The sequence below is a fragment of the Trachurus trachurus genome (assembly GCF_905171665.1).
Source record: "Trachurus trachurus genome assembly, chromosome: 5".
In the NCBI taxonomy this organism is placed as follows: domain Eukaryota; kingdom Metazoa; phylum Chordata; class Actinopteri; order Carangiformes; family Carangidae; genus Trachurus; species Trachurus trachurus.
This window is the reverse complement of record NC_139896.1, coordinates 33948008-34092186: the sequence shown is the minus strand read 5'-3', so window position 1 is coordinate 34092186 and position 144179 is coordinate 33948008. Positions and strand designations below refer to the sequence as shown.

Sequence of the window (144179 nt, the reverse complement as noted above, 5' to 3'; positions counted from 1 at the left end):
AGGCCTTTCTGGTCCACAGAGGAGTTTTTGACAATTTGAAGAAGTAATATTCAGCTTTTCATTGTTCAATTTTGTATTTAGTTATGAAATATGATTATTTCCCAACAGGATCAACAAAAATACCAAAAGAATGTGGTTCAGGTTAGGTTTTAGTTACTGTAACCAATACTACGTCACAAAACAACACCTTTCATAATTAGAGCACGGGGAGAGTGTCTGTAATTCAGATGTGAAATTTCACCGATATTTTAAAGTTTTATTTATGCTTGTAGTGTACGGACTCAACAGAAATTGTTAAATGTAAGCCAATTTACTTGCCCAACCACGATCAGAATGAATTCTCCTGCACTGACCGCTGCATCTTACTCATAAAATGTCTCCTGTCAAAGCATGATGATGAATGGGTTTGTCATACCCTTTTTCTAATTAGATGTTTTCTTTGAGATGAGGTACCTCCATGGGTTGTAACATATTTTTAACCCAACAAGGCCGCCAAATTAAAAACAACAAAACATGTTCTTTGGTTTTTTTCCCCCCCCATGCCCTCTATTATAACCAAAACAGCCACATTCTAATCTGATGACCATATTGACAGGATATCATCTATCAATGCCTTACAGAATTTTAAAAAAAATCCTTGTTGAAATTAGCATTAGTTTCTGTTTTTTTCAACCACAACAAGTGCTACGGATAGGGAAGGTTCTTTATCGTAGTTACAGCTGAGGTTAGTCACGATTAAAAGAAACCAACTTGGATTCATAAAAAGAACAGACATTTCCTCCAGTTATAGCCGAATCATCTTGTGCTCTTCACGTGAACATAAAGAGACAAACAGGTGACTAATTCAAGTAAAACCTTGAAAAAAGAAAGAAAGACAGGGTGACAATGTCCCCGTGAGGACCACTGAATGCTTCAATTAGTATGAAAATAATGTGAGTCATATGCTATGGCCTTTACAGTCACCAGATTTCTCCCCTGTTAAGCACCAATAGGAGATTTAGCATCATTATGTACTGCAGCAGCTGAAGGGGACCTGTTGAATCAATGCTGAGGTGCAGTGAGTTTGGTGAGCCATGGTGGCCTACCCTCTCACGAAGACACTGTGTTGGTTTTCTGCCCAGAATGCTAGTTTCTAATGTTGCTACTTTTGCTTATACCACTGCTGACAGTAGCAGTCAATCTAATAGTTTATTCTCTCCAAGTCATAACCATTGAACTGTACATATCCACCTCTTGCCTAAACACAGTAATAACTATGCTTGGGTTTTAGATACAACTTTCACAATGATACTCAGTATATGATTAGACAGTCAAATTGAACTGAAATTGTGTGATATTGGACATGGAAATATAATTGTCCAGCAATTGATAATCAATCACCAATAATTATTATCGGATCATTTCCATTTTTCTCCTCAAACAAGAATCCATCAGTGGCTTAGCAAATTGCATTTCCTATAATCTCTCTGATTATACATAATAAAAGCTCTTTGTGTTTGTCTTAAGATAAATTATTGTAGCGGTGAAGCTGAGTTTGGTCATCACCAGCTGAATGAGACACGAGGTGACTCTGAGCTTCCATATGCAAATATTATTGTATTCATGTCCTATACTGCTGTGTTAATGCATTAAACTATCAGACACCTGTGTACATTGCAGCAAGACACTCTCCTCCACTCCCACGCAAAAACACACACACACACACACACACACACACACACACACACACACACACACACACACACACACACACACACACACACACACACACACACACAGCAGCAGCCCCCTAACACACACACACACACACACAATTTACCAGACCTGCACAGTAGCAGAGGGCTGATCACCATTGTCAAAGAACTGCAGACTAAACACTTTGTCACTTGGACAGTTTGTGCAGCTCTGTTGGGCATTATGGATAGTGTTCATACTGCACTCTGCCTGTACTTGTCATAAACTCATCCCATTCTGAAAGAAGTAAAATACTACACTTGCTAAGTAAGAGCACATGCGCATTTTGACAACAGGTACATGAGGCCTGTTTTCATACATGCAGAAAAAGGCTGCATTAAAGGGATAGTTCACCCAAAATTGAAATTTCACTCATCTACTCACCCTCATGTGGACTAAGGGCTGGGAGAAGTTTCAGAGTCCTCCGTGGCTTCTCTGAGTTACAGGGGGTCTCGGCGTAGCAGTGCATGTCCATATGACGGTTGCAAATGGATACCAACTGTCTTCGTAACAAAAAGACACACCAAAAAACATCCAAATACCTCCATGCTGCTCGTATGTAATGTCCGTCTTGTATTGAAGCCCAGAAATGCGAAATTGTCCCGAAAAAAATGTAATAAGTCTATATGTCAAGCTTGTTTGTAGCGGAAGCTTCTCGAAGCTTCTTTTCCCGGTTCGTCAAATTTGGACGAACTGGGAAGAGGACAGACCCTGGTTCGTCCAAATTTGACGAACCGGGAAGAGGAGCTTCGAGAAGCTTCCGCTACAAACAAGCTTGAAAAATAGACTGAGACGGACATTACATACGAGCAGCATGGAGGTATTTGGATGTTTTTTGGTGTGTCTTTTTGTTATGAAGACAGTTGGTATCCATTTGCAACCGTTTTATGGACATGCACTACTACGCCGAGACCCCCTGTAACTCAGAGAAGCCACGGAGGACTCTGAAACTTCTCCCAGCCCTTAGTCCACATGAGGGTGAGTAGATGAGTGAAATTTCAATTTTTGGTGAACTATCCCTTTAATAACCACCGTATGTGATAATTTGCTCTTATTCTACTCACACAGAGACAACAGTGACATAAGGATGTATTTATGCTGTTTACATGCGTGTCCGATTAAATTTAAAATGACCTTGCCCTGTACAAAGCAACTGCGGCAAAGATTAATGTTACCCACTGAAAAACATACAGAGTCCCAGGATGGATGACTTGAGTCCTATCAATCACTCTTGAAAGCTGCGTGAAGGAGGAAGAGGTGTGAGATTGGCAGACAGTTAACCATGAAATTCACTTTTACTGACATTTAGAGGGTTGCAATTTTCCAGTGGGACTGAGTTGAATCCTTTACACTCACACGTCACATACAGTATGTATGAGTGAGAGGGCACGGCGAGATTTTTCTCTCTTGTAATCCCACTTTGTGGAGAATTAACCAAATCTGACTTCCACTTTGATTGCATAGTATAACAGCACTGGCTTGCTCACAAAAAAATGTTGTTTCATATTAGCACTTAATAAGTGTAAGGCTTTGTGAAGTAAAAAAAAAAAAAAAAGAGAGAAGAATGCAATTTCTGCAAAAAGTACATTACACCTCTGTGTGATTTCACTTGTCAAACAGGAACATACTGTACTACTTAAACTACTAATGAGTAAAAATGTCTCATTGGCTCATGGCCAAGTCTAAGGCAGAAGAAACACACTACACAGTGGTGATAACAAGCCTGACAAAAGTCCATATCAGTGCTATTTTTTCTTTTATTCCAATTAGTGTCCAAATACGATATGTTTCCTACTGCATGTTAATGACTTGTGACAACCACTGCCTGAATCTCTACGCCTCTCTCCTCTGCCAAGAGGTTGGGCCATTTGCTGGTGTAGTATATGGATATGTTCAGTAAATTATATGGATTTTCGCAGATGTTGACTGCGAGGGCTCCAGGGATCCTGGTTCATCAGCCTGGCCAGCGGTCAGAGAGGGGAGAGAATCAGGTCAGTGGCGGCCTCTAAGTAAACAGGAAATGTATCAGACAGGGAGAATGAACACAAACTACCATGATATAGTCTATGAGCGGAGTTCATGCAGTCGGTTATGGAGTTGGAGAGAGACAGAGAAATGAAGAGAGAGAGAGAGAGAGAGAGGGGGAGAGAGATAATGGCAATGGTACTGCTCTTTTACCCAATTCTGGATTCCCTGCAGCATGAATTAACATTTTATATTCAGAGCAGAATGTGAGTCGCTCTGGCTCTGCTGAGGGCTCAGTGAACTCTCATAAACTTGGCAAGCTCTGTAGGCTTCTACACTGGCATTTATAATTAGCCATCCACATCCACATACAGCCTGTGGGACACTGACAATATTATTATGTTTTATCAAGACAATAGAATCTATCACTTTTATTGCTTGCTGAACATAGTGTAAGTTTTTTTTCCATATGAAAATATGGCTGTGATGTAGGTACGTGGATATGAAAGGGGAATGTCAATCAGAAACGGTGCAGCAGTCTCTTTTCTTTCAAATGGCACAACGGAGTTTTCATAAATCTTTTTCAGGCTTCACAGCTCCATCAAAATTAAAATAAACTTCCTCTATACTTACTCCAACTCATTAATGGGTCAGACAGCATATCAAACTATATCACCTGAAATTACAGAGCAAGGAGTGACTATTTTTATGGAATTGATTATGCTCACGGTTGGTTTGACAATTTCTTTTCAATATCATGTGGTATATGGATTAAACCTGGCATTTCCAAATGCAAATGTGTCTGTAAAAACTATTGCCTCTCAGTGTTACTCATGTTATTCCTTGCATGTGGTAGGAATTGAGTTTTATACAAAATGTGCTTTTCATACCTTTCTTCTGTAGGTAGCCTCATTACTGCAGTACTGTGTTACCATGCCCGCAGCGTAATATCTTCTGACAGAGTTAATTGATACATTTTGTTGATCGTAGCATGCATGCGTGTGTGTGTGTGTGTGCATGTGCATATACAGAGCACACTAACATGAAAGAATGCATGCCCGTCCTCTGTTTGTTGAAGTTCCTAAGGTCAACTTTGGAGTGGCTTTGTTCTGCGAGGGAGAGGGGCACAGAGGCGATGAAGGGGTGTTCACCCTGACAGCGTCTTTGCAGCGAAGTACTTAATGACGCGCTCAATATCGCAAACAATGTCGTTGGGAACAAACAAGTCCTGCCTCCTCCATCACTGATGGGAAAGATAATTGTCGCCCAATTTGCATAAGAAATGTTGTCGAACCGATTGGGGTCTTGAGCAAATAAGCATGTACGTAATACCACTGATGCGTAATTAAAGGTGAAGAGTTACTGATAATTAACCAATGACCTTCATAAATGTCAATCAAAATGTTATCTTCCGATCAGAGGGCAAAGGGAACGTATGGGGAGAAGAGGAGGGAAGCAGCCGACTACACCATCCCTGCACTTCCTCACTATGTTTCACACTATTACCATATTTAAATGATTCATGTGATTCATTACTGAGTAAGTAAATATATCAGAGTCTCATTAAGGTCCAGTGACTTCCAATAACGAACAACAGATTCATAACGAGCTGCAAGAGTAAACTTTGGAATGTGTATTTTTGTGTCACAACAAAGTAATGTGACTGCATTACATTATTGCCCCATTAGATCTGGGCTTTGAGGGAAAACATAGGTATGATAAAAATTACCAGTAAAAAAGAGAAAACGACCCCCCCACCAACGCACAGGTTTGAACACTGTTCAATTTCATGAACTCACCTTAATTGATTCAGGGCTGCCTCCCCCCGGCTGGCGTCAATCCATCACCACTACGGCCCATGTGGAATGTAATACAGCCACCCGTTAGGCAGGCTGCATACCTGCTTCTGTTTGCTCTCCTCTGCCCCCCCACACCCCCCTCCATGTCAGTCCCTGTTTGAAAGACAGATTATATTGGCCTCCTCTCAACACACAGAACCCACACCCCTCAGCCGTATCATAACAAGCTGTAAATGAACTCAAATGTTGCCATCAACTGAAGAGCAAATGGGCAGAACATGTTCACCCCCCCTCCTCCTCCCCCCAAGCATAACCAAGTTGTTGGATTTACTGTTTTAATAAAACTACAATAATTCTTCCTGCTCTATATCCAGCCACATATTTATGATGCTATGAATTATTCCACCAAACATTGTGCCACTGAGGCCAGAGTTATGAGCCCATCATCTTGCATCACCACAGATGTATCAGTAGTATGAAAGATGACCACACCAGAGACCGCTGTACGGCTCTGCCACTTGGATGAACTGTCAGAGGTTCACACGAGCAGGAAGCTCTCTTTGCATATTGCTGTACATACTCAGACATCAGTCACTGCTGATACATCCCCCTCCTCAGCCTCCCAGAGACAGCAACAGGTCCTTGATCACAATACATGCCTAGAGCAGGTGTTTTCTCCTTCTTGTCTGACCCCTTAAAACAAATCAAGTCCAATAGAACCGCATTGTTTCTGGTGAAGTCACTGTCAAAATTCTAGACATTAGCAGTTCAAAGAGAAATATATTCTTTTGTAGAGGAATTTCAAAGGACTATTTCTATTTCAATGAAGTCCTAGGAGCCAGGAGCTCTCCATAGATCCTCTCTGTCAGTGTTTTACATTATATCTCATGGCAAAAGCTGCCCTGGTGCCTCATGGAAACTGCTTAACTAATAAGTGTGTTTTCCTTCAGGAAATTAGCTATTGTAGCCTTGTAGCCTAAAGGGTATTGCCAATAATGTATAGAAGAAAGATCTTTTAATAAACAACCCCTTAGAGCCAGCCCAAGACGTTTTAGAGCCCTAAGCAGAATTTCATCTTCCCTCACCCTCCTCAACAGAATTGTTTTCATGCAGTCAAATTGAGAAATATCTTTCCTCTTTTGCAGCAGATCCATGTATGACGGCCTTCCTGACAGTGCCTGCGTGTTCTTCATGTTTCTTGTTGTGCTGCCACTGAGAATGCTTTTTCAAAACTAGAAGCTGAAGGTACCGTGGGTTGAAGGTGGAGGAAAAAATATAAATCATGTAATAACTTAAAGCAGAAGTAAGTGGTCCGGTCGTTTTCGCTAATGCTGCGTTCCAGGCAGGCTTTTGAAATCGTAAATTACAGCTTCAAGTCACAACTTACGACTTTGTAGCGTTTCAGGCAACCCACTCGTGTTTTTCCGACCTGTTTTACCGGTGAAAGTCACTATAACGGCCACTCGTAACTTCCGACCGGTGAACTCGTACCAGATCGAACTGGTACGACTTCACGGTCGGAAAAATACGAGTTTCCTTGAACGCACCATAACAGTCCTCGTCCCTACGTCGCCACATTCACGGCGTTCCTTGGCTGCACACACAGCCCTGCATGCCGTTCTCTCTCCTCATTGGATAAAAACTGTAGGATACGATAAATGTTTTCTCTTCGGCTCAGAGCAGAGCAGAGTGACTGACAGACCCGTGTTTCAGTCCAAACACTCTATGTAAGTGATTGCTGTCGGAAGATATAACTATTTAAGACTTATATTAACACAAATTTATAAAACGGAAAGGTGAAATCCGGCGATCTGATTGGCTGTTAACCGTGGTATATTGAGCATATACCACGGCTACTATTCTAAAACCTTATCACAGCGCAGGCTATCACTCCGCGTCAGGCACGTATGACTGGTATGAATGGAAGTTGTTGTCATGTTTCCATGACAACGGACTGTTGCCGTCCGTAGCAAAAGACAGCTGATGTTTTTACGATGTTAAAAAACGGACTAAAGTAGTTGAATTCACATGTTTAAGGTTGACTTTCACCTCCGGGGAGGGTTAACAATGGTAGAGGGGACTGAGCAGTGACTTTCACCTGAAAAAAAGCGGAGGAAAAGACGAGCTGCAGAGCTAATTGGAGCTAACGTCTGGAGAGGTGGGACTATTTTTTCCACAGTGAGGCTATTTTATTGGATAATATGTATTTCTGGTTGAATAAAACTACATGAAATTGATTGCGTATCCCTCTTTTATATTGCCTTTATTCGTAACCGTTTTATAAAAGCAATATATCACTCCAGTCCGTGGTATATGCTCATTATACCACTCCAAGGGGGTTGTCGTCCCTCCGCTTCGCGTCGGGCCGAACAACGCCCCTTAGCCGTGGTATAATGAGCATATACCACGGCCTGTCGTGATATATTGCTTAAATATCACTTACTTCTGCTTTAAGATTGTATTTTTCAAAATTTCCATCACCTTTTCTGCTCCATGTGCATGAAATAGAAGGGATGGAAACCCTTTCTTTCCCTCTGCTTTGTGTTTCTTGCTGTCAGTAAGAGTAGTCATAGAAATACCAGTATGAAATAATATTATTGCCTTTTTTACCTACCATACTGCATGTACCAACTCTACCAAGCACTGTGATTGCGCCTAGTATTGTCACTTGATCTGTCGACTGGAAAATTTGCCTAATCTTGGCAGTGAGTAACATAGCGACTGCTGGAGTGCTTTTATTGGGCAATTTGTTCAGGTAGCACTCAATGCTCATCTCATGACAGCCTTTGGACACTGTGCCTGAAGGATGTTTCTTTAATTAGACTACACTCCTGGATTTTCAAATCCACACTTTTTGGTTGCTGAACATTTGTGCGCTGCATTTGTGATTCAACCGAGAGTCAAGCTGGAGGAATTATGAGGATTAACTGCAGCTCGTTTTGTCTTTGCTAGTGTACGCTGTCTGTATCTCTGTGCTGGAAGCGCTTCTACTATACTGTGCTTTATGAATAAAGTTTATTATCATAAACCATCGTTGGTGAAGCTTTTGAAGAGAGAAATTCTGCTTCTTCTAAGCCATGAATGTAATTTCCTGAATGTAATCAAGTGGAATGCGGAGATGACACGCCATATAAAGTGTACATGACATACTGAATCTCCCCATAAGCTGTTTGACATACAGATGATCTGTAGCTACATGACCAACCGAATGACCAGGCAGATAAAAGATCACTGCTCATGCTGAACCATTTCAGCCTCCTCTTTCCTAGCTGTGGCATTTCTTCAAGCTTTTGCTCCTAATTCACTCCATCATAATGCTAGACATGTCAATCAGAGCTCTGAGACAGAACACTCATCTCCCAAGGAGATTATATGTCATCAGAGTGTGGAGGAACTTGCAAATCCCCCTTTCCTTTCACTGCTCCTGTTAAGGGCTCGAGGAGTAGCCTATCTCCTCCTCGGTGATTAAAGTGGGAGATTGAGTGTATTTGCGCAGCACACAGAGAGGCTCATTACAATGCACTAGCATGTTGTTGGAAATAGCCCTGGCTAGGAGCAGTAATCCAGAATGTGCTTAATGAGGGGCCACCCAGCCTCTTCATGGGCCCAAGGAGTCAGTCAGACCTGGAGGGGAGAAGGAGGAGGAGGAGAGGGAGAGAAAGAAACAGCTTTCCCCACCAACATATCAATCTTCACAAGTGATTGAAAAATTATAATAATAGAGCTCACTGCTGATATTTCGCCCTCTCTGTCCTGCGCTGCCGTTGCTTTAATGAGATTCATGTCAGATGGCTGTTCAAGAGAGAAAATGAGAAAGTATAGAGAGTGTTACAGGAGTCTGTCAGTATCTTAGAAACAAAGGCGATGGAGGAGAGGGTTTGATGAGATGTTATGTCGATTAAAGCTAGGGCTTTGACATCGAACTTCGTTTTTCAAATAGAATTCGAATATTAAAAAAAAAGATATTCGAACGAATATGGGGCAGCGCTAAATATTTGAACCTGTAATAAGCATTATTTTTGGTAAATGTGTTTGCCTGAAAATGTAGTTTTTTTTTTTAAATCCTAGAGGAAACACTGTACACACTGGAAAATTTAAGGAGTAATGTGTGGCGCTTCTTTTGATACCAACATAGGTCTTACCGGAGGCATTTAACACTAGAACCGCCAACATTCTAATCCCCCTTAAAACGCCACAGCGGTCACCCAGACCGTCACGTGTAATTACATTGTTTCCAGTTGCAAACCGTTCTGTAAGTGGAAAAAATAAAATTTAATTTTTAGCAGTGTTAGTCCTTCTTCGTATTATGTTGTGTTGGGGTCTTGATTGGATGTGGTTGGGGGGTTAGACTGAGTGATGTTACAGCACCGCTTGTTGCACCTACAGCACACACTTCTGCCTACAGCTGAAAGTGACGCATCTGGACACGTGTGCTGCTCTCATGTCAAGAGTCGATGTCGCTGTTCACTGGATTTTTATTTTTTCTAGGTCAGTTTGTTATCAACTCCAGTGTTTTACAGTTGTTCTACCTGGATATTACATAGTTTAGGCTCCACGCCCACAGAAACCCGTTATTACCGGACTGGACAGCAGCCGAGATAATTAGGCTATTATTACGTTATAATTCAATAATCATTATGAACGAGAGTGAGTGCTATATATATGGCACTTTATATCTAACACAGACTAATCATGATCTAGTCTGTCCTGAGCCCACAAAATAAAGTTTGTGAAGTGTCTGTGTAACAGAGCTCCGCGCACCTCCGTTACATCTGCACGGCCACGGAGCACACGTGTGCAGCTGACAGCTGACAGATGCAACTTACAATTTCCTCATCACTACCTGAGCCACCAACCGATCCCCCCTCCCTCACGTCCCGATGAGTCTCCTGGACATATCCTGTATTCTCTGATTTTCCTTTTTCTTTTCTAACCGGCCTGTTTCAGTTATTGCCCGTATAGCTTCACCCGGCGTTGTTCGTGCTCTCTCTCTCTCTCTCTCTCAGAAACCATTAAACACATATTTTTAGGAAAAGTCACGGACTGGAAGACCTGTAGGTTTAATGTAAACAAACCTAATTTACATAAGAAAAACACAAACGGTCTGTGAGACCGTCTTGGCGGTTCTAGTGTTAATGATCAAAATATTATCAATAAATATTAGAATATATTCAAATATAATATTAATAAACAAACAAGGTTTGAATATGATTTTTTGGGCAAATGTCAAAGCCCTAATTAAAAGGTACCATCCCGGGCGGCTCATTTTTTGCAAAAGTTTGGCAAAATTATAAAAATCTGAGTATATCTGGTAAATATTAGATAGTAATCGATGACATAAGTGATTTGACATATCAATGATGAAATGACCGGAAAAAGGTGGCTTGCACCCTCCAGGTCGGGGGAGAGTTCCTGTCTCAAGTGGAGGAGTTTAAGTATCTCGGGGTCTTGTTCACGAGTGAGGGGAGAACGGAGCGCGAGATCGACAGGCGGATCGGTGCGGCGGCCGCAGTAATGCGGTCATTGTATCGGTCCGTCGTGGTGAAGAAGGAGCTGAGCCGAAAGGCAAAGCTCTCAATTTACCGGTCGATCTACGTTCCCACCCTCACCTATGGTCATGAACTCTGGGTCATGACCGAAAGAACGGGATCCCAGATACAAGCGGCCGAAATGAGTTTCCTCCGCAGGGTGGCGGGGCGCTCCCTTAGAGATAGGGTGAGGAGCTCTGTCACCCGGGAGGAGCTTGGAGTAGAGCCGCTGCTCCTCCACATCGAGAGGAGCCAGCTGAGGTGGCTCGGGCACCTGTATCGGATGCCCCCTGGACGCCTCCCTCGTGAGGTGTTCCGGGCATGCCCCACCGGGAGGAGGCCCCGAGGAAAACCCAGGACACGCTGGAGTGACTACGTCACTCAGCTGGCCTGGGAACGCCTTGGGGTCCCCCCGGAAGAGCTGGAGGAAGTGTCCGGGGAGAGGGAAGTCTGGGGATCCCTGCTCCGACTGCTGCCCCCGCGACCCGACTCCGGATAAGCGGATGAAAATGGATGGATGGATGGAATGATGAAATTTGGTCATCTGTGTAAGGAGCAGGGGCCAATATTTGTCCTACCAATCAAATTAGTCTCAGTGAACTTTGGTTGGACGGCCTGTCTGTCAGTCAAACTGCCAAATCATGCAGCGTCATCTTGAGGACCTACTGGGGACCGAGGCACAGCTACGATCATAGACTGTATTGGCTACGATGGAGGATGTCTCAGTGCGTTCACACCGGGCGCGAGTAAAATATTCGCCTCGCTCTACTTGCTGGAGTTTGCCCGCTGGAATATTTGTTTTTACTCGCGGCATTCACGCGAATATTTCGCTTGAGTTCAATATTTTGAACTTGCGTCAAATTTGCGTCTTTACATTGACTTTGTATGTAATCTTATCACATGAAAAATTCGCCTCGTGCCCGGTGTGAGCACACTATCAGTCTTTATTTCAGACAACATAAGAACAGACTAACTCTACATTATCCCGCTTATTACTCGGCTTATGAGTGGAATAATTCATTTCAGATGTAATGTTGACACGACTTTTAGCGATTTATAAATTGCATAATTTAGCCAATCTCCAAGTCTGGTCACTTCGCCGCTGTTTTGCTCACCATTTACAATGTCATTTATCTAACATTCACAATTAGTCCCAAGCTGTTTAATGATGGTAAAAATAAAACATAAGGTAAATATCCTGCATAGTTCTTCTGTTCTGAGCTACTCCAATCAGAGCGGCGTCCCTAGCAACAGTCTGTTTAATGGTTTTGGTGATTCCTGATTGGACGGAGGGAGTGGGTGCCTATCAGCTGTGCAATTTGAAAAAAAAAATGGTTAGTCCAGTCGCCTGGGATGGTAACTTAAGGCAACTATTGTAGGGAGCATTGGAATCTTTCCATCTGTGTCACGCAATACAGATATGGAATCTTATTTATCTGTGCGTATGAGACACACTACACATTTAAGTACTTTTATCTTTAAAATACACTTTTCTTTCAAAAGAAAAAGAGTCACTTTTCTTTGCCACTGTGCAATACACTGCATCACAAAGGAGTATGAGTGCACTACCACAACCCAAATCCCATCAATCGATCAAAGCAGTGTCAGTAAAAGTAATGCAAAGGCTCCAAACAAATAACAGAGTGCAAGGATAAGAGCAAAAGAAAGTCACAAACCTAATGGGAGAAAAGTGGCCATTATGAAGGAGCTTTGTACAAGAACAGCCTGTTTTTATTCACCTTGAGACAGGAAGTGTCTCACTAAAACTTCTGCCTTCAAATTGTGCTTTGACCTGATGACTTCTACTCCTGTGATTACTGTCAAAGTTTCATTTTTGTTCACTTTCGCCATTACTGCTGCCACCTCCATATTCAGCAGAGGCTAAGTTTATTTTGATAGGACTGGCCTGGTCCATTAGACATTTGCCCACAATACTCAACATGCCACAAATCATTCTTTTAATTATTAATAAGCCAATTTCAAGTAAATGGGGACTTGAGGCATGCACACAAGATTGCAGAGGGACACTCTCTTACACAATAATTCATTTAATGCAATTATTCATGCTGGAGTCTCAAATAAGTAGTGGCAACCTTATAGTTTAATTTTGCTTGAAATATTGGAAAGAGTAGAAAGATAATGGACCGTGCATGTGCATTCATTAAGGTCTAAAAATCCTTGGTGGTGAGGATCAACACAGTCTCACCCCTTTGCGTCAAACGGTTGACGCTTGGTCAAGGCCCCTTACGTCAATATACTGACGTGGAGGGGGTACCCTCGAGGTCGTTTCTCGACGAATAGGGCCACTCATAGACTTGAATGCAAATCCCTCATCCTCGGATTTTGACGCAGGGGGGCGGGACCGTTTCTCCCTCGACGTTGCTCCAGAACGCAAAGGGCCACTCATAGACTTGAATGCGAATCCCTCATCCTCGGATTTTGACGAAGGGGGGCGGGACCGTTCGCGTTGTTTCCAGACACTCAAGGTACCCCTCAGCGTGGGACCTGAACGCACAGGGATTTCAATTGATTTTAATTCAATCCCCTCCGCGGCGATATGTGACGCTCAGAGCAAGTGCTCCAGCCATCCATTCACTCCTATTCCGATCCGGCCGCGGTGCTGAAAGACGCCGTGAGCTCCCCTCCCATTGGATAACTGATCCTCGTACCATTTGCAGCTGAATTCGTATATTTATACAGCAATTTGGCCGCAAAAATAACATTTCAACATATTTTTATGACATTTCTAACGAGAAATGTGTGTTTTACTTTCAAAATCTATGTTGAACGAATTCAAATTATATTTTGTTTGGCAAATTGAATCTGTTAAAATGTGTACAATATGTTCATTCAGCTTTCTGGCCATAAAAACAACATTTCGGGATATATCTGGCATTGTTTGAGGAAATTTCTAGCGAGAAATGTATGTTTTACTCTCTAAATATATGTTGAATGAAAGCAGATTGTGTTTTATTTGTCCTGTAACGATATCACAGCTTGTGCTTGTGACTGTCGAGCCGCTTTGGGCGTCATGTTGCCATAACAACGGCCCGCAGACCTATTTCTCCAGCCGACAGGCGGACATGCAGCTTCCGCGTTGTTGCCGAGGATGTGACGTCATTGCAACGGCGCCACCGGTCGCGACCATAGCCTGCGACACTGCCATCTACGGCGTCTGGACGGAACTACAACACCTTAACAGTGTGGAAATTAAGCCATGTTGATTTAATTCAACAACATGTGAATAAACAGTGAGGAATCAGAACAGTTAGACAGCTCTTTTTCAACAAAGTCCAAATAATTCAAGTAACTCAAGTCATATAGGCCTTTTTTTTTTTTAATTCCAGAAAACAACATTTCTCCCCCCTTCTCCCTCCTCCCGCCCAGGAACCTTAGTTTATAATATAGTGTAGAATGAACCCGTCCACTGTAGTAATGTTTATGCACAACTGCACCACTTTAGCCAGCTCCTTTATTTCTGGTTTTACATTGGACAAACTGATTAAGGCTCCATTTTCAGGAGACACAGCTATTCTTTAATAACTTCCACATTCGTTGGGTTACGTTCAGAGGTTTATCAGGGCAGGGCCTAGGGTCATCCAGTGTTAGCAATTACAGACCCATCTGACCTTCACAGGGGTCACAGGTCAACTTTTCATGTGAAATTTGACGATTTTTGCTATCAATTCAGGCATAAAACACCAATCCTTTGAGCCGAGAAGCTGAAATGTTAGCTTCTAGTCCAGACCTTTGAGCAGATTGAGCGTGCCAAATATCAGGGCTGTGTTCCACTCAGAAGTGTCCAAAATGGCCAAAAAGCAGTGTTCATTTCTAATCCTTCATTGTGTACAAGACTAAATTCAACAGATATTCTTTAATAACTTCCACATGCTTTGAGCTGGAAGCCTGAAAGTTTCGGGGTTTTATCAGGGGCCTAGGGCCATTCATCATCTGCAATTTCAGACCAATCCCACATTCAGAAGGGGTCAAAGGTCAAGGTTTAATGTGAAATTTGACGATTTTTGCTATTATTTCAGGCATTACTTTGAGCTGGGAAGCTGAAATCTTTAGATTCTAGTCCAGACCTTGGAGCAGATTGATGGTGCCAAATATCAGAGCTGTGCTCCACTCAGAAGTGTCCAAAATGGCCATGGTAAGTGTCAAAGGTCGCAGGGGTCAAACATCAAAGTGAGTCCTAACAAAACACACACACTTTAAGTAATCATCATGAAATTTAGATGAGTTGTATATCAGAGAGTCCTCTATCAAAATATTGCGTTCCCGCTGCGCTGGGGGGCCCCTGGAGGCCCCTGGGGGGCCACTTGGCTTTCCCATGCTCCCATAGAGTTGGGTGTCGGGGTGATGAATAAAGGGCCTCACAATGAGTCCACAAGCCAAGTTTCAAGTGATTCGGTTGGTTTCTATGGAAACAGCGGCCTCCTGGAGACAGAGGAATGCGGCTGTTTGAAGCCCCGCCTCTCGAAAAGTAATGGCTCAATCAGGACCGAACGCACATCAACGCGTTCGTCTTGGGCCCCCGGAACCACTGATATCAAATTCAGAACTGTACGACTTTTAGAAATATATTTCATCCATTTCAGCTTTTCAGATTCAGAGCCTCTCAGACTTAATGCCTGAGAGACCTTCTGAATCAGAAAAGCTGAAATGGATGAAATATATTTCTAAAAGTCGTACAGTTCTGAATTTGATATCAGTGGTTCCGGGGGCCCAAGACGAACGCGTTGATGTGCGTTCGGTCCTGATTGAGCCATTACTTTTCGAGAGGCGGGGCTTCAAACAGCCGCATTCCTCTGTCTCCAGGAGGCCGCTGTTTCCATAGAAACCAACCGAATCACTTGAAACTTGGCTTGTGGACTCATTGTGAGGCCCTTTATTCATCACCCCGACACCCAACTCTATGGGAGCATGGGAAAGCCAAGTGGCCCCCAGGGGCCTCCAGGGGCCCCCAGCGCAGCGGGAACGCAATATTTTGATAGAGGACTCTCTGATATACAACTCATCTAAATTTCATGATGATTACTTAAAGTGTGTGTGTTTTGTTAGGACTCACTTTGATGTTTGACCCCTGCGACCTTTGACACTTACCATGGCCATTTTGGACACTTCTGAGTGGAGCACAGCTCTGATATTTGGCACCATCAATCTGCTCCAAGGTCTGGACTAGAATCTAAAGATTTCAGCTTCCCAGCTCAAAGTAATGCCTGAAATAATAGCAAAAATCGTCAAATTTCACATTAAACCTTGACCTTTGACCCCTTCTGAATGTGGGATTGGTCTGAAATTGCAGATGATGAATGGCCCTAGGCCCCTGATAAAACCCCGAAACTTTCAGGCTTCCAGCTCAAAGCATGTGGAAGTTATTAAAGAATATCTGTTGAATTTAGTCTTGTACACAATGAAGGATTAGAAATGAACACTGCTTTTTGGCCATTTTGGACACTTCTGAGTGGAACACAGCCCTGATATTTGGCACGCTCAATCTGCTCAAAGGTCTGGACTAGAAGCTAACATTTCAGCTTCTCGGCTCAAAGGATTGGTGTTTTATGCCTGAATTGATAGCAAAAATCGTCAAATTTCACATGAAAAGTTGACCTGTGACCCCTGTGAAGGTCAGATGGGTCTGTAATTGCTAACACTGGATGACCCTAGGCCCTGCCCTGATAAACCTCTGAACGTAACCCAACGAATGTGGAAGTTATTAAAGAATAGCTGTGTCTCCTGAAAATGGAGCCTTAATCAGTTTGTCCAATGTAAAACCAGAAATAAAGGAGCTGGCTAAAGTGGTGCAGTTGTGCATAAACATTACTACAGTGGACGGGTTCATTCTACACTATATTATAAACTAAGGTTCCTGGGCGGGAGGAGGGAGAAGGGGGGAGAAATGTTGTTTTCTGGAATTAAAAAAAAAAAGGCCTATATGACTTGAGTTACTTGAATTATTTGGACTTTGTTGAAAAAGAGCTGTCTAACTGTTCTGATTCCTCACTGTTTATTCACATGTTGTTGAATTAAATCAACATGGCTTAATTTCCACACTGTTAAGGTGTTGTAGTTCCGTCCAGACGCCGTAGATGGCAGTGTCGCAGGCTATGGTCGCGACCGGTGGCGCCGTTGCAATGACGTCACATCCTCGGCAACAACGCGGAAGCTGCATGTCCGCCTGTCGGCTGGAGAAATAGGTCTGCGGGCCGTTGTTATGGCAACATGACGCCCAAAGCGGCTCGACAGTCACAAGCACAAGCTGTGATATCGTTACAGGACAAATAAAACACAATCTGCTTTCATTCAACATATATTTAGAGAGTAAAACATACATTTCTCGCTAGAAATTTCCTCAAACAATGCCAGATATATCCCGAAATGTTGTTTTTATGGCCAGAAAGCTGAATGAACATATTGTACACATTTTAACAGATTCAATTTGCCAAACAAAATATAATTTGAATTCGTTCAACATAGATTTTGAAAGTAAAACACACATTTCTCGTTAGAAATGTCATAAAAATATGTTGAAATGTTATTTTTGCGGCCAAATTGCTGTATAAATATACGAATTCAGCTGCAAATGGTACGAGGATCAGTTATCCAATGGGAGGGGAGCTCACGGCGTCTTTCAGCACCGCGGCCGGATCGGAATAGGAGTGAATGGATGGCTGGAGCACTTGCTCTGAGCGTCACATATCGCCGCGGAGGGGATTGAATTAAAATCAATTGAAATCCCTGTGCGTTCAGGTCCCACGCTGAGGGGTACCTTGAGTGTCTGGAAACAACGCGAACGGTCCCGCCCCCCTTCGTCAAAATCCGAGGATGAGGGATTCGCATTCAAGTCTATGAGTGGCCCTTTGCGTTCTGGAGCAACGTCGAGGGAGAAACGGTCCCGCCCCCCTGCGTCAAAATCCGAGGATGAGGGATTTGCATTCAAGTCTATGAGTGGCCCTATTCGTCGAGAAACGACCTCGAGGGTACCCCCTCCACGTCAGTATATTGACGTAAGGGGCCTTGACCAAGCGTCAACCGTTTGACGCAAAGGGGTGAGACTGTGTTGTGAGGATAAATTATTGATTGCTGATTACTAGTTTACTGCGACCTGTACCCTAATTAATTGTAGGAATGAAACCCAGTATTTTTTATGTATTCAGTTGAGTTTAAATCCAGTTAACTTTTTGTTTATTGTAGATTATAATTACAAAGAGTCGCTTTTATGCAACATTAATCGTCATTAATTAAATATTTGCAGCTGAATATTTGTGTCTCATTTGTTTGTAAAGAAATAAAAACAAATATGAAAAGATACTGTTTTCAGTAATGGATAAGTAGAATAACTCTGTCAGAAAACAAAATAGATCTAATTTGAAGAGATTCCACGTACAAGTAAGTCCCCAGCTTCCGATGTTATATATGAAACTGTCCTCGGAACAATAGCTTGATACATAATTGAGAGAAAATTAGTTTTTCTCATCCTTGTTTTCTCGATACACCTCCCCACAGGAGGCCCTGCAACATATCTCTCAATCCCCTCTTTTTTTTAGGGGTCTTTTCAATTAATTTACTTAATATACTTTTCATCCCTTGGCTTCTATCTAGTCAAAAGAACTGCCTCCTTGTTGCCGGGAGACCAGCTGCATTATCACAGTCATTCATCCTTGCTGCACTCTCTTGGGTCATATGTGCCTGGAGTAGGCTACTGTGCACATGGCTTGTTATGTAGTGACATACAAGCTTGTCCTTTTCAAGCCCCATATTAACCAAACAATTACTCAAAACAAAGTGTTGAAAACTAAAACTGGAAAAACTGTTTGCATTTCAGTTCTGAAAACACAGAGTGGTGATGAATGTGTTGCACGTCATTATGATATTCATTTTGAGACAATAGCAGTCTGTAAGCACCATTAATTTACAACAAAACCAACAACAAGGAATGTGGCAGCATTTGCTGGCCCCCACTCTACATTATACAGGGCTGCATCCCCCCCGCGGCATAATACAGTACATACACACAACATACTGCTTTGTGTGCCTCCTGTTCTCCCTGCCCCTCTCAAAGCTCTCAAATGTTCTTGCCGTGGCAGATGGTGTAATAAGCAAAAGGCCTTTGAGAAAAATCACCTCCAACATGTGTATTCTCCCCTATTAAACAAGGGGGGAAACTATCACAGCTGGAGCCAGACCCGGGAGGAAGTGACAGTAAGGCCTGAAAGTTGAATCTCCACATGTGCACACATCATTCATCTCACACCTACGTAGATGGATGCATGCTTTTGCATTTGTGACTTGTGCTTTCAGGGACAGTGATTGCGCAGTGTGGAGGGAGCTCTGCAAGCTACAGACAATAATTCATTATCCAACATGTACAAATATACATATGGGGCAGATGTGCATCTTTATGCCGGGGAATAAATGCGCTGCATGCACTCTGAGCGCAGCGCATTTATGCCGCGGCTGCCTCGGAGGAGAAAACTTTTTTTTCTTTTTTTTAAATCATTAGCGGTGCTTATTTATTAGTCCACACCAGAGTCCTGCACGGGTCCTATTTTGGAAACCCGCGCCCGCCCCACCCGTAGGTTTTTAAGCCCGTGTCCTGACCCGTCACCCGTGATTATTTCTGACTTCAACCCGGATCCGACCCGCCCGTCAATATTAAGACCCGCTGCCCGTGAGATCGCCGTCATCACTGGCGATAACGGGGGTATCCGTAGCCTACTCTTTAGATAAAAGAAAAAGCAGGACACTTCAGCCTTTATATTGATCCCATCGGTGTGTTTGTAGCTTACCCAGAAGCCGAGCAGTCAAAGCTGTGAGCGGTCACACGAGCGGCCAAAGATTGTTTATTTACATCAAGATGCTGCTCTGTTGTTGCCGTGTGTGATACAAAATGATTTGCTACGCTGGTTCGTACAGCTGCGTGTGAGTTTTTCTCTGTAGGCCTACACACATTCACCCGCGTACCCACCCGCGTTCATTTGAGTTCCGCCCGTGCCAGACCCGTGAATTTTCACAAGACAGCTTATCCACCCGTTGAACACCGTTTTTGCGGGGTACCCGTCGGATACCCGCTGGGATCCGACCCGATGCAGGACTCTGGTCCACACTACATTTTGGTGCCTTCGGTCCTCTCTGCCTCGCATCGTTTCAGGAAATAACTGGGAAGGTTTCAGAATGTTTATAAACTGAAAGCATATTTTCTAACAGACTTGATGACACCTGTCGTCTCCCTCCCGGCAGTTTACGCCGAGGGAACCACCACAGATTATTGTAAAAGGTTTGAAAGTCCGAGGCTCGATCCTTGTACACAGCAGAAAATCACGTTGCTTGATCCGAAACTGTTTAACACTACAAAAAGCCGAACCATGGCATGATAATGTAGTTTGATCCGACACTAGACTGCGCTCTAACGTGCCGTTTTTTAAAACCTAGGTGAACCGGAAAATAAATTTATAACCGGATAGCAGATTGCCTACTCGGGTACTCGGGTAACCATGCACATCCCTAACAAATATGGGAATAAAAAACAACAAAACAATACATATTGTGTAAACCCTGTTTCTAATGCTTCCTTTGGCTGTTGTGTTAGTAGCAGAGGCTGAGTGGAGCTCACGCTCATCGCTCACCAACAATCAGCCATGTGTGCGTTTGGCACATCCACAGTGCAGTGATGTTTCAGATTCTGAGAGACACTCATCAGGCTTGCACACATGGTGTAATTATGCCACTGTGAATGTGTGAGATGCTGTTCCTCATCTCATGCCAGCAGCTATGAGAGGCATGGAGGGGCCTTAAGCCACATGTCTCTCAGGAGGCATGGCTTTATTTTCTTTGACACTCCTTGGCATAATGCATGATTTTGGTACTCTATTTACATTAATTTTGAGGCTACAAAATGAATTAGTGGTAATTTGACAGAATTGATTGTGAATAGCACAATAGGATCTGAAAGAATGGTTCTGTATTTCTCAATCTCTTCAAATGTCATGAGTTACTTTGTTAAAAACCATAATTTGTGTCAAAGTAATTGAGATGAGCTGTATATTCTTCTCCGTCTCCACACTGTGTTACGTGCTGTACATTACCAGCACCATCAATCAATGGTAATTTTCACATTTACAGCAAAATTATCCAATCAAACCACTGAATAGTGGTGCGTGGATGTATCCATGGTTTCTTTAAAAAAAAAGGATCAATCAGTAGCATCCTACAGCAGTTCATGCTTTATTATACTTCACTGATGACTGTGGGAAGCGGCACAATGTGAAATCTTGTTTTGTTGACATTGTAAAAATTGGAAGCCTCGAATACTTGTTGACACATACGGTAAATTTCTAAAAAAAAAAAAATGCTGTAACATAACATCGCATCAACCAGAAACTTCATCTCTTATGACCCCTTTGGAGACCCATTTCACAGCATAACAGAGTGCTTTTCAAAAATTGACTGAAATTAGCTCTGCGCCACAGAACCATAAAAACACAGAGCAGGGGGGGTGGGGGGGGGGGGGGCATGAAGTGGATGGTGGCTGGATGCCAGGTGAAGCTCTCCAGAGAGGACCATGGGTACGATGGCAGAGAGATTCAGCCAAAGAGCTTTGTTGTGATAAATCAGATTCACAACCCTATTTTTACTCATCTATAAATCTCATTGGGGGGGAAAAAAAAAGAAAAGCATAGGAGCAAGGGAGGCATGAAGGCTTCGCGTAAGCAGGAAATGAGCAAGTTACTTCCCTGTGCTGCGTTGGTTGAACATGCTCTAATGACTATTATTTATTTCTGCTGTCGCCCTGGTCCTAGATTCTCATCTGCAGGAGATCTGTCTACCAAAATGAGAAGCTCATTAGGACAGAGAGAGAGAGAAAGAAAAACAGAGAAGGGGAAAGGGGGGGAATAAGAGATGTGAGGCAATTACCATGCTTTGTTAATTGCACTTATTTGCACTTATCGGAATTACAGGCTGCCGTGAATACAAATACAAAAATGGTGATTCTGAATGCTTGAGGTACATTTCTCGGCCTCTGTTATGGTAAAAGATGAATTTGGCAGTATTTCATGAAACAGTGGTTGGAGTGTAATTACTCAAAGGATTTAATCTTGGCCATACCTTGGATGTCACACTGCAATGAATTCCTGCTCTGCAGCAGATGATCCATCAGCACACCATAAAGAAATCCATTTACATTATAAAGCAACAGCTTCTCTTTCAGTTTATGAGAACAGTAGTAAACTTGTGATGTATTGTCAGTGTGTAAGTGGTCAGTCATCTATAGAGGCCATAATTATAAGTAATATTTACAAGGCTCAGAGTGTTTTAGACTGAAAATCAAATGCCACAGACTTGATATCACACAAACAGAGGCATGGTTAACTGTGGCCATGCATCTCTCCAGCAAGACATATGTGCATCCCCACACTAGACATGGACTAATAGGGGCATTTTAAATTAATGAAATGATGTGGAGGATACTTGCTAATGAACCACGCAGTTTATGGTAATGATTGGTACTTGTCCATAATTAAACTAACCCCTCTGCTTTGACAAGCATATTATTGATTGCCTGTGCTAAGAGGTCCACTCCGAGTCAGGGTTCATTATTTCAGTTTTATTCATTTTCTTTGCAACCATACTTTTTTCCCTCTTTGGACATAGAGAAGACTAATGATCTGTTTATCTGTTTTATCAGTACAGTGGGAGAATGATCTCACTCACACTTGCAGCTAGCTTTAATAAAAATTAATGATGTACAAACACTTCTAATTAATTGTGTGGCATATCTACTTTCCTGCACTACCAGCTTAGTCAGCAAAGGGCAAAGACTGTATGCTGGCTGTGTGTATAAAGAAAACGCCTTGTTGAATTTATACAAGATTTACCGTAAGGGTAAACTGCAGGGGCATGAGTGCTTTTGATCCCACAGAGGATTTTTTATTTTACAGAGAAAATGTGTCTTAGAAAAACTATATACAAATTTAAATCTGTTATGATTCTTACCTAATGAGAAGAATTCCCACAGTGTCCATAAAATCAACATGCATTAGATTGCAAATTTTGTTTGTGAGTTGTATCCCAATGAACCAAATATTATTGTTTGAAAAAAAATATATTTGAATATTAAAATCAAATAATTGTTTTTAAACAGTGGTGGTGTGTTACTGGGTGTCATATGACCTCCCAGAGGCCCTTTTACCTCTTTTTTTTTTTTTTTTTTTTTTTTTACAAATACCCAACAATGGTGTGCACACAGTCCATGCGGCCAATCATTCAGAAAAAAAAAGCAAAATACACAAATAGTTCTGGTGAAGCTTCAAGAATCAACTTCTCTTCAGTGTCTAAATCAATGATACAAAGCCAAGGATGAATTTGTATCGGAAAGCTGCAATCACTGGGAATAGAGCCATGTCTGGACTGTGATACTAAATGTATTAAAGTGAGTGAAAGATTGACAACAGCCTCACAGTGACGGGAGAAGCCACAGGACACCAGTCACTGAACTGAATATCATTATGCAGGATGGCACCAGCATCCAAGATTTCAACATTGAAAAAAAGTTTCAACTTTGTGCAAATGTTCTCTTTCATTTCAACAGCAACTGAGACGGAAACAGGCAGAGTTATTTTCTTCTTCATTTCACAGAAGAAACAAGCTCTAAAGCTATGGCTCAACATTTCTTGGTTTATTGGCTGGGTGAAGAAATTTACATTAAATATAAGCCAACAACCAGTAGCACGTTAGCTTAGCATAAAGACTGGAAGTAGGTAACTAAGGTTTTGTCCATTCATATCAATTAGGGTTGTAAAGGGGTGGAAAATTTTCAGTAAATTTCTGGTAAATTTCCAGAAACTTTCCATGGGAAGTTAAATTGGGGAATTTTGGAAATATTCCGAACTGGAAACTTTCCATGGGAATTATGGGAATATATGGGAATAATGGGAATTTATGGGAATTAACTGAAAATTGGGGGTAATTTAAACAAACTGTATCATATCTAGGGTTGCAAAGGGGCAGACGTTTTCCAGAAACTTTCCATGGGAAGTTAAGCTGGGGAATTTTGGAAATATTCCGAATTGGAAACTTTCCATGGGAATTATGGGAATAATGGGAATTTATGGGAATTAACTGGAAATTGGGGGTAATTTAAACAAACTGTATCATATCTAAACATAAAACATCCATGCAAAATAATAAAATAAAAAAACATGACATTTCAACAGATTTATTTGTGAGTAGAACTTTATCAAGTTTTAATTCTTGTATGAACAATCAATTATTTTACTTCCCATTAATTCCCATGCAAAGTTTCCAACTTTGAAAATTCCCAGAATTTTGCAACCCTAATATCAATCAACCTGATCTACTAAACATGTCATAACCTGTGTGATCTGATACAATACCTGGAGTTTAAGCACAATTGGAGCACAATTTGCCCCTTCTTGGCTGGTACCTGTTGCCAAGCAACTGCCAGCAGAGACTCCAGAGAGTTACTGCTCATGACCAACAAATAGTCCAGCAGATAAACTCACGTACTACGGTGAACTCGGATCGCTACGGAAATACAGCACTCAAGAGTGGCACAATAATGACAAAGTAAGGAGGGAAAAAAGTTGAAGCATTGCAGAGTAGACTACACAGCCGGTGTTAAACAGCAGAAATAACCTACCGCTGTTCAATCTGCATTTGTAAAAGTGAGGCGCATTACAACTCACATGGTGATTCTTTGTTGAGACATTCTCCAGACAGCAGGCAGACCTTGATGCATGCAGAGACCTCCCTTAACAGCTGAAGGTAAAATTCTGCCAAACTATTTCTTTGTTCTTTACCCTCCAGATATAATGAACGGTTATTAAGCCGTGTCTCTTAGACCCCTCGATCCCACTGGCCAAAGCTCAAGTGCTGAGTGCCGCGAACTCTGCGGGACCTATCACCACAGCACGGTCTGCGCCAGCGAGACAGCCAAGCATCATCCTGTTTGAGGAGGGCTGTGGGGGAAACACCACCACGGTTCAGACAGCCAAAATCCGACTGGGCATTTACCCCTTTCACTGAAGTACTATTTTCATGGTGCTGCCAGTACTCTGTCATCTCTGTGCACAAGACAGTGATACGGATGGCAAGCAGCTTCTCTCAGGGCTCTTCAGGCACTTGCAGGCCCGAGTATTGAGAGCAGGATGCTGTCCTGGTAAAGAGCTGAGTTTGACAAAGCAAAAAAGGTTTGCAAGTGGCAACATGTGCTTGCCAATCAATGTGGCTGGAGGCCATAGGTGTCATATTATGAAAAAAATAGCCCACAACAGGTTGTTTCAAATAAACCACTTCTGCAAACAGTCAGCAGCAGGTGCCCATGCAGGTGACAGTCCCACCAACTTTAAAGCACTGCACAGGAACACAGACACTTCGCAGCGGTTTGGTCAGACTACTGATCAACTTTAATTAAAAATCTGATGACCTGACATTTATTAATCAAGTGAATAATCTTATCTGCACTTCATTATCTGTGAGAGCAGCTATCATTCAATAAGACTCAAATGGAGTTCATAAATTTAAGGACCAAGCAACATCACAGCAGCTGCAGGTTTAAACATGCACATGAGAAGCCTGTCTAACCTATATGTAGACTTGTAGTTCTCGAGACCTGACTTTTTTGTGGTCTTGGTCTTGTCACGGCCTCGACAGTCTTTGGTCTCGGTCTTGTCTCGGTCTCGGGTCTCTCGGTCTCGGAATGGCAGAGCGGTCTCAAAGTGATTTAATATCCAGGCAGACACGCTGTTTTTTTTAATCATTATTTATACGCCGACTTCAAGTGCTATCAATCACATGCATTTTGTGACACAGATGCGTTAGCGCTCGCCATGTGATCACAACAAACTCCTCCAACCTCTCCAGCCCGGGAGCAGACTGCAGCAGCCGACCGCGGCTTATGCTCCGTACACCGGACATGAACGGACCCAACGGCCGTGAATGGACAGCCAGAAGTGACTAGTGACTTTTTTCTGGTGTTGTTACAAACGTTTCTGTTTTGGAGACTCAGACGTGAAAGCACGTATCACTGCTGTCTTCAACGAGCAGCGGGTGCTGCCCTGAGCCCCCCGCCCCTGCCAAAGCACTCAGCGGTGGTCAGTCTCACAGTCCCCGCTACAGTCAGAGACCCGACATATAAAATAAAAGTAGTATAAATCCTCAAAAGTGCTGGCACTGGCTGTACACTAAGGGAAAAAAACTCTGGCAGTGAATGAGTTAAGCATTAGGCCTATGCCATTTCAGTTATGCTGATATTAGTGTAATTTGGCTACTGGGAAATAATGCCATTGCAAGTTGATAATTGTGTATCTTTAATATGATGTCACGTTTAATCTACAAATTAAGTGCAATTTAAATCAGTAACATATTTCCCATTCATTAGACTTGTTTGAGGTGCAGGGTGTTGGAGGCTTGTTATTTTGTTAGATGACTTTGGGACTAGTTAATAGTCATGGCAGTCCTTAACAGCACTCAAGAGTCAATCCTCTAGTAATAATATAATAGTGTAGAAATAGTGGTCATGCAATTGCCACACATATTTGATCTCAGCCAACTGATGAAAACATTTATAGTGAGTTCACACACAAGACATTCACTGTCTCTGTATTGTTGTGCCTGTAGTTGAAGTAATACAATCTCATATTTATACTAAGCAGCTGAACCCATGGTGGTAATGTTCTACAATTCAAGCAAAATAGCAAAATATGGTGTGACTAGTTTCTTTTTTTTTTTGTGCTGAAGTAGTCTTGGTCTTGGTCTTGGTCTTCTCTTGGTCTTGATACTCTCTGGTCTTGGTATTGGTCTCGGTTTTGGCAGTCTTGACTACAAGTCTAGTAGAACGGTCCTGATTTCTTAATCAATCAACCCTAAATGTCTAGCTACATGTTGACTATCTTGGGTCGCTCTAGAAAACCCAGTGTGAAAATACTATGAGGCCACTATATGACAGTCAATTCATTTTTTAAATGTGCTATTGACACGTTGTGTCATTCTGTTATAGCATACTATAATAAGGTATGTACCTGTGTGTGTGATAGGCTATAGCCTACACCCCGCCTTTCCGACAATAGACTTCCATTCATCGTAATAGCGGGGTTTTCTATTTTTTCTAAAGACCCCTCTACTCCGAAAAGGCTATTGGGGGAAACCCCCAGTGCGCAGTGCGCATTGATCCTTTTTGGGGTCAAACGAGTGCATAATTAATTGCAAAACAAGCAAATATTTCATAGGCTATTAATGACATATAACGTTCATTATGCTTCTAGCCAGTCTAGCCTCTCTACCTGGTCTTTTTACTAAACTTAACCAACTCCTTTCTTCATTGCCTAAACCCAACCAAAGCATCTCCCTCAGTCAGCTGTCAGCACGAGCGGCGGCTGCAGCAGCCTCGCGCCCCTGTGAGCTCAAACCGGGTTCAGCCGCGCCGAGCGGCGCAGGGCGGGAGAAAAAAAGTGTATAAATATTACTGTGTGGAGATCTCTAACAACGGAGTCCGGGAGGAAACAAGTGGGACAGATCTGCCCAGTCTCTGAGCAGGGCACATTTCACAGACAAGCCACAAAGCAGAATGTAAACAACGTCACGGGGTTCAGCACCTTGGACAGCTGTGTGTGTGTGTGTGTGGGGGGGGGGGGGGGGTTCGAAGTGGGGGTATTTCGGAACGGGGGTGTCGGAATGGAGAGCTGTCCCCGGATTTGGACATACACTATCAGTGACACAGATTCTCATCGTTCTCTTATATTTGTTCCACAGTTGAACTGACATCTTAATTCTCACTCAAACCACCTTGATAATAAAAGCACAGTAAGGCAGTAGCCTAAACCAAATTTATACAATTAAAATAAAAAGATGCAAAATGTGTGCTCCTTTGATATTCATACGGTAACAAACACACACAACCACAAAAACAGCGCTCTACCTTTTTTTTCTTCAGCGGTGTGGTCCAACAGGGAAGGTGACAACCTCATGGGCCTTGGTCCAAGAGCAGAAGCAGAACTTGAGCATCCTTCTCCAGCAGCGTAGCCATAGAAACTCTGATCATCCTCCGGTAGCTCAGACCTGTCTGGACCTGTTGTCTCGTGTCTCCAGGTCGCACACGGTCCAGTCGAAGCCGCGGGTCTAGCTGAGCTGGCTTGCATCAGCCCACAGCTGGTTCCTGCTGCTATCGGTAACAACGCAGCAAACTTCGCTTACAATTCATCTGTTTCTCACAACAGCGTGTCCTCCTGTTGTAGATTATCTATCCCACAATATAAGAAACACATAAAATAGAACTTTTCTCCACAACTTCTGAATCCCACCGGGCCCCAGGCTTTTCCTCTTCCTGTTTGTCCCTCTCGCGCTCCCTGCGTGTCCACGCACGTGATCCAATTTACAAAACACATGGTAGGCTACCGGGATTTCCACCGGGACCGTCAGCGCCGCGGTCGTCACCGGAGCTAAACGCTGCGTTGCTGCCACACTAACCAACAGCCTATATTTCCACCGGGCGCGCCGCGGCTCTCTGCACAGCAGTGCTATCAGTCTGTAGCAGCTCCATTTCTGACGCAGCAGTTGCTAAATCGCGGCTAGAGTGCACTCTAATCGCGTCAAGCTCAACAGAGCAGAGCGCACCAGACAGGAAGTTCGACACAGTTACAAAGTAAAACACTTCCGCCCCCTTTCAAAATAAAACCCAATACAGAGTTCAAACTTCAGTTCAAAAAACACACAATTATTTATGACATTGCATTACCTTTTTTAATGACAATGGCAGAAAGGACTGAAAATGATAAAAATGTGATTTTAAATTAAAGCAGAAGTAAGCGATCCGGTCATTTTGGCTAACTTCCTGTCAGCTGATGGAGTTAGCAGTCCCCGCCCTCGTCATGGATCTATTGGTCCTCGTCCCTACGTCACCACATTCACGCGCATCCCTTGGCTGCACACACAGAGAGGACCGCCCCTTTATGCCGTTCTCTCTCCTCATTGGATAAAGGTTGTAGGATAGGGGAGAGCAGGGTCGAAAGTAACGGAGGACGAAAGTAACAGAGCGATTTTCTCCGAGCCCATACAAGTCTGACATGTCTAACTTGGTCAGTATGTATATCATGCAGGACCTAACAGAACTGCAAAAAATCTTAAGAATATGTCTCACTTTGACCGAGTTACACTCAAGAACCTGTTTTCAGTGACGAAAAGTAAATTTGTTTGAGCGGTAACTTTTTGGGTTGATCAGCTGTGTTTACCATTTCAGGTGTTATAATTATGATGGTTAGACACATTAATTAGTCCTCTAACACATCCTAAAGTTTGACTTGTCAGAGTTTTTCAGTATAGAAGCAGCTCAGGTTTGAGTGTCGGGAGTCGCTGGAGGGACGAAAGTAACAAGCCGTTACTTTCGTCCCTCTACACATTAACAATGAGCAATTATGTGCAAAAAAAAAAAAAAAAGCAATCGGTCACCATGCTATGGGAGGGATTAAAACACACAACGTAAACAATGTGACTGTATATAAGTGGAGAAGTGCAGGAGGAGGGCATGACCAGTGGATCATGGTGGTCCAGTCATAGTGGACCAGGACAACAGGCTGTCAGCAGGAGGGCGGCAGAGATCTGTTCTGGCCGAGTCCCAAGGTGTAGTGTAGTAAAAAAAAAAAAAAGTAATAAATTTTATTTAACACCAATTCACACTGTAATTTAGAGAAAATAGCAGGAATTTAGAGAAAATCAGCATGCTACTTAGCGATCTACAAACGTTAAAAAAAATCCAAATGAGCGTCATTGATCGTTCGTTCTAAAAATTAAATTTAATATATTTTTAAATAAGATAAAGGTCACAATATGTTTGTAATCACATATTAGCAAGAGCATTGTCAGACATTTTAAATAAAAACAAGAAAAATAAGAACAAGTCCAGTTTATATTGTCGTGTTACTTTTGACCCACCCCCCTGTTACTTTCGTCCCTGCCATGAGGGACGAAAGTAACAAAGCGCAGCTTCTCTTCAAAGTCAAATTACACTGACGTTGTTTCACAAAAAAATGTCTCTTTCTGTAATACTATCTTTGTAAATGACATTTATTTGAAAAATGTTACTTTCGACCCTGCTCTCCCCAAGGAAAGTTTTCTCCTCGGCTTACAGCAGAGCAGAGTGACTGACAGACCCGTGTTTCAGACCAAACACTCTTATGTAAGTGATTGCCATCGGAAGATATAAGACTTAGGCTATATTAAAGCAGAAGTAAGCGATCCGGTCGTTTTGGCTAATGCTGCGTTTGAGGCAGGCTTTTGAAACCATAAATTACAGCTTCAAGTCACATCTTACGACTTTGTAGCGTTCCAGGCAACCCACTCGTGTTTTTCCGACCTGTTTTACCTGTGAAAGTCACTATAACGGCCACTCGTAACTTCCGACCCGTGAACTCGTACCAGATCGAACTGGTACAACTTCACAGGTCGGAAAAACACGAGTTACGGGCTGCCTTGAACGCACCATAACATCTTGTCAGCCGATGGAGTTAGCAGCCCCCGCCCTCGTCATGGATCTATTGGTCCTCGTCCCTACGTCACCACATTCACGCGCATCCCTTGGCTGCACACACAGCCCTTCATGCCGTTCTCTCTCCTCATTGGATAAAACTTGTAGGATACGAGAAAAGTTTTCTTCTCGGCTCAGAGCAGAGCAGAGTGTCCAAACACTCTATGTATTAAAGTCCCACTCCCGCGACCCTTTTTGGTCATTTTAAAACCAGCTCATTAGCAATGCACATTAGCAATGCACCTCTGGAGGGTGGGCGGAGACTGTGCTGCTCTGCACCCGCCCAGCCACCTCCTCGCACCCCACCCCCCGCTCGCTGACAGCTGCACATTGTACAATTACAGATTCAGCCCGTTTAGCGTAAAACTCCACACTGGGATTCAATCCCAGACTGGAACATAGTCCTTGCTCACGGTGCAAGCTGCTCTACCAGGTGAGCTACCTGTTATACCTTGACAGCTACACTGAGCTGTTAAGGCTTTCACCTCTGAGCCAGATGCAGCGCGGGGCGGGAGCTTGTAGCACTAGTGCCCTCCCCTGGAGCTGTGACACGTCAGCTCCAGTCTCCCTGAAACTGCCAGTTTGCGTCTGCCATTGGTTCACAGCAATTTGAAGGCAGAAAAACTCAGAAATGCAATTTTGCGGGGCGTCGCGTGGCGTAGTGGTTAGAGCGGGCGCCCCATGTATAGAGGCACAGTCCTCGCTGCAGTCGGCCCTGGTTCGAGTCCCGCGTCGGGCGCCATTTGCTGCATGTCATTCCCCCTCTCTCTGCCTCCCCGTTTCCTGTCTGTCTCAACTGTACTATCTATAAAGGCATAAATGCCCAAAAAATATACTTTAAAAAAAAAAAAAAAAAAAAATGCAATTTTGCACTTCCTTTTCTGCTGATATGTGCTCTAACATGAGAAAAATGCCACAGGAACATGTGAAAAGCACGAAAAACACGATTTTCATGGGAGTGGGTCTTTAAGACTTATATTAACACAAAAATATTGCTTACTTCTGCTTTAACACAAAAATGCTGCTTACTTCTGCTTTAACTTTACAGAAACTACCTTTAATATGTTCAGGATTATTACGTGATCTCCTGATCTCACGTGAATACGGCTGGCTCGCAAGGCAGCGCTGGCTGCCGTTGATGCTGGGCAGAGGACGAAGGAAATCCGGGGTTACTAATAGCGCTTTTGTACCAGGTACTATTTCTAGTACCTCTTCGGCCCTGGTTCCAAGCGAGCCGAAGCAATACTAAAACGTGACGTCAGCCGACTGCCTTCCACCGATTGGGCAGAGCGTCGTCACTGGAAGAGTGCGAGCGCTACGTCCGACATAAGAATCAAACCCGGAAATTTCAAAAACAGAGCGGCAACAGTGACCACTGATCTGTACTGAGACTGTTGTTATTCCTTCACCGAGTTAAATGGTGCTGTGTGGAAAACCACACTGTGGTCCGTAATCGAGGTGCAGACGAGTGAGTTTGGAGCTGATGAGATGATCGAAAAAAGAGAGAGAGACGGACAACGGCCCTGCGATCGCCCCCACGACAACCCCGCCCCCAGGAACTAGAGAACTCAGCTGTAGTGGAAACGCACCTCTACCGAGCCGTGTGACTGTGTAGTGGAAAAGCGCCATAACCTTACTCACCTCTTTAAAGAGATAGTTCACCCAAAATTCAAATTTCACTCATTATTATCTACTCACCCTCATGTCGACTAAGGGCTGGGAGAAGTTTCAGAGTCCTCCGTGGCTTCTCTGAGTTACAGCGGGGCTCCGTGCAGCATTGCATGTCCATATGACGGTTGCGAACGGAGGTCACTTTTCTTCGTCCAAAAAGACACACCAAATAACATCCAAATACCTCCACACAGCAAAATTGTGCGAGATTTGGACGGACCAGGAAGAGGAGCTTCTGCGACAAACAAGCTTGAAATATAGACTTATTTAGTTTTTTTCGGAACAATTTCTCATGTTGGGGCTTCAATACAAGAGGGACATTACAGACGAGCACTATGGTATTTGGATGTTTTTTGGTGTGTCTTTTTGGACGAAGAAAAGTGAGGCCCATTCGCTACCGTCATATGGACATGCAGTGATGTGCCGAGCCCCGCTGTAACTCAGAGAAGGCACGGAGGACTCTGAAACTTCTCCCAGCCCTTAGTCCACATGAGGGTGAGTAGATAATGAGTGAAATTTGAATTTTGGGTGAACTATCCCTTTAAGATATCACTCCATGAAATTGGCAAGAAATAGGCTACAATTAAATTAAACATATAAGAATTTGGAATAAACTTATCTGTGAACTATGTGACATTTAACCATGCTCTTTTAACGAACCCTATTTAATTATTTATTCATTACAGACAAGTATTTATATTCATGTGTTTTACTGGCTACACATGTCCCAGGCATTTCTCCATTCATTAATCTTTACATGTAAATGTAAATGTGAATTGCAACCATCATTTCCCCCTCACTACACACAGTTCATGCCAGAATCTCATGTTGACAGGGTTAATGAAATGGCTTATAAGTATGTGGAGTGTATTATGCATGTTAATAGTGTTCCATTAAGAACACATTGCTCTTGTGAAGACTGTAATTGTAGCAGCAGTGAGCAGCCCCAAGCAGATGTCTCCACCAAAGTTGAAAGGGAAATTGCACCCTTGGGTCCACCTGTTGGCCATCCACAGCCAGCTGTATGAGGGAAAGTAGGCTGTTGAAAGTGTCCTCGTTTTCACCAGAGTCTGCGTCGTTTTGTTGACATCAGCATCGTGTTGAGGTGGCGTGCAGATGTTCTCAAGGAGGACTGCTTCTGTACTATAATGATCATCATCATTCTTCACCGCGCCATCCTGAGTGAGCAACTTAGCTGAGCCATTTTTCATGATAAATGCAGTTTATGAAAACATTAGTTGTTGAGAAACAGAAAATGACGGATGTTTATCACTACCTGTTAATAAACTGAATCAAATCAAATCAATCTTTATTTATAAGCACTTTTCATACAAGTGAGCAGCATAAAGTGCTTTACATGGTTTGTCTGGGATGGCATTCAATATATTGCATAAGACTAAGAATGGCATTAAAACATTGATAGAAAAACTAAGAGTGACATTAACACTTAAATACACTAAAACATCAGTAGTCTAATAAATATTAGTTGTGCCCTCTGAAGGGGCCTGGTTAAAGTTACAGTATGTTGGACATTATTATTATTATTCACTTCTTCAAGTTATAAAATATGCATGAGCTTAGTCTGCTAGAATTATTTAACTATAATTGTCTAAACTGACAATTTGTTAAAGACATCCACATCTTACATCTTTTTTCAACTATGTATTTAGAGGGATTTTAATGATGGCACGTCTGGATCTTAAGTTATCGTAGAAAATAAAAAAGGAAAAATGTTGTACAGCTCATCTCTCAGCTGTTGGAGACTTCCTGTCCTATATCACCTGACTGCTTAATACCAGTTTAGATCACCTGCTCTGTTTGTTATGATACCTATTGTTTTGATTGAAAGACCCATAGTGTCGGAAGTTACATTACATACTGAGAAAGAGACACACAGAGCTGCAGCACTACACTGCTTTGGATGATGTAATGCTAGCAGACATACCATACTCAATATGTCCACATTTGATAGGTGATGGGGCACCACACTACGTCGAGGAGGGACTTGGAATACAATATCATCAATCAATAAATTGATACTATGATATTTTCTGTGGTTGACAAACACATTCATGGAACTAGAATTGATTGCATTGATTTAAATGGCACTGACATTTCCATCAACAGTACCAACTACACTGATGATTCAGAAAATCCAATCACAACAACTTTGTTCTCAAGCTGATGACCGTGTGATGGAAACACAATAAATAGCCCAGCGGACTGAAGATTCTCATTTATAATTCTGTAGAGAGCAAAAAGTCCCAAGGTCAGCGTAGCACAACCATAATTCATGTTCAGGTAACAAATAAATAAATACAATTTGAATCCACATTTGAGACATTTAGTCACATAATAAATCTATATAATATTTAAATTATTAAATGCCACACACACTTAGTTTCTGGTAATAACAAGGTACATATTTTAATCATCCTGATCTGGTTTTAATTTACCATATAAGTCTATAGGCCAGTGTGTCTATTCTTGCAGATGCTGATAATATTTATTGCCTTAATAGATACCAAGTAAAAATGTAATACTGTAATTATCTAGGTAATACTGCAATATCATCATCATCTTTAGCACCGTCACATTATACATTTGGAATCAGTTTGAAGTTAGATTTTTGTCCAGCTATGTGCATGAAAACATATGTTACTATTGTCTCACTGTTTTCTGCATCTTCATTGCAGTCTGCAGCTGGCCTTGCAGCTTGATCAGGCCATATATATATATAGTAAGTCAAACAAGGTCAAAATAGCAGCAAAAACAAGATTTGAAGTACACATCTGATCCAGAGCCCCCTCTAACAGGAGGCACAACATTTTTTTTCTTTTTCTTTTCCTTTTTTTTTTGGAAAAATGACTTAAAAGCCTTGAGCAGAAAAGCTTGTCAAGTGAAAGCCAAGAAATAGGAGTTGGCAGTGTTTGTTCTTGGCTGAAACTGAGGCCACAAATACCATAAACACATTTCATGTACAATATGTCCTGGCGACAAACCACTTGATATTTTACAGGTCAAATAGCATTTTAATCGGCATAAAGGTGACTCTGGGGGGAAAAAAAGAGCAGATAATAGGAGTCGCCGCAGACAATCCAGGTTCATCTGTTACAATTGCCCCTACACATACATTTGTGAATCTCATTCTGGCAGCATTACAACATTGCTGCTTTGTGCGGTGTTGTGTTTGATGAAGATGCCTTAGATGCAGACAAATGAATGTCAAATGTCAGATATAGTGCGCACCTATACCCTGTTTATTTTATTAATCTATGCACAAAAAATACAAATCCTCCCACATCAGTGCAGATGACGTTGGGCCTATTTGATGTATCTGCAATGACGTCCTCATTATTTTTCATACAAAAGAGAGAATAGATCAAAAAGTTGAGAAGAGAGGAGGAGGGAGGGTCGTAGGGACACATGTATGAGACAGAGTAATAACCTTGCCAATGGCATTCATTGTCTCTATCAGTGCATGTTTGTGTGTTTATATGTGTGTGTGTGTTGGGCCAAGTACTTAGTGTGCGTGGGCAGGGACTGGCCACAGCTGAGACAGCTTGTGTACACCCCAGCGTCTTCCTGGCCCCATGCAGACACACTTAACACACACACACGTATACTTGAGCATGCACACACAAACACATTAAAGCATGTACATTTTCATCGAACGGCTCCGTGTGGAGAGGAGCTGCAACCCCTCTCACCATGGGGTCTGTCCTGTTGCCTTAACATCACTTAGCAAACTGCTTGATTGTGAACTCTTTGGTAATAGTAATTAAATTTGTCAAGGGTGTGGGAGGAAAAAGAGCAGCAATTTAGAGGAAAACATGCCAGACTGTGTGAGCTTGTGTGTTCTGCATTAAATGAACATCAAAGTAAATTCACTAAATAAAATAAAAAAATCTTTTCAGAAAATCCTCAGTGTGAAATTGGGAAAACAAACTTCAAAAAAAAATGGGGGGAGGGGAGAGAAAAGAAAAGAAAAAGAAATCATATTTAAAATAAAAATTCACCTTTGATCATTGTGCTGCTGTGTAAATGTTTCTTGTCACGCTGCAGCAGCTCGCACGCCAGATACACGGCAACATTGAAAATGTAAGATAATAATTTTATTACTTCCACATCACAATCCCATAGACTTGAAGTAAATAGACCCCACTATATTGCTGTAAATATTACATGAGCCAGGTCATTGAGAAAGTAATTGGCTTTTAGAGTTGGCTGATACTGCTCCACTGTCTCCGCTGAGATTTATAATGTTGACTTACTGTACAAGACAGAGAGGGTAATCACTGAGACAGTTTATCCTAAAGCTCCATCTGTCTCTCACCCTCCGACATTGGGCAAGGAGTGCAATTGTTTTAGGGCAAAACAGGTGTCAACCTAAATCAGCTCGGAATGCTTCATGGATAAAAAGGCCGAGCGGGGAAGGGGGGAAAAATGGAAGGTTTAATCTACTGAAATTAGATCCAGCGAGAATCTAGTGCTTCATTCTGAATGCATTTTGTTGTATTTCCTTTTCATCTTTTTCTAATTCATCTTCCTCTCTCGCCAAGTCTCTCTCACTTGCTCTCTCCAGGTTTTAGCTGAAATTAAATTGATTTGCATAATGAAAGGAGATCAAATTTACTGTACAGAAGTAAAAAAGAAATAAAAAGGACTGTCCTCTGAGGGTGGATGGGGTATGAGCCACAAGAGGAAGGGAGAGGTGAAAGAAAGAAACAATAAAATGCAATTATACAGCTTCAATAAACCCATAATTCTAGCACATACAAAAATACCCAGATAGGCGGTTCACATTATTTCATTCGACAAAGCTATAAAGGCTCATTCAAAGTCGCAGCGAGCCTTACAACGCCGCAAATTGTCTAATCGCTGGTGCTAAAAAAAAAAAAAAAGGGAAATTACAATGTTTCCAACCCCGGTGACAGCCTCAACTTTCTAGGTGTTATTACTAATTACATTTCTATTGTCATGGAAATGTTCGGCAACCTTCAAACAAAAGAATATCGTCTAATTATTCTGGTATTTGTTATATCTCTGTTCTGGGGACCATCAGAGATGTGGGATTGTTTTTCATTCCGATACATCCGAGCCTCAGATCTCCCAAATGTTGACATAAATGACAGATGAGCCAAAAGGGACATGAATGAATATCCATAAACTCAGTCAAGGTAGTCCAATTAGTTCTGCGGTAAATTATGTTTTCAGAATTTCAGAACGCAACTCTTAATTGAGTTTTTTTCCCCCTTTGTCTCTTTATAGCACAAGTCAAATCAGTTGTGTTTTGATGAGCTTTGTTAATGATTCATACTCAACATAAACATATTAGGATCCCATTTTGTTTCCACATAGTGTGAGAAATCGACTTCAACGGAACTCAGTGAGAAACAACATGAAAGCATCTCAGAGGATTGATATGGAGACCTGCTGCAGCTCCACACCATTAGGGCCTCTCCCCTCTCCACTGCCATGCACTAGTAATGTATGAATTCTTTGTGTTTGCTTTCTTTCCGCATAGCTGAAATAATCCTTGCAGCATAGCAGGCCCTGTAAAGCAGCAATGTAATGAATTTGTCTAGAGACAGTGTGACAGCAAATAAAAATACACAAGAATCACAGTTTGTTTGTTGTTTGTGTTGTGTTTTTGAAAGCCTAACAAACAAAACATTCTTATTTAATTCAGGTCGCATTTGAAAAAGAGATTCTACTGTATCTCAGTAAGCTTTATCTGGTTGAATAAAGGTTTGGTAATTGGTGGTCTCATTTTTCTCCTGAACTCAACCAACCTCCATTTCACTCACATTCACAATGAGAGAGTTCTAAGTCTATCGGGTATTACTGTGGCCACAAAACAGAATGCATGGCATCTTTACACATTGTTCTGAGTAAATGTGTTGCTTTTTACATGTGCAAGCAATCAGTAACAAAAAACACATTCGAGAGAGAAAGAGAGAGAGAGGGAGGGAGGGACAGGTGTGTTGGAGTCAGATCAGAACCTCAGCAGCTGCAACCAGCTCGGCTCTGCTGCATCCGCTCTGCCATGATGGTAAACTCTGCAGCTGCTGAGTGAATACACCTCAAATTTCAAATTTGTCACCAGTTCTCCTCGTCAGTCTTTTCTTGTTTGGGCATTTCCACAGAACTCGTCCTGTCCCTCTGTCTTCTTTACACTGTCCACCCCCCCTGCTTTCTGCAGCCCACTCACCATCCTCCCTGTAGCTTCCAATAAACATCTTTTACCATACTTCTGTGTTGTGTAGCCCCTTACAACACCATCTATAAAACCAACACTGATGGTGTTTGTTCATATTTTCTGAGTCGCCTGGGCCTGTACTCCACTGTATGTTTGTGGGATTCATGTAAGCAGCTCGACTCCCAAAAAAAAAATAAAAAGAGTGTAGCCAGGGCACCAACACTTTCAATATAGACCAACATATATAACTTGTAACAGCCAGTAGCAACACAGCTATCTTAGCTGCATATCTTTGAGCTGTGTGAACTGTCTGACACTGAGAAAAACACAAAAACCCTCGACAGAAAAACTCCAGCTGCAGCAGTGAGCACTGAGCTCCTGCACTAGCCCTTTGGTATATTACTATTTATTTTCATTAGACATGATCGCTTCCTTTTCTAATTAAAGGCCATGTCCATTGTTCAGCCACTGGAATGAGTACACCTAGATTAGGTTGTCTCTTATTAATGCAGGCACATGTGATTTCTAATCAACGAGCGAGGCTATGGCAGACTGAGCCTCTCAGGTCTATTGTTGAAGTAGCCCCTTTAGAGAATCTAGCCCTTTTCGTAGAGGTGACCTTATAACGTCTCCTGCTCATGAATAGCAATGGATCGTAACAGCACTGATGACATTTATATTTACAAAGTCATGGCACATTTTTGTCAACACACTGCTGATTCAAGCAAGACACAGAAGCGTTGTGACATACCCTGTACGTCAGTTTTCCTTTATCTTTGCAACATCTGTTGTGCCAAATGCCATTTTATGGTCAATTTTACCGCGAGTGCGAAGACAAAATCGCTGGCGAGCATATTGAACTGGCAGTAGAAGTCTGTTTATCGCCGTGCAGTTACCATTCACTGGAGGATAACTTGAGCCGTTATCGTACACTGAATGCCAAGTGATTGGTCAATTTTGTGTGGTGGCTCACGCCCGTAGTGCACTGTAAATGTTTGAATAGTCAATCAAGAGGGAAAGACAGCGTGAGAACCCATCTAGTATTCACACACAAAAATAAATCAGACCCCAGAAGTAGAGCCCCCTACCAAAAAAAAACAAAAAACATGATTTACAGAGTGATGGCACAAAAAAGCACAGACATCAAAGACAACATTTGAGAGAAAACAGCAGCACAGCTCTATTTTTTTGCCCTTGACAAGTTTGGTACTTTGTCAACCCTGAGCTGAATTACGATCTCTATTTAGAGGACGATTGATCCAACTGGGACAAGAAATTGTGGAGGATAATGGAGGAACACCTCTGCATGCAGTGATATACTGTATGCTCTGCGTCTTCCTACTATTACATAGAGGCTAATACTCTGACTCTGAGGTGTCTGTCGATCTCCCTGTGGGAAAAATAGGCTCATGCTTGAAACACCTCCCAGTAGAGACATCACTGCCTGGACAGCCATTAATTCATCAATAAATCTTAAATGAATATCACTAATGAAGTGTTGCATGTCCGGTAAAGACAACATTTGACAGTTAGCAATTGATCTCTGCACTAAGTCTTAGTGGCTTAGCCTGAGAGAGATTCTGGTTAAATGGTTGGATTAAATAATATTAATATGCCAGATCAGACCCCGCTGTATGGGGCTTGAAGGGCAAAACAAAGGTGCAGTAGCCTTCTGTTGAGGGGCACATACTGTATGACATCAAACATGATTGTCTTCATGCTTTTGAATGTGGTATTTCATGTCATTTAATGTTTTTAAAGGCTGACGACTCAAGGGAGGGAGCGTCTGCTGAGTGACAAGAGATTCTCAAAATAGTAAAAAACAAAACAAAAAAAAAACATGTATGGTATATGACGGTTGTCAGCTCAGGTTGACTGATGTTTAAGGGAGGGAGGCATCATCTAACAGCTTCAGTGAAGCCTTGGAGGATGCAAGGTCACAGAAAAAGGGTCTCAAGAGCATCCATAAACAGAGATGAGAGTGGATCAAGCCACCTCTCAACCATAAACTTGGTAGTTAGACTGTTGGCTGTTTTTTAGTCTCACAAAGCAAAACTGTTTTGCTGATTTGTCAAAAATAAGAAGCAGTACTGATTTATTTCTCACTGACCAAGGCATCAATTTGAAATTCTATCCTGAATCAATGATTGTTATCACAGCATGGGATCCACTCAAGCAGATAGTACATGATTAGATAAAAATTACATTTGAATCATTTGTAACAAACACATTGTGTTTTTTAAAATTTGCTTTGCTTTTTTGCCAATAATAACAAAAAAAAGAGTTATGCAGCTCAAACTACATCTGCTACAAAACAAGCTATTCCTGCAGATTAATGAGCTTTGTTCATTAGTTCCCATTAATACTAATTATATAAAATAGCGCATACTGTATGCCAGTAATTGTGATGTATGGTAAAAGGAGAGTAGTGTAATAATGCTTGTTGAGATGTGCAGGGAAAATCGTGTGTGAGCAACACTCTTGATTTTCTGCCTCATTTTTTTTTTTTTGCAATAAATAAAATAAAATCACAAACTTTGTGTCCCTAGATGCAACTAAAGCTGTGAAATAATCCACTTCACAGCACCCACACAAGGCTGTATGTCCAGGGACCACACAGACCTAATGTTCTGCACATTGTGTAGTGAGGCCTCAGTGAGATGTCCTTCTTTATTTAAAGTGACAGAGATGCTGCAGAGGCAGACTCAAAAGCAGTAACACAGAGACAGCGTCAAATCAATTGTCTGCTACGCTGTCAATGTGCGATGAGTTATACAGAAGCACGGCTGACCGCTGGAGCAGGTGTCTACACTTTGAATCGACTGCTACAGCTAAACAAAGAAACAAACACAGGGTCAGAGGAGCTCCCTCAGCCCACAAATGGAGGCCTTAATGAAGGATACAGCAGCTTTAAATACCCACTGGTTCAAACCACTACGGACAAAAGTCAAACAAAACAAACAGCCTCAGTGGTCGACTGCATTTACTATAAGTTTTCACTGATGTTTTAGCTGTACACGACTACAGTTAGTGACACAGTCACACAAGAAATTATAAGAAAAAAAATGTTAAAAAGAAATATTCATCCCTGCCACAAATCCCACATGGTAAAATCCAAATTGACAACACCTGGTGAAGCACAGGGCTAATTTAAGCACCTGTTAAAATAGTCTAGGCAGAGTGGAGGCATTTTGTGAATATTTATAATATACAACATTTCTAGGAGTATTAAGGGGTGCTGAATCCAAATCTGCTGTATATGAAGCTCAAAAATGCCCCAAAATGCCTCAAAATGTGAGAAATCCAACATGGCCACCACCGCCAGACTGAAATCTATTCATGTTTTTACCTTGTTTAGTCAAAAAGATACACTGAAAAATTTCAGTGTATCTTTTTGACTGAAAAATTTCAGTGTATCTTTTTGACTAAACAAGGTAAAAATATTAATTAAATGTGCTTTAGGTTTTCCTACATGAGCAATCCGATGGCATATTCAGATTTGAGATGTGAAGAAACTGCTTAGATATTGCAAAAATAGTTGTTTAGTGAATAACTATTCAGCTATTATTTTTATTATTAATAATATATTTTTTATTATCAGGCTTCTTTTACTTGGTATTTTGTTTTGAGGTCAAATGTGCTGTAATGGAACCCTGGTCATCCAATATTTTGTTTCTGCTAGAGACTTTGCATCAGCATTTTTAAATAGTGATCCCAATAGGCTACCCTAGACAACTTGTTATATCCTGCCTCACCTGACTGTTTCATCTCCTCCTTCCATTCTACCTGTATTTTAATTCTCGACCCTGTAGCTCCTGTAAAGATCAAGTCATCAAAGTTCAAGGCTGATCCGTGGTTGAATGATTACACCCGTGCTCTCAAGTAAGATTGTAGACTGGCTGAATGGAAATGGAAGAAGCACTTAGTTTTGCTGTGTATCTGGAGGGACAAGCTAGTTAGTTATTAAAGAGCTATGAGAGACGCAAAATCACTCATCTGTCCAGACTCATACAAGTAGAATCATCCAAGGGTATTATTCAGTACTATAAACTCTGTTATTAATCCTTCCACTAGTTACCCTACAGATGCTTTGGCAACATGTGAAGAGTTTTTAAAATGATTTGTTGACAAAATTGTTTCTACGGGAAATAATTATAGCTAACGCCGACTTTCAAACTGCAGATAATGGGCTGAGCTCTGCCTCTGCACACCCGACCACTGTTTGACCCTGTTTCTCTCCCCCTCCTCTCTGAGGTCGTGCAAAAGCTGAAAGCGACCAACTGTCCCTCAGACATTGTCCCCGCTAAGGTGCTAAAAGAGGTTTTTCATTCTGTAGGACCTTCCCTCTTTGCTTTTGTCAACATCTGCCTTTGCTCTGGTAAGAAACCTCACCTGGATCCTTCAGTTTTATCTAATTTTAGGCCTGTCTTAGAGAAAGTTGTTTTTATTCAGTTACAATCTTTTCTTGAAACCAATGCCATCTTTGAAAAATTCCAATCTGGTTTTAGATCCCGCCATAGTACTGAATCAGCTAAAAATCCATAACGATATTCTCCTTTCAGCTGACAATAAAAATCCCATGATACTAGTCCTCCGACCTAGACCTTACAGCAGCATTTGATACAGTTGATCATTCCATTCTCATCTCCTGTCTGTCCAACCACATGGGCATTCAGGGTCCAGTGCTGAAATGGTTCTCCTCATACCTCAGAAACAGGTCTTTCTCTGTTATGATCAGGGACCTCTCATCTTCCCACGCCCCCCTCTCATGTGGGGTCCCACAGGGTTCCATTCTAGTCCCTATTCTCTTTACCCTCTATCTACTGCCTCTTGGAAAGATCATCTCCGCACATAATCTACACTTTCATTGTTATGCTGATGACATTCAGATTTACCTCCCAATTATCCCCAATGTTCCAACTGCACTAAACTCCGTCTCTAAGTGCTTAGAGGACATAGACCGCCTTTCATTTCCATGTTGCTAACTTCCTTCAGCTCCCTAAACATCAACCAATGACAGATAAATTCCATATATACTGACATTACTCCATCACTTCATGTTGTACTATGGTTTTCTTCTGCATCAGTACAGCTACTGCACAGTGAGGGAGATTTTCACAGTGGCATGAAGATCAGTTCGACTGGACCTGGAGGGAAATTACAAAATCCTTACCTGATTCCTCTGCAGTGTTTTCTAATCCATTACATAACACAGGCCTGGTGTAGACGTCTGGTTTCTTGGGCACACTTGTGCGTCACACTTGCATGTAATCACTGCCTTGGAAAAAAAAAAAAAAGCCACACCTTATCAGTGTGTGAAAGAGCCATAGTTCAGCTTTGAAGACGTTAGAAGGGAAATAACACTCCATCACAGCTACCTCAGTGAACACAGGTTAACAGTTACACAAGTCCAGCACAAACACAGACATGGAGTTCTCTTGTGCCGTCGGTGCTTCGTCCCAGACCTGCAGAAAATAGCTGTGTCTCTTTGACTTGCCGCATGCAACTTATTTCACCAGGTTACATACACACACATTGGTTACTCTGCCCCTTTGCCATTTTTTTGAGAACTCCTGGGCTGAAAGAGACTGGATAGTGCAGTTGTCTGTGTGGGGGTTGTACAGTAGCAGCCAGCAGATGAAACTTGCATAGGCTGTTGCTTTCAAGTGTATTTGCAACTCACGGCAATATCAAAAAGTAATGCATGTTGGGCTTTTTTTTTTTTTCAAGCCATTTGATCCTTGTTTAGCCTCTTTGCTTTGATTTTTTTTTACACCGTAAATCAGAGGTATCCTCTATGTCACCACCTTTCAAAAACTAAAATCATCTCTCTATCTTGAAGTTTTAAGGATCACTTCTAAAACCTGGTGAGGTCTGCCCCCGAGCTATGCTGCACACATTTTGTCCTTCTGTGAGCCACTTCACTGACTGTGATCCTCCAGCAGGGCCCTTCCAGCTGAACCATCATTCAGAATTAAAGGAAGGGGTAACTGGTTTTTTACCATCAGGGCCTCTGTGATTTGGAACAACCTGCCTGAGGAGATCAGGCGGTAACAGAATCAATATAATCTTAACATCTTAAACCTTATCTTTGTAGATGTGTTTGTATTTGACGACAGCAGAGACAGCATCAAATAAAAGCACATCTAGTTCCTGTTTTCCACCGGTGCCTCTCTGTGCTGAATGCACGATATTCTCGATCCTGTGTAGGTTCGCTCCCACAGTCTAAAGCCTTGCAGGTTGGTGTAACAAAATGGATGTGTTGTTGTTTGATGCCTCTGCACCTTCTCTCCATCGTAATCTCATCCTACTTTGTTTTTCTGTTTTCTTTTTAACCTTACAAAGCTGTTTTAATTTGAATCTCAAGCACCTTATGTCCCGAGTTTTGAAAGTACTAAACAAATAACTGTTGCTATTGTTTTAGATTTCATTTTGCATGAAATAAATTAAATAATCCTCTCAGGCCCAAGTAATACACTGTCACAAAAACAGCAACAAAAGAAGTCTTTGTCGCTGTCATTATCCGAGCTTTGACTACCTGAGTGCAGTTTTTGTAAAGAGTCAATGAGCATCTAACCATAATAGTCATCTCGCTTTATTAATTCAGCTTCTTAGAGTGCTGCATTTGTATTTGTTGTGGTGAAGCTTCCTTTTGCAGCATGTTTTAGCTTAATGGATTGGTTGCTACCCAGGTGAAAGTTTTTGTTTTGCCAGCGTCGGAAAACTAAATAACTGAATGCTATTCAGCTATTAGGCTATATATGATTGATATTTTCTGCAGTGCAAATTCATATTTTTCCCCCAATGTTTAATCAATTGTCATTACCCAGCCCCGTTCTGAGAGAAGAGGATATTTAATGTGCACACAGCTATCCCCCCAGAGAACTGTCAATCACAAAACGTCTATCTGCGTAACTAACGACGGGCCTGGTGTTGCCTGGTGGAGTTGTGGGGGTTGGCAGAGCTGAAATGTTCTGATTGACTTCAACACATTTATACGTTTACATGTGCAGGCCATCACTATGCATTGACATTTTCTCTGACAATGATGGAAGATGAATGAAAGGCTTGTTTCCGCGGAGAACAGGACTAAAAAAAGGAGCTTTCTTTCTCTTGAACCTCGTCTTTCACGGTGTTAGTCACACGACCTGTAGCCATGCCGGTCACATTGGCTTGTACACTGTAGTTTCTTACACACACACACGTTCACCCATCCCCGTACGACTGTGACCGTGGAGCTCCACGGTGACCTACATTTGTGTACATCCATCCAGACTGTGACATTTGCTTGTCAGTTAGCAAATGCTGTTAGGCTAAAGGCTATGATTAATAATGGATGGACAAATCACTCCTTGGCAAAGTTACAAATGCAAATAGACACACTGCTGCAGTATAGCTCAATACAGTAGAACAGGGTATGCTGCATACTGATAAAGGCACTGATGTAAAATGGGATTCAAATTGTGAAATCAATTTAAGCTTCAACTTTAACTTAGCTTAATTAGTCATTACTACACTTTTCCAGACTATTCATTCATACCCCCTGGGAATTACACTTTTAAGATGGTCATTCATTTAGTTAATGGCAATAAGTATAAGCCTGAAATGCTGCAACTGCAACATCACAGAGTCCAGCTGTGCTGCTAATTGTAGCAACACTTCCACGCTTGTTTAGACCCCCCCCTCACCCCCCAAAAAACAACAACAAAAAAAAAAACAGTGTGACAGCTGCAACACTTTCTTTCTTTTTTTTCTTTTTTAAGTTTCTGCTGTTTGAGCCCCGTGAAAGAAGAACAAAAGTCTGGAGGAAAGTTCCTTTTTTGTTTAGCGGCGATGGATAATGTATGCTAATAACAGTTCAATGTCAGCTCTCAGCAAGCAATCAGTAGATACAGCAGACCGATGAGTGACAGGAACAAAAAAAAACAAAAAGCAGCTGACATTTTCTTTGAAACGTGGTTATAAAAGCAATCGAATATGAATCTCAGCCACTGTCTGACTGGCCATTTTAGCAGCAGATCATGAAAGATGAAAGCAGCTTCGTATGCCTCAGCATCCTCTGGTGACTAGGACAATTACTGTAGTTTGGCAGAAAGCAGCCGGGAGGGAGCCATGCTGAGAGGGGGGAGCCTTTGTTTGGCTCTGGCCTGTCATATGGTCTGTTTGTTTCCATCTAGGGCTATTCTCTGAATCCAGCCCCGGTGTAAACACAAACCAGCTCCACCGTTATTCATAATTCAGGAGACATCTTCAGCAAACAAGTGGCAAACAATAATTAGCAACACAGATGCTCTATTTACTTTATCTTTGTGATCTCGTTTTCCTGAGTACTTCACTGAGGGAAGCAGTTTATTGCAAACAGTGAGATGTAGGTTTTTACCAAAAAAATTAAATATTTATTTGTTTTTAATTGTTTTTTTTATATTTTCCATACATTTGCAAGTTAAGGTCAACATTGAATAGGTTGTGGATAACAGGTGGATCTGACCAGTCCATTCATCATGTGTCACCTTTTTTAAACCTCTCCCCCTTAATTACGGTCCCATTGTCACGAGTGCACCCCAAACCCCCACACCCGCCCCCCCGCCCACACCCCCCTAAAAGGAAACGGCAAAAATATCAAAAGCAAAAAATCAAAAACATCTCAGGATATAAAATGAATTGAACATATTGTACACACACACACACACAAATCTGGAATGAAGATTGACCCCCCCCCCCCTAACCCCTCTTCATGTGGGACAAAGTTGGCCACCAGCCAATTTCCATAAAACAGTCATTTTGTTTAGTCTTAAATCACTGTTGCGGTTTGTGCCTTATTGCCTTACAATTGGCTGTGGAGAGGAAAGGAAAAGAAATTGTTAACACACAATTGTCCTCGGCTTGTGACCTCTGAATCCCCCCAGTCCACCCCCCCACCCTCTTTTTTTTCATATATATATAAATCACTAAAATACAGCAAAAGTATGTCGGTCTCTGCTGAGAGAGAACTGGCAGCTCCTCTGCACACGTCTCTCTCTCCATCTGTTCCCTCTTTATGTTTACCTTTTGCCCTTTTTTTTAATCTGTCTTTAAGTTGGTTATTTTACAAAAGTGGTCATAGAAAATAAATACAAATATTTTCCAGGGATGTATTTTCTTTTTTTTCCTGACCCAGATGTCACCTCTGCACCATGCAGCAGTGTGTAGAGTCCTCTGCCCCCCCTGCAGTCCTTTCTTTCTGCCGTGGTGTCTTTAATTCATTTCAAGTCAAGTCCTCAAGTCCTCCTCTCCTCTCCTGTTCAATTGTTGCACTTACCATGATCAAAATGTGGTAAATAAATAAATAAATACATAAAAACAAATAAATATACATACATAAATATTTCCTCCTTAAATAAATACATGTTTGTCAGGCAGTTTACCTTGGCATGGTGATGTACTGTAATCTGGATTCTCTGAACTCTGAAAACAATTTCGTAGCTTCAAATAAGGATTCTCATTAATGGTGCTGGGGAAAAATAAAAGTCCTCCCCTTCACATGTCCCTAAATGGCAATTTAGACTTTTCCTTTCTCTTTCTCATGTCATTGCCAGAGCAATCATGTTGATGTCTGAAAACCGATCAAAAAAAAAGAGTTCAAACTTTGACACTGGTAACTTTCTTTCAAAGGGATAAAGAGGCAGTGCTCTGTTTTAAGGAGTACACAGTGCTGGCTCTGATGATCTCAGTGGAGTGCCAGAGGGTGAGAAGAGGAGGCAGAGAGGGAGGAGAAAGAAGAGGAGAGTTTGAATGTCTCTCTGCAGAGGAAGAGGCTGTGCTAGGACCCTTCCTCCTCAGGGTTTCCCGGAGCGTAGTAGCCCGCCAGTTGCCTGAACCGTGGTCCCCAGTCGCTGAGGTAGGAGAAATCCTGCTCCGAGGTGGTGGACAGCGTGTGGATGGAGCTGAGCGAGAGCGCCGGAGAGCTGGTGCCCTCGAAGGCGTACGTCTGGAAGGAGTCGTACGGCGGCACCGAGAGGTCGGCGTCGGCCTGCTCCACCTTCTTTCGGATGTAGCCTTTGAACAGGGAGAAGTCCGCCGCCGCCGCAGCCGCCGACGCCGCCGCAGCTCCCTCCGTGGTGCTGCCCCCCCCTCGGTTCGCCTGTATCCACTGCGGCAGCGAGCGAATGTCCGGGCCAGAGTCACAGCTCTTGGCCTCTGGGAAGTCATAGAGATTCCTCAGGGCGCTCATGTCGTACGCTTGAGTGTCCTGCTCCCCTCCGCCCTCGTCGTTGTACTTGATGACGTTGTCCCTCATGTCCTCCTCGTCCTCTGCCATCCTCTGGCCTTTCCTGTGGCGTTTGAGGGTCAGTATCAACAGGACGAGGACTGATGGAAAACAGAACAAGAGAGAAAGACAGAGATTGCAGAACAACATTAATATCATGTACAATTAATGATTTTTTTTTAGAAAGAAAACAAGCTATTCTCAGGTGTCAGGACATGTTGCACCTTCATGTTTTTGCACAAAACAACTTAAAAGTTTAGTATGAATTTGTCAGATCAACCTGAACAGTCGGATGAGATAAAAGCTGGGGGAGAGACAGGTTCCTATTTAAGGGATTTTATAAACTGTCATTATAGCAAGTGTTTTGAAATCTGCGGCTTTAACTCTCTTGCTGCACAGCAGACAAGGATTAAAAGTTGGCAGGCTGAGTTTAAAGCGCTTCCCTGCAAAAAATGGTGCTTCTCTTCATCTTGCTAAGAATAATGACATAACCAAAACCAGATTTAGGTCATTCAGCACTAGCAACTATACTATAAAAAGTCATTGGACAAGATGTATCTACTGTATGGAGCTGCACATCAGACATGCACTGTACACAATGTATTTGCAAGCACTTTCCATTGGAAAGTTTCTAACTACTCCCAGTGTAACTTTGATTTCACCTCTTAAGGCGAAGGCACAGCAGGGGAAGATAATATATTATCAAGTTTTACATTACAAATGCATGAGCATTGATTTTTCACAATCCTGATTGCCTTGCCCAGAAATATGATTCAAAAGGCCTAATGGAGACCAATCTGTATATCAATACTCATCCAAGTCAAATGAAACTAAGACTCTGTGGTTCCATCATAACTTAAAACCAGAGGCAGCCTACTTGGAGAAAAAAAAATTAAAACGGGGAAAAACAATTGAGATGGATCACGTTATATACTAATGAGAGAAGAGGAAAACAAAGGCTGTATGCACAGTTAAATCAATGAGGGTTTAATTCCAGCTTAGTTATTTTAATTACTGCCTACATTTCTGATTAGAGAAGTCTCACTTATAGCTCAGATTCCCCCTCCCCACACCCCGACTTCATCATCCCTCCCCTGGGCTGCCTGCAGCCTTCTCCCTGAAACCTTCAGCAGATTCATCTGGTGGAAGTTTCAGGTGACCAGATCCTCAACCAAATGTCATTTTTCAGTGATGACAGAAGCATATTCCATTACATGCACTTCTGAAAGAATTATGCATACTGGACGGAATGAGAAAGATAATACACAGGTGCATTTACAATAGTCTAACAGACAAACGGCAACTGCAATTGAGCCTCTTTCTGATTAATTCATTAATATGCAAAGAAGAAAGAAATCTATTGAATTAAAAAGAAAATAATTAAAAGGGGCTCATGTAGCAAACAGCATGTTGTGTGTTATATTCAGTGGAATGGGCCCTACTGTAGTTCATTTGTTTGCTCTCCCACTTTGCAATATTTCAATTAGCAGACATGTGATTTTCAGTGGTTATGGGCAATCTTCGTACATGCTGAGAAACAGTGAACACTGATTCGTCAGGCTTATTATGAGACAATTTATGTGATGTAAAAATGGATGGCTTCCAGAAGATGTGAAAATATGTGTCTTTGACATCATACAGTACTGGTGGCAGGATGTGCTTCCTGTTGACAGTCAAGCTCTGGTCTGTGTTACTGTCCCTTTTTTTCTTCTGCAGCTACTATACAGGGATACCAGTGAAGGGACATTTAGATAGGTCATTAACCAGTAGGCACTGTGCATCTTCTGGAACGGATTGCTTGTTGCCTAAAACAAATGCCTACAAACCCACAGAGATAAGAGGGCGATCAATTATAATGGGGGCCTGTGCTGTCTGGGATGGTAGGGATTGTTTGATGCTCTGAACTCACCAGTACGCCCGTGTACAGTTAGGCACACATTGTTTCACTGTGCAAACAGATCAATAGCAGGACTTTATGTGCTGTGTACAGGACATTTACAGGCTAAACCAACATATTAAAGGGATAGTTCACCCAAAATTCAAATTTCACTCATTATCTACTCACCCTCATGTCGACTAAGGGCTGTGAGAATTTTCAGAGTCCTCCGTGCCTTCTCTGAGTTACGGGGGGGGTCCGTGCAGCTGACATGAAAAAGATGAAGCTATATTTGTCCATATAATGGTTGTGAAATGATACCAACTTTCTTCGTCCAAAAAGACACACCAAAAAACATCCAAATACCTCCATACTGCTCGTCTGTAATGTCCCTCTTGTATTGAAGCCCCGACATGAGAAATTGTTCCGAAAAAAAGTCTATATTTTAAGCTTGTTTGTACCGGAAGCTCCCAGTGTCTCGGTTCACTGCTCTTTCTGTGTCTCTTCCAGTGCAAATCTCGCCGTGATTTGCACTGACCGGCGGAACAATTTCTCATGTCGGGGCTTCAATACAAGAGGGACATTACATACGAGCACTATAGAGGTATTTGGATGTTTTTTGGTGTGTCTTTTTGGACGAAGAAAGTTGGTATCCATTGACAACCATTATATGGACAAATACTGCTGCACAGACCCCCCCCGTAACTCAGAGAAGGAACGTATAACTCTGAAAATTCTCACAGCTCTTAGTCGACATGAGGGTGAGTAGATAATGAGTGAAATTTGAATTTTGGGTGAACTATCCCTTTAACATGAATGAAAACACCTGATGGGCAAATGCACTTTTTAACATGACCTTGGAACTCATGATGTGACTTTAAAACACCATGTTTCACCTTTTTATCCCCCCCCCCCCCCCCAACTGTTTTCTCTCGTAAAACAAAACCCCATCAGTTTCAAGCATATAATCTGTACAAATGACTTGTTGCTGCCCCTGGTAATTGTGTCTCATATGGTGTAAATGGCCTAAAAGATAACTTTGCAAAGTGAGAACACCCCGTGTGTTCCTTTCCTAAAAAGCTGTGCCAGCCTAAGGAGCCTTGCTGATCTTGAATGGGGATTTTATGCAGTATCTCTGAGTGGATAATGTACAGTCGCTCTGCTCTTACATTGTTTGCTGGGCTCCACTGGGAAAGCGGTGTCTGTAACCATTGTGTTTATTCTTCTCAGCCAAGAATGGGGCGAACTAATTGCCCCTGGGTTGAGGAAACAGTCATGGTTTGCGGTAAATTGCGCCGTACACTGCCATGCATACTAAACAGTCGCTAAGACAATTAAGCTAAATTTACACTAATCAGGAGAGTAATGGGAAATAGAAAACTTTATGTTCACACATAGGTGCAGATCACTTCTACGTGGCGGATCAGTGTGGAGCAAAGGCGATCAGATAATCTGACTTCTGTCATCCTTCCTCACTGATAACATGTGAGCGTGACTACCTGTTAGGTACACAGAAGCTTGAACTGTAAGCCATTGAAAACCCATTTAACTTGGAGATTAGCACACCTAGGGTGATGTTAATTGTAAACCATGTACAGATCTTACCTTTGTAGGAAGACGTACGGGGCTGCGTATATCTGCCTGCTATACATACAAAGCTGGTTCCCATGTGCACAGATGTTGCGATAAGCGTTCTTGACAAGACGGTTAATTTACCCTTGGGCTGCGCTGGTTGCCCCCACCCAGGAGTTCATCACAAGCAGATGGGAGGTAATTGGAATGGATGCATGCAGATGCTGCGACGCGGTGGAATGGATTCATCACATCAGGCCTATAAATGAACTGATGGAGGGACTGTTTGTTTGTAAGGTAATTAGGCAGAAATTTGTTTTCATTTTTCTCATCATCCAACAATTGATGTAATAGAGGTGGTCCAGCCTCTGGAGAGAGAGAGAGAGCCCTGGCTGGTTAGGTAGTCGATGCGTGAGTGAGTGTGTGTGTGTGTGTGTGTGAGAAGCCATAGTGCACACACACACACACACACACAAAGAGAATGGATTGCATTGCAGTTAATGGGTGAGGAATGATTTATCTAAGCATGTGGACGTGTGATTAGCATGTACAAGCGGACACATTACAACCTGTGCATGTGTATGGTAAGTGAAGGATGGATAGGTAAGTGTGTTATTCACACCAGATAATAGTTGGAGACAACACTGCTCATGGCACCTGATTCCAGCACCTGCAGCTCTGAGACTGCTACTGTCCACGTGATGACTGGCAGAAGCCGAGCGCACCCACTTAGCCTGCCATTCGCTGCTGTGATGAGGAGCATTCAGTCCATTTTCTACTAATCTGTATCAGTCACTCAATTGGCTTTGCACCAATTACACTCCGACAGGACTGGAATCAACATGGCATCGTTTCATTAGCCGAATCAAAGTGGCCATGAAATAAAACCAAAAGCCATAACGCATGTAACTGTGCATATTTTCTCACTGCATGGAGGAAAACAGATCCAGTGGGTTGCACTGGGTCTTGTTTTTGAAAGGCCAAAGAATTGTTGTCTACTGAAGCCTTTGAGAGGATCTTGTCTTCCCCAGGATACCAAAACCATGATATACTGCAACCCAACCCACATTTTTTTTTTTTTTAGCCAGGCAGAGGTTGCCTCAGATTTGTACATAAGACTTTTTTTTTGTTGAGGCTTTTAAAACCGTGATGAATAAATGATGCTCTGCTTTTGAAGTTCACTCCAGTAAATGGTTTGGTTAATGGAGACAGACTTTTAACAACTCTCATTAGAAAGGCTCTTAAAAGAAACCGATAACAAATGCTAGTCACAGATACAGCTGCCTACTGTCATGTCATCCATCACTCACTGCCTGCGCCATGTGAAACGTGTAGAGGCACGAGCGGGGGAGACAAAACACCGTGACAGCCGTGTCGTTTCTGGCTGTCACTGAGGAGTGGGATGCTAAGACGTGTGGGGACGGAGGGGGAAGCTAGCTCATGAAAATTTTAAATACGACAATACCAAACCTCTTCGGTCCTTGAGAAGGGTGAACGTGTGCGTGCGTGTGTGTGTGTGTGTGCTGCGTGCATGTATGTGTGCGTTTGTGTCTGTGTATTAAAATCAAAGAATGTCTGGAAAGCCTCATCTATTTAAAGCCCGCTGTTCCTGAGGGAAGCAAGTGCTGAGGCAGCTCTTTTGCCTGTTTGCTCTCTCTAACCCCCCCTTCCCCACCACCACCACCACCACTTTACTCCCATTCACGCTCTCTCCGTCTCGATCAAAGTGGCTTGGTACCATTCATAAACCCAGGCATCACATGTGCTTTTGTTTAAACACAAGCTTTCTTCTCATAAATGCATGTGACAAAATATCTGACGGGAAAGCCAAACAAGAGATCAAAAATTCATCTTTTTCATGTCATTCGTTCTTCTCTTCCCACCGCGTGTGCAGTTCCATTCGTGAAATATAGATACCTGCTAAAAGTGGTCGGTCCATTTTCAGACACGTGGCTTGGTTGTATGATTTCATGAGCAGAAGACACTGAGTTGTATGTTTTGGTGCAGACCGTCACCCAGCCTTGCCTCAATGGTACATCGCCCCGAGTCTGGGGCCGCTGACTCGCTGTTTTGGTAAGCAACCGGATCCAGGGCGAGAGAGACAGGCCTTTCCGTCAAAATAAAAGCACCAAGCTAATAAAATGCAGTGAAACTTTTTTATTTAAAGGTACATTGTGTAGGTATTACTCCCATCTAGCGTTGCGGTTGTATATCGCAAGCAACTCAATCATATTTTTCATGCTGCATTCACGTGAAATTGGGCAGACGGCAGACGGACGACAGCCGCTGCACGTAACGGCATAAACAAGCCTCTATGTAAACAAGTGGTCCGTCAGCATGAGGCAAAACAATACACGTGACAATATGTTGTCATGGCGATGTGGTATTGTTTACCTGACCCACGTTTTACCGGCTTTCTCTGGACTTCTGTGACTAAAATGACATCTGGTTTGTTACCGACGGCCGACTGCCCGACTGCAGGTGAATGCAGCATCAGTGTAACGCTCCATTCCTCCTCACTGCGTTACCGCGGTGACTTTTCACAGACGCCACCTCGACCTGAGCCGACAGCTCCGGTGTCTCCGCTGAGTTTCCGTGGTTTCCTACCGTCACGCTGCCACTGAACGTAAAAACATGGAGACACCACATGGCAGCCAGCACCGAGCTTACCCGCTCCATGGAGATATGAATGATATGAACGGCTCATTCAGAGCTGAAAGGAACACTTCACTTTGTTGATGGGGGGGATTACTGGTTAATGAAAAACAGACTTTTGAACAAAATAATAGATTTTCGTGAATAGATAACAGGAGAAGTTACACAATGTCCCTTTAAGGAATATAATTTACAAGAAAGTCCCCGAGCCATTAAGTTAACCTTTTGCTTTTATTGTATTACAAGTTAATGTCTATTTTATAAGTTGTATGTTGGTGAACACTTTTACTTTGGTGAATTTGGTGATTTATGTATCCACTCTCAGACCAGAACCAGAATGCAGACAAAATTCGGAGTTCGGAGACACCAGGCTCTCCTCCTCTCTCTGAGGCTACATCGCCCCTATTGAGCTTCCTGCTCCCACGGGTCCTGCTCAAGTAGTTGAACTTAGCAATGACCCCAGAGAAGCAATGCTAATGAATTGCGCCTATCCATCCATCTAGCCATCCATCACACATCCGTGCCTTTATCCTTCATCCATCCATACATGAGTACACCCGTGTGCTTACCTATGAGGATGAGCATGCAGACGAGTAGTGCTATAAGTGCCCCGGGGCTGAGAGCAGCACTCATTACGTAGGCTGTGGCATTGCAGGACTGGATCTCTCCCTCTGTGTTGTAAAAGACAAAAACATAAATATAAAAAAAAAATAGCATTTGCAGTGTCCAGATGCAGCAGATTCAGTTCAGCGGAAAAGGAATAAGCACAGTTTTATCACGATACATTATACATTATACTTTCAATCTGCTGGAATCACTGCTGAGGGGCCGCTTGTCTTCGGCTTCGTGGTCTTGTGTTATTCTGTTTTCCACAAACAGAAGCTGATAAGAACTGTTTGCCGACCAAAAACGCTGGCATGTAGCTGACCTTTCAGCGGTGCTGCTGCCGATGCAGGAGGTGACAGTGACGATAATGTTAGTAATGGTGTGCTGCTCCTACAGTAGCTCTCACCTGTGTCACAGCCGCAGACACGAATGGTCAGGGTGCCTGTGGAGCTGAGAGAGGGAGGCCCGCTGTCAACCACCAGGATAGGCAGGAAGTACACATTCTGCTCATGGCGGTTAAAGCCTGACCGCTGGGTCCGGATGCCAGCTGTCTTGTCTGGGTGGGCGATGCGTGGGTTGTCAGGGAGTGGGAGGGTCAGAGAAACAAAGTAAAGCAGAGAATTACACATGAGTGGCTTAATATTTGAAGAAAAATAGTTTTCCCCTGCTCATGATGCTTGGTTTTTACCACACTATACTTATGCTGCGTTCATAACAACTCGGAGGTTGGAATTCCCAACTCGGAAATTTCAGACTTCCGACATCATTGCGTTCGTGCTGCAGCAGCTTGGAAGAAAAAAAACACGGATACCTGAAGGAAGTTTGGCATACTGTGGCTCATAGCTGAATACGAAAAATCAATGCAGCAGTAAATGATGTTTATTTCGGAGGAGAGGAGACGCCGCAGATGAGTGCATATAATGTTATAGCCTTGATAACAGTTAAACGTTATTTCCGTCACAAAGGAGGAACACAATTTCACATCATACAATAATCACAGCTTAATATAAACGTATTTCATATAGGCTACTGCAATAATACACAAAAATATGCATTCAAACCTCAACAAATAAATTAAAATGTCTAAATTCTAACCGTTTAAGACGAGGGCCGCCATGTTTTGATGTTGTCGTGACGTCAAGTCGGAAAGTCGGAGCTCTGATATGATACCCGAGTTCCCGACCTGTAATTTCCGAGTTTGACGCCGTTCAATTCATTTTTTACAACTCGGAGCTTGTTTTTTTCCGACTTCCGAGTTGTCTTGAACGCAGCATTGGTTTTTACCACACTATACTAAATTTGATGAGGCTCCATCTAGTGACTGCTTTGATCAACCTTCTTGTTTTTTTCTGCTTTGTATTGCGCTGACAGAAGAAGCAGAGAAAAGACAAGTTTTGATCATGCAAGCCTATTTAATGGTTCTAAAATGAAAACACAAACTTGGTCTGATGATGTACTGTAAGATTGTTGCCATTTGATTCAAAAAAAGTAACAATGAAAACTTCTTCAAGAGACGGTCAGAAGCTCAAGTGATGAATAAAAAAGACAGACAGAAGAGTGCCGTCCTTGTTATACAAGAGCTCCAAACACAATGGTGTCAGGATTGTCAAGTTTAATTTGGGGTTAAATGGATCTCACTGGGAGACTGTTGTGCTATTTATTTTCTAAAGCAAACACAACGCTGGGGAGAAAATGAGCGAGAGAGCCTGTGTTTGGAATCAAACTTCACTGGTGGATCTATGGGCTCTCTGCCGGAGACACAGATGAATGTAACGTAAAATACACGCAGAGGTTTTGACAAATAGAGTCCGTGCGGCTTTGTGGGTAGACTTGCATAGAGGATACAGAGTAATCCATCTCCCAGCACATATATCACCCTTATCCATGTCGCCCTACAGCTCCTCTGGCACGTGTAGAACAATCTTCATATTACCGTTTATGTACGGGAATGTTACGCCCCTGAGTTTGTCATTTTGACTTTTACACAGCGTTCTCCTCCACGGCTGTCTGCTTTATGGAAAGACTCTCATACGGGTACAAATAATAGACTGAGGCCTCAGGAGCATTTTCAAATCAGAACCATTAAACACAAACACAAGTGTATCCCTTTAGACATAATTCCCACATGACCCTTCGCCCCCCCAAAAAATACAAAATAAAACAAAAACAAAACAAACACCAACCAAATATCAGATTTTAAAAAAAGATAAATGTGACAAAACAAAACCGACATGATTGACATAAGTAGAAGTAATTCACCAAGATGTAAATGTTCTGACTGACTTCAGCTTTATATCACTGGAGATTTCTTTTTAAGCAGGATCAGGATGTTTTCCAAGTGACATTTTAGCAACATGGGAAAAAAATGTCTTTTCATCATTGTGTGTCAAGGCTTGGAGACAGAACGCAATGTGAGGCCATGATGAGGAAAAGAAGAAGTGACAGATTGAAAGTGACAGGTTGACAAATGTGTCCATGAAAAGAGACACCAGAGTGGGAAAAAAAGAGGGGTGGGAGGATAAAAAGTATGTGTGTGGTGCTTGTTTTGTCTTTCAGAAAAAAATATTCAGACAGGATATGCAGTAGTGTGTATGTTCACAAATACATACATTGAAACAAATGTGTATATTTATGTATGTATGTGTGTGTGAAGGTTATTTTCGGGACAGATTTCAGACATTTGGGTCAGTGGTTATGGTGTACTGTAGGTTGTGTGTGCATCGTGTCTGTTGGGGAAATCCCTTATCGCCTCCATACAAACACTATTTCACATATTCCATTAAATACATCTACTGTATGCACACACACACACACACAGCGGTCCAACTGAAAAAATAAATAAGTAAATAGAACAGCAGACACTGATGGTCTGCAGGATGTGTGTGTCTTTACAGTATGCATCGAGGAGTGAAAGCCACACAAGTCCTTGCCTACCCATGCATGTGAATTTGTGTGTGTGTGTGTGTACAGAATGTGTTTGTGCATTACACAAAGCTTGTGTTGTGTGCATGTGAGTGGGACTTCAGCAGACCTCGCTGCCTCCGCACAGTGACATTTCCCTAGCTCAGGCTGCTCCCCTGACATTTTCCTGGTGTCAGATCAATCTTGATTTAGCCAGATGTCACATTCACTTAGGTACACATCTCTAAACGCGGAATCTGCAAGCGTGTTTGCAAAAACACAGACAAGTGGAAAAAGTCTCATCTTCCCCACAGAGCAAAGTCATCAACAGTGATTTTTATGTTTCCCTACATTTTGCAAACACAGAAAAAAGTGTATTTTTTGCAGTTTTCAAAGTGACATGGGGAGAATGCTGCCATTTATTTCAAAGCTATTGTCGTTCATTTTTAAAGCTATTACTACAGTGGTACCTGGTCAGACTGACTGTAAAAATCTTTTTGCAGGTACAGTGTCACATACGTTGAAGTTTGATACTCTCTACAATGTTAGTCTGCTCAGAGTAGCAGAACAGGTGGTGTTTATCTAAAATAAAAGAATCCAATTTTTCCATCACCTCCTGCAATTGTCAGAAACCTTCTGGCTGTGGAGTCTTTGAAGTCCTATGTTAAAAACATCAGTGCCATCTGGAAGCTGAAGGAAGTAACTAAGACATAAAAACCACTCGTGCGTGTTTTGACAGAATGTTTTTTTTCAAGGTTTCGGAGCTGTAGTCTATGAAACTAACTCAATATTGCCTTAAGGTCAACATTTGCAGAACACCCTTAAGCATTAAACCAAACCGATCACTCTGGAAAATGCTGAAATCACTTTATAAATGCCTCCTTCTTCATCATGATCATGAACGTTTGTCAGTCAAGTACAGTCTCTCAGGACCGGTTCACATTTATAATTGAACCACAATTGTTAACAACCTGCTTTTTGGACTCCTGGTTGTGACATTACACCCTGAAAATCAAATTATGCTGATCAAGTCATAAGCACAGCTTCTCAACTATGCTTCTTCACCTATTACACCGATATTACGACCTTTGGGTTCTCACCTTTGACATCCCACAGGGTGAAGTGTCGATTGCCGGAGGCCTCGGGGGCCAGGGTGAAGTAGAAGCGATGACCAGACTGGGGCTCGTCTCTATCAACCACGCTGATGGTGTGAATTAGCTAAGGAGAGAGGAAAGCAGAGTGGAAGAGGAAATGAAAGGACAAGAAAGAAAAGAAACAGAGGTTAGATTTCTTACTCAGATCCACTCAATGGGAACAAGAAAATGAAAATGAAAAGTACCGTACACTTTACATTTCAAATGCTTCTTTCATGAGGGAGGGAGAGAGGTGGAATGAATGTACTCGGATGAAACAGACGCAGAAGGTTTCGTATGAAAGTGCAGTTCAAAGGCGCTACAGTCACAAAGAGATAAAAAACTTCTTTCTCCAGGAAGTTGACACAGCGTTACAGAGTATGTCTTAATGTTAGAAATGCAAAACCATTACAAAATGCCTCACTGAGAAGCTGCTTTTTCCTTTTTTGCTTTAAGAAGGAGCAAAGACAAAATGCTAATGGAGGAACAGAGAGTGGGTGAAGGTGTAGTCCCCCCACCCCAACCCACCACCCCCATCTAATACAATAATAGTGATCCACATTCAAAGATAACACTCAACTGTGATCCAATTCTAAGAACTCAGTGTGGACACAATAAGGCGAGATAGGATTCAGTGTGAGCTGAACAGACATCAAACAGCCCCTGGAGATCCTTTCACCTCAACACAGACCTCTCAGTGACAATCCATCCTCCTCTCATGCTATTACTCTGTAGCCAGCATCAAACCACAAGCTGATAAATGATATTTGTCTCCGTTTCCCCTGCTGGTGCACAACGTATGAGTTCACATATTTCTCATTATTTTCATTTCATTCACCTTTGTTTGCTGTATTCTCGCAGATAAAAAAAGGGAAGGATAAATTGCCTCGAAGGTGAATAAAGCATAAAAAGTTGCATAAAATATAGAGTGCGGAACAAATAAGTTTCAAAAGTAGCTTGAAGTTACAGTGTGCAGTAACTGTAACTTTTTTTTTAGATGAACCTATCTTAATATAGAGAGGTGCAGCCAAAGGATTCTCTGACCCAGACTCTCAGTGAACAGGCTGGCAGCAGTGCAGAGATATTCTCTTCTCTAAAGTTTCTGAGTGAGCCTGCTACTCCTCTCGCTCCGAGGCTTCAAACCAGGAGCTGGAGGACGTCACCACGGGTGACTCACAGGCTAGGAAGCTGCACATTCCAGCATTAGCTGAGACAGCGAACGGGGTGAGGATGTAGGTGAAGGGCTCCAGGGAGTGGAGCTACAGGAGAAAACAGAAAAATCCCATGCATTTTAATGCAGCGTCTTCAACAATGTCATTGTTAAAACTTAGAAGACAGAATAAAAGGTTTTAAATGCAAGTCATGTTAAAAAGTAAAAAATAATATCTTCATTGTTTGCGTATTTATGGGTTTAAAACACGACTTCTGTGTGGTTTACTCGTTTGGTTGAGGCAGTCATGGCTCTTTTGTGGCAACTGGACTGTACATGGTTCTGTGTTTGGATTCTATTTTGTCTGGGCGTGAAAAATAATTTTCTTTTCACATAGATGGTCTAATGGCACCTGGCCTAAAATAGGCTCTGGCTCAAAAAAAGAGAAAAAAAGCGCACTCTGTAATAATACTTGATCATGTACTTTAAGCTTACCAGCATCTGTACACAAACCCGAAGGGGCGGAAAACAAGAATTTGGCATTTTACGGAAGGTCATGTGACTATTTTGGGTTCTCAGCAGTTGCCAGGAAACCAGTGGAAATTCAAAAAACTGTAAATCATTCAGTTTCTACATGGATTTAAAGGGACAGTTCACCCAAAATTCAAATTTCACTCATTATCTACTCACCCTCATGTGGACTAAGGGCTGGGAGAAGTTTCAGAGTCCTCCGTGGCTTCTCTGAGTTACAGGGGGTCTCGGTGTAGCAGTGCATGTCCATATAACGGTTGCAAATGGATACCAACTGTCTTCGTAACAAAAAGACACCAAAAAACATCCAAATACCTCCATGCTGCTCGCATGTAATGTCCGTCTTGTATTGAAGCCCCGAAATGCTAAATTGTCCCGAAAAAAATTAAATAACTCTATATTTTAAGCTTGTTTTGTAGAGGAAAATTCTCGAAGCTCCTCTTCCCGGTTCGTCACATTTGGACGAACTGGGAAGAGGACAGACCCTGGTTCGTCCAAATTTGATGAACCAGGAAGAGGAGCTTCCACTACAAACAAGCTTGAAATATGCTCTGAAGAAGACATTTACGTCGAAACGTCAGCAGCCGCACCAATAAATCTATTTAATTGACCGTGTGCTCCAGTGTCCTCCCTCTGTCCAAGCTTGAAATATAGACTTATTTAATTTTTTTCGGGACAATTTCGCATTTCGGGGCTTCAATACAAGACAGACATTACAGTACATACGAGCAGCATGGAGGTATTTGGATGTTTTTTGGTGTGTCTTTTTGTTACGAAGACAGTTGGTATCCATTTACAACCGTTATATGGACATGCACTGCTACGCCGAGACCCCCTGTAACTCAGAGAAGCCACGGAAGACTCTGAAACTTCTCCCAGCCCTTAGTCGGCATGAGGGTGAGTAGATAATGAGTGAAATTTCAATTTTGGGTGAAGTATCCCTTTAACAAATCAGACGTGTGAACTGAACGTTAGATGTGACTGGTGGTGTAGTAGTGTAACTGTTGTCCAGAGCCAGTGTATCTGTGTCCACCTATTTCCAGTCATTGAGCTAAGCTAACCGCTACGCTAGGCGACCTCTGACTGTATTGAACGGATGAATATGAGGGTGGTATCGATCTTCTCATCTAACCCACCGCCAGAGAGCCAGTGAGTGTATTTCCCAAAATGTCAAACTATTGTTTTAAGGTCAATCTTGAACTATGAAGAAAAGCATTATAAATTAATGACTAGCAGTAGTGTGCAGCATTCTAATACATCCCAGCAAGGATGAAGAGTTGTGAATGTGTTCTTTCAAGGAAAATGGCTGAATTTGTGCCGACACGGCTGAGGAAGTTCAGATGATCAGGCTCCTTTCTCTCCCTTAACACCAGCTGCGTGCATCTAACACTATCTGCTGCTGTTCTATTGTCTATCACAGAATGCAGCAGACACGTAGCGCAGTTGGTAAATGTCATTTTGTCAATGAGACAATGATTGTTTTTATTCTGGTCTACAGAAAAAGCTGGGTGCTGCTGCCACAGAACTCCACTGAAGCTCAGTTTCTTTATTTCTTTGTTTTTTGCTATTTCTATAGGTACTTGTTTAGCAACAGTCCATCCCACTTCAGCTTTACTCCCACTCTACACACAGCTATTGGCATTTTTCTATTCTTATTATACACAAAGGGCTTTCAGTCTCGACAAAAGAAATATCCTCGGAATATAAAATATAATCCCTAATAACCAATTTAAATGACGTTTCTTCGACGAGCTGCATGAGGAGGAGTTGGGACACTTGAAAATGAAAGGTTGTTCCATCACACAAATACAGTACACCCCCCAAAAAAACGAGTGCGTAAGTTGTGAACAGTGGAGAAACGAGGTCGAGGAAGACGGTCTCTCTCAAATCCACCACTGCCTTTTCTCATCACTGTGGGACCTCGGAAGAAGACCGCCAAATTCATTTTGATTTGGGAAGTCTCTCTCTGACTCACCCACAGATGAACCGCTCAGAGGCGCTGTTGGAAATCAGCAGAGACACATGACAAACAACCCCCCCCCCCAGAACTACTATTAAGAGAGGCATTTCTCAGGATGATTAAAGCGCTGGCGTTCGAGGGATGGAATTCCTTTGTCTGGACTCACAGGAGCTCGCGGTACCAGATAAGATCACGGGAAATCTATCAAACTATTACTCAGCTGTTACAGTATAGCAGTCTCCTCTCTAACAGACGGGATACTTATAAAATGTTAATCATGGCTTTGTTTACCGGACAGAACTCTTCTCCTGTCTATCTTTTCTCCTCCACCTCTCTGCCTCTTCAGTCTGCTCTCTCTATTCATCATTCACCCAATTCCTCTGATACCTTGTCCTCGGTATTTATCTCCTCCTTAAAGTATCTTCCACTCGTTCGCGTCCTTTCCAGAAAAAATGTGTCCCTCATTCATCATCCACCTGCAAATTGATTATTCAAACAATAATAATGTAGATATACTCCACACCTTTCTTGCACATAAAGACATCTGCTTTATTGTGTGATATTTAAGCTCATGTTGTCTTGTCTGTGTGAGACAGCCTCATTCATTCACAGCGTTGCATAAAACTCTGAATTATGAGCCCGAGCGGTGGCTATGTATTACTGTGACTAAGCTACTGCCAAGCACACTTCCGGGGCCACAATTGTACCTTCACAATAAACCTCCTCAGCACTGACGTTGCATCACAGACAGAACAGGCTTAGTCATACCATCAGCTCAGGGAGCCTGTTTGGGATAATATGGCTTACTTTGTAATTACAAAATGCTATGGCATGATTTCAGGGTAAATGAAATGCTTCTCCTTCAGCACGCTGCGAAATCTGCGCTCGAGAAACAGAGTAAAATATGGAAATGAACCAGGTATTACACTTATATTACAGTGGTAGAAAGAATAAGAATTATCATTGCCGACATCTCAAATCTTTGCCGCACTGCAGACGGAGGATTAAATTCTTACAAATGTGAATAAAATAGACTTAAGTTGGTGTTATGACAAGATGCTGTATTAAGTACATTACACTGCAGTAGTCATTCATATTAAAAGTATGGATGACAAGTGGATTTGACCTAAAATATGATTAAGGTAATGAATGTCTAAAGTTCAATAATAAAGCAAAGCAGAAAAAGGTATGTTGTGCATAAAATGCACACATTTGTATTATTTTCACCATCAGTTTGTACATTGAACATTCAGGATGATGCACTGCTGTCCTGTTTCCACCAATCAGGTCCATCAATGCTGCAAAAACAGGATTAAAGGATTTGCTACTGTACAACAACAGCTTCTCATTTTACTCGGTGAACCAGTGTTTGCTAAAGATGTCCAAAGGCAAGGCCGGTGTGTGTTCCCCATGGTGGACGGGGTCAGATAAACATCGAGCCACCTTTTACAAAAACCTGCCGTGCAATCACTGTGATTTCATTTATGTAAGCTGGACAGTAGGTCTGCAGTGTAAAAGGGCTTTTCTGGACATGCGTTAATGGGACTAACCACGCTAAATGCATTATGTTCTTTGTGGGAATCATCTCTTTTCCATTGCATCCAGCTTTTTTTTTTCTCTTTTTTGTCTTACGTGTGTCGAGACCATTCAAAGGACAGAGAGAGTGCATGTGAGCGTGCTGTACACCAAAACAGGCCTGATCATTCTTTGCACGCGGCCCTTTTAGATTTCAGTCTGAAGGTAAAGGAATAATGAGCAAAGAGAAGACGGTGTCATCATGAGCAAGAGCTTTATTGTCAGCTGAGGGATGCAGTACTCATTACTCTGAAGAAATATGAACAGCACTGAATATGTAGTAAGTGAGCCATGATCTGGGTTCTGTGACTGTGCCCTCAGCGGGGGGGGGGGGACTCTCAGGCGGCTTCTCGGGGGGTGAGCGCAGACTGCTGAGCGAGAGAGAGGGAGAATGGAGTGAGGGAAATGAGGGAGGAGGAGAGCGAGCGTGTGGGAGTTTATCGAGCAGCTAGCGAAGCTCCCTCAAGCACAATCACCTAATTAGATTTCTATCTAGCGGTCCCCTTTCCTGACCCTCTTAAATCTCTTGCATCTCTGGAAAGCTAGAAGGGGAGACTTTCCCAAAAGTACAGCCCGTTTGCACTGGCGGTGTCTGAAAGGTCAAGGTTGTGATAGGGAGGCGGCTTCTCATTTGCAGTAGAAATCAAGCATTTCACAACGGCAGTGGGGACGGTAATAAATAAAAAATAATAATACAACTACTTCAAATGAGCCAACAGAGATTAATCTCTGAAGCCTGGAATGTACCATTAGTGGTAGGTGTGCGCTTTCAAATGCCTTCCATATTTTTAGTGCAGGCATCGTCATGGCGTCCAGTGGAGAGATGAAACATTTCAATATCATCTCTCAGAACTTGATTCCATTTCTATCAATCCAGGAATGACAAGGGTGTCAAAGCAAAAGCTAGGTGGGTCCGCTTTTGCCACAGTGAATATTTTAAAGGATTTTATTTTCTTACAAATATGTAGCAACTGCAACTGTCTTTTGTCTGTTCTGTGTGCTGTTTTTTATTGTTCTATGGACCGCCGCTGTGTCCGAAATAAAGTATTGAATTGAATTGAATTGAATATTCATAGTACATTGATACAAAGCAATGCAATTTATAAATGTCTAACTCTCCCTGTAATGTGTTGAATGATGTACTTTCATACTTGGATGTGATGAAGATTTAAGAGAGTTAAAGAGTTAATAAATGTTCTACACATCAGGTGAAAGCATCTGTTTTTCCCCAACTTTAACTTAGATAAAAAACTTTAGTTATCTAAACTTGACCATCAGATCAACCCTTTGTACATTACTCTGTAACCAAGACCAGACAATTCACAAGGGGAACTTTTTTTGATCGCACTGACAAGGACTTTCCACCTGCAGAGAGGAGAAGATGAACCAGAGGGATTGCATCAAATGATGCATATCAAACCTTTCATGCATCTAGACTTTTATGTTTTAAACATTAAAATGACAAAATGATATTGCTGGAAACTGTGAATATTCCAGTGTGTCTGGTCTGCTGGTTTGTCTGAATCAATGTTAACATTTTAAAGACAAAAGGAAGAGGCATTTGCAGAGAAGAATAGATGACTCACTCACTCTCCTACTCATGCCAACACCGTGAGTCTGTCTGGGTTACTTCCTCGTCTGTGTTTCTTTGCTTTTTCTGTCACTCGCCTCTGTTGTGCATCTAATGAGCGCCTGTGTGTGTTAGTTCTACTACCCATTCTGCATGTGCATGTAGTGACTAAGCGTTGCGCTCACGTGTATGTGATGTGAGTGTTTGTGTTGCAGACAGGCTTAACATTTAGCTATTTCCAATGGACTCTCCCAGGGGTTGGAGGTTGGCGGTGATGTGGCTAAACTGAGGTGATCTGTGGCGGTGACCCACTCAGACAGCTGGGAGACTGCACGGCAGAGCTGACAGGCCTTTGTTTCCCCAGGCCACACTTAGTATTTGGCTTTCCACCCGGTCTTTTTTTCTGCGCACATGGCACTATATGATATCTGTCCCTCTGCATTCAGTCAGATAAATACCACAAGGTGGGCGAGGAATGGGAATGAGAGGATAAGACTGCGCTCACGTGTCTTTCAGGGTTGTGTAGCAGGCTCGGCCAAATGGACGAATCAAGGCATGAATACAGAAATCAAGAGGATTTAAAGCCTGTCAACTAAAATGACAAAAACATCACTAAGCTAAGATTTGTATTGTTTGTGTCTGATCCAATATTTGGCTCAATGGTCATACTGCAGCTAAACTGCATCTCATCTGAAAACCTTTAAGGCCCATTTAGAAATTGGGTGTTTTTATCAAAGTGATCTTTATAGCAAGAAATTGCTGGAGGGTTTTCTGTATCCATATAGATTTACAAGCAATCAGATAATTTAAAAGAAAATGATTTACATTTTCATTTTACAGCTTTATATATCACTATTATCCAGAGCAAGTTGCAATTATTGACACAGCAAAATATAAGAGATGCATTACATCAATGAGGGTCTTCAAAAGGATATTATTTCAAATCTGGGTGTGTGTGTGTGCAGCATTTTGAGAGAGTTTAATCTCCCAAAGCAAAAACCACTAGGCCACACCTCTCTGCCTTGCTTTATGTAGTCAGTTAGTCAATGCTAATGAGAGGCGACCTGTCTTCCAGTACCGGTACATTCAAAAGACATGAAAAGACCAGAACTGACCTGGCAAAGCACCGTGTAATAATAGGTTAGAACTTTAGCTTGAGTTGCTGTTCTGAGAGCACTCACTCACTGACTGAGTCACAGGCTGGAGTCAATTGTAGTTATTGGCCTTCGTGGTTCGAGTGCTAATCTAATGGCGCAGGAAGTCATTTTACGAAAAATCAAGCTATAAAAATCAGACATGAAGTTGCTTTTTTAGTTTAAGGAACTACCCATAAAAATATTTTTCATTGCTACTTACCAACACGTATCATATTTCATTGTATAATAGAGGCAAGAAACAGTGGCACAATGATGGTGCTGCATTTACAGAGGAAGAAGCCAAAGCACCTTCGCAAACATCATTGCTTGGATGAAAAAAATGTTTTTTTAAGCCTTTCTTACATCTTACTACACCTTGGTGATCACAGTGTGCCAACCATTCCCCCTCAAGCACATTTAGAAATGTTGGCTTTGTTACAAATTGTTAACATTTCCACCTGGGTATTTTCATACTGAAATCAAAACTGCACTTAAAAAGGAGGCGGATAAAAATAAGTTGACGGTGCAGACGAACCTGTAAATTATGCTCTAGAAATGGATTAAAAACGGCATTTCTTTTGGTCATGGTTATGTACATCTGTTCTATGTGATAGTAAGATGCAGGTCTCGATCCAATCTGTGTGTACCACAGTATGTGCTTTTTTAATTGCACTTCCCTCTTACTGTAAAGTCCCATGTTTTACCTTCCATCCCTGGTCATTGACCTGCATAGCACCCCCCGAGGGGCTTGTAAATAAAAGGTGACAAGCTATTTAACACTTTGTGTCATGGCCCTGGCTTGAACTGTGTCCCCAAGCTAAAGCTGCTTAGCCTGTGTCACCCTTTTTTTTTTTTTTTTTTTTTACTTCACAGCCAACCTTTCCCTCTCCCTCCGTACGCATTCTCCTTCTAAACACAAACAAAATAGGTTGTGTTGCCAACTCTCAAATGGGATCAAACCCAACCGCAGTTAAAAGGCTTAGGTTAATCTGATTTTCTCTGTGGTTCCACCGAAAGCTGGACCCGAGCCAGGGAGCTGACACTCTGTGAACGAGACTGGGTTATAACACAGCACACAACAGGAGACAATGGAACGCTGCTCATTAGCTTAGTAAACCGGGGGTTGATCTGACATATTAAGAGTGCTGCAGTAAATACTATGTGTGAACATAGTATGTGTGGGTGTCTGCATACATGTCTCTATTTCATTTCCTCTGCAGGAACATCCATGCACGGCTGTTTTTATGACATAATAGAGTAAATGGATTCTGTTCTGAAAATGAGACAGGTAGATGCAGGTATATAAATAAACAGTAAGTGTTAGAATATATAATTCATACAGTATGTAAGGTGTTGTTTTTTTCAGAGGCGTATATACTTGGATGAATTGTATCATGAAGCTTTGGCAGCTTCGTTTTTGAAACTTTCACTCCAATAAAGCCGCTTTTATGACAGCGAGATAGAGAGGTAGCCAGACGACTTTCTGGGCTGTATTTTCACAAAGTGTCAAAAATAAAAGTCTCAAGAAACCAGAAGGAAAAACAACACACAACACACGCTACATGTCTCGTTGTTCCACTGACAGCTTGGCTGCATGATGATTTAGGTGTAAAATAAATCACTGTTTACTTATAATTAGCCACAATCAAGTCCTGCTATCAATCATTTGATATGCACGATGCCTCGCCAGTGGGTTTTAGCTGATGTGCAGTGGCAACATGGAACTGGAGGAACCGCTCTTCTGTGAAAAGTTTTTGAATTTTGGAGTTAGGCAATTTGACAGTTGATTCAATTGTAAAATAACAGTTGTTGTGTGGGCTCTAATTAATTCTGCCAGTGTAGTGGGCCTATGAAAGAGGGCCCGCTACTCTGGCCTTCTGTATAGGACGCTGAACAAAGAAGGAAAAACCCTCTTTTCTAACATCACATTTCCTTTTCACAGAGGCCAGATGAAGTGAGCAGAGTGCACATTCTCTGGGTCCGGAGGCATATGCATGCAAAAGAGGGCAGCTCGCCAGTGCTTGACGTCTATTCCAGGTGAAAGAAAAATGGACTTAATTATGCCTATTTCTGAGAGTCGCTGGGCTGTCTGAGTTTTTCCAGTTTGATTAACAACATTATTGGGAGCTGAAACAAAAATGAGGCTCATTTTACACACAAACATCAGATGGCTGATGCTCATACCTCTGGACAACTCCTTTGGCAGCTTATTTTACTGATTACACAAGGGCATCTTGGGAAGCAGTGGACATCAAAGTACTTTACTATATAAGGCAACAGCTGTCTTCAGTGTAACTCGGCAGCTTTGACCTCTGAGTCAAGGTAATAATATAAGGACCAAGTCATGTGATGGAATCTTACCAATGTGTGAAACACAACAGCTAATAACTATGCAACAATATGTTTACTTATTCTTGTTTTTTTTATGTGTGACTGTCAAATTGTCAGAGTTCAGGCAGATAAAGACACACTTTTGTACTACCTTGGATGTGCTGTCTTCATCACAGATCAACAACACAACGTATGCTTTCAGATAAGAAGACAATGAGATAAGATATAATGTGACACTTTTGACAATTATTAGTTCTGTTCCACCTCATAAAAAAACATTTCTGTACAGGCTGGGAACACTGACAGATATTGCTTACACAAATATTTGTGAAATGTTCATTGAAGATGTTCTTTCAGTGTGCTGTGATGTTGGTTTTATCCTCTGCTTTACCCTGATTTCAGATTCCGTTTTACACTGTATTTAAGTTTCACGACTGTACAGCTTGCACAGTTTATGGAGACCGCTCAAATATATTGTCGGTTATAATTAATTAAGTTGCACGAAGCCTGTGTCACTCTGTTGTATGAATTAATAATGGAGCCAATACCCTGCAACCTATCTGCAGAGTCATCTTTACAGGTCGATGCATGTGCTTACTACAGTAGGGGAGTGTGTACGTGTATATATGTGTGTGTGTGTGTGTGTGTGTGTGTGTGTGTGTGTGTGTGTGTGTGTGTGTGTGTGTGTGTGTGTGTGTGTGTGTGTGTGTGTGTGTGTGTCAGTTTTTGCCTAAAGTGGCACAGAGCTACTTTGTGCTGCAGAAGCAGGATGAGGAGAAAATGTCCATTAACTTATCAATGACAGGGATTCATAATGGCTGTTTGGGTGCATCTACTTCTGCTACCTTCCTCCACCTCATGTCATCCCTGCCACCAACACAAAGCTGGTGTTTTTTGACAAGCCACAAATAAAAAAAATAAAAAAAACAGGGCAAGTGCTATCTTGAATATCAGATGTGGCCAAATTGCTCTGATCAGACAGTTGCCAAGCAACTCAATTACCCCTCAAGAGACCAAGGGTTTTAGAGGAAGGCTGGGTGCCAGCACCTCTGCTTCTCTGAGAGCACTGTGGACAAAAACAAAATCACTTATTGACAAGAAGAAATTCAGCAGCATTGAGCTGATTTGGGTTTCAAAGCTATTTTTAGTTCAGAGCTATTTATCTTGTCATTACCTACACTTTTATTGTTTCCCCGTTCACTGTAGAAAATTATTAGTATAAGAGTAATTCATTAGTACATTTCTTCACTCAGTCTTGTCTCTCTCAGAGTTGAAAGGCCATCAGTAGAAAGACTTTCTCCACGCTATTAATCAAAAATTAATCAAAGAATGTTACAAATACCAACTAATCATGCAGCGAATCCTCAGATCCAAAACATTTCCTTCAAACCACTCCATCTTTCAAAGACGAAGATACAGCGGCTGACAACAACTGGTGGAAACCAGTTTCTAAAATATTATTCTAAAAATAACACGGAGGAGAAAATTGTTCCCCCATGCCCCCCAGTGGTTCCCCTAGAGGCTGAAAATGAACACTGGAAAGCCTTTGACCCAAGGCTAACACATTTTTATTCAATCTTGGCAGTCGGCTCTGACAGTGGTCACCACAACAACAACAAACAAAAGGAGTCTATAGAGAGGACACAAAAAGTGAGATTCAACAATTCAAGAACAGATAAGAAAAAGGAAAATGGAAATGAATAGATATTGTCAGACGTTGCTGTCATTTGTCGACCCCTTCAAGATGGCTGTACTGTACAACACAGATGGATGGATAGAGGGAAACACCATTCAATGCCATATTCTCATGTATGTGCTTCTGAATGCCTTTTTGGTTTTTAATTTAAGTTTGAAAGATGTCATTACATATTTTCTCTAATGAGAGTATAAAAAACTTTACTTTTACATTGCTGGGAGCCAGCAATGATCTTTTTGCTGCAAGACTAATCATCTCTGTGTGATTACGAGCTGAAGGTTAATGTGGGCTCTCGCAGATGGGAGAGGGAACGAGGTGGGAGTGAGAGAGATCAGACCAGACAACGTTCTAGAGGCGGACGGCATTGCTGAGGCACAGGGGGGCAATAAGTGGTTAAGAGTCTGTGGATCAAGGGGAGGAGAGGCCTGAGCCTCATTACACATGTAAATGCAGCTTCCAGCATGGAGGCCCCACTTTAAAGCCCTGCTTTTTTAATTATTCCTTTGCTCTGCACATGATAATTGGGTCTAACTTAGCCCAGGGCCTGTTGACTATGTAAGGAGAATAAAACACCCTAATGACTTTGTCCATTTTTAATGGTGATCAGTGGAATGAGCTGGATTGGTGCTGTCTTTTGTCTCGATTATTTCAAACCCACTCCCACTGTTTGATTGGTCCTGGGTAATGATGCATATACTGTAGAAATCATTCTTGGATTCTGTTCTGTTCTCACAGAGTTCACCTGTTTGACATTTAGGAATTAATGATATCCTCTAGTAACTGCTGCCTCACTTTTTGTGTGACATTGTTAAACAGGTACAAAACCACCGTAAGTAGAGCAGCATTTCTCTTTTTGTAGCCTTTGTGAGGATTGATAATTGATGTCTTCTATGAAGAAGCTAAATGACATGCCTCTGGCGAGCAGAAGACTCCTTTATTCAAGCAAACACCATTCTGATATTGTGTAAATTATTAATCCTACTGACTTCTGCATCTGCATCTGCTATGAAAACCACTGAGAAGAGGAGAAAATAAACATACTCGTTGGAAAAACAGTTTCCGTCTGGCACTAACACTCTGGCAAATTGTGCCCTTGCCCAAAAGCTGAGTTATTAATTGGCTTTGGTATAAAGTGTCAGGATCGTTAGATCATGCCGTGCAAGTGAAAACTATCCAAGCCAAAAATTGAAATAATGAGGCAGTTCTAAGAGGACAAGAAATAGGCTGGTGAGTCTGAGTGGCAAATAAAACCAAGTGTATGTGATAAAAATGTATAAACTTTCTAACTTCATGCACAGGCTGGTAAGATGGTTAGAACCTAGATGGATAGTGACCTCCTGTGACCTACATGCTAACACCTGAAAACTTTCCATTTATTGAAGAAAGCAGACAGAATTCAAAGCTCCAGAAATAGATGTTAAGCGAACGTTAAGAAATCTTTGTCATCACGTGTTCACAAGATCAAGAATGGACAATTGTCAGCAGAGAAAGATGGTGGTTTCTTCTTTTATGCACCGATGGGCTGACACAAGTGTTTAAATGTTGACTTGTGATGTGACATAGAGGTATATTCTTCTGCTATTGAACACAATTTAATCGTAAACCTTTGACACTTTGCCAGTTTATGTCAATTTCTATAAAATAATTACATGTTTACTGTTTGTAATTGCTGTTGAGTTGAAAAGGCTCAGGCTCAGTTTCAGCATTTCCTTTGTTACACATTGAATGTTATGTATCTTTCACTTCTCTTTTTCAGGCTTTAATATTGTTCATGAGTTCCTTACAAAACATTTAGAACAGCTGTTTTTCTTTCATGTCTGGTGAGCTTGATATTAATGGTTACACTGAGAACCGTGCAGATGGGGGGAAGACACTACACCTTCTGCATCATCCAGTTTATATGCAGGCTCCTCACATGCCTGAAACTATTCTGCTAACAGTGACTCATCAATTTAGTCTAAATCAAACGAGGTCACAGAGGAAATGATACTGGTGTCAGTATCTGACGTCTTCATTAATGTTGATCCTCTTACAGTGTTTTCAGTCAAGATAGGAGCTTGAGAACTTAGTCTTTGCTTCCTGTCTGAGTGACTCCCAGAAGATAAATGTCCTTTAAGAGACAGGTTGATATTTCATACTAAACAAGATACAAATGACACCTTTGGAAAATACCCACTTAATGCGGGATGACTCATTTGAAACTGAGATAAACATAATGAGGCCTGTGGACATTGTCCTCCATCACTGGTGCACTGGGTGTGCACCAGGAGGGGATCTTTCACTTTACTACTGCCCAGTATGAACGGTTGGAGAGATTATATCAAGCAGGAACTATTGTAATGTACATATAGAAACCTGACCATTAATTGGCTATTAGGTTGTTTTTTTATGTATATTTTTAATGTAAGGATACTTCATGTAATGTGTGAATACAGTACTTCAACTGCCCCATGATTGTTAGTGATAATGATTTAATGTGTGATTTGCATTAATTAAGTGTGTGTGTCTAGTGTATCTACTTCTCACAGTACTTTTGTTATTAATGTGTACTGAGAGACAAAATCGTTGATGTTCCAATATCCAATCTATGACTGAGTACACTCCAGTTCACTTCATATCAGTAATTAGCTTGGAGTTTTCTGCATGAATGAATGGGTGGTGTTCAGTACTGTGTAGCCTACGTGGTTGTTTTTGGCATCAGCCATTCAAACTGACCGATCTCTGTAGCACTCATAAATATTGTTGCTCTTATGACGTAAATGAAATATATATAAAGCCACAACAGTGTTGTGTTGAATGCCCTAACTTTCTGTGAAGCTACAAAAACTTTATCTGCATAACATTCATCATTAACTTGTTGCTCAGCAAACACCGATCACATATACGTTTTGATTCTTACTGAGAACACAGATATAGCTTAAGAATAAAGACAAGCTTACCTGGCCTGGTTTGGCATCTTCACATATGGAGGCTTCGTACGGTGTGGCCAGTTCAGGAGGGTTGTCGTTTACATCCAGAATCCGAATACTCACTGCTGAGTGGGATGCCATGGTATGGTTATCTACAGGAAGGACAGAGGGAAAATACATTCTGTATCAACAATAAATGTCCAACACAATGGGATGTAAAGAACTGTAACAGATGTACAGAACAGTATGTCTCTTATATCAATGTTCTGGCTGGTAACAACCTGTCTGCCCGTGTCTGACGAGGTAGACTGAGTACAGAGGTTGGATATAGTGGGGTGAGAGTATCACATAAGTGCATGGAAAATAAGTGACTGAGGTTTTGATCTTGATTGGAGCGTTTCTCAAGGAACCAATTTAGGTTTCTCAGTTTTTCAGTCGTTCACTGGACACATGAACAGCACAGATATGGTTTTACTTTAATCCGTACAGCTGTCCACACAGACCCCGAACGGCTCTTGTTTCATTTGCACTTTAAACGCACAACTGCAGACCAAAATCCTGCTTTTTTATATTTCCAGCCCATTTTCTTTCTTCCAAGCCACTGCAGGAATCGTGTATTAGTCTGTGCGCTGTGCCAAAGTGCTACTGACCACCGAACAGTCCTTTGACCGAACAGGTCCGGTGTGAATGTTGACAGAGGACTGCTGCTGCTTTTACATGCTGCTGACCTGCTGGTTTCTGCCAGAAGAGGCTGGTGTGCACAAGGTGTGAGACTCCATGGGCAAGAGTCAAGGCTGTTCACGCTCTTGTCTGCCTTCACAATGAGATAAGGCATTTGTATAGCACATTATCACAAAGGTCATTCAATGTGCTTTACAGAAATAGAAGAAGCATAGAAGAATTGAAGTAAAATGTATAATAAGGGAACTAAATATCTTGCAAGAGTGAAAAAGTATATGATTATATAAAGGCGTTAAGACAGGGCCTTGACAGTGATTGGGAGCTGGTTCTGTGGCCAAAAACCATTTCACCCTGTTTCGCTTTAACTCCACGCATCACTAGCTGAGCTTAGCAGATCTTAAAGGGCCTCAATGCTCATATACAGTACAGAAAATATCTCAGCATTTAGTGACTTGTAGACAATAAGTAAAACCCAAGCAGTGGTATTCTGAATAAGTAGCAGTTATCTAATGATCCAATTTGGTAAACCAGTGAGGAGAGCATTGTAACACTGGAGGATGAATACAAGTATTATCTAAGACCTATTCAGATACAAAGTATCTATTTTTGAGAAGCCAAAAAGCAGATCTAGTTATGGCTTTGCTGTGGTCACTGAAACTCAGAGCTTCAACCATGACTACACCAGGAAAATTAGTCAAAGTCTTTAGTACTCCACATAGTCACTCTTATGATGCAAACTTCCCTCTTTGTTCCCAAACAAAACTGGCTCAGTCCTGTCTCACTCTAACCTGAAAATCACTTTTTTTAAAGTCACAGGCGTGCGGTTTTTCAGGGAGCCGGCAGGTGGTTTGATACTATGTCTTAAGTGCTGAGGGGTTTTAATCTAATGCCTCCTAAAATTGCACCCATTACCTGAATGACATTTTCCAGCTCCAGTGAGGGACATGAAAATGGCAGCAAAGATTCCATTTTTGTCTCTAGGTCCCCACAATCTGATAATAACACTACGATATATAGCTGTTTAATAGTCTGAGTGCAAGGAGCGCACCTCGGCGCGATGATAATGACAAATAAGTGCTTTTGACAAAATTGCAAATGTAGTGCTGTAATTTTATTTCTCATGCCATCTTCATCTAGATACAACACGCAGAATAAAACCACAATGCATTCTCGAGACATTTTTCTTAATGGGCTGGAATGTAAACGTGGGAGAGGAAAAGATTATATAATTAGTACAATCAAAACCCACTTCAAATTAGCTCAACTTCTCCTTGAATCTTAATTCCCATTCTTAATCATATGATAATGTCTGACGGAGTTTCCAATTTTACTCATAAAACACTATGTACCGTACAGAAGGGAGCCCGAGGCCCCAAGTGTGTGTGCGCACACGTGTGTGTGTTAGGGAGAGAAATAGAAAGAGAGGGAGAACATTATCTCAGTGTTAAATAAGTGATCTAGCTGCTCCAAGTGTTGGTCTGGATATCCTGGTTAATTAGAGTACACAGCTTATGAATAAATGAGTATACACAGCTGTCGCCACCCAGTTCGCACATCTGAGTGGCACCCTACAGAAAATGTAATAACACACAGCCACTGACAATTACCCAGTGATGGAAAACACATAAATCCATGTGCTGAAAAGAACACCACTGAATGAATTTAAATTGTTGTAATTATGTAAATATAGCAGATAGTTAAGTGCAATTAAGTGACCTCACTCTTAAGAATGAGTACCTTCACACTGTGGAATTACTGATGCATATATACAGTATGTAAAAACTAAATTAATACAGTGAAGTGATCCAAGCTGGGGTTTGAAATTTTAATGAACAGTTAGCGGTGACTAACTATTGCCAATGGAGTTGAATCTAACTATGAAAAACTCTATGCAATATTAACATTGGTAAGGCTGAGGGCCACAACAAGTGATTTTTGGCTCACACTAGTAAGACTTTTAATATCGGTAAAGTTAAGGTTGAGGAAAAAGGACATCTTTATAAAAGGGCAATGTTGGCTCTTCTCAATACAACTGTATTAAAGCAGAGGTAAGTGATATATTTGTGTTAATATAAGTCTTAAATAGTTATATCTTCCGACAGCAATCACTTACATAGAGTGTTTGGTCTGAAACACGGGTCTGTCAGTCACTCTGCTCTGCTCTGAGTCGAGGAGAAAACATTTATCGTATCCTACAGTTTTTATCCAATGAGGAGAGAGAACGGCATGCAGGGCTGTGTGTGCAGCCAAGGAACGCCGTGAATGTGGCGACGTAGGGACGAGGACTGTTATGGTGCGTTCAAGGAAACTCGTATTTTTCCGACCGTGAAGTCGTACCAGTTCGATCTGGTACGAGTTCACCGGTCGGAAGTTACGAGTGGCCGTTATAGTGACTTTCACAGGTAAAACAGGTCGGAAAAACACGAGTGGGTTGCCTGGAACGCTACAAAGTCGTAAGTTGTGACTTGAAGCTGTAATTTACAATTTCAAAAGCCTGCCTGGAACGCAGCATTAGCGAAAACGACCGGACCACTTACTTCTGCTTTAAGCTATTTATTTATTTTATTTTATTGATTTATTTATTTTTTCTTTTCTTTAATGGAAAGCACAGTGGAAAGAGAGACAGGAAATGGGGAGGCAGAGAGGGGGGGGGGGGGGCCTGCAGTGAGGACTGTAGCCTCAACACACTACTACACACACACTACTCTATCAACTGAGCTAAACACCGCCCCCATTTATTTAACAAAACAGGTATAGAAGACCGCAACCCTACGTCACTTAAAAGGCCACGCCCCCTCACCGGTGAAAACAAAGGAGAAGTCCTCAGTGTGTTCCATACGCGCTAATACAAAAAACCACAATGCCGAAGAGTTGTTGTGTGGTATATCTAAGCAATATATCACGACAGGCCGTGGTATATGCTCATTATACCACGGCTAAGGGGCGTTGTTCGGCCCGACGCGAAGCAGAGGGACACTTCGTTGAACCTAACATAAGATTTTTCCTACTCCCCTTAAGAGAGTGGGACAGGAAAAGAAGAGATTTATGGCTTCAGACCGTACGAAGAATGGACAAAAACTGCAAGCCGTGGGACGTGGCTAGTCCACATGTGCTTGTGTGGTAAACCCTTCGGGGGGACGACCACCATTCCGAAGGTCCGCCATTCCGAAAATTTCCGAAGGTCTGTTCTAAAAATGTACATAATGTGTGGGCAAATATACAAGGAAAAGAAATACACATATTACGGGTTTCAAACCCAGATCACCCGCACTTGTGGTAACTGTTCTAACCGCTGCACTACGGCGACAGTTCATCGGCACGTATCACTCAGCATTATATACCACACCTCTCGCCGCTGAGTGGGGTCATTCTCCGGTAGGCTGTATGGACATACATTCCCTAACTCTTTAATTTTTTTGATATTACAACGTGATATAGCTGTCTGCCTGACAAACGTTAGCTACTGCAGGAGGTTTCCATGCCGGTTAATGTTAGATAGGCGAAATCAAGACGGACTACGGTGGGATTTGTATTTACCGCCAGTCAAAGCCAGCAGTTTGTTTTCACCAGAATGGGGGAATGGCCTCACTTGCTACTGTCATCTATACAGTGCTGTATTACAGCAGAAAAGTAACAGAAGATCACATTAGAAACAAATTAACGATCAGCAAGATTAGAAACAGAAGCAGCTGGAGGTAAAATAAGGTAAGATTATGGATTTAAATTGCCCTTAATGATAAAAAAATGAAGTAAATTTTAGATCGTTTCAATTACATCTTGTTAATTTCTCTACTTTACTTTGGTCCTCTGACGGCCCTGAGGACAGGGTCCTTGATAAGACACATTTTTAAATGTATTTACCTATAACAAAGGTATTAAGGCTTCAGCAGGTGATGAGTTTGCTTAAACTGACAAACCTTACCCAAATTCATTCATGGTTGGTGCTTGCTTTCCTCATACACATACAGTACAGGTGTCTAATTGTGGCCCAACCACAGATTTCATGGTTACAGGTATCTTTCACAGGACAATACAATGCTGAAATTAAATGTCAGGCCACAACAGAAACCTATAGGTGGGGTCAGAAATGCTGCTGCTATGGAGGGGCAACGTGACACAAATGTTGACAGCTGACATACAGGTGGGCCACCGGCTTGATAGACAAAAAAGCTGATACAGGTATACCAAAGAGAGCAAGTCAAAACGATAATCAGAGGACTACAGTGAGCAAATTCTCAAGCTCCCTCTCCCTCACTCACCATGCAGTTCTGCCCAACAGTGGCACAGCAGCTAATGAGAATGCCGGTCTCAACTAATAGCATAATCCTCACATCAATGCTGGGTTTTAATTGACTGCTTTTTGCCGGAGCAGCAAGAACATAAATGCACAGAGAGCTCAGCCTGCTAGATATCTCCTCTCTTCTTCTAATTTTGTCTTCACATTATGCTGCTGTCCCCGCTGTGCCAGAATGAAAACCAGCAATCATCAAATGTTACTCATTTTACATTTCAATTCCCAGAATTGAAAACAGATGAAACAATGTGAGTATGCCCCACCCCTACCCACCCCAAACTCTCTCCATGGGGAAAAAAAGAGTTATTCAGTGAGACAGGTTCATTCATCTGGACTAAGTGGTGCTGTTCTAAATCTGTCTTCAGATAGAGAAGGAGAATAAAAGGATTTCAACAGATTATTGGCATGCTCTGCATCTGTGCGGCACACACCAGCTGTTGCGAATCTTTCAAAATAACTATGGTAGATCTCTCAGGCGCTGAATAACACTGACATAACTTCAGGGGAGAGGATGTGAGAGCGTGTATGCATGTCGTTGCGAACATGCTCGTGCCTGCACGCGTGTGCGTGGGTGTGTGTCACGAGTGTCATGCTGCTCATGACCAAACGGTTCATCTTCGTTGCTGGAGGAAAGAGTTTGGTTTAAAATGCCACTTTTGGGAGAATACAGATGTACTCTGTAGTGTCTGCCTCAGGTCTCTTTACTAAGCCAGTGGCCCGACCGTGAAGGCACAGAGCCTGCAAAGTATTACAGCCATTTGTCTTCAACTGCATAGACTCACTAGTGTCTGACCAAAATCTCTTCATTACAGTTTATTCAAGAACTAACAGCCCTAAATGCCCCACCATGCTCGCAGCATAAAAAAATCCAAGGTGTTCTGAACAAACTGAATTATTTAAAACATCCTGTTAAATGGGCAAATTGTCATACGTGCTTAATGAAAAATTAACATCTCAACAATTTAACAATTACTTTTTTTTTTCTTTTTCAAACAATTACCCTTCCCTTCAAAGACAAAAACGTTATGAAAGGTGTTGATTTATGGATTTATCCATGGCCGCCCTCAAACAAGTTAACAGTGAGAAGAAGAGAATACGCTGAGAGCCAGAGTCCCTGTAGAACTAGTAGACAATGTATGAGGAAAATCATTTTCATCACCATCAAGATTAAACAGGTTCAGCAAACTGGGAATACACCTGTTGTATATCTGATATACAGAGGATAATATAAATAAGATAAACATGCTTCTAAATGCATAGGTTTCCTCCGGGCCTGTGCCAGCTGCTTTTCATCCATTCCCATGAAAAACAACAACACCAACAACCTTCCAGCACAAAATGACTGCAAATAACAATCTTTCTAAAGCTTGAACACCAACCAAACTAACACAACACATCACGGTTCGACTTTCCATCTAAACACAAACAGTTTGGTGTCAGTTTGTTTTCCTAAGATCCATCGTACATGAAAATTGAGCAACAAATTAGAGCGACCCAGAGACATTCCGCCTTTTACAAAGATATGAAAACACAATCCTTATTCCTTTTATAAATATCACAAAAGCAGAAGGTGTAAAAAAAGAACTTCAGCAGCATTGACATCAGTTCTTTGTGAGGAAAATGTCTGTCTAGATGAATTCATCTTCTGCCTTACCCTGCAGCATATTGCTTAGGGAATTTTATGACATTCTACAATATAACATGATTAAGTTTTGTGTCAGTGCTGTAACCAGAGACCTTATCATCCAAAAACAATTGCCTCTTCCATGAACCTATGGAAAGGTAAGGGCTTAATTTACTAAAAGTTTGTGTGTAAAAACTTGCACAAATTTGATTGCACGTGGAAACCCATGTTGAAGCTGATCTACTAACCAAGGATTGCGTCTCTCAAACAGGCAAAGAACAAGCGCAATCCGTTAAGCACGTAGGCTACTTACTGTAATGAATATGCAATATGGGCGTTTCTGCCAGAATGCGCAAAATATTGGGAGGAGGAGTAGATGCAAATAGATTTATTAAGCGCACGGAATGTGATTTACCAAACCTGAAACTGATGCTGATTCCGTCATTCCAACATTTTTGGAATGACGGAATAAATAATAATTCAGACGTGTTGCACATCCAGTCATGTCATGTTGGAGCTGTTAGATCTAGCAACTCACAGGGAGTTAATTAATAACGTCATGGCAAAAGTTTTTTCACCTCTGCGTTTCCTCCCATCTCGCTCATTCCAGCAAAAAAGCAAAGTTTTTCAGGTGTGTTAAAAGATGCACTCCTCTCGTCCCTCTACAGAAACTGGCTGCTTAGCTGTGGGACCGGGAATGAGAGACATCAACGCTGCCTTTCACCCGGTCTTTGATCCCTTTGGCTGGGGCTTTTAGATCCGAGTGTGGCCCGAGTGTCCCAACTGAGCTCGGTGTCATGGTTCACACCTCCGGTCCAATTAACGACAGCCCAGTATCCCAGTTACCTGCTCAGCTAAGACGGTGAGCTACACCTGCTGCTCAACACTGGTCAAAGCATCTCTTTCCTGTTTGCTGGTTTTATGATGAACCAAATTTTCTTTTGTTGTTCGCCTTATATCTCCTCATCTTCTCTTCACTTCATCTGGTCTCTTCTTGTTTTACCAACCACAGATAATCTCCCATGTCTCTTCTTTGCTGTTGCTCAACAAAAAGTTTATTAGCCCCTCTTCACACTCTCCATGGCGGAAACGATTACAACGCACAAAACACTCATTTCAATACTGCGGTTCGCATGTGTTGGCATTTAGACATTTACTCTTAGTAAATGACATGTTTTGTGTGCCCTAACCGGGGTCATTCCTATGTTCCCACAGCCCTATGTTCCCACATTTCTAACTTTTGTTGTCACTGAAAATTAGGCCCTATGTTCCCACAGCCCTTTGGTCCCACCATTGGTTGGGTTTAGGCAATGAAGAAAAGAGTTGGTTAAGTTTAGTAAAAAAGACCCGGTAGAGGCTAGACAGGCCTCATAGATCGAGTCCAGAGAGGTAGAGAGAGTCCAGTGGGAACATACGGCCTAATTTTGAGAAAAATCTTAGAACTGTGGGAACATAGGGCTGTGGGAACATAAGGCTGTGGGAACATAGGCATGGACCCCCCTAACCAAACACGCAGAATTTTAGCAGGAGCACGCAATTCAGTGCTCCTTATGTTGGATCTTAGTAGATCAGTGTATGTATTAATAAGTTTGACAATTCTGGCAGCCACACTTTTAATCTCTGCCGCCTCCACAAGGTCTCTACATGAGTCAGGAACGAGGTGCTGGTTTGTTCACTGATGTCAAGACACATCTTTGTGAAGTAATCCTTATCAATATCACTTCTGTAGAAGTGGGTAATTCTGCCAAGAGTTGGCCCTTTCAGAAATAAAAAGAAAACAACCCAACATGCTTTGTTTGAAAACTGAGCAATAAACTGGCGGTGATCCTAACCTCACAGTGCCTCTGCCAACAGACCTCTGCTGGTGACTGAAAACTGTGAAGGGCCTTCATCATTTAATCGATGTGGTACTTTTTTTGGTCTTGGCAATAAGGTGCGATCTCAATTTAGAAGATTCTTCACTTTCAGTTGAAGTTATTTCACATACCACCAGAATCATATGCTATTTGGATTTCCCGCTGACTCTTCTTCTTTGCTAAATGAAGACCTACTGGGCTGTGTGGGCATGGACTCTCTGCTCAGACTCCTAATAAAATGTCACTTCTTTTATCAGTTCTCTGGTGTTTTGGATACATATATGTTGAATGAGGAATCTTTGCAGCAAACTGTAAAGGAAACTGATTAAATATTTGTTCTGGCTTTGACAACTGGCTAGGAACCGACTAGATGCCAAATACTGTAGTTAGGTACCTGTAGATACCGTTGTACCACACAACTAACTATGTCAAGTGAAGTTAATTAGTAAAGATATTTAACTCATATTATTTATACTATCTGTAATTGTAACATGTTATTTTATAAACCTTAAAGAGTACTGTAATTCAGCATGCCCCCCTTGGCAACAATCCTTTTGACCAACCAGTGAACATCTCACACTGTGTGGTCTAGATGATTGGCCATACACTGGAGAAAAATACAATCGCCCCTTATTTCACAAATGAGTAAAAAAAAAAGTGATAATAGTAATCAGTGCAATAGTTTTAATATAAAAATGCTGCTGTTGTGTTTCATTAAAATCCATTGAATGGGGTTTGAATCATGAATGAGCGACTGAACAAAAGGTTCACTTTATATTCATCTCAGAGAATACCACTTCTCTGTAAAACATATCAATACACAATAAACAACAAAATGTAGATAGCCTTGATGACAATGGTATGTCTTCGTATTTACAACATTTTGAGACTATTAACAATGAAACAGAGTGACTCTGTCTCCCTGTGCCTTCAGTTCCCTATAAGCGCTACACTCTGCATGGCCACTGTTTGACAAATTAATGATGTCAACCTACCACATGTAGGAAAACAAAAACACATTAAACAACTGTTTGAGTATTCAGGAACCCCCTCTCCCCCCCCCACACCTCCACAGACTCCACAGACATGTGAGTGATTATATAATGGGACAGAGAAGCAGAATCCATCAGCTGGGTCGTAACCTCCAATCTATGATTAAACATTGTTATGTTTCCCCACCCTTGTTGACACATTGCATGTGCTTTGCACTACAATAGCATCTACTGTGTTCTTCTAAGCAGAGCACTTCAAACCCTATGCGGTGCATAATTTGTAAAAAAAAAAAAAAATAAATAACAGATAACACTTCCTGGTTTTGACTCAAGTGAAACACACATTGTACTCTGGAAATGTGCTTTTTTTTTTGCTTTGCTCTTTAGTGTGCATTTGTTTGCCAGATAGCAAGTGAGAAAAGTTAGACTGTAGAAAATGTCTCTTGCCTGCAACGGTGCGAGAGATAAAGACTTTCCAGCTACTTCGGTATCTTTTTGCCCTGAGGGTGATGCTCCTTTTTTTTCCACCTACCTGTCTGGGTAAAAAAGCAGTTTTGCGAGGTGATATCATACTTGCTATCAGTTCTTGAAAATTATATGTCACTCTAACTTACCCTGATATGTTTCTATGGAGAAAACTGTCAGGAAATACGAGTACCCTGGCTAGTGACAGTGCAGTTAAATGCTACTCCAGTACTCGGGAGGTTCTGTGTTCTCTGCAAGGGAGACAAGTACTATACAGATGAGAGGTTGTGTCCTCTTTTGCAGTGACAATATGTACAGGAACAGATGCCAGCGGTTGCTACTTTTAATTGGTTGAATTCTGAAGGCATGTGAGCATATACTACCTGTGTTTGATTGGTGGGGTATCATTATAGTGCAGTTTGCTCACACTTAACTTGTAATTAAAAGCTTTTTACTTACTCCACACACTGAAGTGCTGCAATTGACATTTAGTGTGTTTCTTGCAGTTTTGGAGCCAGGGGTTAATCCTGGGGCACAGACATGAAGCTCTGTGTCAGAAAGTTGTTGTCACTTATCCAATACTGATGCAGTGGCAATACAATAGTTCAAAGGTCAGTAATGGACTGGGGGAATAATTAAGGGCCGTGCCACAAAATTTTAGTTTTAACAATGTCCTAAGACGGTTTGACCTTGGTGCTCTCCAGCCTTAATGAGCACAGGCACCCGACAAAAAAAAAAAAAAAAGGAACAAAATCATTATGGAGAAAATGAAGACCTTTCTTAAAATACTCCAGCAAGTTTCCTCACAAGTATACTCCTCCCCCTTCTGCTACCATCTCTCTCGTGGCCTTTATTTCTTCCTCAGCCTCCCGTCTGTGTGTCTGTGGCTCTCTGGACTCTGAGCTAACAGGTGATAAGAAGAAACATTCTGGATGGGGATTCTGATGGTGTTGACCACTGACTCTGTCTGTGAGGATGTTTCATTGGAAGGCAATGTGAGAGGTTTTATCTATCAAGTCCAGGCATGTGTTTGTGACTGATATTGGAAGGGGTAGGACCGCTTTAAATGTTCAATTAACATTAAAATGTGCCTATGACATAATGCCAAGCACAAAGAGGCTGAGCACAAAAGCGGCCAAATTGCCCTGGGAATTACAGCTTGGAAGAAAAAAAAAAAAAAACGACTGAAAAATGATTTTGTCTTAATGTTTGTGTTGGATGAGACTTCTTACTATTCAGTTTAGGCTGTATTGATTATCACAGTAATACACAGTACAGCCCCTCAGACTGGGGGCTATATGAGAGAGGAACAAATATGAAGACATTTTAAAAATCAGCTTAGTTTAAATGCACTGTGTTCTTCTTCTCTCTTGTGTGCAATAGTGGATACCAGTAAGATGCAGAACGCAATCTCCTCTGCTTTCACTGCAATCACAAAATCACTTCATCTGTATAAGACTGAAAAAGCCAGGGAATACCAGGGTCTTTCTCTAGCTAACTTCTAATTGTGTATCATAATAACTTCCCAGTTTCCTCCGAGTTATTACATCCTTCATGTTCTTTACTAAGACAACAGGAATCAGCATATGAAAAAAATATGTAAGCTCTCCCTTCACTTTCAGTGACATGTCCTGTCAGCTCTATGAAAAGGGATAAAATTAGGACTGTATCTCCCCCACTGATATCAGAAAAGTGACAGCGAGTGCATTGACAGCTAATTCTCAGACTATGATGTTTTTGATGGACTGGCAGGACAAATAAAGTCGGTTCAGTGTGATTTCAAGCTGACAAGTTGTTTTCCTTGTGAAAACTGTAGCAAAAACATTAATATTCAAAACAAATTATTGAAAAGCTGGTATCATCCCAGAAGTGATTGACAAGTCTAATAGAATCAATAACCACAAACATATCTAAGCTAAACATCTGATTCTATATTGATGATGCTTGTGACCTTTGATTAAAAATATTAATGTCAGACTCACATTTTTTTTTGTTTCATCCACAGCTAAAAGAAGCATCAAATCCATGCCATCAGCCTAAAAAATACTGCACATTACTGATGTTAGTCATTAAACCATTTTATCCCCTGATACATCCTGTAACTTCAGAGATGAAAAAGTTGTTTACAACAAAATCCTACATCCGTTTCTTCAACCATATATTTCTGTCCTATTTTCTGCCTTTCTCAAGGCTAAAAGCCATCTAAAATGAGCCAGAAGCTTTAGCAGCTAATGATCACAGCAGCAGTTTGAGCTTGTCTGTCACCCCTTATCACCCCTGGTGGGAGTCGGCAAATGTTCGACAGCCAATTCAACTTGTGGAGTCTCCATCACTGGCAGGCACTGGGAGTAGCATGCCAATCAATGGAGTCATTTTAACTGGCTTGTTTTAAAAAACTGAAAGTGTAATTTGTTCAAACAAATGCAAGTAGTTTCCTTGTCAGAAGTTTCAGCTGTCACTTGTGTAAGTTTTGTCGTTGTGTCCTTGTTTTTCTTTTTTTTCCTTGCATAATGCGAAATGGCTATAATTATAAAAATCATGAGAATGAATTTTAATTACTTTTTCATTGTTTTGCCATTACAGTGTTATTATCTGGAAAGCATGCTCTTCAAGGCTTTGCTTTGACATGTTATGATGCACAAGTGTTCAAGTGCGTAAAGTGAAAACTAAACTATTGTCTTGGATCAGACTGTCCACAGCAGAATTAATTATATGTTATTGCAGACGTTTCAGCGAGGTGAGAAGAGCACTACATGATGAACAACACCTCATTCTTCCCTGCAGTAGGATGACATAATGAGACAAGCTCAACAACGTACCTGCTTCTACAGCCTTCACGGTGATATTGTGCCAGCCTGCGGTCTCTCGGTCCAAAATCTTTCCCAGTGTGATGGCTCCCGAATCGGGATCGATATGGAAGATCATCTCCTGGTCTGTGGTCCGATCGATGGAGAACCTGGAACAACAGACGTCATGCATTGTAGATGTCAAGAAAGAGAGAAAACTGGGGTCTACAGTAAACAGGAATTTCAATTATCAAGTCATTTGGGTTATTTGTATTTTTTACATAAGCTTAACAAGGACATGGAGAGTTGACTTCAGGCTGAAACAAAGAATAACAGCTTCCACAGAAGGGACCAGGGTTTAAGTAATTATATTTTCAAGGCATTTACTGTAGCCTTGTCACAGGTCCTGTGACTCTAATAGTGCTGTGTCCCCTGACTGAAAGCCGCTATACTCTGACTTTTTCTTTGCCTTTTCGGTGTAAGAAAACAAACATTAAATTTTCATTGTGCACTCTAGAAAAAAACCCACAAATGCATCTTTCCGTTCTTTGGGGTACTTGGTGCTCTCAAAAGATTGGTGAGTCAACAAAAATCTGCTGAAAGGTTTCTTTGTTCTTAGCTCCTCTCCCTCATCACACGCTCACAGCTGGCTGGCTTACTCATGCCCACATAGACCATAAAGAAGCACCATGGGCATTATCGGCTCGCTCAGCCTCTCTGACAAACATGCCAGCCAGCATCCTCCCAGGTCTCATGAGAATGATGGTCACATGTTGTAGATATAATGCACAATGTCAAGAGAAACCATACCAACCAAATTGATGTGGTACAAAGAAAGACATGTGGATACAATTGGATTCTGATCATGCATTCTTAATATACTGTAATAGTGTGGCTGCTGCATCTGTTTTTTTTTTTCATTCATGTCAGTGAATGTCAATAAATGAAACAGAATTCTGATTATTAACCATTTCCTCTGCTGTTTACGAGGCATTGTGGGACTACATTCACATAAAATGCCCTGAAAATAACCTGTGTATGAAATGAGATTTTTTTTCTGTACACATGAGAACTAACTCATACAAACACATTACCCACATGGATGTGCACGTGCATCCCATTTAGAGGAGTAACTGGATGTGGCTGGATTAGATGTACACCTCCCTCTATCTGTGTCCATTATTATGTGCTGCACAATTTATTGTATAATAGTGTTTTTCCCCCCCCACATAATCAGACTTCTTAAAAGGTATGGTCTACCATTTGGAAGATTGGTAATTATTATTTACATAATTTGTACAGCGATTATGGTCCTGTAGTCCGATCTGCACAATAGGAACAGCAAAAAGAACCAAATAAATCCATTCAGTCTATCAGCCGTAGGCCTGCATAGAAATTGACCAATGCTATCCATCCGTCACGGAAGGCTCGCATTGGCTCGTACCCTCCATCCAATCCCCTCGTCTCCCCTGCTCCTCGCCATCCCGACTCGATGCGCCTCGTCCCGCCTCGTCTCCACCCCCTTCCGCTTAGAAACTACAAGTAGTTTGGAACCGCCACATTTGCATCAATAAATACATGTTTTACAATGAACCGATACAATTTTGTTTTACTTTATGAAGTTATATAACATGGTTAAGGTACACGACAGAGAGCAGCATAGTATGCGGTTTCCAATACAGCCTGCATGTCGCCCACTTGCGTCCAATCAATGCGCGCCTCATTACATATTAATACAATGAACATCCGGACCAGTCAAAACCTCGCGCTTACTCTCATCAGAGAAAGTTTTCGTATGAAAAAGTGTCAGAACAAGCTCTATGTTTGATTTTTTAATGAGTTTTAATAATTGATTCAAAGCAATTTAAGGGGGATTGGATATGTAAAAAACCAGGTGATGACTCTTTTAATTGTCAAGCATGTTAAATAAGAAATAAAAATGAATATAGACCTTCTGTCTCCAGTATGTGTTGGCTCTTGTGGGATGGGAGTGGGAGGAGTGGGAGGAGTGGCATCATTACCATGTTTTTTAGTCTCTTACCAATCCTTTTCCTCATGAACATAAATTCTCCCACTGTTTAGAATCATGAACTCTTTCTTCCAAACATTGTCATTCTGTGGCAAAAACACAAACTTGGCTGGCTGCAGTTTTTCACCATGTGGCAATAATCTCTTGCTTTGTATTTGAGAGCATCTTCTTCTGAGGTGCACCTACATGTATGCTGTTTGACTCACCTGGTTGAATCTTTATCCAATGTCAGGCTTTGTTTGTTTTAGCTGTTCTATGTCACATGCTTCCATTTGCAGCTCGATGTGGAAGAATGACTCTCTCCAAAAGGGGTGGTCTTAGATCCCCACGCTGATCACTCTGGTGCATGATTATGTCGGGTTTAAGGAGGGTGTGTTGAGTAATGTCAGAGGCCGTGAGCTCTCTATCTAGTGGGTGGCTACTGGCCAACCTCTGACCCCCCCTTTCACTCACTTGCCCATTCACTTACTCAAACACATGTACGCACAGTCGCACACATACTCATATATGCTTGAACACGTCTCTCTCTCCCTCTCTCTCTCTCTGTCACACACACACACACACATGCATGCTTGCAGGTGCAGGCTGCCAAGACACTGGTGAACGACAGCGCTGCCATTGTGTTGTACTTTATTACACCTGGAACTCTGAGCCTCATGCATGTTTAATCGAGGTAATTTGCACAGGCCCCTGCGTGTGTCGGAGTATACTCCGTCAGTGAGACTGTCTTAGCCCTTATCTATATTCCCCTCTTACACTACAATTGCTCTTCTGAGGACACATAAAGCACAGACCTTGGTGTAGAAGATTGCCCAACGATACTGTTTTTATCACACATTGTGATCTGAGAGAAGAGAAAAGAGAGACGTCTTATGGCTCCATCTATCGTACTAGTCTTACTGTTCAGTGTTTGCTTGTGCCTTCATTCCATCTTCAAGAGGAATTGCTAAAAGAAAAGATTTTGCTCTCAAACCTATCAGCTACCCATGTATTCACTTGTAGTTAGCGAGATGTAGTTTGGAATGTTGCATTTTTCATAGGGCAAATTTTGTTCTGACAAAAAAAAAATCGACTACAGTTTACAGCGTTACAGAGTAACACACAGTAGATGCAGCAAATGTGTGATAGCAGGCCTGTGTTCTGGCTGCCAGTGTTGCGGTGCTACAGTGTCCTGTCCAAGCCACATAAAAACAGAGGTACTCATTGTCATGCAAAACTTTGCTTCGTGATGTTGTTATTCACATTAGGGAAGTAATATCTTCCCACGGCAATGTGTTATTGCCAGTGTTTTGGCAGGTATATTTTTATCGGGCTGTTGCGAAAAAGCAGCTGTGTACCTACAGTATCTAAGAAGTGTTTTAATCCCATCTCTGTATTTCCATCTATTTTTCATCGATGCCACAGTTTTAACACAGCCCAGAGGTTTTAATATCATTTCCGAGTGGCATCGCACAAACATAAGTACAAACTCAGCACTGTTGGGTCAGAAACAATCCCTTGTTTAAAGCCCTAGTCTGCTCGATCTATTACATTTCAAGTATAGTTTGCATTCCAGTGTGGATCATTGTCGTGTTAACACAGGGTGCAGTGTTATCAGTTAGCACGGGTGTGAACTATGGATGGGAATGACACGGGATTTGGAAAATCGATTGTCGAGGCCCATGTGTCGACTTTTTGTCGAATTGTCGGCCCTTTTTTTTTTTAACAGCAGCAGCAGATATGCGGGTGGGGGGTTACACGTGATTTTATTGTGGTTTATTAACACTGCTGTCGACACGAGCGGACGAGGCAGCACGCATTCGGTTTCTTTCTTTCTTTTTTTTTTTTCCATGCATGTCCGCGGTCCTCTACGAAGAATGCAACCATTGCATCCACCTGTTTTGCCAAAGGTTTTGCCCTTTTTGCGGTGCCGGACTCGTCATCAACAGCGCACCATCACCTAGACTGCAGGGAGCCCGGACAGCAGATCTCTTGACTCTGTCGCCTGTCAGCATGCGCGCACGCTCCCGTCACATGTGAAGTAGAATGAGGGTCAAGTAGCTATCCCATTTAGAAAAAGTGGATTTGTTTTATTTAAAATATTTTATTTCATTAGGGGAAAAGTGGCACTTTCTGCTGTTTATTTGAATAGGAAATATTGAAAGACAAAATGCAATTTACACATGGATATCCCACAAGCCCCCTCGACAAGTTGACACTCTATTTTATTTGTAGAGGGGAGCATGTGTCGATTTTTTGTCGATTTGTCTAAAAAAGTCCCATCCCTAGTGTGAACCAACTAAGGATAATGAAAAGTATTATTCTGAAATCATATGTAATGATTTTTTTTTCTTATTTGGTGATTCCTTACCTGATGCTTTTATTCTTCACGTCTGGATCTCTAGCGGTAACGACGCCAACCAACGCTCCTACTTTGGCGTCCTCCAGCACTTCCATGATGGCTCCCTCTGCTGGTTGAAATATGGGCGCCTCATCTATGTCCAACACGCTGACACGGACAATGGCCTGGTCTCGAAAGGAGCCTAAGTCCACGAAGCGAGGGTCCACGTGTTTATTTACAGCCTCCACCACGACGTTGTGTATACGCTTGCTCTCAAAGTCCAGAGGCTGGAAGAGGAAAAAAACAATCCATGAGCAATCTCAGGCCGTCCAGCATTTGAAGTGGCAACATGCCCAGCACTGATACTGATGGCCAGAGGCTATATTACATTACAATAATAATGAATGAATCTACACTCATGCAATATAGATTCCAGCCCTCGGAGCCAGAAGTCAGCCACTGCATCAATGTACACATATCCCTTCACAAACAAACTGATGCTTTCTCTCAAGTTATTGTGAAGCGGGCACTGGGTTAGGCAAACATCACTCCTGCTGGCTCATATGGCTGCCACTGCCACATTGTCAGCACTCCATTGAACCAAAACATTGCAATGTCACATGGGTCATTTTCCCATTAGTGCTCCATTCACAGAAGTGGCGTGTCACTCAGGAGAAACACTTCTGAGATCTGTGTGTCTCAATGAAGAGATGCAACTGCTACAATGTTTTTTTCTCCCACTCTTTTTTGTCACAGATTGCAAGGTGGGGAAAGAAACTGAAAACAGTTCAACTGTTGAAGAGACACAGTAGTGACAGCTACCTGTCAAACTCCAGCGGGCAACCAATGATCATCAATCATCAAAGACCAATCTTCTCTCTTTCTCCCCCAATTCTATGGATGTTGAGTTTTCTGTCTGAAAAGAGATGCTCAGCTGACTAAGAGGAAAGCTCTACAGTCGCTCAGCAGAGGCCAACTTGTTTATTACTTACAAAATCCCAATCAGCATGTGTGTAACAAGGCTTGAGGTGTTATGGTTTAAAACGACAATGTGGCTACTGTGCTCGGTGAAGGTATTGACTCTGATATTAGAACAATCATTTCCCAGCACAGTGCATACAAAATTGTGTTTGTAAATTTAAAGCACAGGTAGAAATGACTTAGTTCAATCATGCAGCTTGTTGCCGTCTTGTTGCTATGCTCTGAGGGAAAGGATGAGTGAATCACCACCAACAACAATACGACCAGTGTAGGAGACCTTTAGATTAAACGCACCTTCTTGATGGAAACAATAGCTTCCTGTGTCTGCATATCAGTTGTGACCTTGAAGAGCTCCCCTCCCTCTTTGATCAGGTAGCTCATGTCGGTGTTCTCTCCCATGTCCGCATCCATGGCGATGACACGTCCCACCGGCGTCCCCGTACTCGCCCCCTCTGACACCGAAAACTGATACATCTCTGGTATAAGGAGAAGGTTGCCGGAGGTGGGAAACATATGTGGACAGATAAAACGAGGAGAGTCAGGTTTAGCAATGCAACAGTGGGGTGAAATGACAAACAACAGTGTAGGTGGTGGTGGTGCAGAAAGCACCTCAGCAGAAGAAGGATGGGAGACAAAAGGTTACTGGGAGAGGAAGAGAGAAAAACACCGGTGGTGGAAGGAAGAGGAAAGATAGATGAATGGCCGTAGGTGGAGAAAAAGGGGGATAATGGTAGAAGAGATGGATTGGGAGCAGAAACAGAAAAAGTGGGATGGGGAAGGGAATGAGATCGTAAGAAAAGGAGAGGAGATGTGTGATGATGAGAAAACAAAGCTGAGTTGGGATGACATTGAAAGAACAGCAACAGGTAGACTTCAGGCAGCGTCTGTCACTGTAATCATTACATTCACATAAAAGCTGTATAAAAATACTCACGTCACATTTTTATCTGAAGACAATGTTTTGTCATTTTCAAGATTCAAGATACTTTACTGTCACTGCACTGGTGAAACAACACAATGACATTTAGTTTAGGCAACAATCTATCCATTTAGCAGCATTTGTAGACATAAATAGATTAGGGTTTGTCTTTTTTGCTAGGTGTATTATTACAATACTAATACTACAATATGAATGTACTTACTGTGGCACTAGTCTTATCTTTTAAAGCAACACTATGTAGGATTCGGGGTAGCCTACTCCGGTTGAGAAGAGCAACTCTCTGCTACCTGTGTCTACATGAATTTGTTTGGCACCGTCATTACCGGTAGCAGTGCAGTTGCCGGCAGTCGTTGCTACCGACAACGCCAATGGCACCGGCATCGTTGCCAGCAGCCGTCGTCATTGCCGGTAGGTCCATGCCGAGCTGAGCTCCAGAGCTTGAGGGAGGCTGGCCGGCCGTCCAGCCCAGCTTGCAGTGGCGGCACCATTCATCATATTAACCATTTTCTACCACTTCAATGAGTTTAGAAAAATTATTTTGAGGTAATAAAATACTACATAGTGTTGCTTTAATGTGTTGCTGGAATCACGTTGAATTCATAATATAGCTACACTTGATGAAATATAACCTGATTAATCAGATTAAAATATAAAATTTATAGTAGTTATAATATGCAACTTTTGCACATTAAAATAACTAGACCTACGTCATTTCTGAGCTGTGTTTTTTCCGATGATGACATCAACTTCAACTATGAATTTCAACAAGATGAAGGAATTTAGTCATTGAATGTCTGGATCTTAAATTATCAGAGAAAGAAGCCGAGCAAATGTTATGCAGCTTAGCTCAGAGTCGCGGGAGACTTCCTGTCCTGTGTCCACTGAACTGTGCAGGCAAAAACTCTGATTTATTCGATTAACAGTTTTAATCCCCCCTTCCGTTGTTATGGAGAGGAGGACACGTCTGCAGATAATTTGGCCGCTGGTTAAAACCAGCTAAACATTTGGTTAATAAATTATTAGAGAAATAAAGGAGTGCAGCTTGAGTTATGTTGAGATGTCTTGTGTCTGACAAAAAATAATTTAAAGTCATTTTCTATGCTCGGTCAAGTCAAAGGGTGAGCCACCAGAAGTATAGATTTTTGAAGTGAAACTCCTCTGATCCATCTATTATGGAGCGTAGGACACATCTGCAGGTAATTCAGCTTCTGGTATAATCCACCTGAACATCTGGTTCATAAGTTATCAGAGAAAAAAAAATCAAACAATAAGTCTTAGCTCCCAGCCATTTCCTAACGTCTCTGTCGATTGTGCCGCAGCAGTAAAACACTTTAAATGTAAAAACTGCTTGAATTCTGTGCTTTCTTCACAGACACTGAAGGATTCCAAAAAAACAGAAAACCATTAATGGTGGTGAGGAAAAACTCCCACAATTCCACACTATTAAATTACAACACACTTTTTTTTTTTTACTGTTTTGATTGAGAGACTCTCTGATGTCATTGTCCTGTAATGTCTTAATGTGTTGAAGTCGCTGTGTGGCAGGTAGATTTACTGTGACAGCAGGTGATTCAACAAGTTTAGCCAAAGGCTGTGGTTGTGTTGTTTGTGTCGGTGTGTGCTGTGTGTTTGTATGACAAGTCTCTTTTTTCCTTCTATATTTTTGTCTACCCCAGCTTTATTATATAAAACAGCAAAGTGTTTTGCATAAACAAGAATGGGATAACATTTACTTGTGACGACAGATATTGCAAATGCTAAATTTGAAGTTACATTTAAATGACAGAAAAAGAAAAAAAGCATGAGGCCTGCCAGAGTTCATTATGCACACCATAAAACAGATAAAAGTAAGAAGATAAACTTTATTGTTCCCCAGGGGGACATTATAGGGAAAAAAATCAAAGTCCTTACACATACAGTGTGTCGTCTTCCTTTGCATCTTATTTATGAGGCTGCCTTCCAAACTCTATCTATTCCCCATGGCCCACAGTGGAGATACTATAATCCTGCTGGGTTTATCCCTCTGACTGGGTAAATATGACTTACTGAGATGAAAAAAGGATTTATACAGAAATAAGAAAAAGGTGTGTGGAGACATATCAAATACAATCAACCAGACTGTCAGATGCTGTTCTCCCAGCTGTAACAAAAGTAATAGTGTTGTGGTTTAACTGTGAAAAAGTGGACAAAATAAATAGTTGAAATGAAAGCTGTTTTATTTGAAAATAATGATAATTATTTCGCAGAATCAGCAACCAGACTCTTAATCTATTTGCCATAATGCAATTGATTTAGGTATGTTTGTGCGATGAGGGGAGACGGACTGCATTTTCAGTTGCATGTTTTAACTCTACAGTACCTGTTGAGCACTGAAAAGCCCCAAAAAACCACCATACCATCATAAATCAATAATATTACAATAATGAAACTATCATCTATATTGATTTCATCTTTTCTTGAGCCTTTCTTGAAAGTAATGATCAAATGTGCAGTGGAACGCATCAATTCTTTACATCTGATGGACTACTTCGTTATGGGCTGTAGTTTTGATTGGCCCATAAATTTAGGCTCTGTGATTTTTTTCGGACTACATGCAGCCCATTAAGTATGACCACTAATGCTTGCTGGTGTCAGCAAGCCTGCGGGTTGAAAACTACATCGTATTCATATTTTTTACTGTCCTTCAATTCTCACTTTTACACTTTTCTCTCTGCTCTTTCCTCCCTCTCCTTTTGTGTCGCCATGTCTTTCTCCGTCAAAAGAAAGAAGAATGTGTGGGAAACACTCACTCTGCAGGAAGCGTGGTGGGTTGTCATTAACATCTGTGATCACTATGGTCACCGTGGTGGAGCCGGAGAGACCGCCCATTTGTCCTGCCATGTCTGTTGCCTTGACGACCAGCTCATAACGATCCTGTGTTTCACGGTCCAAATCCGCCACTGCTGTCATGATGATCCCTAATGATTGAGGGACGAGGGAGAGATTGGAGGAGAGCCCCAGAGAGAGGGAAACAGAGCAAGAGAGTTGGGGAAGAAGTGAGGCCAATGGAAAGGTTACGTTGCTGGTTCACACTTACGCAATAACTAACTATATTTTGCCTCTCAGTTTGAATATTGACTTTTGCTAAGCACAGTATTATGGAGGCATAAGTGCAGCACATTCCATTTCACCTCCTCAGACAGGCTGGATGGAGGAGATTGTGTCATATTTGCGCCTCTGCCTATATACTATTTTATGGCTCAGCTGTATTAAAATGAATAATATATATGGGCAGAATGAAGGCATGCCTCAGCCACCCTGAACAGCATTACTTCCTTCCATGGTGGGTAAAACTGCACTCAAACCTAAGAAGTAGATTTCCAAAGAGTAAGCGGGGGACACAGAGAAAGTGATATAATGTAGAGAGAGAGAGTTAGGAAGCGCACAGAGGGAGGCCAAACAAACGCAGTGACTTCATTTGGTCCACGGTGCACACGCTGTTGAATGTTAACCGAATGGTTGGTCAGATAAAACATGGCTGTACTGTAGACTGAGTGAAGGTGAAACAAGACTAACTCTTCCTGTATAACAATGTTAATGCAAGCACCAACTTTTTAACTCAAGACGAGATGACCTGCTTTGGTTACCATGGCAAAAATTTGTGCAACAAAGGCAAGGCAAGGCATCTTTATTTATATAGCGCATTTCATACCAAGGCAACTCAATGTGCTTTACATAAAGACAAAACATTAAAAAAAGAAGCATAAAACAGAATAAAAACAAACAAAACACTAAAAACAGAGTTAAAAGCAAGAGCAAATAAAAGTAAAATAAAATAAAATAGTGAAGTTTTAAGTTCTTAAAAGAGCTCAGCTATAAGCACGTGAAAAGAGAAATGTTTTTAACAAAGCTAGTTAAACTTTACATTAGATTTGATTCTGGACCATGATGATTTGTCATTGTTGGGGAACAAATGTATGCTTTTTTTAATTGGTAAAAACTACATTCGGCCAGCACTGGGGTCTCTCTTTTCACTCTATACGGTATGTCTCTCTCACGCTCACACAAACTAGCTCATGGCACTTCTTAGTTTAAAAGAGACATACTACTCATTGGCTCAGTGGCAGCAGCATCAGTAGCTGGCTGGTTTAGTGTGCAGTAGTAATATAATTCCACTTTACCCCTTGAGATTTTCAACATCAGAATCTATTGATGCATTTCCTGGGCTTGGTGCTGTCTCATTCCCAAAGGTTTGCACTGTGTTGGGTACACAACTCAGTGCTTCCAGTCACATTTAGCCCTGGGCCATGTTCTATGAGTAGCCAAAATACAGTACATGCAGCAATGGAGTTAAGGAGGGAGGCAGATGACATGGCCCTCTTTTATCCAACAAAAGCCAGGGGGGATGCATTCAAATTAGGGCTGTCAAGAGTAAAACTCCAGTCCACAACTAGTACACAACACTATAACATGGCAGAGCCTGAGAGTAGACGACTCTACATAGTCTGCATGTCATGAATGTGCTGTAGTCAGTCGACTGCACATGCTCCACATTCTAATGCATATCACATATTCTTAACATTAACCAATTTAACCGGGTAATGGGGCCGTGTACACCAACTGTGAAATAGTGTCTCAGTATGGTAATGCATTCCATTAGTATGAAATAAATGGTGATGTTCCAATCATTTTTTTTCACTCACATCAATTGCATTTCTGTTTTCATCTGGCTAGGCAGTGGAAATCTAAATCTACTGTGCTTTTACAAAACCAGCTGTTCTGTAATTTGGACCTTCATCGCCATTGTAAAAACTGCAAAGAGCTATTTTTTCCCGGCTTAGGTATTTGCTTGCCCTTTGCGCCTTGGAGAGGGTTCATTTCCTCTGCCACTGTGTGCACTGTCAGCAAGCAATGATCTGCACATATTGCTGCTCTCTGCTGAACCCTGACCCTGTGCACAAAGCTATAGCGCACATGCAGCACAGCCACCCAAGGCGTGAAATCCAGGAGATGTCTTTATCAACATTTTATACATATATATCTGCATTCTTACACAGAACACGTGTCTTATTTATCCATTTGTTTTGTTTCGATTCCCATGTTCCCTTGGCCGTTAAGATATGGAAGCATCCCTTGTTGCTGATTTTGTTTTTGAAACGAGGTACAAGAGGAGGTAAATGGCTCCGTGTTAGCACAGACCCAAAATCCAATCTGCAACAAGGAACAATGCACAGTCGAAACAACTGCAGAGTGGTGTTTCACCCATTTTGAGAGGAAAAGCTTCAACAATATAATTCAGGGGGTTTGATGTGGAGAACACACACCAGCACAAAATGCATCCAGAGGCTCTGAGGCGGAGTCTGCAGTACCTCATGCCACTGTAGGCGGAACTGCATATGGCACATAAGGAACATTGTACTAAATGCTATTTATCATTTTGTATTTGTTACAATTCTGTGCATGAAATCTCACTTCACAAAATGCAAATGTAGGTCCCATGTACATCAGTCTGAAATTTCTGTATTCCTGGATAAGGATGAATGAATACATTACCTTAAGTAAATCAAATAATCAGTAGTGGGAAAACAAGATACATATATGTTAGACGGTTTATTTAAAATGTGTAAAATATATTACTATTTTTATGTTACAGTATAATGATGCCATGATCCACTTTTAAATTAAAAAAAAAAAAAAAAATCTTATATCCAGGGTTCAGTCTTTATAAAAAATAATTCCTTTGCCTCAGGGACACCTCCGCTTCAGGTCAGTGCGACAGAGAAAACACAGAGACTGTTCAGTTTGTTGTCAGGGTGAGTGAGAGTGATATTAATGAGGCAGATTTCACAGCTGTTCTGTGTCCTCTTCATATTGACCTTCTTGACTCGCACCCATTAAGCTGGCCTGTCCGCCTAAAAAAATGGTGAAGGAGAGGGGGGGTTGTGGGTAGCGTGGGGGGTCGGGAGACATAGGCTGGAATAAACCACCCAGTCTCTCCTGGCTGGTCCCACCAAGGCAGAGCCATTTATCATCCAGGCACCCAGGCTGACCAAATCAGAGTGGAGGAGACCAAAAAAGGAATCATTAAAACTTTAGTGCATTTCCCTTGGGGGGCATTTGAAGGCAACACTGATGCTAAGCTACTTCTGAAAGACTGTGGGTCAAGACTTATCCCTCCTATAAGATCCAGACTCTGAGGGAAACTGGGACTTTTTGGATTATATAACTTGGATGAAATTCTTTAGGGGGTAAATCTAGATCCAGCTGAAGTACAACCCTAGGATTTATTGTAGATATAGTGGTGGGCAACTGCCGAAACAAATTTGTTAAATTGACCAGCAGACCAGCAGTTCAATGTAAATCAAAAACAATTAAACCAAAACATTTTGGAATAAATTAAAGTAATTCATCATACTCATATTCCTAAGAACACGTTATTCTCTCACAATGTATGTGAGAGAATAACATAATTATCATCTAAAGTAAAATCTCCAAAGATATGCTTGAAGGTTGTGCTAAACACAACCAAACAAACTGTGCCATATGGTATTTAGAGCACTTGCTACTGTAAGAGCAGCCAGTAGTTACTGGCTCTGTAAAGTTGCTTGTGTTTGGCAAATTGATTTCCTGATTTTGGCTGCAAATTTTGATTGATCTGGGAATTATGGTCTCTGAGCTTGAGATTGCTTTAGAAAAAAAAAACAAGCAACGCTAAGAAAAGAATCTTGCGTGAGTTAAAGGCAGCCAGTGCTGAGTGTGTGGTCTTTATCGCTCTTACCTGTGTGTTTATCAACAGTGAAGAATTTCTCTCCATCCAGCACGCTGTACACCACTCTAGCACTGCTGCCGTATGTAGGGTCGTCAGCATCTGATGCGGTAACCTTCATAACGGACGCTCCTGTTGAAAAGAGATAACAAAATGTCAAAAAGAGAGAGAGAGGGGGGAAAAAACACTTCTGAGCAGGGAGGCCACTGGGGAAACTTTGTACTGGAATCCAAAAATGTGAGTTTAAATCAGACTGAAAGAGGAAAAGTTGGTATAAACTACACAAGGAAGGGCAGATGTGTTGATGTACACGTTTTTTCTTTTTAAGGGTGAATGCAAAACCCTGAAACTTTCTATCTTTGACCAGTGAGACTTTCAGTCCTTGACAGTGAGGACACTTACACAATAGTAGGACAGGCTGGCTTGTCTCCAGTCTTTCAAAGCACCGTTTGAGGGCTTTGCCTTTTTGTTACGGTTCAAATGAAAATGTGGTTTTGGGTAAGGTTAGAGCAACGTGTGGGGTTTGGCACATGGCTGTGATGGTTGAGGCCGTGGTCTTGGGAATCCATCACATCAATAAGCGGGATGCACGACGAGCATAGTAACATTAATCTGTTTGTGATTTTGTGCACACACCAGTGTGCGTTCATGCGTGCTTGTCTGTGATTATACTTTGGAGAGGGAGGTTAATGCATTTGGGTATCACTGCACCAGGTAACTACATCATCTCTATGCACATAATTTTCCAAACAAATTTTATTTTTTTATGTTTCAAATGATTTTTTCACTATAATACCAACGCTCAGAGTTGTTTTGCCGCACATCGGCACAGAAGTTGCTCTGTGAGATGAAAGGGAACATGCAGTCAACATTCTATCCTTAAAGACGGTTAGAAGCTTAAGAAAACTACAGCAAACAATTAGCGGTAATTACTGGCATTTAGGCAGAGAAAAGAGTCATTTCCACATGGAACCTTAAAATTGGCGTTTATGAAGCAACAGTGTTTAAGTCATTATTTCTCACCCTGTGTAGCGTATTTGTCAACAGTGTGCATACACAAGCCTCTGGCAGCAAATACGCAGGCGCATCTCTCCATTTAGTCACACATTTTAGTTAAAGCTTTGCCTGAAGCCTATGAAACTTTAAGGTGTTTCATTTTTAGGATAAGAAACAACCGCATACTTGCCTTTGAGCATGTGAGCATATTTCTCTTCTTTCTATAAATAATTTCACTTACAGGCAAAAAGGAGATAAAAAGGAAGACGTTCCTGCGCGCCATAGGTCCTCAAGGACAAGGAGTCAGTCTTTGTCTCCATCACTCTGGCCGATGCTATGGGTAATTACTGACAGCTGGTGTTGTCCACCAAAGGTCACTGCTGTAGCCTTTCTTAGAGCCCTGTCATGCTACTGTCCAGCCACATAATGGCCGTATGCTAATGATGCTAATTAGTGGGAAGTGTCAGAGCACTGTTTGTTTCCTGTCATCCAGCAGAGCTCCTAAGGGGGAAAGAAGGAGGGAGAGGCCAGTGGATTATCATTAAAGTCACCCGGCCATTAAATCAGACAGCCTCAGATGACCACGGTGCCGCTGTCACCTATAGCTGTCTTTTGTTCTGCAGGTATGTGGCCAAAGTGCTGGGCTGTTCGCATAGTAACATGTCACTAGCATACTGTATGATGCAGCGCTCTACCTGGTGTATGGTCACACTGAAACAAATGAGGGTGTGCTTTTCTGCAGCTGTTCTGAACAACATGAGAATGTGACAAATTAGCACAAAGGTAAAGTATCATAGGAAACAATATGAGAAGGGATAAGTCAAGACACACAAAAAGTGGGTGGACAATTGGTTGGACCAGTGTCTGCAGCACCAATGAATCATAAATTCTGGTACTGTCAACAACCTTGTTTGGTTCTCAGATAAATCCTGATATATTGCAGCTCCCTGTGGATTCAAAGCACTGCATATTAACTAGGGCGGAATGAGCTTTTAATTCATATATAGTCATTAACTCATCCAAATATGCAAAAGTACACACCAGCCTGATCCTCAGAAGATCAAGATGTGCCACATCCCAGTTTTGGGGGGTGAGTGAGTTATCATTCTTATTGTATTAAAATCATAAAACTGTACAAAGCCTCAGCATTTCCATTACTGGCAACAGGCAGTGGTTTGTTAATTCTGCTTACCTGGTTGGCTCCACTGCTGTGGATCCAACACAGTCATTTTCGTCCATGGGATTATTCCCTTATCTTAATTTTCCTCAGGTAACAATCAGTTTGACGCTCAGCTGTTTCTGGGTACTGCCTGGCAGCAACGTCAGATGGCTTGGAAGAACTATATAAATGCAAATGCTTCTTTATTGTGTTTATATTAAAAGGAGGAGTGAGGCAGTGAGTTTGGCACTTAGGTTGGTATTAAAGCTCTGGCTGGCATCAGTGTTTTCAGTGTGAGAAGTCATTACTTACATTATCTGTTGGCGTGGTTGGCGTTGACTTAAGCAGATTCTACTTTTGATGGACTTGTGGGAATTCAATAAAAAATATTGACTTTCGCAGATTGGAATGTAATGCATATAGCAGTAATATGAGAAATGTGTCTAATGGGGAGAACTTTCAGATGTTCATTATCTAAAGAGTTGTTTTTCTCTCACCAACTAAAAAGCTGAAGCACAAATTGCTCTCAGAAGAGGCAGCATCTACTGTTGCACTAATAATTTTAATGACCACAATATACATAGTTGCCTCTCTTTATTCCCCCTCATGGACACATTTGTTTAGGCTGAATTTGTTTGGTTTGGTAATACAACAAACCTTCCAGCATCATATTCTCCACATACTGTATCAGTGCAATAATGAGACGAGTGAAAGTGAATGACAGAGTTAATTATACCTCATGTTATTGCCTCACTTTAACTAAGCAGGAGATTGACACTTAGAAAGAAATTATTTTGCTGACACCCAGTGGCTGATGCTTCAATCTTGCTCTGCATTTAGTGTAGAAAAGTGTGTATTTAGTATAGCACCCACTGTGGCGTTGTTACACTATAAATACTATAACAGAGCTGACACATTTCTGACCATGCCCACTCAGAACCAGGGCCAGGTTAAACTGCAGCTGCATCTGTAGACTGAATTAAACAAAAACAATGTCTTTCCACGTGGTGTTACTGCAGTTCATTAATGTGCGTGACCTTAATTTTGCCACTAGTCTGAGTTTTGACAGTTGTTTAACAAATACATATTTAGTCATCTGGCTTACTCATCCCTTCACACTGCTTAGGGTGCAACTAATGCAGCAGCCTGCAGCTATTCCCAGCATCAAAACAATATTAAAAAGAGAAAATTATATTCTGACTTTCAAATGTAATTTAACTGCCCTTCAGTGTAATAATTAGATGATGTGACAGCAAACTGTAATTTAGCCCCTTTCCTAGCATTCACAAGAGCATTCATTAGCGCAACTCTGTTTAGCAGTGTTCCTCGCAGCCACCTCCATCACTACGGACTAGACAGGGTTACACCGTCTCACTGCTGTGCAACTGTAATGAGGATACGGTATTGTGATTCCTTGTAAATCCTCTGGCAGAGCAAACTGCCTGGGACATTACTGCAATTGAATGGCAGCTGTTTATTACACATTACTTTGCATCTTTATTTAATAGTTATAATTCTATTATTATAATATGATAACTCCCCTATAAGGGTACTGAAAACCCTGCCGCGTACATGAGATTAAGGGCTAATTCAGTAAATAAATTGCCAGTTATAAAAACGTTATCATGCATAAAATATGAATATTATTATTAGTGTTGAATGGCCACATTAGTAAATGATTCTTTTCTAATTATTACGTTGTTTCTCACTGGAACATGTGGTTCTCACAGTTGTCATGGTGAGGAGAATGTGTAGGAAGCAACAGTTGTCCCAAAATAATAATACACTCAAGCAGTCTGTGGTGAAAATGGTATTTAAGTGATGCACAATATCCCTTGAAGGATAATGTAAATAATATTTCGATGAAAACCAGCCCTGGGGCCATCTCTGGTGAAATGGAGTAAAGAGTTAGGATGTTTTTGGGGGAGGAGGATTCAGTGGAGGGTGTGTGACGATGGCTATATAGTTAGATTTATGCATGAGTTTGGTTTAATGGTATCAACACAGGCTGTCGGAATGGCTTCCCACACCATTTCAGCACTCTGGGAGAGATGGTTCAATTACTGCGAGGGGAGCTGGAGGAGAGTGCCACGTGTGAGACACTAGACTGACAGCTATTTAAGAGGCAGCCTCGTAAAAGAGATTTGTGCCTATCTCAGCTGGTGCCGTACTGGTGCGGGCTTCAGTGGAGGGGTCTAACGGCTGCAGCACTGAGCCCCTCTCCCACTCCGACCCGCCTTAATCTGCAGGACTGAGTGCTCCCCGCCCGCATTATGGATCATTTAGTAAAGCCATAAAAGCTGAGGTGTTTTCACATGAAAAGTTATTTCTTCACTACTTCTACTGTGATTCATTTCTCTCTCATCCACATAAATGCCCCAGGAGAGAGAGGGAGAGGGAGAGAGAGGGTGAAAAAGAATGAAGTATAAAGGGAAGAAAAATCTGCCATGTCATAAAAGCCAATGGTCTGCTTACATTGATCCTTTTCGTGATCTCTACAAGGACTTAGCGATATTTTTCATCTCTCCTGGCTGAGATTGTAAATCTAATCTTTGTTAGCCTTTGAACTCCTGTTTTTTTTTAAATACAGTAGATCATATCATTATTGGTTTGTAGACAGTATTGTCAGCCAGTGTGGCAAGTTGTCAGTCACATCTCAACCCAGAAAAAAAAAAACATTTTCTGTGCAGTAACTTTTCAATACTGTTAAAAAAAAATCCTTCAGGTTTGTCCAGTTACATTTATTGATCATTATTGGATTTGATCAACCATCAACCACAGTGCATTTATTGCATCATGTCAAAATATATATTATATCGGGGCGGTGTTTAGCTCAGTTGCTAGAGCACCCGGCCCATGTGTTGAGGCTATAGTCCTCACTGCAGGTGACCCCGGTTTGAATCCTGCGTTGAGCGGCCCTGCTGCGTGTCATTCCCCCCCCCCTCTGCCTTCCATTTCCTGTCTCTCTCTCTCAAGTCTCCTGTCCATTAAAGGTGAAAAAGCCTCGAAAAATATACTTGAAGCCCCAGTAACTTATGCTTTTTATCAGCAAAAATCAAATATGTCTTTCATAAATACGTATTTCACTGAAGTCAAATCACACCCGCATACAAATGAAAGCTTTCTCCTACCTTAGAATGAGTTGTTACAAGTCGTTACAAATACATAAGACTAAAACTGTCACCACTGTGTAGTGTGAGGAAGGACGGAGGCACTGATGTTGCATTCAGGTGCAGTCAGGCAGACGGCCATCAGCAAACCAACCGGATGTCATTTTACTGGACGAGAGAAAGACGGTAAAACGTGGGTCAGGTAAACAATACCACATCACCATGACAACATATTGTCAGGCCTGTATTGTTTTGTCTCGTGCTGGCCGACCACTTGTTTACATAGACGCTTGTTTATCCTGTTACATGCAGCGTCTGTTGTCTGTCTGACGTCTGCCCCATTTCACGTGAATGCAACATCAAGAATACGTTCTGATATGCAACCGCACCGCTAGATGGGGGAAATTTCTACATATTATACCTTTAAAAAATAATATACTGTATATTATACAAGACACTAAGACAATGTCCACACTGCTCTGCCTGACTCTGACACTCACTAATCCAACACTACAGTTGTGACTAGACTGTGCTGCTGTGGACATACACATCTGTGTGGTCACACACTGAATCACACATTCTCTCTCCCTCTTCTCTTACCTCAACCCACCACAAATATCCTGATTCATACACATGACCACACTCACACACATGCACACACAGATCAGCCAAAATCAATTATGTCAAGCACTGTGGTCGAGCGCATAATGGAGGATGTTAGTGGTCATATACATAAAGGTGCTTGGCAGAGAATATTGATTGTAGGTTGAACCTGCCGTGTTGCATTGCTCTCTCCTGTGATCCGGCTGCTCCAAATGTCTCATCTATGGTTAGCATGACAGGCCCTGGCTGTCCTAATGGTGACTGCAGCAATTTGCAGCCTCCTGGGCAACCTCTCTGGACAAAAGTAACAAGACGGGTGATTATTACTTTAATCCCCTTGTGGAGTTCTCACATTACATACAAAAAGGAATGGGGGGGGGGGGGGGGGGGGGGGGGATTTATCTCTTGTGCTATGTGTGTGTGTGTGTGTGTGTGTGTGTGTGTGTGTGTGTGTGTGTGTGTGTGTGTGTGTGTGTGTGTGTGTGCACGAGTATGTGACTGAGTGAGTGTGTGTGAGAGAGAGAGAGAGAGAGAGAGAGAGAGAGAGAGAGAGAGAGAGAGAGAGAGAGAAAAGAGGTGTGTGATGTGTTGGTAGTTCTAATGCACAGCCCTACTTAGTATGTACATGTTTTAATTTGTTACTTATATCCTGGACCCTCGAGTTCTTTGTTTTGAGCTATGATTTCCACTGTGTGTGCAGTTCACTTGCCAGGACTATCCAACGAAAATTCTTTTTAATAAATATATATATATACATATTAGTGCTTAAAAAAAAATTAACGCAATTAACACCGTTTTGTTTACTTCCGGTGGTGGCTGACCCGTTACGTGTGCAGGCAAAGCATGTACCGGCTGTAGCGCTGTTATTCTTCACTTTATTCTGTTTTAATATTTTTTCATGCGAGTAAGTAACCGTTTAGATGACCAATATGCGGTTAGTTTATCCACATGATGATGAAGTTTGCTCCGACTTTTTTTGCTTTATTTTACAGTATGCTGTGTGTCAGTTACCATAGACACCCTTGACCCTTCAAATGCCATGTAGTTTGTGCATTTTGTTTGCAATGTTATACTTGCGTAAACACCAATTGTTAGGGCAGTGACCTTCAAGAAGATACTTTGTGGAAAGTACATTCCACAATGTTTCACCTGCGTTGCTCTCTGGGCTTTCAGTGTTGACACTCTCTATATCCTCTCCAGGTAATTTATGAGGTATTTCTTCACTTGATATATATATATATATATATATATATAGTATATACATATATATTTCGAGAAGCAACTCTGACCACACTGATGCACCACAGTACTGTATGTTTATTTGTGCCGCAGTCATGACATCCTGAAACTCAGTTGTACTTGATCTAAAATCCATACAGTTCCCATTCAACCAAACTCAACAACAGAAATGCAATGACTTTTTAAAATCTACAGGGATTATGGCATTTTACAGAGATAGCAAGCCTTAAAGGGATAGTTCAACATTTTGGCAAATTGGCCCATTGCCATAATCGCTATAGTCATAGCAGTAGGTTCGTTACCTTTATTTGTCGGTGTAAGCTATTTTTAGAACGGAGGAGCGGAGCGGCAGGCTGTTCAGAGCTACACTATGGAGGCTAATGGAATTTCTTGGTTTCCCTCATCAAACTCATCAAATACAAAATCCCAAAACTCCAAAACGCTTTCGTGGACAAGTTGTGACCTGCACAATCACCACGCTATGAGATAATAATGGAACGTTACGAAACGGAGCCGTTTTCGAGGTAAATACAGAGTCTGCTTGCTGAAAAACTGTCCCTGAACGCAACGCGCATCAGCGGTTTTGCATGAATTTACCTCTAAAACAACTCTGTCTCGTAACGTTCTATTATTATCTCATAGCGTGGTGATTGTGCAGGTCACAACTTGTCCACGAAAGCGTTTTGGAGTTTTGGGATTTTGTATTTGATGAGTTTGATGAGGGAAACCAAGAAATTCCATTAGCCTCCACAGTGTAGCTCTGAACAGCCTGCCGCTCCGCTCCTCCGTTCTAAAAATAGCTTACACCGACAAATAAAGGTAACGAACCTACTGCTGACTATAGCGATTATGGCAATGGGCCAATTTGCCAAAATGTTGAACTATCCCTTTAAGGTATAGAAAGCCTCAGACACTGACGTTGGTTTAGTAAATAAAAGTACAAGACATTGTCTTAAGTCGTATCTCTGTGGTTGGACTCTGTTGTTTGTCAGTTTCTACAACCCGGCTTTATAAATTAGATGGTGCCTATGATAGAGAATGGGATAAATGTCGGTTTCAGGCAACCATTTCCTGTTGTTCTTTGTGTTTGGTAATTCTACACTACATCAGCTTGTGTCATTAGAGGATAAGAGCTGAGGACAGCGGTCAGCTTAATGTCCATTATCAGACTGTTATTTGCCTGCCACTGTGGTTTGTCAGTTAGTGTTACCTGAGGTTTAGAGGCTACAGCACAGACGTCGTGTTGTGCCACATCTCTGCCACTCAGAGGTCCTGAGGTCCTCTCTAATGGAACCACATCAATCACAGGATTAGCTCCATGGAAACTTTTCACCCTGTTGTGATTCTGCCATCAAGAGCTGCCCCTCCTAGTCACATTTCCACCCGATTCGCTCGCTGTCACCCGACCTTTGATAGGGAAGGATGTCTGCCTCAGTGACTAAATGGTTTCAAACCCAACAAACAGAGTTATTTTGTCAGTCAACTCACATAAAGACTGCAATAGAAAACCCCCCCACAAAAAACAAAAGAGAGTGACGGATGTCTTAGTATGCATGTTGTAACACGGTGTAATACTGATTTCAAATTGGAAAAGGTATGTCTTTATTACTTCAATATTACCTGGGCGTGTGGAGCATATGCATTAGCTTGTGATGCCACTGTGCCACTGCCAACAATGTCTGAGCAGTATGTGCACTATACGTACAGTCTCTTAATGCTCAATCTATCCAATGTTAAATTGTTAGAGACGCCAACCTATATGAATGTATACTATTGTTGAAAACAGCAGATCAGTTTGACATTACTTCAGCCACTGGGTTTTTAAAACTTTTGAAGCCACAGCTCAAAGCTACATGAATATTTAAACACTGACTGGTTGAGGAAAAACCAAAGGGAACAGAGATGAAATCCAGTTCAAATATTAATCATGTGGCTTTCCTAAAAAAAAAAATAGGATAGACCAATAGACCAATGTGTGTATATATTATATATATATATACATTGGTCCTACATGTCATCCTATGTAAGCCACCTGGTATTACAGTGCATTTGAAAAGCTGTTATTGATGTAGAAAAGTAAATCTAGGGTCCAAATTCAACATTAGAAGAAGTGCCATGAGACACACTGCCTGAGGGAAAGAAATAGTTCCCCACTCTGTTTCTCTGTTTAAATCCACAGTCACAGTTATTTAACATAGTGTTTATCACGTCTCCATAAATAAATATTGTCACTGAACCTTCACATGTATTTATCCATTCATCTATAAGTCAACTACTGTCACAATACATAACATGAACATATTTTGTCATGTCAGTGAAGTGGGTTGTGAAAACTAGTGAGCATTGTTTTAAAGGGAAATCTAGCCTGTTTCAATCACTTCCTCAAGGAACCGTGAGTCTTGCTGCAAGCCAGAATTCAAGCCCACTATTACTTTGGGAAAAGCAGTACTACTGTATGTGGAAAAATAATCCCATATTTGATAAATAAAAAGAATAAAAAGCTCACTTAGAATACAAAATTAAGTCATTAGAAGTCATTAGAAAACACCAGTAGAGGTAATGCAACAGAGGAAACCAAGAAATAAATAACTAAGAAACAAAACAAAACAAACTTCAACTAAAAGATATGAGAAAACACGATTCCTAACAGACCCAATGGATCAGATCTGAAGATTTACAACAAAAATAAATCTGAGAAATACATGGCAATGCAATTTAATTTTTAAAAAAAGATGAAAACTCAGTTGTCAGCAGAGAAAAACACAGTTTCCTCAGGAAAAATTTTGATTTTCAAAGGTTTTACACCAACTCATATTGAGCAAAATACACTGATGAGGACACCAGCTCTATATAGCTGCTGCATCTTACTAGAGATGAAGCCAACTGCCTATAACAATTAGTCTACTATCACCAGCAAGTTGTGATGATTCCCTTTCAAGCATTTCTTTAAGACTGTGGCAAACTTCAAATGCACTGAACTTGAGCACTGTCAGTGAATCAAACTGCAGTACTGTAGTTCAGCTCAGTTTACAGCCACTAAAATGTCTAGTTTACAGTACGTCATAGATCACAATTTTAAATTTTGAATTAAGGTCAGAATATGATTAGTTCTTATTTGCTTCTTTTCATTTTTAAATGAGCTGCATTTGGCTTTTTTTTTTTTTAAATCTCCAGTAGAATCATGTTCTACCTATTTACCCCCAGTCCCCATCATAACTGTATAATACTATAAACTGTAGTCAAACATTACTTTTAAAAACCAAGAAAACAAAATGTGGGTATACTGCATGTTTTACTACTTCAGCAATGTGTCATTAAGTCAAAACAGATCAGTCTGTAGTTAAGGACTAGATATATATTTTATTATGCAGAAAGTGAAAACAAGTCTATAGGTCAGACGCAAATATATATCTGGACCACATCATCTGTTTTCATCTGTTTATCTTCTCTTCTTCTTCTCTCCTGTACTCTCTCTGTGCCCACATATACAATATTTTAACAGCTGAATTCCCAATGAACCTGTCCTTTTTTAGAGATTTGTCTTTTTCAGTTGTCAGACATCGGGACAAGTATGAAATAATGACTTTGGTTCATTAAGACCATAACCAGCTGTTACTCTTAAGCCATGTCCGTGCTGCACATGAGCTGCTGTATGGTGTGACAGCGGATGGAGAGCCCGACCTACAGTACTGTAGAACTGACGTCTCATTCTCTAATCACTTTGAGAAATCAAAAACCAACAGAGAAGCAAGCACTGACTGTATTGTAAATGAAACTTTATCACTCAGTCAGTCAGTACCATTCACATTTATAGGCCTGCAGTCGAGATATACTGTACATCCAATGAAAATTGTATTTGGAACCAAATTGTGCAGCAGTTCAAAAACATGGAATAGATAATACAAGCTCATCCTGGCTGCATTACATTTCATTTATTTACACCTCCTACTCTGGCTCTGTTCTTGAAGGAATAGTTTATAGAACAATTAATTTTGAATAAACATAAACATCCACATTCTCCCAAATTGTCAAACGATTTTTTTTAAGAACGGGATGTATAATCATTGTAGTAGTCCATATATTCTTAAATGCTTTAGGCTGCCCAAAAACTTCCAGCATTTAAGGTCATATAATTCTTTACATGTGGACACATTATGTAACTTTAAGTGGTCTCAGTGAATGTTAATGTAACTTTCAGGATGACACATGGATTTTTGCCAATTAGGGGCTTTGTATAATGGAAAGGGCGATCGACCTGTACTGTACCTCTAGCTTCACTTTGCAATGGACATGAGGCAACATTAGCTTTTAATATCACTGGTGATTTACATTAATGATGGGTCCGTCAGGGAAAAAGAACCTGTTAGTGAGAATCCATTAATCAAATAGATCTGCATGCAGGTTTAAGAGCAAAATGCGTCTTTATCTCCTTTATTCCTGAAAAATGTACTGAAACAAGTAATAAATGAAGAGAGTTGAATCAAGACAGATACGGCTGCATTATGTTTTTAGATCAGATAGACAATTGAGATTGCAACATAAGGAGAGGGAGGGGGACACAAACGACGGACGAAATAAGGATAATTCATTGAACAAAATGCTTAAAGCAGAAGTAAGCGATCCGGTCGTTTTGGCTAATGCTGCGTTCCAGGCAGGCTTTTGAAATCGTAAATTACAGCTTCAAGTCACAACTTACGACTTTGTAGCGTTCCAGGCAACCCACTCGTGTTTTTCCGACCTGTTTTACCGGTGAAAGTCACTATAACGGCCACTCGTAACTTCCGACCCGTGAACTCGTACCAGATCAAACTGATACAACTTCACAGGACGGAAAAACACGAGTCTACGAGTTTCCTTGAACGCACCATAACAGTCCTCGTCCCTACGTCGCCACATTCACGGCGTCCCTTGGCTGCACACACAGCCCTGCATGCCGTTCTCTCTCCTCATTGGATAAAAACTGTAGGATACGATAAATGTTTTCTCCTCGGCTCAGAGCAGAGCAGAGTGACTGACAGACCCGTGTTTCAGTCCAAACACTCTATGTAAGTGATTGCTGTCGGAAGATATAACTATTTAAGACTTATATTAACACAAATATATCACTTACTTCTGCTTTAAAGTAAACAGTTTAAACAGGTGGGATGTGGAAGTCAGTGGTATCAGTAGTGTGGATGTGGCTGCGTGTATAAGTGTAATGTGTGCGGGTGTTGTAAAGTGAACCGGGCCCAGGTGCTCCACATCAGGCTTCAATCATTCACTACACGTTCCATGGCAAACTCGGGAAAACACAGGTATTAGACACACCCACCATACATCACGTTCTCACTGGTAACACAGACACACCTACACACTGCAGGGACTGTCACACACACACCAATCAACCACAACTAGAAACTAGTACTTTGTTTCCATGCATAGTCATACATTACCCTGCATGTTGAGACTAAAGCAGTAACTAGTGACGTAGTGTAACCAGAGCAGCCACGTATCAAGAATCGACTGATAAGCCTGCCCAACCCAGTAGTGAGACATTCACAATTGTTGATAATAATGTCACTCTCTTTTTTTATAGCAACAAACAGCTCATTACGATCCAAATTTATCTGACAAATGAACACACATGACCTATATTACAGGCTTCACTTTTGGGAGTTATCATGGTGTTGTGGGTAGATTGTCAGACATTTAGTCCAACCCACTGTCAAATCCCTTAAAGCCCCAGTATGTAACTTATTTGGCTTTTTATTAACAAAAATCAAATCTGTCTTTCATAAATACGTATTTCACTGAAGTGGAATCACACCCGCATACAAATGAAAGCTTTCTGGTACCTTAGAATGAGTTGTTACAAGTCGTTACAAATACATAAGTGGGCGACGCACCGAACCGAGGCGGCCATGTTGCATCGCCATTTTTTACGTTGAGTGGCAGCGTGACCGTAGGTAACCATAGAAACTCAGCGGAGCTGTCGGCTCGACCTGTTAAAACTGTCACCACTGTGTAGTGTGAGGAAGGACGGAGGCACTGATGTTGCATTCAGGTGCAGTGGGTCAGGTAAACAATACGACATCACCATGACAACATATTGTCACACCTGTATTGTTTTGCCTCGTGCTGGTGGACCACTTGTTTACATAGAGGCTTGTTTATCCTGTTACATGCAGCGTCTGTTGTCTGTCTGACGTCTGCCCCATTTCACGTGAATGCAACATCAAGAATACGTTCCGATATGCAACCGCACCGCTAGATGGGGGGAATTCCTACATATTAATGAATACAGTACTATGGGCTTGCATTACCATATTAATGCAAAGCTTTACCTCTGCCATTGAGGTTATGCCATAACCCATGTCTGTTTATTTGTTAACAGGATTACACAAAAAGTGCTGAACCAATTTTCACCAATTTAATGGTGGGAGGGGGCGTAAACTCAAAACTCAAAAATTCAGTTTGGGGTCAGAGTTTAAATCTTCTTCGGTTAGTTTGGCGTTGTTTGTCTGACATTGGCTTTGGCGCAGGCCTATAAGTTCACCGAGTGACACACTGCAGCACGTCTTCACAATGAGGTTCAATATTCAGTATTTGGAGAAGGGCGGGTGTAAAGCAGCAACACTACAGAGTTCAGTTTGGAAAGATTACTGTTCAAGATTACTGATCCTTGTGCTTAGGGGAAAAAAGACGAGGAAATGATGAATTCACTGTTCTGTGGTGAAAGCACTTAATACCACCAGAGGGAGGAACAAAAGGCAGATGAAGGATTCATTGCTCCAGTGCAGCATTGTGTGAGTGAAATTTATGCATTTGTTATAAATGTGTTTCTTTGTGACCAGACAACAACCATATGAATCAATTCCCTCACCCTTCTCAATATGCATGCACTGGGAGTGAGCTGAGGAAACAGCGAGACAGGTGGCCAGTACAACCCACAATGACACCTGAAAGACGTACAAACTAAGTCCTATGTACAAGTTTGAACCCTGAGCTTTATTGCCATGTGGCACTGGCAGACATTACTAAACAGTGACCCATTGGTCTGCTGTTGGGTGAACTCCTAACCCTGTACAATGTGCTGAAGTTTTTACGCACCAAACAGTTCAGACATATCAAGTAGATCAAATAACTGACCTGACTGTTGTGTCACTCTTCAAAACATAGGACTGAGTTGTTTTTTTCTTCTTCTTTTTTCTCTTTTTTTGCTTAGCTTGAATAGATCCAACAGCTGGTGACAGTAGGTGTGTTTCCATTACCCCTAGAAATGTACAAAACCTAAATATAAATTAAAAACTAGTAATGGAAATACCTACATTTCGAAAAAACTGTCAAATATCGCTAAAAAGTTTTTACGCTCTCATGAGATGGTTTTTCAGACTAATCAATATAACTGGCATCGCAAAAGTGTAATGGAAACACTTTTTTTGCATTTTTAAATGTCCCCTCTAGTCACATAAACCAACCCGGCTGTGTGGTGTGGACACAACCCCCGTATATGGTTGTCAGCACCTCATCAACGCTGCTGTCTCTTATCTGCGGCCGCTGCCAGCGCCACACGGGCTTTGCCTTTCAGCAATCAAGCGCTGTTTTCGTCTTTGTTAAAAACAATAACAGCAGCAGCTGTAGCAGCTGAGATCGCTGTGCCATCACCACGGAAATGCAAGACACTTACTTCCATCTTCCTCAAAGTGAAGTCTCACGGGGCGAGAATTATGGGATATCGCAAGACTAGATTACGGCTCATTCGCAAAACACATTTCAATGGAAACACCTCCAAAAGCACTTTTTCGAAGTTTCAGAAATATCGCTTTTATTTTGCGAAAATCTGTAATGGAAACGCAGCTACTGAGTGACCCACCAAACTGGCATTTATTATCAAACTTCTTCACCACTCAGACAAAGTTTATGGATAAACTAAATACATATTACAGACTTTGGAATACATTAAATACATATTTGATCTGTAAATAATTGAAGGAAGCACAAAGTAGCAGCATCTAGTCAGCTGCATGTTTCTCAAAGGTTACATTCAGTTCAGGTCGTCCTCTACCTCTACACCGACACTGTAGTAAATCCATCTTTCACAGTCATGTCATCATTAGCCAGAGGACACGGCCAGTGTTCTGCCGGGCAACTCTATGCATGTTCCCTCTTCAGTCTCAGACATGCATGGTTCTCAAAGTAACATTCAATCACCCGTGCACTACAAATTTGATTTAAGGCTGCAATTTCATTAGCCTCACATTTTCCACAGGACAACACAGAGCTCGGGCCCTCACTCTTCATCATCATCTTTGCCACTCGTGTTTCATTTGCCCTCTCTTCTCCTTTTTAGACTGTATACACAAACGTTATTTTTGGCACGAGATGTTAAACAGACAGATAGGAAGCCTCTTCAAACAAAAACAAAAAAGGGAGGAGGGGAGGGGATGTAGGGGTGGAGGATGTAAAGCGAAGACAAAGACGTGCACTGGGAGACATGACAGAAGGGATAAGTAAAAATGAGTACGCCTCAGGCAGTGGACTACTGATTACGTTCTTACTATTATGGCCTCACGTTTTCCATGGCAGTTCGCTGTGGAGTCGGTCATAAAACACCACAGTGAGCATATCACTCATGTGGCTAATGCTCACAACCTGCTTCCATCAGCTTGGATCAAAGGAACTGTGTCCAAATTAAATAAAATACTGATTCAAATCAGGGTTTAAGTGTATAATGCATCCAAAAAGGCAAAGTGGAAAATGAAGTCTAAATTACTTACGATGTCAACGTGCCCATATACTGTAATCAACAACATTTTTGTTTTGTTAATGAATATACAGTACAACACAGAAGAAACAAAGGAGCTACTCAAATCTGAACAAACTTGAACAAATTGTGTATGACAAACTAAATATCAAACAAATCATTTATAAGCAGTTTCTGCTTCTTTGGGGTTCCCTTTCATGTACATCTGTTGCATCTGCTCATCTGTAAGACATTTTCTTTCTAAGTAAATGAATAAAAATATCTGAATCTGAATCTGAATCTGAAAAAGATCAAGATGGTGGTTCTATAGTTTTCTTAACAAACCCAATAAAAAGACTGACCATAACAGTGTCTCAAATCTTCTGACTTACCTACCTCTCTTCCTATTCAGGAGGTTAAGTCAGTCAAAACAGATAATGATAATTATGGGAGATTTTCACAGTTCCTCAAACAGCTGGACAGTGCAATTTTTAACAGATGTTACTCAAGCATAATAGCTACAGTAATACACAGGTTCTGCAATGAGTGTTTATAGCAGCAGAACAGTGTGTGTGCGACTGACCCAAAATTAACAACAGTGCACATGTGTATAATAACAGTAATTAAGAAACATATCATCCGGTGTAATGGTGTAGCCTACTGATGTGTTCATAATAGTTTGCCGGCAACAACAGCAGCCCACCGCAAAAAGGAATGAGCTATCAGGCTTTGGTTACCCTGTTTGTATTTGTTAGGCAGCGGCACTGGCAATTATTTTTGGTTTGGGATCTGCTGACTAAAAGAACAGGTAAAAAACCAGCCTCTGATACCAAATTCAACTGGAGTACAAGTGATATTCTCCACCTATATGGAAGTGAGAGACATGTAGCTGTCAAGCAAGACTGCCCAACACCTGTTTTTTTTTATTGTCTTTCTTTTCACTCCCTTCAGTGATTGTCATTGCGCTCATGACCTTATCACTGCCACTGCCAAGAAGATAATGCTTGCCTTAGCTGATGTGCAACAGGAGAAGAGCGGAAGGAAACGACACGGGGAGAGGGCAGCAGGAGAATGCCTGACTAAGCAGTAGCTGTTCCCTCATTAGGGCCGCTGTTCCACAACAATGTTTAAAACATGAACCGCACGCTCATTTAGTGTCTAATTTGACTGGGGTGCGACAGGGTCGAACAAGGGGTGAGGGCAGCCAATGCACAAAGGTCTTGATCATTTAGATTGCATTAACTGACATTAACTAAGTGTGAGCTCTATGACTCCATCTCTTGAGGAGATAATAGTTCCGTTGCTGCCTGAGGTTTTGTGTCTTTTTCAAAATTTCTGCCTTTTTCCTATTATCTTGATCTTAATCTGCTGTTTTTTTACCTTTCTGTTGCATTTCAATTGCTATGTTCCACGCACTTTCTCTCTTTCACACACACACACACGCACACACTACTCCATTTGTTTTTTTTTATGAGTGCACTGTAGGCAGAGATGCCCATGGTTTGGATCAGGCTGAGGAAGCAGGAATTAATTCTAATCAGGCTTGAACGCGGAAGAGCTATTCCATTTTTCACCACTCCTGGAGTCAGTCAAACACGAGCACCCCCACCTCTACTACATATGCATGTGACGAACACACACACACACACACACACACACACACACACACACACACACACACACACACACACACACACACACACACACACACACACACACACACACACACACACAAATGCACATCCCCTCATCACACACTCCAGTCTGGGCAGACGTGGCATTGTGATATTGTTTGACAGCTAAACTGAATTTTGTTTATTAAACATCGTCTGCGTCTTTGACATTAATACCATGCAAATGAAGCCCCTGACACCCTCATTCACCTGTCTTTTCCATTTTGTGGAGAGGGTTTGAGCAGCCACGGGACACTGGTAATACTCTCGCTCAAAATGAAAACATGTTTGTCAAGATTAAAAGCATTGTGGTTTTAATGTCAAAAGCCTGGATGAGAATGTGGTGTACTCTGGCGATTATCTACTCCTGTGAAGTGCCTCTCCTCTGCTCCCCTTTCCTCCTTATTCCCCCCTTTATCATTTGCCTCATAACAGTGTGTCAGAACAGCCACAAAGCTCATCTGGGAGAAATGCAATTCGTCTACCTCTCCTTTCTTTATATGCCTGCGCCGTCTCCTTCATTTTCCATCTCATTGCTACCTACGGGTCATAGCTCTGACACAGTCCACATGGGGATGCTCCTCAAATGTCCATTTCACCATTCTTTCTCATCCACAGTGAATTCACCGATTCCACATCTATTTTCATCCAGCATCTGCTGTCTACTCTATTTCCATGGGGCAGAACTTTAGCATATTGCACTTTTTGGCACTTTCTACTTTCCCCTTGAGCGCAGGACAAAGTACCCCCCTATAACCCATACCTATGCATCAAGGAAATAGCTGTAATATAAGTGGTAATTCTGTAGAGTATGTGCACCTTTGGGCCATCTTTAGCTCAAAGCCTCAAACAGCATATCAGGATGTAACACCGCCTGGTTGTACTAAATGTTCGGTGCCTTACCTATGGGTGACAGCTCTGCCACGCTGCCGATATAGGGGCCCTCCAAGAACTTGGGCTCGCTGTCGTTTATGTCCTGGACCTTGATGACAAACTCCGACTCTGGTTCCAGAGGGTCGTTGGAGAGCCGGTCCCGAGCCTGAGCCCTGAGCGTGTAAAAAGCCTTCTCTTCACGGTCTAGTCTCTCTGTAGCATGAATGTCTCCTGTTAGCTCATCGATGATGAAGATGGTGCCGGCCCCCTCTCCAGAGATAGTGTACTTGATGTTGCCATCCCCGTCGTCCGAGTCTGTATGGATCTGCAAATTGAAACAAAATGAAAAAAGATTAAAAACTTTTAGGCCATGACAATATTTTTCCTTGGATATTATACTCAAAATACTGTGGGTCATATTATATTCAATGATGATATATTTAACACCAACACAACTCATTCTACTTAATGAGACACTGATGAGGTCATCACCTGAACCACATCTGGTTTTATAGGAAGATTATAAAAACCACTGCTGGATTAAACATTGACATTTTCCCACAAAAACTGATTTATAAACTCTTCCTGAGTTAAAATATTCTTGCTGTGTTGTTTAGGAATAAATATGAACATGCTTTATTTGCATTATTATTATTCAATGTCTGAAAAGACTTGATATTTTTGGTTATTTAGACTAGTTTAGTCATTTTCAGTCAATAAAAGCTCTAAATGATGATTTTTTTTGTGCAGAAAGTGCCAGTTTGACATCAGTACCTCCAGAGAATGTTGCATTATTTGTGGCCTAAACACTGCTACTGCTCATTTATGGTGTTAGTCAGTCCAAAAGGTGTTTATGATTACCACTTTAATCTTAGGAGTTTGGGATGGCTCGTGTGGTCCATTAATATGTCTTTATTGCAGAAACAGACCTGGGACTGAATCATCTGTCAAATAGCAAAGAATTATTGCTGTCACATGAAGTCACGACGAGGCGCTCGTAAAGTCATACTGAAAAATGCTGACAGCCGGAGAAAGTCTTCCTGATTGCTTCAACAGCCTGACAGGACAATGCGCGAATACAAATGTGAGATTTGTGTTTTGCTTTCATCGAAGTGTCTCATGTTTCAATTTTTTTACAGGAGCAAAAAAGTTTTATTGATGAGGGCTTTTGGACCTCCGGACAGTATCTTTTGAGTAGACAAGTATATATTCAGGGTTGTCATTCGGGCCAACAGAGTGAGTACATTTGAAAGCAGGCCAAGAAACACTGGGACTAAATGTACGGACCAAGACTGGTCTCAGTATCACCTGGCAAAGGGTAATAAACCAGGAGGCAGAGGAGAGCTGGAGGAAGATCACAACTCCTTTCACATCTGATGCCAAAAGCTATCACTGCACCAAGACAGAGGTTATGATCTTCTCGTTATATTCAACCACATGTCACAGGACCAGCACCCCAGGCATAGATCACCTGATGACACTACATTCACCAGTGTACATGGATCTTTCTGTGGAGATAAGTCACACATTTTCCATTTCCATTCAGTTTGTGAATATTGATGTGTATAGCTAATAGTTGTCAAAAATGACACTTGTTCCTATAAGCCATGTCTAAAGGAAATTAGTACCTTCGACCTATTACTTATCTTTTTCCCACCTAGCAGTAGCGGCTTAATGCCTCCTCAGAGCTCCCTGTAGACCAGCCATCCCCATTACTGGGTAAAAAAAGAAAAGAAAAAGGCACCACAGTTCCGAGTGATGATTTACACCTTTTCTGCACATTGTGTCCTTCACAGGATGTGACGCCCAAATTAGGAGATCAAAGTCATTTCAAAGATTGTTAAAGGTAGAGAGACATAGCAGTGTCGGTGCTGAAAAGTGAACTTAAAAGAGCCCTTATAAATCAGAGTTATATTCGCCCCCTAATGTGATTAGAAGACATTCCAGAGGCAGCAATAGGAGTAGCACTGGTCCCCATCCCAACCTCCCCTTTGGCTCTTTACTGAGTACTAGACCTGCTCTCTCTCTCTCTCTCTCTCTCTCTCTCTCTCTCTCTCTCTCTCTCTCTCTCTCTCTCTCTCTCTCTCTCTCTCTCTCTCTCTCTCTCTCTCTCTCTCTCTCTCTCACTCACCTTCTATCTGAAATTCTAATTCAGAGCTGTCTATGCAGTGTAACTGTGGTTCAATCTACTGAGCAGACCAGGGGAGAGGGGAAATCGCCCTGGCCTCCCTGGTTAATATTTTATTAAGGCTTAATTAAATACAGGCTCCTATCACCCTTGCGGGGGTTTTCATTAAGTATTTGTCGTAAAACTGTGGAATAATGCAAGCCTGTGCTGTGATATTGCTTCCCTCATCCATTTTCCCCTCCCTTTTTTTTATCTATATGCTTTTGCCTTTTCTCACCATTCTGAGTTATCCTGAAGACAAATACAGGAAGGTGTCAGAGAAAATATACTGCTGGATACTTTGGCGGTATCAATATTTCAGTTATAATAAAACAAGTTTCATCGGTCCAAACTGTGGGAGTTATCCAATAAAAGTGTGCATACTCAAGATCCACTGGATATGTTTCCCCGAGACACACACTCTCTCTTAACACACACTCTCTGTGTTTCTCAATCGGATTCCACAGACAAGAAATGTGTGTGAATATACTTTGTCGTTGTGTTAATTAAACTGCATAAAGCTGGCACCATGCTAACTCCTACCTGCTGTATATATGTGTGCAAACCAGTTTGTACAGTACATGCACGCACACACAGAGAGAGAGTGAGTTCATCATTCTGCTAGGATGATGCTATTTCCCCCCCCTCAGGCTGGATATACCCATCCGTCTGTCAGTCTATCCTCACTGGAGTGATTCAAGTTGGCAGCTTGAAAAACACATACTCTACGCTTAGCTAAGTTGTTCTCTGCAAAACTAAAGGTCAGAGCCAGGACGTCACTCGCTTGGCAAAAAATAACCAGAAGTGCAAACGTGCCCTTAACAAATCTACATGAGAGAGATGATGGGAGAAGACAAAAACTCTATTACCGGCACTCAGAGCTGCTCCATTGGTCAGATCTTTGATGCATTTCCATGAGCTCATCGTGTTTCAGATCAGGCAGCTGAGTCATCGCATCACTATGGTAATATGATGGTGGGAAAATATACTATGTTCAACATTTGGGCTGTGTTTGGGCTGAGGGAGTATAAAAATATATATAATTGTAATGTATAATGTATAATTGTATGGGGCACCGCTCTGAATTTTTATTTATTTTTTCTGTAAATTGTATACATATACTTATGTATTTCAATTTCTATTACATAATACATTTATGTATACACATTTAGTGCAATATTAGACACACATTTGCATGTGCAATTGTGTGCCATGGGCATGGTGCAATTTAAGTCGGGCATGGTGCAATCAGATTAAATTTAATCTTGCACTCGTCACTTTAGCACATAGCACTTTCATTAGCACTGTAGCACTTTATAACTGTTCTGTAATCTCTTGGTCCCCTTAATACTTTTTCGGCCAATTAATATATGTATGTTGTTCATGTCATTTATGTTGTGTAAGATGTCAATGTGTTATCATGATGCATTGTCTATTGTTGTAGTCCTGCCTCTCGGGCTTTTATCTTCATTGTTTTTATGGTTAACATCAACCAATGGGACTGGGGATGGAAATTAGCCACTTGGCTACAATCCCACATATTTACACAAGTGTTCATTAATATATACTGTTCCCATTTTAAAAAATATAATAAAATCTGAAATCTGATGAAGAGTATAAACACCACCAACGTTAAATCAACAACACACAACCCCAGCAGCCTGAAAAAGTCTGTAGTTTGCTCATTGACGGGTAACAGCAGCTTCGTTTCAGATGGAGTTCAATCACAAACCACAGATTCCAGTAGTGGCCCATTTTCACAGCAGAGATAAACAGGGGCCCACTCTAACAGCATAAGTCACTTCCATCAGTGAGGACACAGCGAGCAGAAAGAAGAGTGTTTGGCACATACTGAGCACATGGGTCAATGGCAGCAGAGAGGTGGATTATACTGAGTTTGCAGTTGAATTGAATTCTGCATGGCCATTATTGTGCTTTATCCAAATGTGAAAAATGGACCACCATTGGAATCCAGGCTGAATTCAAGCTGACCACTACTGATCCCTGTCCGCAAAGAAAAAACTTTTTATATCCACCTTCCAAGGCTGCAAGTAGGGATGGCTCACTCAGTATGCAGTATGAGGATTGGAGCATTAATTGTGTTGGAGTATATTCACATATAGTGTATAATTCAATGGCACAATGACACATTTCCTTACAAATAAGCAAAGGTGTCTGCGGTCAGGTTAGGACAGCGCAGTACGGATTCTCTGCATTGTATGGAAAAAATGAAACACAATGTGTCCTCTAAGTTGAATATATTCTACTCTTGCATTGACATTGTTCATTATATTTATTCAAATTCTAGACCACTTTAGGTTTGACATTAACCAACACCGCCCTCCCCAGGGGGATGTGGGAGGGTTGCTGGGGAGGCATGACGAGATAGACGGATAGTAAAATACTCTGTGAGGTAGAAGAGACAGATGTACACTGCTGTTATAAAAACAGTGGTGAGTTAATTACTGTTGTTTTGCTCATTGATTTGGACCACTTGGAAACAGAGTGAGCTGCAGCAGCTTGTGTAAACATACAGTCCATGGAGGCATTTAAGGAGTTTTGGTAACACTTTACAATAAGGGTCCCTTAAGTTAGTTAGTGCATTATTAAGCATTATACTAATGCATACTGTACATAATGATAACTAATTACATTATTCAACTTTTATTATTACTTAATAGTTAATTAACTAACTTTGAGTAGTAAACATTAATTAACTGCTTACTATAGGCTACATTAATTATTGTGTTTCATAATCCTAAGTAATACATAATGATCGTAAATATATCTGTAAAGAGTTAATTAATACTTAATAATGTACTAACTAACGTTAATTAAGGGACCCTTATTGTAAAGTGTTACCGGAGTTTTAAAAATCTTAAAGATTTTGTACCATTTTACATATATGCTAAAATAAGCAGCCTGAGATTTTAACCCATGCAATAACTTTGGGTTGGAACAATAATGTTGGTACAGATAGTTCACACAATACTCATGTGTATGTCATAGTAGGTATTGGGTTAGGGGTATTGGCTACAGCAATCACTCCACATTCACCTTAACTATGTGGATTTGCCTCATGGTCATTATAGACGGAATGATTAGAGCAGCTAATAATCCTTTCAAAGTATATGTCATGGGAATATAGCAGTATAGCATAGTGGTCTAAGGCTAGTTAGAAAATACATTATACCTACACTTTGAACTTACTGAGAAAAAGTGTATTTGTCACAGTAGCTTAGCAGTTATTATGATTCAGTGTCTGGCTTAGCTTAAACAAGTAAGTAGTAGTTAGAAAAGCCCTGGGGTTTACAGTGGAGGTGGACTCAGGGGAGCGTGAGGTTGTTGATGCCCTGTCGGGTTCACCCATGGGTCATAACAAAGTGTCTGACTGTCACTGCGGGCCAACCTGCTGAGGGCCATGACATATGAGTCATGTGCGGAGACGGAAAGCCTCCCTCTTATTTGGTAGTCAGCTCTTTTCAGTTCGTACATTACAAGTGTAAGTAACTAAAGCACAAACTTCTTCTAAATAAATGTGACAGACGCGGTTTGAAATAATTGGCAGTTAGGAATACCGACTTTTGGAAATTTCAAACATCTGAAGAAAGCCATAAGCTGCAAATGTTTCTAATGACAAGGAGAACAGAACAGAATAGAATAGCGAAACATTTCTGGAGCAGGAGTTTTACATTGGCGGTGGAGATAGCAGAACGTGGGCTGCACTGAATCCTTGGTTTATTGAGGGTTTCAAAGCAGGAGCAAATTGACTGTCTTATATTTAAGTCTGTGTAATCAGGAGTAGGACTGCCACATTTCACCGCAGCTTGTCAAGCTCTCTGATCTTAACAGCTTCAAAGTGTTAACAAGGTGACTGTATCAGCGACAGCCTAGGTGGAGACAGCTGAGGGGAAGGAAGGCTACAGACAGACCATGGGAAACAGAGACGAGAGGGAAGACAGAGGGTTGAAGTACATATAGATAGGACAGTGACACAGAAAACATAGAAATAATAATTTGTAAAAACTAATTTCCAATGCAGAGAAAACAAAAGGCTCCTCATAAAACAGTAAAAGTGTCTCCCTCAGACACCACGTCCAACAGTTCCACAGTTTGTGTGTGTGTTTTTTTTCTTCATCCCTCAGATCTTAAGCTGTTTTGTTCCTCTTTGACGACAGCCTTGTGATGTTGTTACAATTGGACCTAGATCTGACTAATTATAGCTTGGATCATTACAACGAGGAGAATTGCTTAAACAAGCATGGTACATGCATTTTCTCTGTTGTCTGATCGACTGGACAAACTCCCTTTCCCCTCATTCATAAACACACACATATTGCCATCCGATATTACTCAGGTTAATGTTATGAAACTTATGAAAACACTGCACTAGCTAATTATAGGAAAACACTGAACAGATTCAACCTTGTAACAGTTTTCTCCTGTTCCAACCCTGTTTTCCATTTCTTTTAACATCTGTTTTTCACAACAACAAGAGAAAATGAAACTCTACGTTCAACAGCTGACCAAACCTGCTGCAGCCAAAACCAGAAAAACGCCATAAATCAAACTGATATTCTCCAGGAGAACGTAGACGTTTTGGTGAACAGAAAAAGATGAGGCCATCTGTTTTATTTGGCTTCAAGATGAATGCAGAGAGTTAAAAAGGGACAAAGAAACATCTTGGACTTGGACTGTGCCGACACTTTTTTCACTGTTTATGCTGAGGACACAGTGAGGAGAAGCCATGCCAGATACATCCATAACAATCAGAGAGCTGGATGGAAACACAAACTCTGGTAAAACTGTACACAAAACCTTTAACTATGCTCTTTTTCTTTGGGGGGAAATAAAAGCACGCGCACCTGTTATACACAGAGTCCAACTCTCTCTCACATACACACCGACACACAATGGATTTCTTTCTGACAGCTCTTGTCGTAACGGAGGAGAGAGCAACATGACTGAGGAGAGGAAGAATGTGTCATTTTTTACCTCCTTTAACAACAGCCATTTAGGATTATCTGGGCTCAACCTCATCTCTGTCTCGTACAAAAAATCCTGCTTCCTTGTCATCCCAGTTCCCTTCCTTTCATTACAACACTTTTTTTTTTTTGAAAAGCATTTGGCAAGAAAAAAATATAGTTGTTGGATCATTTAAGTCCACAAGGATTCATTATCTAAATGTACCGACCAAAGCTGCCAGTTTAATGTCATGTGAGTGACCATTTTATTGGTAAATCTGATTTCATTAGCAGAGTAGTGGCAGCCATAGTGTGAGACAGGAGCGAGCTTGGCAAGTTTGCTGAGTTGGGGTAAAGTAATATGAAAAGAAAAAAAAAAAAAGCTTGTTGCAATTATCCAGTACAGAGGCACACTGCTTGGCTTTAATCCGCTGCTGCTCAAATTAAAGTGTTGATACCAAAAATCCAGCAGAGTCTATCCGTGTGTGAGAGAGAGAGAGTTACACACACACAGAGAAACAGAGGGACACTCACATCTACACACAACATTAATAGCACTGATAGCACTGGCCTGTGCCCCAGTCACATGAAGTGCAATAACTTAGATAATTTTATTAATAAAATCATCTCTCTTCTCCCTCCTGCTGTGCCACTCCCTTGAGCTCCCTTCAACTCTTTTATATCAGTTCACTGGCTTCTCTGGCCCCCCGTCCTGTAATGAATCACAAGTGAGTGCATGAAGCCTCCTCATTCCAAGTCTCCCTTCACACTGTTCCCTCCTCCTTCCTTCCTTATCTTGCGTATCACTCTGTTTCCCTCCGTCTCCCCTGCAGACAGACCGCTGGCTTTGTCGCTAGCAGGATTGCGGCACAGTCCCAAACGGCAGCTAAATAACAGCCGAGGGATAATTATTGTGCAACGACAACCTGCCCTGCTGTGGAGAACATCTTCATTTATTTGTAAGAAGAGAGCAATCGATATTATGTAGATGCTATATTAGCTGGTCAATTGCCGTGTCTAAAGGATTAGGAACAAGGCGATCGCATGATTGATGTGTGTGACTCTGCGATGAGTCTCATGCTGTCTGAATTAATATTCCGCCTTTTCATATCACGTCCTGTGTACGGCAATCGAATCGTACATGCCGTCCACTCTCATCAGCTCAACGGGGTTTATTTGAGAAACAGCTGATGAATGTGAAGAGAAGAGGAAGAAGAGAAGGGGGAGAGAGAGAGAAGAAGGAGAAAATATCCCCAAATCTGCTCATGGCACAGAGATGATTCACTAACAGATTTGATTCGACATATACTCATTGTTTATCATTACAGTGGGAAAATAGCGCTTGCTAAGCACATCTTCAGTGTCAGGACATTGTCCTCAGAGAAGGACACAGCTGAGGCTGTAATCACTGATCCATTCTTTGTCACCACATTATCTAAAGGAACTAAAGAGGCAGAGGAGGTAAACAAAGAACTAGTAGTCACTGTGTTTGTTGTGTTTCCTCTGGATCTAAAGAACACTGAAAATTGGACAAATTGGGTCTAATAATGGATTACAAAATAGTGGTAACATCCGAGGCACAGATTTTGAACACAACAACAACACAGACTTGATTAAATTACCAGACACAAAGAAGACACGTGTAAAAGGAGTGTGAAAACTCAATCAAAGCGTCTGACTCCAAGTTGAGAGAAATGTGCAGAGGAGGAGGAAGTGTGCAAGAAACTTTCTGCTCTGATAGTTCCTGGGTGATCGGAGGGTACGACCGTGTGAGCGTGAAGCTTTTTGGAGTCAAGGAACATTAGCAGAGGGACTGACGTAGTTTTCTCTGTGGTTCCTCTGGTCAAGAGGCATAGAAGGCTCTTAGAAGGTTCCAAAAATGGTTCAATGTAATTTATTGCTGATACAAAGGTTCCTTTAGCTCATATGCTATAAGTCATGTGTAGCTCAAGGGGTAAATTAGTGAAATTATGTGTAGGTGTGATAATCAGAACTCATGATTCAGGCCTCTGCCAATGTTGACTACATACAGTATGTAGGGAAGATGATGCATATTACTGTATGTACTGATATATGGGAGATTAGTGCTTCTCGTTTCTGTTCATTTGTCTCAAGATAAAGCTAATAGAAAAGAAACTGAAATGTATACAGTATGTGGACGTGGACAAGTTTTAGTCACAAACTTTCATCTTAAAGTCAAAACTTGCTGTAGCTGCTTCACAACAAGCTGTTCCATCAGATTTTCATTCGCAGCATGAAGTACCCATTTAGTGAAAAGCCAGTGGACCTCTGCTGTTCTCAGAGATTGTACAGTACAGAGAAACAGAGCAGTTCAGAGAACAATGAGGCTCCTATGGTTAGATAAAAACAAGGACAGGAAAGTGGAAGTGGAACAAAAGTCGGAACCACAGTGACTCCCATGTTGCCCAGAGCTACAAAGCTGCTGACAGTTGAGGGTAGCCTCGCTTTTTCAAAAGACAGCTTCTATTCACTTGCATGAGGTCACGTTTGTGCCAAGTCTGCCAGAGAAATGCAGGCAGCACACTATTAGTGAAAAAAAAGTGAAATTTAGGGTTTTAAATTTTTAATGCTCAATGTCTTTGCAGTAGGAAAGTGCTTCCCTGCTTGTTTACTGATGATAGAGGATCTTTCAGAGCTAGCTCTTTGCTGAAAACCACTTGGGCCTGATTTTCTTTTTTTTCTTGCTCTTAAAGCCATCATGTAACGGTCCTAACCTAATGGGCTCTGTTATTTCATGCAGGTGAAAAAACTGGCAGAGGTACAGAAGAAAGTAAAATGCAAGTATTGCGGAATACAAGGAAGTTTTGTTACCAGCTGTGAAAGCATGACTGGGATTGTTTTCACCTTGTGAGTCAGTGTGTGTCCATGTCGTGATGATTAGGTGTGATCCTGGAGATTCCTGCTGTAGCAGGAACTACCACAGGTCGTGTTGATGTTTGTATGTGTGTGGACAGATTTGGTGACCACGGTAGCGTGCGAGGTGAGGGGAGTGGAGTGGAGAAGCTGCAATTGTGTTGGCAACATGTTGTGCCAGTTGGCATCTGTTTTCAATTCAGTGTTAATGCACTGAGCACCTTTTGTGGGTGTTTCTGTAAGAGGTGCATGATTAGACCATTCAAACTTAACAATCAGGTTTAATGCAGAGAAGCTGAGCTCTCACTTTTCACAAATTGACTCGAATCAAAGCTCTGATCGCAGCCTTTCTTCTTGATAAATAAAATCCCTCTCTGTTATGTATACTAGAATATTGTTGTTATTTTATGGAGAGCTGTCAGTTTATAGAAATGAACAGACCAGCTTCCAACATTCTCATGCACTTCTTTACACAATAACATGACTAACTCGGTGTAACCTTTTGAATCACTTCAGTATATAAAAATACAAGCAGCAGGCAATCATAATGGAAACCTATTACAATGTCGTACAAGGTGCGGCAACGGCAGCCTAACTGGAGGGATTTTTACTGTTATCTAAAATGACTTTATACTTGTCTCACTACGTGTAAAAAGTATTCCAACAACAATCTGTCTAACTCCTCCAACGGTAAACTCATCTATAAACACATGCCTGCCCTTGGAAGCTTTGTATCATTTGGATCTACTGTATATTTGCAAACTGTGACTTTACTTTGCTCAAGGACAAGCCATTCAGAAATTTTTGCTGATATGTGGAGCTATTGTAACTGAGAAAAAATCTTAGTTCTGCATTCATCCTGATGACAAAAGTATGCAGATCTCTCTCTTTGTCAAACAAAATCTCTTTGAATATTCCCTATAAAGAAATGTAGGCAGTAGTCTTGGCTTTGTCGTGACTGAATCCTCCCTACGTCCTGAAGTAGTCAGCTTTTTCTTTGGTTTCAAAACCAGCTGAGAGAATCAACAGTTTTTCATTAATTTATTCTGAAGATACTTCAGTCTTACCTTCCCGACATACAGCGGCTCTGTGCCTGTGTACTCCTCCACCACAAAGAATTGGTTCCACACCCATCCTCTCTTAACTCTTTCAAGTGACGAGGGTCCTTGGTCCTCTGTATTCCCTCTTGAGCTTGAACCACTAGTCCTTGAGGCCTCACACCAGTGGAGACTGCAGCAGCTAAGAAGTCCCAATGCTGCCAGCAGTGTACAAGCTCCTGTTGTCCAATGAGGAGCCATTTTGTTTTAAAACAGAGGAAAATAAAAAAAAAAGGAAAAGATATCCCACCTGGGTCTACATGTAATATAAAAGATACATGCAGACAGGAAGAGTCTTTCTGTTGTGGATTTATATCAAATAAAACTCCACGAGGGCAAACTTAAAAAGGTCTTTGTGTGAGAAGTTGAAAGTCAATCCATGGGATCGCAAATCGATCTGAAGTTATTTGCTGAAAACTAAGCAGGTCATAGAGCATATTGGATTTCTACCACCTGCAGAGTACCTGTTTGTATTGTAACATGACCAGTCATTCTGATTCACTTAGCAAATCTGTCCCGCCTTGTGAAGTTTCTGGTATTCTTTTTCAAAATATGTCTCATACAAGTGTTTCTCAAGCTAAATATTTGCCAGAAACGATGACAGATCTTTCTAGACTGACTCACTGGTCAGTAGGGTAACTGGAGAGAAACAGATACTGTGCCATTGAGGAGCGAGCCTCTGATGAGTGAAGGTGTCCATCCACTCTTGCCTTTGTTGTTTTGCTTCCAGTACTTTCAGTTTCATATCTGTCCATGTCCATTCAAAGGGTTGGTGTGGGTTTCAGGTGATGATACCAAGTTGTACAAAAGTTACAATGTGGAACTGTTTTTGCAAAGAAAACCCTTCTTTAGTCCAGGTCCTTGGAAAGTCATGATTAGTGTTGCTTCCTGAAGCAGAATCCTTGGACTGATAAAAGGCCAGCAGATTTTACTGTTGGTGAATTTGTTTGATCTGCAATGGCTTTTCCAACCAGAACAATCCAGTGGTTTGGAAAGTTCATCCTTCAAAGGCCCCACGGTATTTCTTTGGCCATCGCGACAACTTCATCAGTGATTCAAAGGACAAACCTGGAAGACAGAAAGAAAATTTACTGTTATTATAATTGCAGTTTGGGCTTTATCTGGAAATGTTCTCAACTTGATACTTTTAAAGGTCATCTGAGCATCAAAGTCACTCTGGCGTTAGGATTTTTTAAACATACATATTTTGGGGGAATTTTGAAGTACGCAAAGTTAAGTTTTTATTCCCTATACCATATATTCTGCAAACAGAAAAGAAAATATTCTGACACCAACTTTTTGTTCATCTTGCCTTTCTTCAGTTTCTGTGTTCTGAGCCACAAAACCCATAATGTGTTGGTTTTGTTAGGATTATCCGTAGGAAACTGTTTTCCACTAGAGCTTCTTATGTTCAGCAAGAATCTTAACAATGTGCTGTGAGCTGGAGAGCAACAGAAAAACAGTGAAGAGAGGATGGGAAACCAGGTGTGTGGAAAATAGGAAGGAGAGATGAGAAAGAGGGAGAGAGAAGGAGAGAAAGAGAGAGGTCATTGTTCATCACACAGCAGACCCAAAGCATCTGTCTGCCTTTCGTCCGACTGACGGAGCGGCCCTAACATCAGCCAGCTGATTAATTGCATGAGGGAGCACTAATTGGATAAAAGTATTAATCAATTAATTCTATCCAATGAGGCAACAAGCCCCTAATACTTCAGACAAACATTGGAGAGCAGTAGGGGGAGAAGACACGGTCCTTGGCTGTTGTGGAAACATGCTCAGAGGCCAAGCAGAAAGACAGAGCTGACGCGGCAGAGGCAGAGGAAGGGGGCGAAATGAGAAAGAGCAAGGCGAAAAACACACACACACACACACACACGCAAAAAGCTGAAAAATGAAGTAATGAGTGATACACTAAAAGAGGGAATGGGACAGACTGTTGTGGTTAGCTGTGGGTGTGATTAATGGTCTCCTTGAAACATTCAGAACACAAGTCATATGACAGAGAAAAGGAGAAACAATAACGTTTACTATGTCTCTGGCCTTACAACCTCAAGAAAAGAAAAAGTTGCAACAGCAGTGGAAGAAAAGCTCCACAGGCCAGCAGGTGGTTTAACCTATTGTATTTCTGCCGGCTGGGAGAGGACTTCTAATCTCCGTCTGCTCCTGCCCGCTAGCCAGCTTGGAGCTTCCGGAAATAATTCCTTCTCAGACTGTTGGTCAAGGCAATGTCCGTGGTATTGGAAACCAACTGCACTGGGGGTGTCCAATCTCCAGAGCAAACAGTTCAAGAACAACTTAAACAGCTTAGAGCCCTTGGTCGTTGGTTGATAATGGTTATTGATGGAGGAACTACTGTATATGGTGATATGTAACAGGAAAACAGGAAAAAAACATGTTAACAGGAAAAAACTCAAACTAACATGGAGGATGTGACAATATTGTACATACTGTACTGTGTAGTCAGTCGTGTGATGCATGGGTGCATGAGTAACAACATTCAGAGATGCACATTTGGGATTTTTTTTTCACACCAATAACCAACACTCATTGACTTATTAATTAAGCAATATCACACGAGAGGGAGTGCTGTTGTACTGTATATCAGCACGGCTGTGATTCGGTCGTAGGCACGAGGCTGCAGGCCGAGTGCCGCAGATAATCACACCGTGCTGATACAGTACAACAGCACGACCTCGAGTGTGATATTGCTTTTATACAACAGTGCTACGAGCGCATTTTAGAACAGTAATAAACTACAAGAGATTATGATTTGTTTGTTTATTCAATCATTTATTTAGCTCCGCCAACAGAAATAGTTCCGCAACTGGAAGGGAGACAAGGCTGTTGCCAGGCAACAGATAAACATTTCATACTAGCTTGCTACGAGCTACAAGCTTCTCCACCGAGCTGCTTCCAGTGCTGGTTCTGGTTCTGAGCCCGTGTCTGATTAGCACCGCAGCAACAGGACCAGCATGAAGACACACAGAGACGTTATCGATACCGTATTACATTTGTTTATCATCTATGTAATCAATATAAACACAGTTGAAGCTAGTAGCTGAGCTACGTGGCTAACAACAGCTAATGCTAATATCAAAACACATCACCGTCAAAACGTAGTTGCCCCCGCGGCGATTTTTTTTCCAGCCGGGTTTAGTAGAGATTTATCGCCAATTAGACGGACCAGGTCAGGTCCAGGTTTTAATGTTCAGGTCCGTTTATAACTGTAGCAGCAGCAGCAGCAGCAGCAGCAGCAGCAGAGAGATGGGGCAGCTCCTGTATGGGGAGCCTGGCTCTGACTTAGGCCCCGTCCAGACGAATTCGTTTTTTTCGAATCCGGATAAATACTTTATCGGATCGGCCTCGCGTCCACACGGATGCGGCGTTTTCAGGGGGTGAAAACGGTATTTTTTGAAAACGGGTCCCAGAGTGGGAAAATTTGAAAACGCCGCCCCAGCGTATCCGTGTGGACGGCCAATACGGATTTTTTCAGAAACGATGATGTCATGCCCCCCGCCGCTCTACCTGTAACCTGAGACACACACACACACACACACACACACACACCGCTGCAGCAGCAGCTGCACACTGACAGTCTATGCACGTAACAACAACAACGGCCGACTAACGTCGCGTCGCTCAGTCGCTGCAGCTGAATCACGGCTGTTTAATCATCACTGATCGTAATATTTACTCTGACACGACTCCCTGTCAACATTTAATCCATGTTTGAGTTTGAATACAGCGGGGAACTTCTTCTTCTATTGAATTACAGCGGGGACCCCGTCTTCTTCAGCTGTCTTAAGTGTTTATGTGTGGCAGGCAGCGCTGCAGCGACACACACACTCCACACACACGCCTGCAGTATGTAGGTACTACAGCGTTTTGGGTCGTTTTCACTGGATCAGTGTGGACGCAGATATTTTTGAAAACGATGCCGTGTTTACGGAGATTTTTTTCAAAACGATTAAGAAAAAGATCGGATTCAGTGAAGCCGCGTTTTCGTGTGGATGGGGCCTTAGGCCCCGTCCAGACGAATTCGTTTTTTTCGAATCCGGATAAATACTTTATCGGATCGGCCTCGCGTCCACACGGATCCGGCGTTTTCAGGGGGTGAAAACGGTATTTTTTGAAAACGGGTCCCAGAGTGGGAAAATTTGAAAACGCCGCCCCAGCGTATCCGTGTGGACGGCCAATACGGACTTTTTCAGAAACGATGATGTCATGCCCCCCGCCGCTCTACCTGTAACCTGAGACACACACACACACACACACACACACCGCTGCAGCAGCTGCTGCACGCAGACAGTCTATGGACGTAACGTAACGTAACAACAACAACGGCCGACTCCCGTCAGGTCGCTCAGACGCTGCGGCTGAATCGCGCATGTTTAATCATCACTGATCATCATATTTACTCTGACACGACTCCCTGTCAACATTTAATCCCATGTTTGAGTTTGAATACAGCGGGGGACTTCTTCTTCTATTGAATTACAGCGGGGACTTCCCGTCTTCTTCAGCTGTTTTAAGTGTTTATGTGTGGCAGGCAGCGCTGCAGCTCCACACACACGCCTGCAGTATGTAGGTACTACAGCGTTTTGGGTCGTTTTCACTGGATCAGTGTGGACGCAGATATTTTTGAAAACGATGCCGTGTTTACGGAGATTTTTTTCAAAACGATTAAGAAAAAGATCGGATTCGGTGAAGCCGCGAATTCGTGTGGATGGGGCCTTAGCTCCTGTCCAGCTGAACAGCGGAGTGATTATGTCTGTGAAAAGTCCCAGTGCTGTTATACTGTATATCAGCTATGGAATGTCTCGTTGTCCAATCAAATTGCTCGGTTGGGACCGGTCGGAACTAACTGTTGTATAATAACCGTTAACTGAGATTTTAATGCTTTATTGAGCGACCAGGCTTGTGCCCCCTATCGGTGATTGAGAGGACGACTGACAATGGTTTTTTTTTTCGTTTTCTTGCCGTGCAGGCAGCTCCATATCTGCTCCAGCTCAGCTGATTGGTGCTCAGATGGCGGTTACATCTACCAATTTTGAACTCTTTTGATACAAAGTACAGCCAATGACTGACATAAATTACAATGAATAAATAAATAACTGATAGTATTAATTGGTCAAAGTTTTTGCTATTGGTTCAGTCATGTGCACCCCTAGCAACAACGCAATCGCACACAATGTGACGGCCAAATAATACTGATCTTAAATGGTGGTCTAGTGTTACAACATTTGGGGGATGTGAGAGAGACTACATCCATAAGCATGATGATGCAGTTACACAGCAGAGCTTTGAGCTACATGTCCAGCCACAGCTAGTGAATGTGAGTGACAATGCATTGATCATGCTAGCCTATTCACCATCTCTATCTATCTATTTCGATGTGTTAATAATATTAACAGTCTGATTAGCACTAAACTCAAAGTACTACTGAGGCTGGTGGAAATGTCATTTGTTTTGCAGGTACAGTAATATCTTCGCATAAAGACATTTTAGTCTAAAGTGGTGGACACAGACCAACAGAAAGCTGGTGTGTGTAAAAAGTGTCTGTCGTTTTTTTTTTTTCCATAGAAGCTGAAATATCTTGACTTTTATCAACTACTTCTATCAAGCTCCAAATATTCAATAATATCTTTCATCAGAGTTCCTTTTTATGATACACCATGCCCTGAGTTTCACTTTGAGTGCGTGAAGTGCCCGTTTCTACTGCTGAAAGAACCTTTGTTGCAATGTTTGGTTCTGTGTTGTATAGACTGTGTCACTGCGTCTAAAACCAGCTTATGATCATACCTGACCCCAGGAACCATACTAAAATGTGTACTTTCAATGTCACCTGATCTCATGTCATCTGATGTATTCTATTGTGTTGTATCCTGACCAGTGTTTTTATTAGGCTTGGGTTCCTTGTAATTTTGTGACCTCCATTATGGGGCTTTTTGAATTGTATTTTCCCCCTTCTTGTGTAGGGGGCTGTCTGATTGTACAGTGGCTTTGTTGCCCCGGGTTTTTTAAGCTATTGGTGGTTATGTATTTTACTACTTTATGGCTCTAAATGGTCACTCTTGTGTCCTTGATGTTCATTCTTTTGGTTTGCTTACATGTTTCTATTTCATTTTTTCTTTTATTATTATTTTTTCCCATATTTTTGTGCACTTTCATGTAACTGTCAGTATTTCTGTCTTGTACTTTTTTTATTCACTGTACAAGTATTTGGTTCCTTTTCCTTTTCATTCAATTCAATTATTTACTTACTGTTAGGAAATGTATTTATATTACTAACTACTGTGTGTTTTTAGTACTTTTTTGCCCTGTGGGCCCTATGTATATTAATGTGGAGGAAGAAGTAGAGGAGACTAATCGCCTTGTGAGGAGGCTGATCGACTGAAGAGGCTTGTTTCTCACACCTGTTGTAATCAGTCTGATGGTACTTGTCTGCCACTTCGGTCACCTGTGATCTCACATTGAAAAAGACTTTGGTTGAAACGTCTGTGCTTGCCTGTCCTGTAATAAAGATTTGTCAAAGGGATCGTGAGTGTGCTGGCTTTTCCTCACCTTTTTTACTTTCAATGTCACCCAATCAACAATAAGCCTGCCAAGCAACTCTTGAGGGCAGAAAATGGCTCTGACCCAAAAGCCCACACACTTTCCTTCAGGACTAGACGTTGCAACTCTGAACTCCAGAGAGGCCGTTCAGCAGTCAAGGATATGTTTGTCTCAAGGGAAAAATAGACTCTCCCTTTTTGTGTCCTGGACTGATTGGCACGGAAAAAACCAACGCCAGCGGAGCAGTGTGTGTCTCAGCACTGTGCATTCCGCTGCCTGCGTCCACTAACAGTGGGAGTGTGCTTGTTGGCAGTGCAGTAATAGGCCTATTTTCCAGAATTCTCTTCAGATGGAGCTTTGCTTTGACAGGAGTGAGACTGGGCTCCTCTGACTCTGCCCTGTGCCTGTCTCTAAGATCCACCACTTGCCCCCACAGAGGATGATGGCCAGTCCATGCTGCCTGGCAGTGAGTATGACACACTATTATCAATCTCTGCTGAGGCAGAGCTGTGCCCTTCTGTGGCCAGACCAACCCCACTGAGATGTTTAAGTGCCAACATTTCTGTGTCTCCAGATCCATACTCACTTTAAGCCAAGGTTGTGGCTGTCTGTCTGCAAAAAAGTCACACAGACCATGACCTGTCTCCGCTGTTGCCCCCCCCCCCCCATAGAGAATGCAAAGAGCTCCCGGGGTTAGTAAGCTCTTGCAGATGGGAACATGTCCTGTACCTGCACCATCTGCTCAGGTGTGAGAGGAGACTGGGTCAGAGCATGTGGCTCCTTGTGTGGTAGAAGAACACCTGCCAATGATGGCAGCACTAGACAACTGCCACCCAACCTCAGAGAGGCACCATCTTACTTCCCAATGAATTACAGCATCTTCAGCCGAGAGACTGCACCTGCCAGTCAGTAGCCTACAGATTCCAGGCTGCTGTGCCGTGTCAATCAAGTCTCACTCATTTCATTTCCTGCTACCTGTAGCAACCTTTCTACACCAATGCAGCCACCGGGGGGCTTTTAATGCGGCACTATTTCAGATTTGCCTGGGGCTTACAGATCAAGGAGTATCGAGAGAATAACAACAGTGTAATAGTTTGTTATTATTTCAGTAAATAATATCAAAATACATCAAAGCTATTTTCAAAAATGTATTTTTTTATCTAATCATTACATTACCTATACCTTGGATCAGAATACAATGTTATTAAAAAAATATACATACATAGACGTACACGTGTGTTATTATGAAAGTCAATCAAAAAGAACGTAAAAGAAAAACTCTTGCTTTCTTTAAATTGATCAAAAATTTTTCTTTTCAAGTTTCCAATTAGATATGTTTGAGCTGTGGAGTGATAACTTCAAAGAAATAAAAACATACTGTTTATTCATCTGTGCCTCAAAGGCAAACAGCATTGGGAGGATAGAATTAATTCGTTTTTGCCTATCTACACTTTCCCTGTTCCCATACAGTAGATGACTTAACAGTGCGGCAGGCATTTTGAATATGTTTAATTAGATTGCATTTGTATCAAATATTTTTCTGCATGCACCACCGGCGCAGAAGTTGCTCAGTGCAAACTGAAACATTTGCTGAGTACCAACTGCTTGGTATCTAAAAACAAATCCACATTCTTCCAATGAATTTCTGGCTCCTTCCATTCACATGGGGGAATTTTATTAAGTGTGTACACATTCACTCATAATTAGGTCTAAAAGTAGGAAACTAACGAGTAAGAGATGCAGACAGAGAGAGGTTTATGCCAGTATGATCTGGTTTCACTCAAACCCTGTGAAAGAAACCCTGACTAGTGGCTGCAAATTAGCGGCTTGTCAATTACTGCCCTCTCTTTCCTAACTGTAGCCAACACAACTTGCTGTTGATTATAACAACATAGCTGACATATCTGTCTCTCCTTTGTGTATCTCTCTCTTTCCGCTTCATCTTTCCACCCCCTGCGCTACTCATTCTCCAATCCCAAGCTGTTGGCAAGCACTGTGCAGCCATTCGTGACCTATTAGAGAGCTGGATTGATTCTAGAGCATAGCTGCGGCCTCTCATCAGTGGGCATGCCCAAAGCAGGCCCTTTGACAGCTGGCAGCGGACAGACGACAGCCAGGCAAGACTGATCACTGCGAACTGATAGGCAGGGGGCCAGTGGCCGGCAGACAGCCCTGTAATGTAGCACTGTGTGTGGAAGGGTGTGTGTGCGTGATGTACAGCTGCATTAGTTACGCAAAAAACCTCTATAGCTGAAAATAATTTCACACAAAGGAATAAATAAATTAATATTAATGCTAAATAAAACAGTAATTTAAAATAAAAAAAATATTTGTTTTCTATAATTACCGGAAACCGCATCAATAAATACATAGATTATATGAAACAATGAAAACACAGATTATTATCATTATAATAATAATAATATAATGACATTATAATTATTGTGAGGGTCTGTCAGGCTGCCATTACCAGCAAGCAACTCATCTGTTGGTGGCCACAGCTGTGTGTTCAGTAATTGTTATCCCTTTAAGCTTACAGATATTCAGTGTTTACATACTGTTGATGGGTCTCATCACATTACAGCTTCACATCCTGAAGTTTGTACAGTAGTTGCTTATGGGCTCGCTTTTGATTACATTTAGTTTTAATAGGTTAATTGTTGACTATAAGGTTAATGTAGCCTTAAATGAAGTTTCATATTGGTTATCGCACAGTGTTTACATTAATGACAGGGATAAGGTGGACCCGCACCAGAGACGAGAAGGAAAAAGGCAGAAGGGTAATGTGTGGGTTATGACTCAAGTAAAATCAAAATAGCTGAATATCTATGGTAAGTATGCTTGCTTTTATTGGCTGAAAAAATAGTTATTCACTGATGCATGTTTTTATCATAACGATGTAAGTGAACAGTGCTATTTTATGAAATGAATAAAAAATTTGTTCCATGTTTGAGACATAGATCAGATTAGTTGTTGAGAATTGGAGGCAGCACAAGAAAGCAGGGGGAGGGGAGGTGACTGTATATGAAAAGGCTTTCCTTTCATGAGGGAAATGGCCTATATACAGCCAAGATTATACTCAAAGACACAGAAAATGTATCAAATAAATAAATAAATACATTACACACAATAGAAAGTATTTGAACAGTCAAAAGAGGAAAGTTTTGTCCATTGCTGTAATTTCCCTGCAGCTATATGACAGGGTTCAACTTTAAGGATTAGTTGTTGAAATGTGCCATGAGGACCCTGACAAGTCAAGTGATTGGTCAGTCCATTTGGATTTGTCTCCAAAACAAGTTTTCACCCACTTTTTTCACACAGTGATAAGCTTGTTATCTTTGCCTCTTTGCTCTGCCATTAGCTCGGCTCTCCTCTCTATTGTGCCTTCCCTGACCAATCAGATTAGATGCCACTTCAGAGAGTTGTCTGGAGTGCATATGAGTACTGTGAATTACTGATTGAAAAATACAAGGCTGCTGTTTTTTTTAAATCATTATTATAATCATTATTCTTCGCCCAAACACTTTTTCCAACTTTGAAAATGATGATTCAGTTTTTGAAATAATTTGCACCATTTGTCAGTCATTCCAGAGTAAAGCAGATGAAACAGGCGGTCATTAACTGCAAACTGCATCGTTGTTACAAAAGCTGCGAAAGCAGGTGGCAACATCTCATTAGATCTCTTAATGTGAAGGAAAGATGGATAAGTAAAGAGCGCTGTGAGCTACATATTTTGTTGATACTGCCATATTAGCAGATTTACAAGGAAACTTCAATCATTGTGTTACAGAGATGCAACAAGACTGACTTTACAAGACTTCTCTCTTACATTTTCATAAGGGTTAGACAGTTTTGCTTTTGTGTGAAAATATCCCAAAAACTATTTGTTGGACTGACAAAACTTTTAGCTCAACTTTTCCAAAGTTGTTGTCAGCATCAACACTTTGTTTGTAGAGCCAAGTTAGCATGCTAATGGGAAAAATCAAGACGTGACAACAACCTGCTGTCTGTTGACATTAAAGGGTGACCCCAAATACAGTAGTCTACGATTCGTTGATTCAACTGCCAAACTCATCGTCGAATGTTATGAAAAAATGATCGTACCATTCTGACTATATGGGGGTACTCACTGCTGTTACATAATAATTAATGATATATAGCCTATTTTGATACAAATAACTGTGTTAAAATTGACACATTAATACACATCCTTGTGTCAGTATATATTGACACATTAATGTGTCAATATTTTGACACATTAATTGTGTCGCTATATTGACACAATTAATGTGTCAATATATTGACACAATTGATGTCAATATTCTGACACATGTTGTGTTGTCCCAACGAGAACTCTTATGATGTGTTGAAATTCAACACAGGTTGTGTTGGTTTTAACACATTCATGTTTAGAGTGTACTAAATTTGTCCACCAGGAGGTCCCAGAACACAGAGAGGGTCAGAGGGAGAGAGAAGGTCCTGAGTCCTGGGAAGCAGCTGCCTCTCTCTCTCTCTCTCTCTCCTCACCCTTCAATGGAGGGACAATTTAATTTGGGCTGACATTTTTATTTACAAGATTAAACTGAGTGACACGTTCTCTGTCTATCGGTCACGCAGCACCTGTACACACACACACACAGACAGACACGCACTACAACAAAAAAACAGCGCTGTCCATACTTGACCCCTGAACCAGTTGTACAAGCACTGGTGTGCATATCATGCCCACACAACAATCAGACTTATAAGTCTTCATTCTACACCCTCCCCAAAACAGAGACAGTGATGCACGCCAGCCTAATGAGTGAGATGAGGAAAAGGAGAATGTCCTGTTATTGTGATTTTATGGCGACTTAATATTTAAATTTCATTTGCTTGTTTAAAGGGACAACGAGGAGTTTCTATTTGGTTATAAAAAAGTCTCATATTAATGTGGATGAATCTACGTTACCCACACTTGTTAATGGCTCCATTTTCGATAAATATATTGTTTTATCTCTATCGTTATTTTGTTATTTTAATTAATGGTGGAAATGCTGGGCGAGCCGACCAGCGTTTCCTTACTTTCGGTTTTGCGGACGCTCATGAGAATAACGCTGCCGTATCGCCGTTTATGGTCGGAACTACGACGGTAACCGAACCTCTTTGAACCTCTGACTTTAATTCTTGATGAATGAAAACATGAGTCTGTCTTGCACCGGTCGAAGAATTCTACGGTGTGCACGGAGGCTCATAAATGTAGTGTGAAAACGCTTCGCTTTTCCAAAAACTCCTCGTTTTCCCTTTAAGCGGAAAAAGACACAAATGAGATCATGAATCAATGAGGGAAAACACAACATGATTTGACAACTGGTCAACTAAAGGCAAAACCTGACGAATCAGATTCAACTATAAAAGTTCTTAGTCGGGGAGACGACTAGTTGACATCATCAGTTTGAACATCTTATCTTGCTGTCATTAACATTAAGCTCAGAGCTGCTCTTTGGCTAAGAAAACCTTGAAGATCTTAGCTTCCATACTGTAAGTAGCAAACAATGTCACAGTAATACGATTTTTTCTTAAAAACAAACATGTGGCTCTTTTAGTTTTTTTTTATGTAGTTTTGGCCAAAGCTGATCTGGATTGCCACTTCACAACAAGGGGTCTACAAAGATTTTAAATGTATCACAACATGAACCGTAAAAATGAAAAATAAAAAATGAATGTGTCCAAACTATCCATTAGAATCCATTCCATTGAGAAAGCATCAATATGTATTGTAGGTACTGTATAGTGTGGTTCAAGGTCTCTAGGGCTCAAAGCTCTGCATTGTGATGCTTCCATGAGTTTCACTGGCAAGCGAAACCATTTCCATTTGGAACAGAAGCACAGACTCTGTAGTCAGGTCTTCTCATCAGAGGGAGGTGGAGGTCTGGGCTCTAACATGACAGTCATTAATAGCTTAGGGATATTTGTCCAACAGGGCAGAGCAGCTGTGAATTACTGGCAAGAACCTTTTTTTTTTTTTTTTTTTTTTAAGCTATGTTTTGAGGAAGAGAAATATAAAATTCCTCATGGGACAGAATTTGCGCATTACTGGAAAAAGTTATACTTTAATTCATAATTCATATTTTTCACAGACATTAGTGTGTGTGTGTGTGTGTGTGTGTTGGAGCTGAGCCAAAATTCATGGCTTCTCCTGCTGGGATGAAACTTTTTTTTCTTCCTGGGGGGCTGGTTTGATCAAAAAAGGGGAAAAAAAGAAGACACATACACACTGACACGCTCCTCAGAGATATTATACTACTTTTCACACACGCAACCGTCGCGCTGAAAATGTATGCAAACTTAAGTATAAACATTGTGTTAATATATGCAACCGCCACACAGATAAATGTGCCGTCTCCCTGCCCCCCTCCCCCATTACACCAAACCTAGCATTAGTTCTCTTCCTCACTCTTCATGTCCCACCTTCCTTCACCGTCTTATTCTATATTCCACGCATCTCTTTGCCTCTCTGTCTCTGTGTCGAACTCACTGTCAACAAGTTCTGAAACCTATTGCTTTCCTGCCTTCCGCTCTCTCCTCTCTCCCTCTGTCACTTTGTTTTGCTGTCTTTCCTTTTAGCTTTTAACTCACCCTTTTCCTCGGTCACCCTGCCTTTACACCTTCTCTTTCTTCCCTCATGCCGTCTGCCCATCCGCACCATCTTTCTCACTCATTTCTCCTTTGCACTCTGCTGTCAGTTTTATTTGTTCTTTTATTGCCTTTTTTCCTATTGTCTCTTTAAGAGTCTCTGCATCGCTCCCTCTGCAGTTTTTCTAACAGTTTCTATCGCTCTCTCCTTTAACTCCCTCGTCTTTTCCAGGCCTCGCCTTAAAACACACTCTCAACACATGATTGCGTTTGTCGCTATCTTCAAATGAATGGACTCTGTATTTTGAACATAGAAACATGCACGTCTTAATGAACCTTCTCTCATGTCTTCTGTTCACTCTCATCTATATGCATTTCAACACACACAAACATGTCTCTCTGCACCCGCACACAATCAAACATACAGTGAGTGTGACATCTCAGTTGAGCCTTGTATCATTAGGGACTATCGCTGCGACTCTCTCTAATAACAACTTCTCATTTCCACGGTCCACTGTGACCAAAAAAAAAAGAAAAAAGGAAAAAAAAATGGCATAAGTGATTACTATCTGAGGGAAGGAGTTTATATTTGTAAGTTAATAGCCTGAGGTTAACACATGGCCACATTTACTCCCCCCAGGCCCGCTCGCTTGCGACCGTATATCTCTGCCTTTGGATTGATGTGTGCACTGATTTTGCATTTACTCATAACCGTCGCTGCGCATGCACGCACACAAACACACATACACACACACACACACACACACACACTGTAGATAGTGAAACATACCCGGCTCCATCTTCCACTGCCAGAATCTCCCCATCAGATGGATGAAAGCTGCCATCAAAGCCGGGCCCAGGAGGAGTTCAGACAGTCTGCTTATTCGAGTGAACCCGAAACCAGAGTCCAATCCCCTCCGCCATGCTTATTAAATAGCCTATTTTATCATTTCCAATCCCAATTTGTCACAGTCACTTGGCCCAGCGGCCCCGTGCCATGTCACAGAGGGTGGGGGGGGGGGGGGGGGGGGGGGGGACCAGAGGCACAACAGAAAACACGTCTCCTTCAGTAAAGTGTTTATGGTGCAATGGTAAAGTTTTAATGGGCCTTTTGCTATGAGACTGGCAAAATAGGGGGAAAAAATAAATAAATAAACACAAAGGAGATAAAAAAACAACAGTTTTCTTTTGGAGAACAGTTGGGTTGCCATGAAAACAAGTATACTGGCTTATGGAAGTTGTGTAAATACACAGAAATAGGCAGAAATCAGGAGCCGTGTCCTCAGGCAACTGACGACAATGATGTTGTTGACATCACCAAAGTTGGTGGGTATTAATTTCACCTTCAAAGTTAGTCTACCTCTTATATATGCGTACTCTACATAATGCCAGCAAGTGTTTTGAAAAATACATTGATAAAGTAATGTTATGTTCAAAGTGCAATGCAATGTTGATACAAATCATCCACAGCTTCAAAGCACAAGGCATTCCTCATGCCATAATGGTCCAAACAGCTATTTCAACTGACCACAA

At 41.6% G+C, this 144179-nt stretch overlaps 1 protein-coding gene across 1 annotated transcript; it reads right to left on the bottom strand.

Annotated features, from left to right (window-relative positions):
- Window positions 1-47466: 47466 nt before the first annotated feature.
- Window positions 47467-130532, bottom strand: cdh22 (cadherin 22). Its single transcript, XM_083971727.1, has 12 exons — window positions 129447-130532; window positions 118405-118699; window positions 100012-100131; window positions 96044-96211; window positions 92609-92790; window positions 91364-91620; window positions 87018-87154; window positions 74317-74438; window positions 59396-59513; window positions 55801-55950; window positions 55358-55459; window positions 47467-48786 (listed from the first exon to the last, which is right to left on the bottom strand). The coding sequence occupies exons 1-12, from the start codon at window positions 129675-129677 to the stop codon at window positions 48239-48241; spliced, it is 2430 nt and encodes an 809-aa protein (XP_083827853.1). The 5' UTR covers window positions 129678-130532; the 3' UTR covers window positions 47467-48238.
- Between the last annotated feature and the right edge of the window lie 13647 nt (window positions 130533-144179).

Coding starts and splice junctions, on each gene's coding strand:
- cdh22 (XM_083971727.1), bottom strand. CDS start 129,677: ATGGCTCCTCATTGGACAACAGGAGCTTGTACACTGCTGGCAGCATTG. Junction 100,132..118,404: donor GGCAGAGCTGTCACCCATAG/GTAAGGCACCGA, acceptor TCTTTTCAACAG/GAGCGTCCGTTATGAAGGTT. Junction 92,791..96,043: donor CCCACCACGCTTCCTGCAGA/GTGAGTGTTTCC, acceptor TCCTTATACCAG/AGATGTATCAGTTTTCGGTG.